The sequence below is a fragment of the Pipistrellus hanaki genome (genome assembly GCF_964339955.1).
Source record: "Pipistrellus hanaki genome assembly, chromosome: 6".
Classification (NCBI taxonomy): domain Eukaryota; kingdom Metazoa; phylum Chordata; class Mammalia; order Chiroptera; family Vespertilionidae; genus Pipistrellus; species Pipistrellus hanaki.
In genome coordinates, this window is record NC_140508.1 from 64818469 (window position 1) to 64962647 (window position 144179).

At 43.4% G+C, this 144179-nt stretch overlaps 1 protein-coding gene across 1 annotated transcript; it reads right to left on the reverse strand.

Annotated features, from left to right (window-relative positions):
* Positions 1–14790: 14790 nt before the first annotated feature.
* ARFGEF2 (ARF guanine nucleotide exchange factor 2) lies at positions 14791–100243 on the reverse strand. The gene is made up of 39 exons (XM_084886926.1): positions 99901–100243; positions 86605–86635; positions 85846–85969; positions 78103–78249; positions 77013–77192; positions 76428–76662; positions 71452–71520; positions 69706–69857; positions 66737–66867; positions 65110–65344; positions 64170–64269; positions 63280–63419; positions 61975–62083; positions 61198–61381; positions 59435–59546; positions 58702–58907; positions 56145–56229; positions 55869–56040; positions 55207–55358; positions 53958–54086; positions 52778–52936; positions 49803–49950; positions 48602–48701; positions 47395–47435; positions 47124–47293; positions 43137–43288; positions 39156–39328; positions 37721–37881; positions 36038–36168; positions 35764–35893; positions 33278–33413; positions 31875–32013; positions 31714–31768; positions 30047–30161; positions 28547–28677; positions 24769–24937; positions 23652–23790; positions 18768–18885; positions 14791–18252 (listed from the first exon to the last, which is right to left on the reverse strand). The coding sequence occupies exons 1-39, from the start codon at positions 100151–100153 to the stop codon at positions 18076–18078; spliced, it is 5490 nt and encodes a 1829-aa protein (XP_084743052.1). The 5' UTR covers positions 100154–100243; the 3' UTR covers positions 14791–18075.
* Positions 100244–144179: the final 43936 nt, after the last annotated feature.

Consider the following 144179-nt stretch of genomic DNA (forward strand, 5'->3'; position numbering starts at 1 on the left):
CCAGGGTCTGGGCCTAGGTGACCTTCCTAAGGCAGCCCCAGTTCTCCCATGTCAGCCCCGTGCAGCCCTCTGGCCTCAGCGTGGGGCCTCAGGAAATGAACTGGAGGCCGCATCTGGAGAGGCAGCCCAGAGCCTGGCAGGCCCGCAGCACCCCGGGCTCAGCCCCGGTCCCCAAGGCAGGCCGTGGCGCTCCCCTGGCTCCCCTGGCCTTCGGCTCCAAGCACCTCAGTATGTGCTGGCCCCTCTGCTGGGCAGGCCTGGCTGCAGGGCAAGAAGCAGACCTTTGCAGCAGTCAGATGAGTCCGGGTTGGGCATAGGTGGCCCACACAGACCTGAGGCTGGCGGCTCCCTTTCAAGTAGGGAGGTGGCCGTGGAACTGCTGAGCCTGGTCCTGGCGCTGAAGGATGTTAGCCGGTTGGGCCAGGAGCTGCCGAGCAGGGTTTGCACTTAGGGGAATCGGCCCGTTTTTGGCTGGAGTGGGGTGGGGTGCAAGAAGGCTGGCCATTGCAGTGTCTGGGCTCCACCTGCAGAGTAGGAAGTGCCTGTCACTGAGGGGTTCCCTGAAGAGGGTTCCATTAAGATCAAGGGCTAAGGCCCTCCAGCCCCATGACCTCTCTGCCAGGGGCTGGTATTGGGCAGAACTGGGCGTTGAATTGAGGCCCAGGTAGACAATGTCTCCCGAAGCCCTTCCTGCTGTGTTTGGGGTCTTGGGGCAGAGGCATGGGCCTGCGTCCCTATGGACTCGCAGCCCCAGTTCCAGCCGAGAGCACAGGGACCCAGCGCATAGGGTGAGGAAGAGGGAAGTCCTTCTACCCCTCAGATGGCTGTCCTGGGCGAGGAGGCACAGGAACAGGGAGCTGGCAGGTGACAGGCTCATGTGCCACCACGATCCCGTCCTTGGGGCAGGAGGCCTGTCGCCCTACAAAGGCTTGGCTTAGAGGGGAAGGAAGAGCAACCCAGCCTGGGACCAGGGAGGCTTCTCACTGGCCACCTCTTGGTTTATCCAGAAACCAAGGAAACGGCTCTGTTTCCTCCGCTCTCACCATCCGAGATGTCCGAAACACTGGCCCTCACATCCTCTCACCTGGACTTCACTCACCTTGGCTCCTGGGCTTCTAGTCTCGCTGCCCCCACCACCTCCTGCGGCCATCAGTGTCCGCCGTGAAAGGTCCCTTCTGGTCCTGCCACTCCCCCCAACACCTTTCAAGGGGCCCTGGGTACCTGGAGTGCTGTCCACACATGACCCAGAAGCCCAAGGCCTTCACAGCTCACCCTGGCTTCGCTCCAGCACCTGCTTGTGCCCCAGGAGCATCCTGTCCCCTCCACTTGCCTCCGGCCCCACCTCCACTTCCCTGCCCTTTTGTTCACGTCACTTAGAATCCCAGAAGTGACCGAGCTGGACACCTGAGAACTGGCCCCACCCCAGGCTAATCTGTTCATAGTTCTCTCCAGCAAGAAGGAGTTCTTCCCTCCGCCTCTGCCTGTGAGGTTCCTCCACTTCTCCTGGGCGGAAGCCACTTCCTTACGCTCCCAGAGAGATGCCCTCAGCCTCAGGCACAAATGCTCGTGCTCAGGGCCCGGCTGAGGGGGAGGCATGGACTGCATGCCCGTGGGGTCCCTGCTCTGTATGCCCGTCAGGCTGGGGCCTCTTTCTGGGCCTCAGTCCGGTGTCAGATGGAGTAGGAAAATGAGGGAAGTATATGAGACAGCAAATAAGACTTGTTTCTGTTTCCCAGCAGCCTCTGGAGCAAGAGAACACTTTAATCTCTAATTTTATTTTATTAGTTTATTTATTTTACTAGTAGAGAGGAAATCGAACCTGCAATTCTCCTGTGCATGGGATGATGCTCCAACCAACTGAGCCACACCAGCCAGGCCTGCCCTTTGATTATAAATCACCTGAGAGCCGGAGTAGGTGGGGAGAGGGGCCAGGGTGTGGGAGAGGGAGCAGTGTCCTGGCAGCCAGGCCCGGAGAAGGGCAGTGGTCTGGGGGAGGCAGATGTGTCATGGGCTGAGGGAGAACAAGAGTGAAGTTGATATAGTTATGGGAGGAGGACTTGGGTGAGCAAGAGACACATGTGACCCTGACTCCTAAGCCAGAGAGGTGGTCCCTTGTCCTCGGGGGTGGGGATGAGGTAGGGGTGTGGACTGACCCCAAAGGCACAAGCCCCAGCAGACACGGAGCTGGAGGAAGCTCCTAATTCATATTGAATTCAGAGGAGGGCTGCCGGGAGGGGGCGGGGGGCTCGTAGGGACGCTCTGAGCCCCACTGTTCTGGACTGTTCGGGGCAGAGAGTGCCTTAGCCAGCCCAAGGATGCCATTTACCTTGGGAATTTACGCTATCTGTTTATAAGTATATAAACCTTTATGTCACATCTATTTTTAAAAACATGGAAAGTTGCCTTTATGGAAACTTAACAGAGCCAGAGTGTACACATTCCTAAACCATTAAACAGTTTTCTCTAATGAGCCAGTGGCACCCAAGACTGGTTCTCTTACCTTTGAGCTCAGAGCCAGCCCGGGGGGGCTGTATCCCCACAGAGGGTCCCACCTGCCTGCCTGCCCCTCCCTCCCCCTGCTCGGCTCCAGGCCTGGAGTTGGTTGATGAGCCTACACTTGCCCACTGCCCGATGGTTAAGATCTCTCTGCCCCAGACGAGTGTGGGATCCCCTGGGCAGAGAGTGTCGACTGCCCAAGGAGCGGGAAGGAGTTTGGGTCCTGTCTCTGCCAGGGACACTCATGTGACCTCGGGTGAGTCCCTGTGCCTTTTGGACTCGGGTTCCTTCCGTTGTGTTTGTGTGGGGAGGTCGGTTGGGGATATTGGTGGCTGCCCAGAGCACGAGGCATTCCTCACGCTTCTTCAAATGTCTCTTTTCTCAGATGAGCCAACAGACGCGGGTGGGGAGTCCCATGCCTGCCAAAGCCTTGCAGCCACAGGAAGTTTAGCTTTTATTCCAAGTCAAATCTAAGAACCCCATGAGGGCCAGGCTGTTCTTGTTCACTGCTATGTTCCCAGGCAGCGCTGAGAACGGGCTGGGCAGCAAGGTGCTGAGAGAACTGCTGAGGCCTGAACTGGCTCCGTGCACCAGGACTCCTGTGAGCCCAGAGTCCACCATGACCATGGGCTGTGCTCCTGGCCGCTCACAAAGGCCTCTGCTGAAGGGGAGAGATGGAGCGGGCATGGCATGACTGCTCATGGCAGCCAGGTGGCATGCATCCTCCTGCCAGGCCTTGTTCTCAGACACACCGACATCATGGGCTCAGACCAACCTCCATTCCAAGTCCACACCTGCCCTGACTAGTTGCATGCACTTGGGCAAGTCATTTCTCACTCGGGGCCTCAGTTTCCAAGGACATAGGATACTTTCATTCCTGTCCTGCCTGCATCCGGGATGCCCTGAGGAGATCGTGGGCTGGGAGGAACTGTGAATGGAAGGACTGGAGCAGGGCCTCCTGTCCGGTCTGTCCCAGGAGGCAAACGGCTGCTGAGTTCCGCTGACTGAATGAGGGAGGCCCAGAGGCCTGGGAATCCCAGGTGGGCCACACAACCACCTTTTCCAGGGAGAAGAAACACCATGGTCTGCATTTCCTGCTCTCAGTGAATACAAGGCAGCCCCAAACCCATTGTGCCCCTGGAAAGAAAAATCCAAGTCTGATCAGGCACTGCACACCCATCCCAGAGGCTCTGATGTGGGCCAAGTCCTTCATTTTCTCTGCCCAGAGCAGGGACTACCCAGACCCCGGGTGGAACTCACAGTCCAGTCCTGGACTTTAAGGCAGGGAGACCGAGGCCAGGGACCCGGAGGGGCTTGTTCAAAACCTCCACTGAATGTGCACCTGAACCCGCCCGGGCTGGGTGCTGGGTCCCAGAGGTGAATCTGCCCCTGCTCTACCTCAGCCCCTCCCTGCACCCTGCTCCCTGCACACATCTGCCCAGCAGCTGGGCAGGGGACAGGGGCTGCTAGCACTTCTTTCAGAGAAGCCAGGATGCAGGGTGCCCTGCCCCAGGAATGTCCCCTCTCATCCTCACAGCTCTGAAGTCCCTCCTCCGTTACCTTCCCCACATACCACTCCCCACTCAGCCTCTGCCCAGCCTCTGCCTGACGTGGCTCCTGCCTTCAGTTTCCACATCTGATTGCAGGTCGCACCCTGACCAGGTCACCTCCTTGCTCAGACCTCGGCACGGCTCCCTGCTGCCTTCAGTCTCCTTCAAGAGGCCCCCAGCACCACCCGTGGCCCGGCTGCCCTCTCCCTGACCCTTGCCACCCCTAGCCACACATGACCCTGCCATTTCCACAATGTGCAGGCACCCCCCTCCTTCTAAGCATGGGGAGGGCCCACACTGCCCTAGAGGCTGCACCTCAGCTGTCAGTTCTCCCCCTGGAGAGAAAAGACCCAGGTGGCAGGGTTAGATTCAACGGGTGCTTCCTGGGCATCCCGGCACACTGTCACCCAGGCCACTGAGCGGGCACAGGAAGGTTGGCTCTGGCACCGACCTGGGGACGGAGCCCAGGGAACAAGCTGCAGACATGGAAAGTTTCCCCTCTGTCTACAATTCAACGCCGCAGTGAGGTGTGTCCCAGCGAGCGGAGGCTGTGAGCTGGGCTGAGGGGACCAGGAGGGGCCACACGAAGCGGGCGTGGGAGAGGAGGCGGTTTCAGAGCCCACAGGTCCCAGAGAGGTTCCCAGGCCAGCGGCGGGCATCGCGCAGGAGCTTGTTAGAAATACCGAATCTCAGCATCCACCTCAGAGCTCCCGAGTCAGAATCTAAATTTTAATAAGATCGCCAGGGTTTGCCGAGACCGGTTTGGCTCAGTGGATAGAGCGTCGGCTTGGGGACTAAAGGGTCCCGGGTTCGATTCCGGTCAAGGGCATGTACCTTGGTTGCGGGCATATCCCAAGTAGGGGGTGTGCAAGAGGCAGCTGATCGATGACACTCTCTCATCGATGTTTTTAACTCTATCCTTTTCCCTTCCTCTCTCTACAAAATCAATAAAATATATTTAAAAAAAAAAAAGATCGCCAGGGTTTTGTGTGCATGTTACAGTTTTTTAAAGACATATATTTTTATTGATTTCAGAGAGGAAGACAGAGAGAGAGAGAAACTTCAATGATGAGAGAGAATCGTTGGTCAGCTGCCTCCTGCACAAACCCTACTGGGGATTGAGCCCAAACCTGGGCATGTGCCTTGACTGCGAACTGTGACCTCCTGGCTCAGGTTGGCGCTCAACCACTGAGCCATGCCAGCCGGACTGCATGTGACAGTTCGAGGAACACTGGTCTACACGCCCTGCCCACCCACAGGGTGCATGTCAGACCCTGGCCCCTCAGAAGTTTTTAGGTTCTTCTTAAAAAAGAGATCCTGAGATCTTGCCCATTTCCCTCAGGGTGAAGTGTGTTTTCCTTCCTTTGTCTGGATGCAGACGTGATGTGTAGATATCAAGGGCAAAGGGCTGGTGGTTGGCTCCTTGACAAAGTGGCACTAAAGGACAAGTGTAAAGATAATTCAGCTAAGGATAAGGGTTAATTGAGATAATCCAGGAATTAGAGGGGAGGGGGGAAAGGGTGGCTGGTTTTCATTTTGGCTTTTAAAAAAATATATATTTTTATTGATTTCAGAGAGGAAGGGAGAGAGAGAAACATCAGTGATGAGAGAGAATCAATGCTTGGCTGCCTCTTGCACACTCCCTATGGGGGCCCAACCTGGGCATGTGCCCTTGACCGGAACTGAACCTGGGACTCTTCAGTCTGCAGGCTGACGCTCTATCCACTGAGCCAAACCAGCTAGGGCTTGACTAAAGTTTCTTGACAAGGCATCCACGTAAGACACCCAAGCCTCTAACTTTGTACAGATCTTTCCTAGAAGTTGTCAAAATACAATCTTTGACTTTAGTTTCTAAGCTCATACTCTCAGGAGACCCCAGCTGTTTCCCCCAAAGCGAGCCTGTCTTCCTGTGTCTGTCTGGCCCCGCTCTGTTCTTCCCGTGCTGACGCCTCAGCACCCCTGCCTGCCCTCCCTGCTCCAGGAAGGGGCACTTGAACCTGGAGGATGGGGAGGCCGAGGCGGGCGGCTCCTTGCGGGTTCTGTCCTGTGGGTGCGTGGAGATTAGGGACGGGTATTCGAATGATCCTTGGCAGAGTGACCAGCGGGAATGCTGCCAGGCAGGAAAGGAGCGGACCCTCCCTCTTCCGCAAACACCGGCCACTCGGCGGCCAAGCGCGTGCGCTGCAGTTCCTCTGCTGCACTGCTCCGGAGCTGCCACCTGGGGGCGCAGTTCAGCTCCGCGTTGGTTCTCGGCTGAGCCTCTCTGCCTTTCCACCGTTAGGACAGGATGAGCGGATCCCACACACAGGGCCTGCGGGGCGGGGATGGTGTGTGCAGCCCCCCGGGGCGGTGAGAATAACAGGAAAATGGGAGGTGACTCCGGAGTACACAGGACTTTCCCCTTCTTTCTCACCACGGCCAAGGCCTCTGCTGCGTGAATCTCCCAGTCCGGTTAGTCAGTTTTCTGCAGATGGGCATCTGGTGGCTTCCCCTGAAATAATGCTGCCACGAGTTGTCTTGTGTAGACTTCACTTTGCATTTTTTGCTATTGGATCTTTGGCTTGAAAATTTAAAAAGCCAGAGTCCAGGCTAAGAGGGAACATGCAGATATGATTTTGCTAGGCATTGGTAAATTCCTTTCCATGTGGACGGCCCCCTTTTGTGTGCCCTCCCACAGCCTGAGAGCAGGCCTGTTTCATCACATTAACACCTGGTCTGTGATATAAGTTGCACATTTTTTTCTAATTTTCCATTTGTCTTTTTTACTTCATTTGTGTGTTTTGGGACACGCAGCTTTGTGTGTTTTTTTCTTATGTGATTAAATTTTATGTTTGGTCATAAAACAAACCTCAGTAAAATTGAAAGCAGTGAAATCATACAAAATATGTTCTTTGACCACATGGAATGAAATTAGAAGTCAACAATAGATGGAGCCAAAATCGGTTTGGCTCAGTGGATAGAGCGTCGGCCTGTGGACTGGGGGATCCCGGGTTCGATTCCGGTCAAGGGCATGTACCTTGGTTGCGGGCACATCCCCAGTGGGGGTGTGCAAGAGGCAGCTGGTCGATGTTTCTGGCTCTCTATCCTTCTCCCTTCCTCTCTGTAAAAAATCAATAAAATATATTTTTAAAAAAAGAATAGATGGAAATTTGTGAAATTCACAAAAACATAAAAATGAAACAACATGCTCCTAAATAACCACTAAGTTAGAGAAGAAGTTAGAACATACCTGAATGAAAACTAAAACACAGCATGCTAACACTGAGAGGATGCAGCTAAAGCAGTGTTTACAAGAAAGTTGATAGCTATAACCACCTATATTTAAAAAGAAGAAAGACCTCAAATCAATAACCTAACCTTCCACCTTAGGAAACTAGAAAGCCAGGTTCAGGGGTTGAGCATCACCCAGGATCCAAGAGGTCACTGAGTTCGATTCCTTTGTCAGAGTTGCAGACAAACCCCCAGTAGAGGGCTGTGCAGGCGGCAATCAATTAATGATCTCTCTCTCTCTCTCTCTCTCTCTCTCTCTCTCTCTCTCTCTCTCTCTCTCTCTCTCTCTCTCTCTCTCTCTCTCTCTCGCTTTGGGTGGTTAGAAGAATGGCTAGTAGTTTGGGGAGAGGCTCAGGGAAAAGCCAGACACAGGGGTGCAGAGGGGCTTCTCCAGGTCGTGCTGGACGGGGAGCCTCCGTGAGATTCCGGCCGGCGCCCCTGGGCCGGAGCTGCGGAGGGGAGCCAGGTGTGGCCCATCTTCCTGCTGAGTTTCACCTCCTCACCCGGAAGTGGTTCTGCAGGAGCCGCAGGACGAGGGGCTGCTGGGGAGAACCCAGGGCCTGCGGCTCCAAAGGGCCTGGTTCCTGTCCCAGGCCAGGCGGCCGCCGTGGCCCTGAGCTTCGCCCACGCACCCTGGGGAGGCTTCTGCGCACCCGGGAGAGAATGCGGCCTCCGCGCTGGTCTGCAGCCCCGGCTTCTGCCCCGGCCCGCAGAGGGGCCCTCGCCCTGGAGGGCGCATGGTCAGGAGGAACAGAAGCCCAGGAGAGGTGGGTGCGGCGGCCGGCGGGGGCAGGCTGGCCAGGCGGTGACCGCAGCCTCCAGCTGGTGGAACAATTCCGATGGATTTGGGAGCTCCTGGTTGTTCGGTGATAAGGAGTTGAGGTAGAAAAAACATAAAACACTGTTGGCCGGTCCCGGAGGTGGCGCTGAAGGATGAGCTCAGGAGAGAGGCCGCGGCGGGAGGAGGGGGCGTCCCTGGGTCTGTTCGGCCCAGACATGCTGAAGCCAGAGAGAGCTGGCTGGGACCGCCGAGGGCACTGCTGTTCATTCCATTTCTTGTTCGTTTTGATTTTTAGATTCAATTGCTGATAGATAGATATTTATTGCAATACTGGTTTGGTGGTGATGAACACATTTAGCTTTTTTTTTTTTTTTGTCTGGGAAGCTCTTTATCTGACCTTCAATTCTAAATGATGGCTTTGCTGGGCAGTCATGTGTCTCTCTCTCTCTTGTTGATGTCTCTCTCTCTCTGTGTCTCTCCCCCTTCCACTCGCTCTAAAAATTGACGGAAAAATATTCTTGGGGGAGGATTAACAACAAAAAGAGATAACTCTTGTATCATCAATAGTCCTCATTTCATTGCTTATCTTTTGAAATGTTGAAGGGATGTTCTTGCAGAAGGAAGGAAAAGGATATATGAATTATTGAGGGAAGTTAAAAAACTAGTTTGTCCCAACAAATTGGTGACTTCTGAATGAGGAAAAAGAGACAAACTAAGAAGGACAAGGGAAGTTGTGTGGAAAAGGGATCTGTAAAAGGAAATTAATGTGTGAAGGATGCTGGGAGCCAATTAGGGGAACGTGTTTACCTCCTAACCCAGTGGGACTGTTAACTACGATGTGAACTCAGGTGAAAGCTGAAGTAGCTATGAAAAACATGGCCTTTTGTGTTGTTGTTAATCCTCAACCAAGGATATTTTTTTATTATTGTTTTTAGAGAGAATGGAAGGGAGGGATGAGGGAGATGGAAAGTAGAGAGAGAGAAAGAAAGAGAGAGAGAGGTGAGACACATCAGTTGGTTGTTTTCTGAATGCAGCCCGGTAGGGCTGGTGATTGAAGCTGCAACCCAGGTGTCCTTGATCAGGAATCAAACCTGAGACCCTTTGGTGTGCTGGCTGGTGCTCTGATCACGGACCCACACTGGCCTGGACCATGCAATGTCTTCGTAATGAAGTCTGCCATCTGACAGTGTGTTCTTGTTTTGTTAATCCTTAGCAGAGGATATCTTTTCCATTGACTTCTTTTACACCTACAGTCCTCCGCTCTACCAGCTGAGCTTCCATTGACTTCTTTTTAGAGAGAGTGCAAGGGAGGGGGAGAGACACAGAGAGAGAAACATTGATGTGCGAGAGACACATTGATTGGTTGCTTCCTGCATGCGGCCCCACCAGGGCTGGGGATCCAGCCTGCAACCCAGATACTTGTCCTTGACTGGAATCGAACCGGGACCCTTCAGTCAGTGGGTTGCTCTAACCCCTGAGCACTGGCTAGGGCATTTGGCAATGTGTTTTATTCACAAGGTTATTAACGTGAATTTCTGTTAATTGCAAGACTGGTTTGGTGGTGATGAACTTTGTATTTCTGCTCCAGAGCCAGCAGATGGCAGTACAGTGCTGTGCTCCCCACCACTGGGGCCCAATGATACAGGGATCTCTACCCAACAGAGAGCAGACCCTCTGTGGGAGGCCCCCCTGGGGGACTGAAGGGAGCGTCAGGGCAGGAGAGGGATGGAGACGGCCGCTAATGCTCTCAGCACTGAGGCGGTGAGGCAGTGCTCAGAGGCAGGCTCAGCGCCAGGCTGCAGGCCTTAAATCGAGCTGCGTGGCCTGGGGCAGGTTATTGAGCTCTCTGCGCCCCAGGCACCCCTCTGTAAAAATGGGGGGTGAGAGGACAATAGTTCCTAACCTTCTGGTGTGGTTGTGAGAATTAAAGGGGAAGATGTGTGCCGAGCAGATGCCTTGCACATTAAGAATCCAATAAATGGTTATTACCGTCGCCATTAATTTGCTGCCAGGCGTGACCACAGAAGTGAGAAAGGCTGACAATGGCTGAGATGGCGATGGCATGGAGAGTGATCAGTAGGGAGGGCCCGCGGGAGGGGTGACCTCCCGTTCCTCCTTCGGGAGAGCCGAGGGGGAGTTAGACCGAGGATCCCGGAATGTGGAGCTGCAACCGGAGCCCTTTGAGCTCCTGTGGCCGTGGGATTGGGGGCCCGGAACCTTCCAGAACTGTCTCCGAGGCAGTGCGAGCCGCGGGCAGGCCTGGAGGCCAGGTGGGCCTCAGGCGGCAGCTTGCTCTTCGCTCAGAGCAAGGCCGGGGGAGAGGGCAGTGCCGCCCACGAAAGCACAGGAACCGAATTCCCTTGAATTCGGGCATTGTTCTGTGACCATCCTGGAATTTCCATTTAAAAAAGATCCTGCATTATTCCACCAAAAATTAACTGAGTGCCCGTCTTGTGCCTGGTACTGAGCTCGGCTGGAGAGACTCACAGGGCAGTTACGGCTCCTGCCTTCACGGGCCTCAGACAGACCCTGCCCCCGGCGCTGGGCTCCGCGGAGGCAGGGAGAAGGCGCCTGGAGGAGGAGAAGCCAGCCTGGGACAATCTCGGGAGAGAGCATTCCCGGGGCGGGAACAGCCAGGGAGAAGCCCTGAGGCAGGGGCAGGTGTGAACTCTGAAGACGTCAGGCCTCTTCAGTGGTCAGTAACGTGGAAAATGAAGGCGGTTTATGGATTGACGGGAAAGGGGTGAGACAAGGGCAAGAGAAAACACTGGCCCAGCCTCAGCCTCTCCTCCCTCCCTCTTCACTCTGCTCCTTTTCTCCACTTTTGCTGAGTAAGCAAAGGTCAGGGCATGACCCTACCTGCTCTAAGCAGGTGTTTGCAGTTTGCACCGAGCAGGTCAGCTGATAGACAGGAGCCTTGGGACGTACGCCCCTCAGAGACCAGCCCCTCAGAGACCAGCCCCTCAGAGACCAGCCCCTCAGAGACCAGCCCCTCAGAGACCAGCCCCTCAGAGACCAGGACCGTGTTCTGATTGACGACCCTCCTCCCAGGTTGGCTGGAGGCTGTGCTCTGAAGACAGAGTCTGGGTCTGAGTCCCAGCTCTGCCTCTTCTCACCTGGGTGACCCAGTCACACAGCCTCCGTGGGCCTCTCGGGGCCTCAGTTTCCTCATCTAAAAAATGGGGGTCCAGCCGGCCACCGAGGCTCAGTTGGCTGAGCATCATTCCAAGCACAGAAGGGTTTGCCTGTTCGATTCCCGGTCAGAGCACATGCAGGGTTTGCGGGCTCGATACCCAGCTGGGGTGCGTTCAAGAGGCAACCAATCAATGTTTCTCACTCACATTGATGTTTTTCTCTCTCCCTTCCTCTCTAAAATCAATCAAAAATATTTTAAAAAATGGGGTCTAATACTGCTACATACGCATAGGGTTGTTCACTTAGTGCCTGGAGCACAATAAACGAAAGGTGATATGAACAGCCTGCTTAGTGCAGTGCCCAAAGGGCACAGCGTTAGCACAATCCCTTCTGCAGGAAGCGTTCCTGCAGCTCCCATCGCCTGCCCACTGGCCTGCCTGCTGGCAGTGCTCGGTTTTTGCTGCTTTTCCAAAACCCCCAGCACTCTGGAGAAGAAAACCAATATGCCATTATTTGAGCTAAAATGCACTTAAGCAAACATATTTACTAGAACACATGGGAATTTCTCTCCTTTAATTTTTTCAATTACAGTTGACATTCAACATTATTTTATTTTATTTTTAAATAATTCTTTATTGTTGCTCTTACCGGGTTGGCTCAGTGGATAGAGTGTCAGCCTTCAGACTGAAGGGTCCCGGGTTCGATTCCAGTCAAGGGCACATGCCTGGGTTGTGGGCCTAGTCGCCAGTGCAGGAGGCAGCCAATTAATGATTCCCTCTCATCACTGATGTTTCTATATCTCTCTCCCTCTCCTTTCCTCTCTGAAATAAAAATATATATTTAAAAAAGTAATTCTTTATTGTTGAAAGTATTACATATGTCCCCCTTTCCGCCTCATTGACCACTTCCAGCCCGCCCTCACCCCTGCCCCACCCAGGCCTTCAGCATCCTAATGCCCATGTCCATAGGCCATATGTTCATGAATACATTACCTCCCACCCACCTACCCTCCCCTGCCGTCCCTCTGAGGTTCCACACTCTGTTCCATGCTTCCATGTCTCTGGATCCACTCTCTCCATCAGTTTATTTTGTTAGTTACGCTCCACGTAGGAATGCGATCATGTGATACTTGTCTTTCTCTGACTGACTTATTTCACTTAGCATGATACTCTCCAGGTCCCTCCATGCTGTCTCAAAGAGTAAGAGATTCTTTTTTTTTTTTTTTTTTTTTTTTACTGCTGCATAGTATTCCATGGCATAAACGTACCACAGCTTTTTCATCCACTCATCTACTGATGGGCACTTGGGCTGTAAACTGTGCTGCTATGAACATAAGAGTGCATACAGCCTTTCTGATTGGTGCTTCGGGTTTCTTAGGATATGTTCCTAGAAGTGAAATCACTGGGTCAAATGTTAGTTCCATATTTAGTAATATTTTGAGGAAACTCCATATTGTTCTCCACAGTGGCTGCACCAGTCTGCATTCCCACCAGCAGTGCACTAGGGTTCCCTTTTCTCCACATCCTCGCCAGCATGTGTCATTTGTTGTTTTGTTGATGGTAGCCATTCTGACAGGTGTGAGGTGACACTCCATTGTTGTTTTAATTTGCAACTCTTGGATGGTTAGTGACTTTGAGCATTTTTTCATGTCTCTTGGCTATCTGTATGTCCACTTTGGAGAATTGTCTATCTAGGTCCTTTGTCCATTTTTAAATTGTATTGTGTGTCTTCCTTTTGTTAAGTTGTATGAGTTCCTTACATATTTTGGATATTAACCCTTAATCAGATGTATCATTGCCAAATATGTTCTCCCATTCAGTGGGCTCTCTCTTTTTTTTTTTTGCTATGCAGAAGCTCAATATTACTTTATATTAGTTCCAGGTCACTTGAGTATTTCTTAGAATAAATCAAGATAAATTCTTTAAGCAAATCTGAATTAGGTTAATGAAGAAGATGCTATAGAAGCTTTATGCAAAGATTGGGAGTCTCTTGGAAAAAAATGAAAATTCACTATTATATAAAACTTCCCTCAAAGACTCAATTATCACTTGAGCACCAGATAAGGTCAGCTTTTGTCTGGAAATAGGCATTAAAAAATACCTATTGCCAGAATCCTTGGGGCAGTCCCATCCTTTCGTCTTTCCTTTTGCTGTGGGCATAAAGTTGCATTTGCTAAGCTGGAAACTCCCAAGGCATGACACAAATAACTAACCAAGGACAATTCAGCGGATTTCTTAAACTGGACAACAGGCATGCTTACACAAGTTTGCAAAAATTCCCGGGAACCACTCTGGTCTCTTGAAAATGGAAACTTACTTTTGCCTAAAACGTGCCCCATTCTGTTGGCAGGACACAAATGCAGTACAATGCTGAGGTCATCTTTCAAAATGCTTAACTAAGAGGCACTTTAAACCAAGTCCAGCTGGTCCTTCCCCAGCCTGCTTTCCTCCTCAAAATGGGTAAGCAGAAGTGACTTTTAATGACAGGAAGGCCAAAGAAAGCTGAAAGTGTAGGCACAGATGGACTTGTAGGCCCCACAAAACCAAGCTGAAGAAGGCTTTTTGGACGTAGAGAAGGAAGTCACTTCAGTTAAGGTCTTATCAACCTCAGCGCCACTGACATGGGGCTGGGCCATTCTGTGTGGTGGGCTGTTTAGCAGCATCCCTGTTCCGCAGTTTCTATTAACCACCTGGGGGGTGGGCAAATACACCCCCACCCCAACCCCAGGTGACAGAATTGTCTCCAGATGTTGCCACTGTCCCGAGGACAGACCCGGGAACCACTGCTCTAGATAAAATAAAGCCCAGGCTCCACCTGCTCTGCGAGATACTCTTTAGAAGCCTTTTCCAGGGAAAGGCTGCCCTTGTGAAGCCCTCACCGGGGGCTCCTGAAACGTAATGCCACAGACATTTACTCCAGCGAGTTAATAAGGATAACCACGTCTCAGTGGCGCATTTTAAGTACAATGATTTACAACTTTAGAATATTTCAGAAAGGATGGATTTGTATTCAGAGGCAGTGAAGCCAGGCCTCGAGCTTACCGTCTTCCTACGTGGGCATCCTGGGTGAACCTCAGCACTGCCTCCGCTCAGCGACCAGCTGGCTGCCCTGCGAGTCTCCCTCTGCAACCTTGCCCTCAAGGCCAGCAAGAGCGGACACATCAGTCTTTTCTTGGGAACAAATGCACTGACCAAACTAATTAATGAGTGACAGTGGGCTCAAGAGATAAATAAGAATCGTTTAATGACTGGATTTCCCCCCCTTTTAGGGGTGGGGGGAAGGAGGGAGAAAAGGGGGGGGAAATCCAGTCATTAATTTTCTTCCATTGTCTGACTGGTGTGGCTCAGCAGTTGAGCATCAACCCAGGAACCAAGAGGTCACCAGTTTGATTCCAGGTCAGGGCACATGCTGGGTTTGTGGGCTCGATCACCAGTAGGGAGTGTGCAGAAGCAGCTGATCCATGTTTCACTTTCATTAATGTATCTATAGCTCCCATAAGAACAAACTAACCCCAAACTATGGCTTGATATACATATGAATTACTCCATGAAAACCAGCTTTACTTTTTAAAACTTTATTGATTTACCACTTGATTAAAGCATGGGATATTTTAACAGTATTATACATAATATTTTTACATAGAAAACTTTACATAGCATTTCATATTATATAATTCTGCTTATTCTTTCAAAAATGTATACATCCATTGGGCAAGGAATGCTTTTCATTAAATTACCAATATTAAATGCACTTAATCATCATGTATAGATTAAACAAAAGTAGCTATTAACGTTTAGGCATTTTAAGAAGGTAAAACATGTATGTTGCTCGTAAAGAAATATTTGATATGCAGATAAAATTCTTTAAAAAATTAGAACACTGAGAAAAACGACACCTTTGATGAGTATCTTTTTATGACGGCAAAGATTTCCAGGTATATTCATTCTTTTAAATACTCAGCTTTGGTTTCTTTGTTTCCCAAACTACAAAGCTGCCGATAGCAAAACTCCAAGATTTCACGTGAGTCCAAGCTATGTTTACCTTAACACAAATACAGAAACAGAATAAAAAAACGCAGTACTGAGAATCCAGCTTCTGTTTAAACCAATACCATTTGGATCATAACAACAAACATCTGAATGAGATGGTCATACTTTTGTCAACAGGTTCCTTTAATAACTATTAAAGGCTACTAAATCTATAGCCATAATCACAAAAGAACCACAAAAGAAGTTTTTTTCTTTTTTGCGTTTTGTATAAAAGTCACCTGTCAGAGGAAAATGTTTGTGTTTCCAGATATTATACGATTTCCATAATGTTTATTCTTTGGTTGTATGTGAGGAGTACCAGGGGAAGTGTGTTTGATTCTAAAGATGCATATTTGAAATGAAATTTCCCATCTGTTTGTTGTTAAGATACCAAAGCTGGTGATTTCTATAAAGGACAATGAAGGAGAACAGAATTGCTCAAAGCAGCAGTATTATAACAAAACTTCTCTGGAGACCCGGCACATACAATCAACACGTAAAGCATTCTGGGAAAGAAATAAGGCCTTGGATATGCTTCCCTCTTCTCCTCGGCTGCATCAGGACACGGGTCCTGGCCCAGCGAGCCCACACCCTCTCACTAGTGTTTGATGTCACCAGTCACGTGCGCCACGAGACAGAAGTGGAGTTTAGGCTGAATGGCTTATTACTGGAGGTAACGGATTCCTCTGTAGGTCACGGTCTGAAGATAAGAAAAATTACCCTTAATGGTTTTACGTCCAGTTTTTAAAAGTCCACGCTGGTACAATTCAAATGCCTCATTTAGAAAATGGAATTGTTTAAAAGACAAAGTTAAAAAGAAGCGGAAGCCTGAATGTTTCAGCATGTAACAAAATGTACTACACAGTTCTTACTCCGCAAAAGGAGGCAAAAATTAAAAAGGCAGGAATATACTGGAAAAGTCTTGCAGTCACTGTCCATGAAGCAAATGTCATATGACAATCTCAGAAGGAAAGGAAAAATCTCAGTCAGGGATGCAGCTGTACCGAAAATGTAGTGAACATGCGTGTTCCCCGTTTATGCTTTAGTACAAATGTTGATGGGGAGGACCGACGTGTGGGCTGTGACAGACCCTAGAACCAGGAGTCAGCCAGTCTTAGGACGGCTCCCACGGTCAGGGCCAAGATGTAACGGATTCAAGACAAGTCAGTCCAGTGTGCTCTCCCACATCCCTTCCTGTTCCACAGCTCCTCGTGAAGGTGTGTAAGTAACGTAAAAACACAAACCTGCTTTTTTTCTTTGGTAAAGAAATGAAAACACTTTTAGGGAAAGAAAAAAAAGTATACAGAGTACTGCTGGCCCAAACCAAACATTTCTCAAGGCTGTTGAAAAGAAAAACGTTTAAGAAATGGGTTTCTCAATAAACAAAAGCACCAGAAATCCTTCTCTATCAAGAAAAAAAAAATCTGATTTTATAGATAGGTTCCCAACTTACTAACTTCTAAGGCACCAGAGTTGACATCGATATAACCCAATTTACAGGACGAAGGGCGTCGGTAGTGTGAATGCTTTACGAACGCTAACACTTTCTAACGCCGAGGGCTGCTCTGGGTGAGCGGCGGGCGAGGACAGACATGAGGTGTGTGCTCTTTCTCACGGACTCCGAAGAGAGTGAACCTCCAAGTACACAGCCCGCGTTTACATAAGGTGCGTCAGAATCCATTCCACTGCAGCTGAGAATATTGCACTATCGTTAACATAGAAAGGGCCTCAGCATGGAACCTTCCAAAGAATTCAGCTCCTGGGCTTAGGTCAGCAGAAGCACTGGGCACAGGTCGCCTCCTGCCAAGGTCACAGACCAGCTGTGCCGGCCGGACCGCGCATGGGCTGAAGAGGTCAGGGCATCCCGCTCCGCACAGCCCCTGCCCTCTGAGGCCCCTTCACTGGGGACCGTGCAGAGCGGGGACACTAACCATTGGTACGCTCACTATTCTGAGGTAAAAATAAAAGGTTTACTCAAATATAAACTAACTCTTAAATTACTACTTCATATATTAGATTTCAGTGTGTGAGATGGACCATGTATCCTGGAAGTTTAATTTGATACCCATCCACCACAAGTACTTACTTCAAGAAAGGCTAATCTTCATTACACTTTTTCTTTTCCTGTAGACTTTCCTCCCCACGTGACTCAACAGGCAGAGCGGGAGGCACTACTCTTTAACCTTGCACACTCTTCTAACTTCATCACTAAACCCTGCCTTCAATCAAATCTCCAATCACGTTTTGTAAAATACTTTAAAAATCACTCAGACATAAACAAAAGCAGGGAAACACCCTCCTCTGTCCCCTACATCTCCCCAAACTAATCTACTGAAGCTGACTCAACTGACAGACACCCGGACTTGGCTGACACACTCAGACAACAACAAACCCAGCGTATTGGGTGGCATTCGGCCGTTACAAGAAATTTTATTAACAGACTAACAGTCACGAACCGATACAGCTATGTCCAGTATTTAAAGGAGAGCGACTTCCTCTGACAGATGGCTGCAGTCCACCCTGGGACGTCCCCAGAGAGGACAGCGTGTGCAGCGACAGGTCTGACCGGCAGTTCAGTCAGTGGAATGGAAGGACGGGGATGGAGACTCCCCGCCCGCTGTGCTAACTGGTCTGCAGCAGTTTAATACAACCACACGCCCTGTTCGGGGCCGCGGAGGGACCAGCGCAGAGGCCAGCGTTATCCAGACCACCCTGAGCTCCAAGATGCCGACTCCTGTTTCTAGGATCTGCCCCTTCAGGAGAGGGGCCAGCAGAGGCGACGTGGCGAGTTTTCTGCAGGGCAGCAGGGCCCGGGCTACCACTCCGGTGGCAGGGTGCCCGCTGCCTGTGCTGGCTCTTCGGGAATCCATATCTTGTACACCACACCTATCCGCAGGAAGAACTTCCGCAGAACCGCCCGGAGCTCGGGGATCAGGTCAAACTGCATGATCTCACACAGGTAGGGGTAGTACTTGGAAGCATGTGCTTTAAACTTGAGGGGGGAGACAAGGAGAGAGAGCACATTAGACACAGGACTACTTGTTACAAAAGTGTTCCCCTCACTCTGAACTTCTTGCAGTATCGGTGCTTTTTGCTATTAGAAAGTTGGTGCAAAAAATTTGCCAATTAAAACCTCTTTTCCTTATATTTAACTCCAAACACAAATGTAGGGATAGCTTTGCTACAAAAGGCAACTTCAGTTTTAGTAAAACAAGTTCCCAGCGCTAGACCAGTGCTGCCCAATCTCAGTCTCTTCCAGCAGCCTCACGGAGGACACCGCCGTGCTCAACAGCCTGCAGCGCCTGCCTTTCCCAGCTGGGCTCGGGGGGAGAAAAACCCAGGTACCCAAGGCTCCCCTTGTCTGCAGTGAGCCACCCTCCCCCGGCATGTACAAGGCTGCTGGCCATGTAAGCATCCTTGGAAGAGTTGAGAAGATAGTTACCTCGCACTCTGAGTAAAAAGCCAACCCAAACCTATGTCTAGTGGAGACAGTTCATTTGCTTATACCTTTTCGTCGTTTATTTTGAGGGTTTTTGTTAGGAGTAACAGCAGGAGACTGGTCCAGGCCTCCCGATGGCTTTCAGAGTTCACGGTGATGAAGTAGGCGAGAGCCTCACTGCACACACTGCAAGAATCAGAAGGGCACATGGAACGAGAGATGAACACTCACGTTCTACGGGGTGGAGGTGCTTTATTCTCACAGTGAGTATTTACCAAGCACCTGCTCTGGCTGTGCCATCCTGAGCAAATCTGAGCCTCAGTTTCCTCAGCTGTAAAATGGGGATAAATAACTATACCAAACTCAAGGGCTGTTGTGAAGATTAAATGGACTACGTATGTTAAATGTTAGCTAAGCTCAGCCCTGGCACATAGGTGGGGCTCAATCAGTGTTTGCAGCACAAAAAGCATGAGAGCTTATTATCCACAATTAATTATAACCTGCCTTTCTCTTCTCAGATCACATACGATTGCTATACTTAAAACATGTTATGCTAAAAACATGTATGTATCTTCTTTAGAGAAACTTTACACAACTATGTAGGTAAATCTCTGTTGGGTTTAAGTTGAAATGAGCAACTGGTGTGCCCTTTAGTCCTTTTTTCAGTTTATGACTTGTTAGTCATATACTCTTTTTATAAGATGATGAAAAGTGCATACAAGTAAAAAAAAGGAAAATATCTATAATTCTATTGTCCTGAGGGACATATGACAATATTTTGGCATAGTATTTCCTTCCAACTTTTTTATGATAAACCCCCCACCCCCACAAAACACTGCTGAAAATCCTAAGTATACAACATAGTTTTTTTTTTTTTTTAAATATATTTATTGATTTTTCACAGAGAGGAAGAGAGAGGGATAGAGAGTTAGAAACATCGATGAGAGAGAATCATCGATCAGCTGCCTCTTGCACACCCCCTACTGGGGATGTGCCCGCAACCAAGGTACATGCCCTTGCCCGGAATCGAACCCGGGACCTTTCAGTCCGCAGGCCTACGCTCTATCCACTGAGTCAAACCGGTTCCGGCACAACAGTTTTTTTTTTTTTTAAAGATTTTTATTTATTATTTATTTATTTATTTATTTTTATTTATTTTTTACATATTTTCTTGATTTTTTTTTTATTGCCCCCCTCCCTCCCTCCCACACATCCCCTCCCTCCCCATAGTTTTATGTCCATTGGTTGTACTTATATGCATTTATACAAGTCCTTCGGTTGATCTATTATCTCCCCCTGATATCCCTACCCTCCCCACTGTAATTTGACAGTCTGCCTGTTGCTTTACTTTCTCTATATCTGTCTCTTGGTTCATCAGTTTATAAAGATCTTTATCATCCACCGATGTGTGAGGTCATGTGGTGTTTCTCTTTCGTTGATTGGCTTATTTCACTCAGCATGATGCTCTCCAATTCCACCCAGGTTGCTGCAAATGATGAGAATTCCTTCTTCTTTATGGCAGCATAGTATTCCATTGTGTAGATGTACCATAGTTTTTGGATCCAATCATCTGCTGACGGGCACCTAGGCTGTTTCCAAATTCTGGCTATTGTAGATTGTGCTGCTATGAACATAGGGGTGCATATATCCTTTCTGATTGGTGTTTCTAGTTTCTTGGGATATATTCCTAGAAGTGGGATTACTGGGTCAAATGGGAGTTCCATTTTCAGTTTTTTGAGGAAACTCCACACTGTTCTCCACAGTGGTTGCACCAGTCTGCATTCCCACCAGCAGTGCACGAGGGTTCCTTTTTCTCCGCAACCTCGCCAACACTTGTCGTTTGTTGATTTGTTGATGTTGGCCATTCTGACAGGTGTGAGATGGTACCGCATTGTTGTTTTGATTTGCACCTCTCGGATAATTAGTGACTTTGAGCATGTTTTCATGTGCCTTTTGGCCTTCCTTCTGTCTTCTTTTGAAAATATTCTGTTTAGGTCCATTGCCCATTTTTTAATTGGATCATTCATCTTCCTTTTATTTAGTTGTATAAGCTGTCTGTAAATGTTGGAGATTAAACCTTTATCAGTGGTAATATTTGCAAATATGATCTCCCACACCGTGGGCTTTCTTGTTGTTTTATTGATGGTTTCTTTTGCTGTAAAAAAGCTTTTTATTTTGAAGTAGTCCCATTTGTTTATTTTCTCTTTAGCTTCCATTGCCCTAGGGGCAGTATCAGTGAAGAAGTTATTTTGGCATACGTCTGAGATTTTGCTACCTGTGGATGCTTCTAGTATTTTTATGGTTTCCCGTCTGATGTTTAAGTCCTGTATCCATTTTGAGTTTATCCTTGTGAATGGTGTAAGTTGGTGATCTAGTTTCATTCTTTTGCACGTGTCTGTCCAATTTTCCCAACACCATTTATTGAAGAGACTGTCTTGACTCCATTGTATATTCGTGCCTCCTTTGTCAAATATTAATTGAGCATAGTGATTTGGGTTGATATCTGGGTTCTCAATTCTATTCCATTGATCTATTTGTCTGTTCTTGCGGCACAACAGTTTTATATTTGCTTTTTTTGGGGTGAAACTTACTGATTTCCACATCAGGGGAAATATTTTTTTAAAACTTTATTTTTAATGGGTGTGTATTAGTATTCTATTATAGATTATACTGTAATTTAATTTCACAGTTGAGCTGTTTTAAATGTTTCCTTTTTATAAGCCAACAATTAATATTATGTGTGGGAATACACATCTATATTTTAGAATTAAAAAAAAAACAATATTTTATTAATTTTTTACAGAGAGGAAGAGAGAGAGACAGAGAGCTAGAAACATCAATAAGAGAGAAACATCGATCAGCTGCCTCCTGCACCCCCCCCACTGGGGATGTGCCCACAACCAGAGTACGTGCCCTTGACCGGAATCGAACCCGGAACTCTTCAGTCCGCAGGCTGACGCTCTATCCACTGAGCCAAACCGGTTTTGGCTCCATCTATTGTTGACTATATTTTAGAATTTTCTTAAGTAGATCCTGTCACAGTGGATTACTGACGCAAAGGAGTGAACATCTTTAGGTTCCTGATTTATAACGACACCTGATTTTCAGGAAGAACCTGTCAGCACAGCCCGACCAGCAGTGCTGGAGCGAGTCTTCCCACCCGGAGGCACAGAGGCCGCAGTGCACACGGCTGGTTTAAATCTTAAAGGCACAGAGGCAGCAGTGCACACTGCTGGTTTAAATCTTAAAGGCACAGAGGCAGCAGTGCACACGGCTGGTTTAAATCTTAAAGGCACAGAGGCCGCAGTGCACACTGCTGGTTTAAATCTTAAAGGCACAGAGGCCGCAGTGCACACTGCTGGTTTAAATCTTAAAGGCACAGAGGCAGCAGTGCACACTGCTGGTTTAAATCTTAAAGGCACAGAGGCAGCAGTGCACACGGCTGGTTTAAATCTTAAAGGCACAGAGGCAGCAGTGCACACTGCTGGTTTAAATCTTAAAGGCACAGAGGCCGCAGTGCACACTGCTGGTTTAAATCTTAAAGGTGTAAATGGAGCCAGGCCCGCACGGCTCAGCAGATGAGTGTTGACCTACGAACTAGGTCACGGTTTGATTCGCGGTCAGGGCACATGGCTGGGTTGCAGGCTCATTCCCCAGTAGAGTGTGTGTAGGAGGCAGCTAATCAATGATTCTCTCTCATCATTGATTTTTTTTCTCTGTCTCCCTCTCCCTTTCTCTGAAATCAATAAAAATATATTAAGAAGAAAAAGTGTAAATGGAGGCTCTGACATAGCATCTTGCTCACAGTTGCCCAAGAAGCTGGATGGCAAAATCTATTTTTTCTGTCTGGGGAGCTCCCAGTGGCATCCCACTGTCTCCCCACAATCAAATAAGTGCATCGTGGCATTCATATGGTTCTATCCATTCCTCTTGGAAAGAAGTGATAGGATGTCAGGGCTGACAGTGCTCGGAGCAGAGCCTAGCAAGGACTTCACTCCAGTCCTGCTGACTCTGAGTGCAGGGCACTTTTCACTGCCCCTGTTTCTTTTCTTTTTCTTTTTTTTTTTTTAAATATATTTTTATTGATTTTGTACAGAGAGGAAGGGAGAGAGATAGTTAGAAACATCGATGAGAGAGAGTCATCTATCAGCTGCCTCTTGCACACCCCCTACTGGGGATATGCTCGCAACCAAGGTACATGCCCTTGACCGGAATCGAACCCGGGTCCCTTCAGTCCCCAAGCCGACGCTCTATCCATTGAGCTAAACCGGTTTCGGCTTCACTGCCCCTGTTTCTGTTTCTGAGAAAAGGACAAATTAAAGAAATGCGGCCCTGCCGGTGTGGCTCAGTGGATAGAGAACCTGAGGACTGAAAGATCCCAGGTTCGATTCTGGTCAAGGGCATGTACCTTGGTTGCGGGCATGTCCCCAGTGGGGAGTGTGCAGGAGGCAGCTGATCAATGTTTCTCTCTCATTGATGTTTCTAACTCTCTACTCTCCCTTTTTCTCTGTAAAAAAAATCAGTAAAATACATTAAAAAAAAAAAAAAAGTGGAAAAAAAAAGTGACCAAAGAGAAGGAAAAACACACAGGAAAACAGTATGAAAGAACATCCGTGTATAGGTACTTTCCTCCTACTCTTCTCAATTCATGGTACTGCGGTGGTGCATTTTGTGTATCACAGATAAAAATTTTTTTTTTTTTTAAATATATTTTATTGATTTTGTACAGAGAGGAAGGGAGAGAGATAGAGAGCCAGAAACATCGATGAGAGAGAGTCATCAATCAGCTGCCTCTTGCACACCCCCCACTGGGGATATGCCCGCAACCAAGGTACATGCCCTTGACCGGAATCGAACCCGGGACCCTTCAGTCCCCAAGCCGACGCTCTATCCATTGAGCCAAACCGGTCCCGGCCACAGATAAGATATTTAATCAAAACCAATTTTCTTACTTTAAGAGTCGCTGCTGTATTTCTTCCCAGGAATCCCTGCGATTCTCATCGACATACATTCGAAACAGGATCCTCAGACAACAGGCCAGGCTGCTGGTTTCTTGTTTTAGAAGGTTGGGTTTAGACTTGCCTTTAAAACCTAGAGATCAGATCATCACTGAAATGGTGCACATTCTAGGTTTCTGCTGAAAAAATCATCTGGGAATCTAATCTAATCTAGTAAAAAGTACCCAAACAGCTCACATTCTTCTTCTTCTTTTTTAAAAATGTTTTTATTGATTGTAGAGAGGGGGCAGCTTACATTCTTAACATGACTCAAACGTGATACCGGGCAAAGGCAGTCGGCAGCTCACCCGTGCTCTGTGTGAGTTCTCACTGCCTGCTCTCTGCTCTCTGCTCCCTTAGACTCTACTCACCGGCTGGTGAAGCCATTTGTTTCAGCTTCTCAAGATTCTAGCACGTTGCAAGAATTTTTCCCTCACAAAGCACGGTTAAGAACACATTTTCTTAAACAAAGCAGTACCAATCAACCACAGAGATGTGGAACCCACTCTCAGAGGCAAGACCTTAATATAGGCAAAGACAACACATCTAGATATTTTAAAGTCATAGAGAAAAATGAGATTTAAAAATTTGAGTTAAAATAGGTATTTGGGGATTTAAGTAATGGAAATACATAAATTATATAAAGTATCACTATTGTGCAAAATTAAAAAAATGAGCTTCCCACCATCACCCCAGGATTTCTGTACATATTTTTGGAGGCGAGGAAGAGAATAGACCCCTAAAAGCTTCAGAAAATGAATGAATGCTTTGTTTCTCCTAGACTACTACACTTATTATATCATCATATAACAATTTTAATCTAATGTAAAATTTTTTTATTTACTACATCAATTCAATTCTCTTTCAACTTGTTTTTCCATAAAAAACTGAGAATCTCTCACAAGCCAGGCAGTATTCCTGGTACTGTGATAACATCTATCCAGCAATTCCTTTCTTTCTCCCTCAGGCATGGAAACAGCTATGTGTACAATGTCAGGAATCTCCCAAAGGCTTTAAGGTTTTAGAGTGATGACCACTGTGGCCGCCTGTCCTATCTGCTGTGTGTCCTTACCTGCTCGCCATAGGACAGTTCGCTGCTCGTAATTGGAGTTGAAGGCTTTTGAGAATGAATGGGACTCCTGCAAGCAGTCCAGTAGCTTGAAGAGGTGCTGGGAAGACATGCACTTATACATGCCCTGATCCTCCGTCTCTATGTGGATGTCCGCATCCAGCGTGTCTTGCTAGAAAGGAGAGGATAGAGAGCTAGGTAAGGAAGATGAAATGGTTTTGGACATGGTGATATCTGATACAGGGAGTTATACTCTCCAAAAATCCTATCCTCTGTGTAAGACAGACTGCATTCCTCAACACCCTGAACTATTTCCCATGAAGACTCGGCACACTGTCTGGTTAGAGAATATTCTGAGCTCTGGCACATTGGTGGGCTTTGCTGGCCAACGTTTCAGTTTGGTCACTATTGTCTTTATGGAATGAACACTGTATATTTCTCCAATTCATTCACTACAGGAGTGCATTGTTCTCTTTATTTTATAAAGAAATTGGAAAATGGTAAAATCAAACAGTAGTATATGTGACAGAAAATGTAAGTCTCAAAATATACTCTCTGAAAGATAGAAATTATTAAGCAAAGCCTAACTGGAATCTTTAGCTTCATCAGATGATTAATGAACTTAACCATTTAACTGCCACACATCCAAAACAGAAAACCCCGCGTCTATAGACGCTTATAGTGAACAAAGGGTTAAGTTCAACAACTGTGTTTTCCGATGTGAAGAAAACAACATAAAAAAAACATGTGTGAAATGCTAGAAATTTTTATTGAACACGTTGCCTGAAATGTGAGATGTAATCAGGGATTCTATATCCCGTGAGCCTTCTTGGAATGGACCCCATCCTCCCCATAGGGCAGAGGTTACAAGAGGACAAAAGGGGCAGAGTTTGCAATATTCTCCAAAGTGATCTACAGAGTCAACGTCTTAACAAAATCACAGCTACTTCTTTGCAGAAATTGACATGCTGTCTTAAAATTCATATAAAATGCAAGTGAAGAATAGCCAAAATATCTTGAAAAAAGAAGAGCTTTGGGGAGCTTGCTTCCTGCCAATGTCATCAGTTTGGCTCCAATAAACTCTTACATATATAAAAAAAGCACAAAGTTTGAAGACTCATATTTTCCAATTTCAAAGCTCAATAAAAAGCTGCAGTAATCAAGACTGTGGTAAGTGGCATAAAGGTAGACATAAAGATCCATGTAACAGAACTGAGAGTCCTTATAAATCTATAATAATAAAAGCATAATATGCTAATTACACTGGGCAGCTGAACATTTGGAATGACTTTCCGGACAAGGCCATTGCCACAGCTGCGAGGGCCAAGACCCTTGCACGAATTTCATGCATCGTGCCTCTAGTATATATATAAAAGCCTAAGCCACAGTCTGACCATCAGCTAGGATGCACACTGACCATCAGGGCAGATGCTCCAACCAGTAGCTATGATGTGCAATGACCACCAGGAGGCAGACACTTAACAAAGGAGCTGCCAAGTGACAGAGTGCCCTCTCCCCCTCTGGGACCCCCGGGGAATGTCGGACTGCCAGTTTGGCCTGATCCCTGCAGCCAGGCCGAGGGACTCCATCTGGGGGAGGGGCCTCGTCACGCCCGCTGCCCTTCGAGCCCGGCGCCGCCCCAGGTGTTGCTGGCCAGGAAGGGACTGCAGGAGGTTGGCTCCAGAGCATGTCTGGCCTGTCTTGCCTAGTCCTGCCGGCTACTTTCTAACTAACTTCCTTCCAATGTGCACAAATCCATGCATGGGCCTTTAGTATAAATATAAATTCTTATATTTATGGTCAAGTAATTTCCAAAATGGGTATCAGAATAATTCATTGGAGGAAAATAGTCTTTATAACAAACTAGAGAGCCAGTGCATGAATCAGTGCACTGGTGGGGTCCCTCAGCCTGGCCTGTGCCAGGGACGCCTTGGGGGAAACAGTCTGTCAATTCCTCAAAAAGGTAAACTTAGAGTTGCCATATGACCCAGCAATTCAGGAGAATTAAAGACATACATCCGCATGAAAAATTATACACAAATGCTCATAACAGAATTATTCATAATAGCCAAACAATAAAAATAGCCCAAATGTCCATCAACTGATGAATGGATAAACAAAATGTGGGGTACATGGAGTAGTTCATGTAATATATATATTACATTTTTATTAATTTCAGAGAGGAAGGGAGAGGGAGAAATAGAAATATCACTGATGAGATCACTGGAGATCCAGCCTCTGACTGGAACTGAACCTGGGACCCTTCAGTCCACAGGCCAATGCTCTATCCACTGAGCCAAACCAGCCAGGGCTATTCAGTCATATTTAATAATAATAAAGTACTGATACCAGCTGCAACATGAATGAACCTAGAAAATATTACGCTAAGTGAAAGAAGCCAGACACCAAAGCTCACATATATGATTCCATTAATATAAAATAACCAGGTTAGGCAAAATTCGTAGAGAAGTAGATTTGATTAGTGGTTATCAAGGGCTGGAGCCAGAAGGGAAAGTGACTGCTAATGGTTAGGGCATTCCCTTTGGCAGTGACAAAAAGTATTCTGGAATTAGCCGAGACCGGTTTGGCTCAATGGATAGAGCGTCGGCTTGGGGACTGAAGGGTCCTGGGTTCGATTCCGGTCAAGGGCATGTACCTTGGTTGCGGGCATATCCCCACTGGGGGGTGTGCAGGAGGCAGCTGATCGATGACTCACTCTCATCGATGTTTCTAGCTCTCTGTACAAAATCAATAAAATATATATAAAAAAAAAAATTCTGGAATTAGACCATGGTGATATTTGTACAACTTTGTGATTATACTAAAACCACTAAATTGTACACTTAAAAAATAAAAAAAACAAATAGCCTTTGAATCACAGATGTTTTGCTCAGCAGTATTACTGTACTTAATTAGGTGATTTCCCATATGAAACTATCTCGATTCTGGTTTCTCCTGAAAACGGGAAGACCGTCAAGACTTGCCTCCCCTACAGCAGCACCGCTGCTGCTGGGCGTGGCTTTGGCTCCAGCTGGCCTGGACTCCCCGTCGCCTGCCGCAAGCACTCACAGGGTCTGCTAGCCCCCGAGGCACTTAAGTTTAAAACCCATGGTAATAAGGTTACTTTCCATATTTTGGACACTCAATTCTCTATTTCCAAGAATACTGGTGTGCATAGAAGATTGTATATGTAAAGAAAATGTGTACTTTCTCAAGGAAAAACTGGTATTATTATCCACATATGTTTCCCTCTCAGTTACTTGTGGTTAAATTATAAATTTTGAGAAGTAATCCTGTGATTAATAATATTTAAGGTGGGGATGGCATCTGAGCAGTGGTATGCTGATAAACTAACTCTCTGGGGAATAAAAAGAAGCCCTGATGTTTAGTATTTGCTGATTTCTGTGGTGTAAATACTTCCACCACGGCCAATTTGAAGCTACCATTATTATTTAAAAAAAAATATACTATCAGAGAGGAAGGGAGAGGGAGAGATAGAAACATCAGTGATGAGAGAGAATCATTGATTGGCTGCCTCCTGCAAGCCCCCAACTGGGGAGCGAGCCCACAACCCAGTTATGTGCCCTTGACCAGAACTGAATCCAAGACCCTTCAATCTACAGGCCAATGCTCTACCCACTGAGCCAAACCGGCTATGGCCAAAATGATGTTGAACATGGGGTTGGGAAAAAATGAGCATGATGGGCCCTTGCAAGCCAGTACCAGCTGGTTCCAGCACACCACTGCACCTGCACAACTTCTCGAGGCCTGCTTTCCTTACCTGGGCAGCAACCATGTGCTCTGCATCTTCTTTTTTGCTCGTTGCCGGGTAGAACACAATGTTGTCAATGGCCTGTATCAGTTCCAACTGGACCACACACTTGATGAGGAGGCTGGCAAACAGTTTCTGATCTATATTAGATGATAAAGATTAACCCTAATAATGATTCAGCCAGTATTGAATAAATATTCAATGAGTTCCAACTATGTGCCAGGCACAGTTCTTGATGATGTGGCCTAACAATAATAAGCAAGATAAAAATCCCTGCTCCCGGGGCAGACACAGACAACAAACAAACAAGGTATTTAAGTGTATGGCAGAGTACTATGTCAAACGATGAAGACACGTAGGGGTGGGGATAAGGTAAGGATGGTGTCAGGATTGGTTTGAAAATGTAAGCCATGTGGTCAGGAAAGGCCGTTCTGAAAATGTAGTATCTGACCAAAGACCAAGACGTGAAAGATCACAAAAATGAAACATACTGTACATTGCCTGGCTCATAGCAAAAATAGGTATACCTATTTAAAAAAAAATGACAGGAAAAAACACCGGAAGCAACACCATAAGATTCAAATTGTCAAAAGTAATTTGAAACTAATATCCAGAAAAGGGATCTCTAGCACATAAAGAGCTCCTCCAAACCAATAAATAAATAAAAAAAAAGAGCAACAATCAATACAAAATGAGCAAAGATTATGAACAGATAGTTCATATAAAATAGAATTGGTTCTTAAACACATTAAAAAATGGCTCAGTCTCATTATTAAAAAGCTACAAATTAAAATGACTCCAAATATACAAAATATCACCTATGTGTTCCCAGAGATCATGTAAACAGGTACAACCTTAATGGGCAGCAATCTGGACTATCTGCTAAAATGGCAAATGCACTTATTAGTTAACCCAGCAATCCAATGACTAGGAATTTGGGCCATATGGTAACATAAATCCATTAATAATACCCGTTAGGTGATTCATGCGTACTGACTGTAACAAAAAAATAGTGGGAATAATACACTATTATTATGTCTTTAAGTAGGGACCCAATTACACAAATAACATCGACAGCCTGGAGTAATATACAATAGTGTAATATAATGTGAAAGCTATTTAAGTACTGATTTTGAATGAGTTCTAAGATATATTAAGTGAAAAAATAATAATGCATAGCCTTCTACAATTTGCATCAAGAGGAGAGAACTGATATATGTGTATATACAGTATCTATATGTACATATAGTATACCTATGTATCAGTATCTGTCTGTCTACATGTACATACATATTTGTGTGTTATGGATATGCACTTCATGCATATGAACAAATGTCTGTGGAAAGGCACCTAAGAAATGGGTCGCACTGTTGGCCAGACAGGAAGGAGCTGGCAGACTGAGGCACAGTGTAGAAAGGTTTATCATGTGTACCCTATTTTGCCTTCTGAATATCTGAACCACGTCAATGTGTTACCTACTTAAAATAAAAAATAAAAAAGTGGCCTTACTTGCGTATGGTCTCCCTTTCCAGCTCTCATCGGTGGGGTTAGAGAGCTGGCTCTGGCCTCTCTCAGAGGCATTTTTATCTATGCTGCTTAGCGACTGGCGGTCCAGATCCACATCCTAAAAGTAAACCAGAGAGAAATACAACGGTCACTTCTCATCTGTAATTCAGCATCTGGGCAGAGTGGTGCCTGTTCTAACACTGGGGCTCAACATAAACGTAAGTGTCTTGCTCAGCCTGACGTACAATTACACTGCATGCATCAGGTGACACCTCTCAGAGGCTGCACAGGAGAGATTACGGATTTCAATGATTTCTTCCCTCCATTAAAACTTCATATTTTCTCATTCCAATTTAGAGGGCATTTCTCAACATGATTTAACAATGAGCATGACCAAATTTTAATGAGATAAAATTAAAAAGTAAACTAGTGTAATAGCTCGTCTTTTCCCCTTTCTATTGACTACAGAAGAAGACAGAGTTTAATAGTTATGTATAGTGTCATGGGGGTACTAGATTTATTGGGGGGTTACTTTGTAAGTTATACAAGTGTCTAGCCACTATGTTATATACTCAAAACTAATATTATATTGTATACGTCAACCGTAATTGGAAAGAAAAAAAAAAGTTATAAAATGAAAAAAACCACACACACACAAAAATCATCAGAAAGTAAAATACTTGTAAACCAAAGTATTTTAAGGTGGGGCTTGAATTAGAACTTTATGTGGCTGCACACAAAAAACAACTACTACTTCGCAGTCTGTGTAACTTCTGTTATACAGCTAATGTGTTAACATTTAGTAAGTGCCAACATGCTGCAGCCGATACTCCAATTAGTCCTTACTTAGTTGGAAAGCCAGGTATGAAACTATGCATGTACTGAACATTTTTCTATATGAATGATTAATTCTGAAAACAACCCCCCAAAACAACAACAACTCACTGGTGGAGAGAAAAAGTACTCTTTATTTAGGAAGATAATAAACAAAGATAATTATACTAAAGTATTAATAATGGGAACTGACCTGTCCAACAAGGGAGAATTCATTAAATAAATTATAATAATGTGTAGCTGTTCTCAGAGAATATTTATTTATTTATTTATTTTAATATTTTTTTTATTGATTTTGTACAGAGAGGAAGGGAGAGAGATAGAGAGTTAGAAACATCAATGAGAGAGAGTCATCGATCAGCTGCCTCTTGCACACCCCCTACTGGGGATGTGCCCGCAACCAAGGTACATGCCCTTGACCGGAATCGAACCCGGGACCTTTCAGTCCCCAAGCCGACGCTCTATCCATTGAGCCAAATCGGTCCCGGCTCTCAGAGAATATTTAAAAATGTGGGAAAATGCTCACAATGTTAAGTAATACATTATGTGCTAAGTAAGCCACATTTCAAATAGGTGGGTTACGTGAGTCAGTCACATTAAAAAAACAAAACAAAAAAAAACCACACTAGAAATGTTTTGTGTTTTTTATTGAGTGAAGAGACTTATTTTCGTAATATTTTTCTACACTTTCGAAAAACCGTGTTAATGAACATATATTATTTTTAGATTTTATAACTGTTTTAACTCACTTCCCATCAGGAAAGCATTAATTAACTCTTTGGGCTGTTAAATCTTTTACTATAAAATGAGAAAAGAGAACCAAAAAGAAATCTTACCAAATGCTTTTCTGATGCGTCTTCCTCCATTCCTACAGGCCTCCACGTCAGCAAACTTGAGAAAATGTAAGAAAAGGAAAAGGATCACTTACAAGGCAACGCAGAGCTCCAAGACGCCACATAACATACAAACAAATAACGATAATCACACTAACACTTACACGTGTGGGATGGTTGTTTTGAAAATATCCATCATACAGCTGCACGTTTTATCCCAGACATCAGGACTGAATTTCTCTCCACTGGATATTACTAAGTTTTCTAAACAATTTGTACCTGATCGAGCCAATTGCTCATTATCTGCAAAATAAAATATCTATCATTAAACTTCAACTGCCCTTTGACAACCAGATTGCTGATGCTTCATGTTGTGGAGACTACGCCATTGGTGGGTTTATAGGCTTTTAATTAATGCAGCATTGCTACAGATAAAATTAACATTTTTATAGTTCAAGTGGGGGAGAAATTATTTCTCATAGCTTTACTGCTAGGGATCGGAAGGTCAACATTTTGCCACCTAGTTAACTAGCTTCTTGTATGAGAAATGGTAAAAAAAAAAAAAAAAAGATGGAAAATATCCGAACAGTGTTTTTAAAAATGAAGTCATTCAGCCGAAACCGGTTTGGCTCAGTAGTAGAGCGTCGGTCTGCAACTGGAAGGTCCCAGATGCGATTCCGGTCAAGGGCATGTACATTGGTTGTGGGCACATCCCCAGTAGGGGGTGTGCAAGAGGCAGCTGGTTGATGTTTCTCTCTCATCGACGTTTCTAGCTCTCTCTCTCTCTCCCTTCCTCTCTGTAAAAAATCAATAAAATATATTTAAAAACAAAACAAAACAAAAAAGTTTTATCATAGAAAATTTTAAACATAGAAAAAAATAGAAAAAAATAGTATAACTTACAAAAAGGTACATCTTTTAAAATATAACTACAGACCACCTTAAATAAATATAAACTGACTTGGTTGAGAGATTGTTTTTGTCCTAATTAAAGTTTTAAAAATGCATTTTCACCAATTAACTTGGGTTGGGGAACATCCAGCTAGAGGGCCACCTAAGGCTGGAACAATCATTTGGTCGGGCCCAACAAAGGCATTAGGGTGAGTTATGAAATGTTTGAGCAAATATAGCAACTAATTAAAAAAAATTTTTTTTATTGATTTTTACAGAGAGGAAGGGAGAAAGAGAGAGAGTTAGAAACATCGATGAGAGAGTGTCATCGATCAGCTGCCTCTTGCACATCCCCTAGAGGGGATATGTCTGCAACCAAGGTACATGCCCTTGACCGGAATCGAACCCAGGACCTTTCAGTCCCCAAGCCGATGCTCTATCCATTGAGCCAAACTGGTTTTGGCATAGCAGCTAATTTTTAAGCTGATAATTTTGTATGGCCTGCAAATAATGTTATAAATTTACAAATGGCCCTTGGCAGAAAAAAGTTCTCCACCCTTAAATTAAATGATATAGTGTACTCCTTGGCATTATAGCCATGCTTTTATATGTGGAAAAAATTAGTCTATCATGAAGGACTATGTCAAGATAAATGATGCCTAGAGACATAGAATACCTTGTTTTACACACCACTGCAACTGTGCAAATATATCAGGAAGTAGAACTTCATTCAAAGCTTCATAAAACTGGGTAAATACGTCACAAATAGCATAAAGTGCGTGATTACAAGTTGTTGTCATCCACTCAGATTTCTGGAAAAACAGTACAAAGATAATGTTTAAAGACCACTCTGTCCCACACGTCACTGACAAACTATTCTGGAAAGCAATCTAGGATTGTGTATCAACAGTCATATCAGTTCACATCCACTGGTGCAATAACACTTCTAGGAATGAAGCCTAAAGATCAGTGGGTGAGGTTTATGTTTATCACACTGGTATTTATATACTGTAAACACAGATACAAACTAATGCCCAGCAATGTGCGATTAAATCGAGTACATCCATTTGTCAGAACATTAAACAGTCAAAGTGTTACTTACAAAAACTTTTAATTATTGGGAAAAATGAATATAAGGTTATGCTAAATACACCACACATCAAAAATTTAAATATTAAAAATGAGTAAATAGGCAACTTTGAAAGACGATATTAAAATGGCCAACAACCTCATGGCAAGGTAGTAAACATCACTGATCATTAGGGAAATAAAAATCAAAACTACAACGAGATGTCTCCTCACAGCTGTTAGAATGACATTCATCAAAAAAGACAAGAGATAAATGCCGAAGAGGATGTGAAAAAAAGAGAACACTTGTGTACTGTTGGTGGACTATAAATTGGTACAGCCACTATGGAAAACAGTATGAAGGTTCCTAAAAAAAATAAATAAATAAAAAATAGAACTACCATATGATCCAATAAATTCTACTTCTGGATATATATCCGAAAAAAGTATGTTGAAGAAATATCTAGTCCTGACTGGTTGCTCAGTGGTTAGAGCGTTGGCCTATGGACCGAAGGATACCAAGTTTGATTTCCAGTCAAGGGCACATACCTCTGTTGTGGGTTTGATCCCTGACCCTGGTCAGGATGCGTGCAGGAGGCAACCAGTAGATGTGTCACTCTCACATCTCTGGCTTATCAAATTAATGATTAAATAAATTACGAAGAGCTGGAGTGGGTATAGGGAAGCAGTAACATGCATGCATTGCTGGCAGAAATGTGAAGAGCTATAAGTGTATTTGGAGGTCAACTAGAAGTATGTACCCTGTTTCCCCCGAAAATAAGACAGTGTCTTATATTAATTTTTTCTCCCAAAGTTGTGCTAGGTCTTATTTTCAGGGGATGTTTTATCTTTCCATGTGCTAGTCTTATTAGGAGGATGTCTTATTTTCAGGGAAACATGGTATCAAAAGCCTCAGTGATGTGCAAGCCCCAAACGTGGCAGTCAGACCACTTCTCCTAAAAGCAAACTGTAGCTGCAAAAATGTTCATTTCATTGCTGTCTAAAGGAAAATTGGAAACCATTTCCATGGACTATGGAACATCAACAGATAGGAATGTTTTTGTAGTCCCTAAAAATGTTGTGGAGGACAAGTTGCGGTTGTAGGAAAACACACATTAAGTTAAAAAAAGCAGTTCCCTGCATATGATAGGATTCCATTGTAAAAAAAGTATATAACACACACATACACAACACACACGGCATATCTTAAGGGGTTAACAGTGGTAACTTGTGGAAGTTTTGAACTGTGGGTGCTTAAATTTTTTCTTTGTTTTTCTGTTTTCCAATTTGTTTTATAATGAAGAAAAATTTTAATTACTTTACGAGACCAGTGATCTAACCCCTGAGCTACGGAGCCTTAGCTAAATTTTAATTACTTTAATATAAGATTAGAAAACTGTATCTATACCATAACCTGGTCCATTCGCAACCTTATTTAGTCTATATAAAAGACACAGGGAAACTTGCCAAAACATTAACTAATTTCGCAATGATTTTAAATGATGAGTTTTTTGTATTCTTAATATTCCATATTAAAAAAATGTTCCTTCTATATCAGGGAGGGAGGGAATGCTGTTCCTAAAAGAAGGTAAAGAAGTTACTCTCCCATCTTAAAATCCTGAGCTAGAATGCCTTCTCCCTCCAGGGTAGAAATAACAAAGACAACTAGAAAGATCTCACTTCTTTTTTAAAAATGGCCTAATGTTTGCTGACACCATCTGACTGCAACTTCATATTAAAAACCCTTTTAAGTGTTTTTGAAGGGACAGAGTCACTCCACTTTTTACTGACTGTTCAGAAGGTGTCAAGTGAACTAGTCGGGTGCCCTGCTGATCTGGCAGGTACGATGCCTCAGGGCCAAAAAGGCAGAGCGAAGTGATTAAGTTCCTCTCACTCGTCCTCAGACAGGAAGAGTTTCTTATATTAGTTGATACTGGTAGAAGAGTGCCAGGAAGGCTGTTTCCATTTTTAAAACACATCTCAAGTGGCTCAGTATTTAAGACTTCCCTGGAGATGAGGGCACAACCCCCAGAGGCAGACAAAGGACAGAGAGGCTTGTCTCCCATGTCATCCTGGGCTTTAGTCATCACCTACCTCTGACTGCTGCTCCGGGAGTTTCATATTATCAAAAATCCTGAACACAATTCTGAACAGGTCCTGCCACCAGTGCTTTTCAAAGGTGTGGCCGTAGCTCTTCATGATCTCGAACATGACCGTGAGTCCTCTGCAGGAACAAAGCCAGGGGCAGAAGAGGGAGGGAGCGGGGGAAGAGAAGAGCAGAGCAGAGAGTGGGAGAGCATGGGTCAGGTGAGCAGGTGACTGAGGCTCAATCAGTGATGGGAGGGGCACCACCCTGGGACACAGTTACCTTGTCCGCACATCCAGCTTGCACCTATTGATGATGCAGGAGAGCTCAAACAGAATGGGGAACCAGCCTCGGACCCAGACTCTGTCACCAGGAGCCACATTCATGTCATCGCTTGTGTATTCCTGTAGCACCTACAATGAAAGTCGCCTCTCATTACTATGCAAGCAAAAGGAAGAAAGTGAAAGGGAGCTACACAGGGAGGAAGGCCTCATACATGTCCTCTCCTAAAAATATCCATTCAGCAAGGGATGATGCAAAATCTTAGGTCTTTCTGGAATGTTACTACAGTTCTTAAAATACGACTTAAAATATTAGCAGCAACAGCTACTATTCCTGAATGCTTATTATGGGTCGGGGACTGTGAAAGTGCTCTACATGGTTTAATAATTCTCACTATGATTCCGAGAGGCAGGGAAAAAATAATGGTCCCATTTTACAGATGAGTCAACTGAGGCACTAAGAGGGTAAGTAAGCTGCCCAAGCTTATGCAGCTAAGAGCTGGCAGTCTTTCCATAGCCTGGATGTGAAGCCCTATTGCTAGGATTTCCAGCCCTTTGCTCTGTAACCACTCTTAAAGTGGCATTGTTTGTCGTAAAGGAATTTCTTTAACAACTCTGGTTACCTAATCTTAGGCAATTTCTCTTTGTGCTTCAGTTAACTCCCTTGCACAATGGGGATATAACTACCCACCTAGTAGGTCTGCTTTGGAGATTAAATAAATCAACACCCAGTCCCAGAATGGTGCCTGACATGTAGTAAGTGCTCAGCTAACAGTGGCTCTCACTATCATCATCATCATCATCTTCATGAGCGGTTGTGGGGACCAAACATGTCATCTCAGGGTCTTACAGTTCTGTAGAGAATGCCTGAGAAGAGATCTAGACACCTTAGTTTATGCTTGTTTCCACCCGATTTCAGTGTTCTGAGATTGTCATTTAAACCAAGCAGGCCGCCTTAGATAGGGAAGACATATCCTGTTTCCCCAAAAATAAGACAGTGTCCTATATTAATTTCTTCTCCCAAAGTTGCGCTAGGTCTTATTTTCAGGGGATGTCTTATCTTTCCACGCGCTAGGTCTTATTTTTGGAGGATGTCTTATTTTCGGGGAAACACAGGTAATAGAAAAATCCAAAATATTTCCAGGTGATTTTTCAGTGTGACTTCCCAGCCATGTCACAATGGCAAAATGTCATTTCATAAAAGGGAGGTTTATTTTCCTTCAAATAGAAAGGCCTAGCTCAGTGGTTGGCAAACTCATTAGTCAACAGAGCCAAATATCAACAGTACAACAATTGAAATTTTTTTTGAGAGCCAACTTTTTAAAATTTAAACTTCTTCTAATGCCACTTCTTCAAAACAGACTCGTCCAGGCTGTAGTATTTTGTGGAAGAGCCACACTCTAGAAGCCAAAGAGCCACAAGTGGTCCGAGAGCCGCAGTTTGCCGACCACGGGTCTAACTTGTTCAGCTTTGCGAAACAAAGCTAAAATACTATTATTGTCTACAAAATAATTTGTAGGATACCGAACAAAAGTCCAGTTGAATAAAATAATTTCATAAATACAAAATACAGAAAAGGTATAACCCCTACAATGGAAAGCTCTTTGTCAGGTGGTCAGGGAAGGTTTTTGGCCCCATAACTCTGTCCCCTCATCGCTCTTATGAGAGAAAAGGAGAAATGTACCCGAGGCCTCTCGGAGACGTATTTGGCACAGAAACGGATGAGCCGGATGGCTTCCATGCTGGTGTCAGGGAAAGCGGCGTTGCAGGCAAACTCCGATAAGCACTTCACAGCATCCTGAAAGGAGTCGATGGCAGCAGGGAAATGGTGTTGGAAAATAGTTGCTGGGGAGACAAAGGCACATTAAAAAAAATAAGACCAGGATTTAGAAATGGGGATTAGACACACACACACACACACACACACACACACACACCCCAGAGAGGATTTCTTTTGTGAAAATCTAAGAAAAGCATGCCAGTATTTCTGAAAGACAGTGCTTCTTAGTCAATTATTCAGGAATAAGTGCACTGGGTACAATTTGGGCTAAACTGGTTCCTGAGCTCAAACAAAGATGTAAAGACCCAAACATCATTCATTCAATAAACATTTGAGTGTCAACTATGTGCAAAGCATGGTTATGGGCCCTGGAGACAGGGATGATGAACTTGCTGCCTCAGGGTGCTCATGCTCCAATGGGCAAGACAGACAACTATCACCTAAATCAATTCCTATATAATCCTATAATAAAGAGGTAATACTCAAATTGACCATAACTCCAACACACAAGATGGCCACCACAAGATGGCCAGCAGGGGAGGGCAGTTGTGGGCAATCAGGCCAGCAGGGGAGGGCAGTTGGGGGGAACCAGGTCTGCAGGGGAAGGCAAGTTTGGGGGAACCACGCTGGCAGAGGAGGGCAGTTGGGGGTGACCAGGCCTGCAGGGTAGGGCAGTTGGGGGTAACCAGATTGGTAGCAGGGGGGAGGCCATCTTTGACCACATGGGGGTGGCCATCCTGTGTGTTGTAGTGATGGTCAATTTGCATATTACTCTTTTATTAGTGTAGATGTATTTTCTCCATAAGGCACATCACAGCCTTCCTGTGCTTAGGGACACAGGACAGCACTTTAGCACTATGTGCAGCACTATGTGCAGGGCCATTTTAAATGGCAAAATCACCAAATAAGACAAAAATGCAAAAAACGTGGCAGCAGGTGTACTATGAAAAGGACACTTGCTAATTTATAGTAAAAGAGCTGAAACAAGAAAGCAGAGCATGGCCTTCTAACCCAACTGGGAATGTGTACCTTGGGTGACTCAAGTATTTCGCTGTTCTGTGCATGTGCACGTCCACAAAAGGCAACCAAAGTGCCAGGAGTATTAGTGGGGGTTACGTTTAAATTTCAGCAAGAAGGTGAATTCACAAACATGGACGCTGCGAATAATTAGAGTTGACAGTATTTTCTTCACAGGGTTGCTGTGCACATGTCAAGAATATGGCACGTCATTATATCACAGTATAGTATAGCTAACCCAAGGAAGCCCTTTTTTGGGAGGAAATAAGCAGTCCCTCTTCTAGACTTGTGGGGGACGTTAGGAGGGAACAGAGACACTTACTGACAATGTGGCCTGTGCTCTGGAAGGCCAGCTCCACGATGTTCCCGTCGTGGTCCGAGGCTGCCTGGTGGAACACGGCAAAGATGTTCTTCCAGCCCGAGCGGATGTTGGCCGCCTGTGAGTTCACCATCTGGGCGATGCAGCGGATCACCATGTCCCGGATGGTCGGTGACCTGGGGAAGGAATGGGGCAGCCGTGTCATCTGTACTTTCTATAGTGGGAAGACATACACAGCTTATCATGTAGAAGCAGCACTTAACACATTTTTTTAAACCACGCAGTAATCCACATTCACTTAAAAAAAATTAGAGACAATATTTGACCAAAGCTTGGTCATGAATGTATCATTTTGATTGACTTATTATCAACTCTGGGGAAAAAAAAAAAAAAATCATGAATTCCTAATTGGGCAAGTCATGGTGAGTAGTCATGCCCCAGGCAAGACCTGTCCATAGTTTCTGTGCATCTAGGTTAACACACCTTTGAAATAACAGACCACATAATCTTGTTAACTATCTTGTAATCCAATCTCTGCCTTGTTTTTCCCCATTTCCATGTAATTGTCCTTTATGTTTCCTCTTTAATATCACATCCATAAAAAAGCCGCAAAACTATTATTCTCTGGATCTTTGAGATCTTGCTCTCCAGCATATGTCGGCAGTTTGCCTCAAATAAACTCTTACACAAATACAAGAAAAAAATTAGAGACAGTTAGTGCCTACCCAGAAACTACCCTCCCACTTCCTTACAACAGAACTCTCACTGCAGGCAGCAACATGCCCAACTTCAGGAAACAGATCATAAATGATATGAGACATGGAAATCTTGTTGCATGTGCCAGGACTCCAATTTCCCAGCCTCCCTTGCAGCTAGAGGAGCTACATAATTACTCTAATTAGATGTCAGAAAAAAATGTATGGCATCAGGGAGAAGAGGTTTCTGGGAAGGTTTAGCTTGTCTTAAAAGGAATACACATGGCAGGTTCTGCCCCCTTTTCTCTTATTTTCACTCTGAACAGCAGCATGATGGCTGGAGCTAGAGCCTCAGTCCAGCAATGACAAACAATAGGCTCAAGGATGAAAGTGACCTTGTGGATGGCCAAACAAAGAAATAGAAAGAACCTGAGTCTTGATAACAACTGGGTTATGATTGTTCCGTATAAAGAGTGTTTCTATCCCTAGCCCCTTAATGTTTTTTAGAGTAATTACCAATGATTTATTGAACATTTACTTATCTATCACACTGGAATATAAACAAGAACTTGTTTTTTAATTTTATTATGAAAAACTTTAAACATATATGTAAATAGAGAGGATGGAGTAATGAATACTGTATACCTATCATCCAGTTGCCATGATTATTGAATCAGGGCCAAATGAAAATATAAATTTTTGACTGTTTTCATTATTGCTGGATGCTTGGCACTTAGAATAGTACCTAGGAGATGGCAGGCCTCCATAAAGCCAAGTGAATGAATGAAAAGGGTGACTGCTTCGAAGGGCTAGTAGCTGCCTTGACCTCTTTATCACTTTCCTGGGGCACAAATGCTGAGTCACATAATCCTTGACCTTGCTGGAGGCTGCTTCAGCAATGACTCTTTCTCTACCCCGCAATACCCCCCTCAACACCCCCCCCCCCCCCCGCCCCCAGCAGCCTCAAAAAGATGTGTGACACATTATTACTATGTGCAGTAGTGTAATGTGTCCTTTGGGAAAAGTTACACACCGATTGCAGTGTGATTTACTTAGAGACAATAGATGTGAATCAGAGTCTGTTCATTTTATTTGCTTCCACCATCAAGAAGAAAAAAACTGTGTGGTTAGTGGTAGGGTTCTTTTTAGGGGGTCAATAGGGAAATTAAAAAAAATATATGTTTTTACTGATTTTCTTTTTCTTTTTCTTTTTATAAATTTTTATTGTTCATATTATTACAAATGTTCCTTTCCCCCTCCTTCTCACCCCACCCTCTGCCCTTTCCCCACCCCCCATTGTCCTCATCCATAGGTGCACAGTTTATGTTCAGTCTCTTCCCACATCCCCCTCTCCCCTTTTCCCCAAGAAACATCAGTTCACTCCCCTTCCATACCTCTGATTCTATTATATTCAACAGTTAATATTGTTCATCAGATTTTTTTTTTAGTTTCCTTGGTTTTTAGATTCACTTGTTGATAGTTACGTATTTGTTGTTCATAATTTTTATCTTTATTTACTTTCTCTTCTGAAAGAACCCCCTTCAGCAATTCATATAATTCTGGTTTGGTGGTGATGAACTCCTTTAGCTTTTTTTTATTAGTGAAGCTCTTTATCTGACCTTCGAATCTGAGTGATAGCTTTGCTGGATAGATTATCTTTGGCTGTAGGTTCTTACTATTCATCACCTTGAATATTTCTTGCCATTCCCGTCTGGCCTGCATGGTTTCTGTTGAGAAATCAGCTGACAATCGTATAGGTGCTCCTTTATAGGTAACTACCTGCTTAGCTCTTGCTGCTTTTAATATTCTCTCTTTGTCTTTTGCTCTTGGAATCTTAATTCTGATTTGTCTTGGTGTGGTCCTCTTTGGATTCCTTTTATTTGGAGTTCTGTGTGCTTCCTGGACTTGTAAGTCCAATTCTTTCACCAGGTGGGGGAAGTTTTCTGTCACTATTTCTTTCAGTATGTTTTCAATATCTTGCTCTCTCTCATCTTCTGGGACCCCCATAATTCTGATGTTGGATCGTTTGAAGTTGTCCCAGAGGTTTCTTACATCATCTTCAATTTTCTGGATTCTCTTGCCTTCTAGCATCTGCAGAGGAGTGTCTTCTGGCTCTTTATGTTCCAAATCTTTGACTTGATTCTTGCGATCTTCTATTCTGTTTTTAGGACTCTGTATAATATTTTTTATTTCAGACAATGTATTCTTTATTTCTTGTTGATCCCTTTTCATATCCTCATAGGTCTCATTTATTTTATCGGCCTTTTCTAGTAAACTCTTGAAAAAACCTTATAAGTGTGGTTTTGAACTCTATATCCAGTCGCTTTTTGTCCTCCATTTCTTTCGTTTGTGATCTATTTGGTTTAGGCATTTTTGCAGGCAGCTTTCCTGATGGGGCAGGGTTTCAGGGTGGAGCCTACAGCCTTGGCTTCCGTCAGCCCCGCCCTATGCGACTCCTGAGACTCAGGGTCCTTCAGTACTTGTTGCAAGCGCCTCTGAGAGAAAGGTGCCCTCGATTTTCGCCTGCTGCCAAACTGTCTATGCTCTCCCCCAATGAGTTCGGTATTGGGGTTCAGTTCAGTTGGTGGTGGGATTGGAGGTGGCGTTCAGAGCAGTCTGGAGCCCCTGTCTCCTTCCCACCGGGGCAATCCTGCGGCACAGCCGGCCGGCCCTTCTCTGCGCGCAATGTGCGTGCCTCTGGGACCTCCTTTCGCTGCTCCCCGGGGTTCCGCCTTACAGCCCAGCTCCCTATGGATGAGCCTGGGTCCCCAGGGTCTGGCCTAGAACTGGGGTTCAGAGCAGTCAGAAATGGGGCCCAGCACAGTCGGAGCGTTTATCTCTTTCCCGCTAGGGAACGCCAGCCAGGCACTCAGCCTCCCTCCTCTCCGGCTCTGTCCTCTCTGCACGTGCCGCGTGTCTCCGTACCTTGGGCTTTTACAGCTCCTCCGCGCTTCCTTCTGGTTTTCTCCTTGCTTCTTGTTGTAGAATTTCCAGTCAGTCGACTTTCCTGTAGTTCTGGGTAATGTCCATTTTATATTTTAGTTGTATTTTATTGAAATTGTTGTGTGCGGCTGCGGCTAGTGGCCTACCCGAGCAGCCATCTTGGATTCTCCAATTTCTGATTTTCTTTTTTTTAGAGAGAGATGAAAGTGAGGGATATTGAGCCTATAACCTGGTGGGAATTGAACCGGGGAACTCTGGGTTAATGGGTCGATGCTCAACCACTAAGCCTCACTGGCTGGGCCCAGTGGGGAATTTGACCAAAGCTCTTTCAGAACAAAGCACATACCTGTTTTTCTTCATGATATGCTCAAAGGGTCTCAAAAAATCTTTCTGGAAACGGAAGTTGGCTAATTCTCCCTTCTCAAGAAACTTCATGGAAAGTTGCCTTAATGAGTCAACAGCAAAGATAGCGACATCTTCATTAGGGTTACAGCCAACCTGAGCACAACAGGAAGTGAGGTGAAATAGGCACAGTGAAACAATTGTTGATGGGGGGTTCTGAACCTCAAAAATGGACGTCCTGCCTTTAAAACAAATGCTCTGGGAAAACACACTGAAGGAGAGAAAAAATGATTATTTAGCATTTGACTTGTACAATTTTAGTTAAGTTTAATGGTGAAAGTAATGTACATTTAGTTACAAATTCTTTTAAAATGTGCCAATTTGTTAAAAATTGTGGCAAAATACACATAACACAAAATATATCATCTTAACCGTTTTTAAGTGCAGTTTAGTAGTTAAAGACATTCACATTACTGTACTACCAGCATTCTCTTCATCTTGCAAAATTGAAATTATACCCATTAAACAATTCTACATGTGCTATTTAACTTGATACAAACATGCATGACAGGTCAGAAGACCTAGAAGTCTCTGTAAAACCTTTTCATACTGCCCACGTCTGCCGCCTAAAGCAAAACATTACAAATAAGTATCGTCAGCCTCAGAAAATTCAGTAGAAATAGTGAGGCTTTCAATTCCCAAACATTAGACTTGTCTGTGGGTTACCTACTTTTAGGGACTGAAGTTATGGGTGTAAACTTCTCCCTCAAGAAGAAACCCTAACAGCAGAGCAAGGGGATATTTCTCACCAGAACTCCTGACAAAGGATCTGAACCGCATACAGGAGCCTATTCCAAGTGAGAAACTTCACTGACACATGTCTGACCGGAAAATGTTTGAATTCTAACAAAAATCATTATTATTTGCAATAAAAAAAAAAAAGATCAATAGGAAAATTACTACATGATATGTTCACATGGAATAACATTGGCAATTAAAAAGAAAGAATAAATCCAGCCTCAAAAAAGAAGGAAATTCTGTCAAAGGCTACAACATAGATGATCCCTGAGGATGTTATACCAAGTGAAATAAGTGAGATACAAAAGAACAAATACTGCATGATTCCATTTATATACGTACCCAGGCTCATCAAATTCACAGACAGAAAGGAGAAAGTAGTTCCCAAAGGGCTGGGGAGAGGAAGGAATGGGGGTCGTTGCTTAATGGGTACAGAGTTTCAGTTTTGCAAGATGAAAAGAACGCAGGAGATCACCACAATGAATGTACTTAACACTTCTGAATTCTACATTTACAAATGGTTAAAATGGAAAATTCTGTTATGTATGTTTTACTACAATTAAAAAGAATAAACTCATATATTGTAGCATAATTAAGGAGCAAATTACAAAATATGTGTAATACTAGTTGTTTTTAAAAAAAAGCAAAACAAACCAATATTATCTATATTTCTATGAGTATCAACATATGCATGTGTATAGAAAAGTGTCTGGAAAGATATTTATCAAACTGATAAGAACAACTAGTTTTAGGGGCTGTCCTGTTGGGGTGGTGATGGTCAAAGATGTTTTTAGCTATAATTTTTTAAAAGATGTTCATGTAGCCGAAACCGGTTTAGCTCAGTGGTAGAGGACTGAAGAGTCCCAGGTTCGATTCCGGTCGGGAGCATGTACATTGGCTGAGGGCACATCCCCGGTGGGGGGTGTGCAAGAGGCAGCTGGTCTCATGGCAGGGGGTGTGCAGGAGGCAGCTGGTCGATGTTTCTCTCTCATCGATGTTTCTAGCTCTCTATCTCTCTCCCTTCCTCTCTGTAAAAAATCAATAAAATATATTAAAAAAAAAAAAAAAGATGTTCATGTAATGTTTATGTAATTAGAGACTAATAAAAAATATAACCAATCCTAAAAATTCAGGAGAATTCAGGAATTCCTGTTTCAGAAATATACACCAGGCTTATTGTGCAACTTTGCATAACCCAAGACACACATGTGCCCTCGTTTAGAAGAAAAGAAACATGTGATTGTCCCAATGGCTCTGCTAGAATCTCCAGAGCTAAGTTACAGCTGTACTTAGCCGTCCATTTCTTCAAGCCTCGAGATTCTCAGGTGCTCCAATTCCCAAGGGAAAGCAGACATGGTTTTGAGGTCGTGAAGAAGAAAAAAAAAAAGCCCCAGGGCGAGCAAATGAATTTTCCAAACTTTGTGCTTAATGGCACCGATTAGATAGAATGAAGTTGACAGCCATGAAATGTCTAAGTACTACCTGCCACGTCCCAAGCTTGCCCAGAAGTGACCCAGTGGTAACTGAGAACTGGCATGTAGAGTATTGACAACAGAATTGCAGGTCGGAAAGGGAACTTGTAAAATTGACAAAAGAACATGAAACCTAGACTTCCAGAAAGTTCACGTCAATCATGTCAACTGGTGCACTAAGCATTCATTTACTCGAACAGTGGGAAAGATGGTTGCTGAACCAGCTGACTTTAGAAGAATGACAGTGTCACCATTCACTCAGCAAACAGTTGCTCTTATAGCTGTTTCCTCACTGAGAGTTCAGATGAAAGGTCACTTGCAGAGAAGACTGACATACTGTGTCACCTGACCCTTTACCATGTGGGTGAACTCTCTGAGGGCAGGGACCTCACCTGTCCACAGCCTGGTATAGGCACTCAGGCAGTTTGTTAAACAGATGTTGTGAGGTACCCTACTTGGAGCTAATAAGGACACAAAGTAAACACGAACTTTGATTAGTTGATGTTCCAAGTTAGACTACACCTGACAATGCCTTATTTCTGTAGGGTCCGGGAGCAGCTGCCCATGAGAGCCAGCAGTGCCCAACTCTTCCTTAGTCTACACATTTAGTGGCATCTTATTCCTAACCTCAAATTGGTTGCGGGAAAAGGGAGGGAGCACCATAGAAATCAGCAGATGCTACAAATTATTTATTGGCACTCTATTGCTCCTTCTATATTCAATGGCAGACAACTTCTTTTTACGATTTTTTTAAAAATATTTTATTGATTTTTTACAGAGAGGAATAGAGAGAGATAGAGAGTTAGAAACATCGATGAGAGAGAGTCATCGATCAGTTGCCTCTTGCACACCCCCTACAGGGGATATGCCCGCAACCAAGGTACATGCCCTTGACCGGAATCGAACCCGGGTCCCTTCAGTCCCCAAGCTGACGCTCTATCCATTGAGCCAAACCGGTCTCGGCTCTTTTAAGATTTTTCTTCTATTCAGTGTAGAGAGTGATTCTCTTTTGGGTAAATTGTTGTGTTTTTTTTGTTTGTTTTGTTTTTTACTATTTTTAAGCATCTGTATTATAACTGTATTATTATATCTCCAGACCTGAGAAATTTTTTGTAAATTGTAAAGTGTGCTTTGGTAGGGAACAGTGTTATTAAGCTGTTATTTTTCCCTTATGAAGCAATTAGCATCACAAGTACATACATACACATGTAATACATATTCTTCTGATTTCTTTTTCTTTGGTCAATATAGGTGTGCATGTGTCTACCTATATTGACCAAAGTGCATGTATATAATGAAACCTCTTGTGGAGAGAAAGTTTAGTCTGGCTCTCTCTCAGTAGTTGTCAGTTTCAGAAAAGTGGTGACAATGAAGTTAGAATAGAATGGAAGTGACATTTAATAGTGAAACTACATGGAACATAAACTTTTCAGAAAGCACTTTAGGATTTCATAATGTTTTCAAATACCATTATGTTTGTTGAGTGACTATCCTTTGTCATGTTAGCCTATGGGATATTAAGACTTTGCACAGCCTGAATTCTTAATTCATTCTCTTTAAGTTCTATCAATATGTAAGTATGCTATGGGTCCTACTGAGCTGTCCTTGACTCCACAGGGAAAATGAGTGATAGGCACCTAAACTCTCATCACTTCTTTCTAAAATTTAATTGCCTGTTGTTTTGGACAGCGATGGAGTAGTTTTGAAATCTGAAGAGTTACCTTATTGAAGTGATCTCCGATCACTTGCCATATTCGGGACCACTGCAGTCGGATCCGATTCATGTTGTAGTATGATATCTCCACAATCTTCTGTAAGCTGAACATGCGGGGATGATGGGGGGAAGCCAGCTCGTCCATGGACACAGCACACAGCCAGCGGACAAAATCAACTACAGGCCAGACCCAACAACACATGCGAGGCCTCGTTAGTAACGGTCAGACGGTCACAACACGAGGCGTCTGAGTTATCACAGAGGAGTCACATACATACCTATTGCATTTCCATCCAGTCGAGTAGATCCGGTAAAAATTCTAGGAAGGTAATTCCAGACATAATAAAATGAAAATTAGATTTGAAAGCCCAAGTTTCAATCTCAAACAATCTTAGAAAAGGGAGAAAGGAAACATTTCAGGTCTGGTATCTCCATTTTAAAATAAATGCTGAGGCCGAAACCGGTTTGGCTCAGTGGTAGAGCGTCGGTCTGCGGACTGGAGGGTCCCAGGTTCGACTCCGGTCGGGGGCATGTACGTTGGTTGCGGGCACATCCCCGATAGGGGGTGTGCAGGAGGCAGCTGGTTGGTGTTCCTCTCTCATTGACGTTTCTAGCTCTCTATCTCTCTCCCTTCCTCTCTGTAAAAAATCAATTTAAAAAAATTTAAAATAAATGCTGAGGCATCAGAGGTACAGAACAGAAATGCCTATACTGACAAAGTGACACACCAAAAGGAGAGGGGAAGAGTTAAAACAAATTAGCATGTGATGACACCACAGTGGGAGTGGCTGAGTGAGGACTTCCAAAAAGCTGCTCTTCTATGACAGCAATAAAAAACTGGCAAAAAATTACCAAAATCAACATTTTCAGAACTGAACTTTGGAATTACAAAAGGCTTATAAAAATGTTTATTCAAGAAAGATGGCTTAATGAATTGTGAACATTATGGCAGTTTTAACTTGACACAATTTGGTCACAAAGTTAAAGTTGTAATTTTTTTAAAAGGTCATGATGGAATTCAAGGTCAAAATCAAAATGAATGTGAAGGCTATGAGTTATGGACCACGTTTGCCACTTTGAACAGTTCTTAGTTTGAGTGATTTGGAACCGACAATATTGACAACAAACAAACTAGGAGTCATTCACCTAGTAACTATATAGAGCAGCGACTTTCAACTGCTGTGCACTAAGAGTTTTTAAAACATGAACTACCTATTTAGTTAGGGACACTGACCTCTTTTTCCCTTAGATTGTCAAATAAAAATGACAGCCAACACAACAAAAGCCATCTGGTGTAAATGAATCAAAATATTTTACTTTTTTTTTTTTTGTCAGATCTGCAACGAATAGATTTTTTTGGTGGCCACAGAACTTTAGTAATTGGTTTATATGTGCCGTAAGATATACAAGGTGGAAAATTGCTGACACAGAGCATTCCAAGCCCCTGGGTGATCCAGCTTCACTGGAGAGAAGTCATTACAGTACCTGTCTACAGCCACGACCACACTCTGGGAGCTGGTCTCCCCAACCGATTCCTGGAAACTGGCCATCTGTCTTTTATCCACTCCACCACTCACCAAATTACCTGAAACACAATGCGCAAAACCAACAGTCCTTCCAAAACAGTCAAGTATTCAGAACACCGTATCAACATGCAGACAAAAGACACAAATGAGAATGGTTTGCAGGCAAAAAATCCTCAACTGATGGTGGAGTAAAATGAAACTTAGATTTTGGGGTTTGGCTTTTAAAATGAATTCTTATACTTTCCCTTGTTTGTATTAATCATCTCTCTTCATAGTGTTTTACATTTTTATATTACATGCCTATATTAAGGAAATAAATTTGAATTAATGTACACTAACCCAGAGCTTCTATAATATGTAATGACTTACACCTGCTGAATGTTCAGTATAATGTTCCAGGATTTCACTCCAGTCACCCTCACATGCACCCTAAGAAGTAGGTACCATTACAACCCTCCATTTTCATAGAGTACTGCTACTTTGTACTATTCTAACCACTGTTTGTGGGACCTAGGAGCTTGCTTTCTGCAATCAGATGGTTTGGTTTTGAAAATTACCTCTGCCACTTGTTTGCAGGGTGGCTTTATATCTCCCTTCATCCCCTGTACCTCAACTTTCCTCATTTACAAACTGGGGATAATAGTCCCAGTCTCACTGACAGCTTAGAATGTGGCCTGGCATATCTGTTTGCCCTAATATTACTGTGTTGCCAGTATATCACTGATAAGAGCCTCTCAATCCAACATATAGCCAGAAATAATTCTACTTTCATAAGAATACCATTTGAAAAAGCTCCCCAAATGAACACAGAAGAGAGGTCGACTCCACCTTTTAAAATCTAGAGATACACATACCCACTCCTCTCATAGGAGGTACCAAAGCTGTAGCCTTTCTAAAGCAAGTGGCTTTCCTCCCAGTACTAGTATAGTTTTATGTCTATAGAGAAAAGTGATGCACCCTGCTGATTTTGATAAAATTGGCATTACTCGACAGTTTCATGACAACTAAGACTGCTGGAGCAGCACTTGCATTAGTAAACATACTGTCAGCTGGCACAGAAGGAAGAGACGGTTTATGAGACAGTCCTGATGAGACAAGCAGGGTTTCACCCCGGTTAACTTGAGAGTCCGTGAGGCCAGCTGTGGGGCCTGGAGTCTTACCAAGACCAAGGCCCATGAACTCTTCTCCCACCAACGTGTGGCCCTTCAGGCTCCCCTCTCTTTCACGCCCAGCCCCAGACAGGTAGCGGGTCTTCACACCGGTTCCTATCAGCTGAGCAAGCTCTAGTTGGCTGATACACTTCAAGATCTAATGAAAAGAAGGCATGAAGAAATGAGGTCCTATTTTATAGCCTAAATTAGCGTGATCTTAAATTAGTCATTAAAGAGTCCTATGAAACACACAGCTTTTCAGGTGAGAATAAAATCTGAGGGCATTAAGGGGGCTTTCCTAGTCCCAGAATGTAGGTCTGGACAACAGGTTTCACATAAAAAACAACAAATTATTAAAAAGGGAAAGAGCAAAATAAAAGCTGGTACAACACCCCTGACTGGTTTGGCTCAGTGGATAGGACGTCTGCCTGTGGACTGAAAGGTCCCGGGTTCAACTCCGGTCAAGGGCATGTACCTTGGTTGTGGACACATCCCCAGTAGGAGGCATGCAAGAGGCAGCTGATAGATGTTTCTCTCTCATTGATGTTTCTAGCTCTCTATACTTCTCCTTTCCTTTCTGAGGAAGGAAAAAAAAAAAAAAGCTGGTACAACAGTTATGTGATATAAATGTTTATGCAAATTTATTAAATGCTCAAGAGAGAAAAAAAGGTATTTGCCTAGAGAAGGAGATTCCATCCACCATGCTACTCAATAAGTGCACCATCTATTCTGACTTAGCCACCCCACCTCCTTTCTTCTCTAAATAACACACTAGCCTCCCAGCTGTTCCTTTAGCTTGACATATCTAGTCCTACATCAGGGTCTTTTTGCACTTGCTGTTTCTTATGCCTGGAACATGTTCATTATACTCTTCCCCTTGGCTCACTCCTTAGATTCTCAGCTTAGGCCTGTGTCCTCAGAGACACCCACCTTGACCACCCCAAGATCACACACCCTCCCCTGGTCACACACTTTTTAACATTATACCATGTAATTATTTGTTTGTTCGCTGTCTTAAGTGCCAAAAGGGCATTAACTCTGTCTTGTTCACTGCTGAATACCCAGCACTTAAAAAATAGTTGGCAACTATTACTTGGTTAACTGAATGAATGAGCATGTGTCCTAGAATGGACGTGCAGTGGGAGAAGAGTATCTTCCAGCCCTGCGGGTGGTTCTGGTGCTTGAGATCACATACCTTCCCACAAGCCTCTCTCACCTGGAGCTTACCTAAAGAAACAAATTAGTTTCAGCTTCTCCTGGAAGGAAAGCTAGCCTCATGAAACTCACTGGAAGATGGAGCATAGATCTCCAGATAAAGCCCTCCTAAGGATGTTCAAGGGAACTTCTGACTAAAGCTGAGATTGCCTTTCATACTGATCTTACAACCCAATCCCAGATGGCAGGGCTCCACTATACCACTGAGCACTGCTGAGTATCTTTACTTATAAACTGTCTTCCTCTTGACTGAGAAAGGTACTTAATTCTACCAAAGAAAGCCATTCCCTGGTTGGTCCACACAGCACACTATAAATTATTACTAGTAAACTATTAATGCCTACCGACTCCCTTTTCCAGAAGCTGGGGAGAGCTGGAATCTCAAGCATGTGAATACTTGTGGCCAAAAATTTATTGGCTCTAACCTGATTTCTCAAGGTTTCTGACCATTAAATAGGCGGTTAATTCATTTTTAATATTTCCAGTGCTGCAAATGCTTGGCAACCAGTAGAAACTCCACATAGATCATACCTCCCAGGTTAAAAAAATAAGTTGTAGGAGAGAAAGCAGCTATTCATTAATTCACTAGGTAGTTATTAAGACACCTCAGAAGACAGGAAATTATTTTTTAATTGACTTTTTCTTTAAAGAGAAAGAGGAAGGCGGGGTGAGGGGGAGGGAGAGAGAGAAATAGAGAAACATTAATTTGCTGTTCCACCTATCATTAGTTGTTTCTTGCTCGTGTGCTGTCTGGGGATCGAGGATTGAACCCACAACCCTGGCACATCGGGATAACACTCTAACCAACTGAGCTACCCAGCCAGGGCAGGAAATTATTTTTTTAAAAAAGCACCCAACTTATGAAAAGCAAAACACCCATCCTCCATCTTTTCTAACATGAAATACTGCAGAGTTGTATAGCGAAAGGAAAGGATGGGTGAAAATGGACAAAGGTCTGTGCCATGATGATCAAGATAATAACTAACAATACTGTGCTTCTCTATATCCTGTATTTCCTGTAAACTGCAGTAGAGGCTCAAATTGATTTAAGTTTGAGTTTTAGGCAAATGTGACCAGAGAGTGCATGATGTCTGGTTGTCTCTCCTTTCCGCAACATCATTTTAAATGGCTAAGTCACAGAAAAGAACTGGTGTACCACACTTTTTAAAAAAGAGCAATCTCTCATTGTTGGAACATTTAGGCTGTTTTTACTTCAATCTTTTCCTTAGAACTAAAGTTTCGATAACTTTTCAAGCACACTTGTACACATAATTATGTGAGAATGTTGGAATATTGTTTAGTTAAATGAAAATGTGAACCCACTAGCGATTTTCCTAATGGCTCACTGTAAATGCTGACCATTTTTTAAAAGAAAGAATTGGGAGATAAATCAGGCTCCTAGCTTTGTCCTAAATCTACTCGTGACAGTGAGAACTCCCAGAGATGTGTAAGGACTGGGGGAAAGTGGCATTAATGTGGAGCAAAGCTGTTACAATAGCAGTGCACTCTGTGAGGACATTGACCCCGGGGTGTAAGATCACCTCATGAGGTGGTGCATCTGCACAAAACCATTTCCCTCACCACAGCCCCAGAGACTGACCTTTAGATATATGATGTATTTGTGGATAAGAGAAAACCTAGAGTTAAAATTAGGCCCGACTTCGAGAAAACTGAAAGTGACCAAAGAGAAACTGACACTGAATAGAAGGAATGCGGTAGTCACCTGAACTAAAAAAAGGCCATTACCAGGCTTTCAGAGAGACACACACCTCGTGCCAGGAATTCCCGAGGTAGTTGCCATCAGTGTGAGCCACTGTGATAAGCGTCTTTATGGTGTCAATGTTTTTCTGCTTCATTTCTGTGATGCTGGAGCTGGCTGTCAGCAGGGAGAAGCGAGCAAGAGCCTGAACGTAGGCATCTCGTTCCAGCTGTAATGGAAGACCAGAGAGAACATTGACATTCCACCCTGAGCATGACCGTCTTCATATCTATGGGGCTGGTGCACTGGGCTTCTCTGATACCTGCACACACCACAGGCTCCATGCACACTAACATGCCAGCTATTCCACGCTGGTGTTCTCCTACTGTCATAACATCCCACTGAGGCTCCCACACACCACATGTTTGAGAACTAGCCCTTTCCTTTTCAAATGACCTCAAACTTATGTTCCTGTTCTATTCCCTTTGGAGGGAGCAGAGGAGGAATCTGCTGAATGCTAACATTATCCATAAATTCTGGGATCTGTAACAATCCTGCAAGGTAGGCCTATTTTTTTTCAAGTTTACAAATGAGGAAATACAAAGTATCTTAGAGAGAAGTTAGCTGGGCCAATGTCACATGGCTAGAGAAATAGCAGAGCTGGGTATTGAAACCCAGATTGCCTGATGACAAAGCCTATGGTCTTCGTACAAAAGAAAATGTTTAACTGTAAAATAAATGGGAATAGAAGATTGAGTTTTTCCAAATAAATGGATGCAAATTCTTATTGACTTAGAAAATGAATGGGATTGACAATGTCCTCATTTCATGACAGTTTAAAAATTAATTTTATTTGCTAGAACTTTCCAAGATTCAAAAAGTTTATAGACATATTCATTTCCTAATGAACTATTTGCTCCCCCCAGAGAAGATCTGGAAATGAGGGAATTATAATAAAAGCTGATTTTAAGCACCAGGGAAGGCAAGTTAGGCAGACCAAATCCAATCAAGTAGCTTGAACTTTCAAAGAAAGTTTTTCAACTGTAAAACCTTTTAAGAGACTATTAACCAAAACCTCCATTTTCCCCTTCCAATGAGGCAGTTGCTAGCACAAATCTGTGGGCTGCTTCTCAGTGGGCACAAGTAAGGAGTTTGCTGAGATTTTAAATGCCTGATAGTTTCTAGGTTTTGCCAAATCTAAAAGAACACAGCCTACCAGCATCTCTGGAACTTTGTTAACTTACACCCACCTGCATTCCAAAGATGCAGGCGATCCGGATTGCACAGCGGATACCCTCCAAGCACAGGGAGGCCACTTCAGTGTCATCACAGTTCTGCAGTCCAATGCTGTAGGCTGCCAACAGCGGCGTCCACACCAGCTACCAAGGAAGGAAGGTTTCAATAATGTCTAGAATTTCAGTGGAAAGAGCACTTACAGGCCATACTGTTAGTTATGAGCATAGCCAGAGTGCCAAATTCACTGCTATTTTTATTTCAATCTATTCCAGTTACAATATAAAACAGCTCCTCCTAAACTGTGGTCAAAACTATCACTATAGAGATGCCATATACTACATGTACAGATCAAAAGAAAGGATGGTAACTCTGTGGCTAGTGTGCCACCTCTATGCCTACCTGTGCTCACAAAAGACATTACTAATCAATGAGATCCCACAGTGTAATAGGCAGCATTAGCAATCAGAGGTTAGCATGCAAAAATAAAACCTATAGGCAACTTATCTCCCATAACTTAATTAATTGAAAGAGCCCTATTTCAATTATTTAGACTTTACTATCCTCCAATTTTCTTGTGAACTTCCTGAAAAGAAAAGCTCACAAAAATCTAGAATTGATCAACTATGTAGCATTAGAACGTGTTTCTTTTTTAGACATTTTAAAAATAGAGAGGCCTCAGGTTAAGGTGGTGTACCTCCATCTATTCTCATCTGATAAACGAATCCTGAGGCCACTGAGATGAGCTATCACAATAAAACGGTCTCTTTTGCCTAAATAATTATTAATTCATTAAATTTCACCAGCAACGCTGTATTTGACCCCATTTTATAGATGATGAATAGAGAGAGGCTGAGTAACTGACCAAGGTCACAGAACTACAAAGTGGCCAAGGCTTGGGGTAAAGGGAAGTAGAGAGTATAGTGGTGGATACAGGATGGATGGAGACTTGACTTGGGGTGGTGAACACACAATACAATGTATGTGCACCTGAAACCCGTCTTAATTTTATTAATCAGTGTCATCCCAATAAATTCAATTAAAAAACAACAAAAACAAAAATGGCAAAGACAGGATTCAACCCAGACATTCTGACTGCAGAGCCTATGATAGGGCTTCTAGAAAGGATTCACCTTCAGAAAGCAATTCCCAGACTTGGCCTTTCCTCTCCTCAATCTCTTCACCATTATATACTCGCTGGTTAGCTTCCGGCTGGTTAACTCCAGAATTGGGGTTAGCCGCATCCTAACTTCTCAGGATACTCACTTTGAACATTGGCCGGACGTGGTCCAAGTGAGTGGCACTCGTAAATGGGGCTTTGGCGTGGCTCACAGCCTCCATCAGAGCTTTGGCTGTTTTAGCCATTTGCTCCATTTCCAAATTGTACAGCAGCCGTCGCTGCTTTTCACTAGCTACATCTACAGAGAAATAAGAGAATAAGAACTAAGACTCACTGAGTGCTGGCTAAGTGCCAGGCACTGCTTCAAAAAATTTATAATAACCAATTCACAAATCCTCCCAACCATCCTATGAGTCTGTTAGAAATATTATCATCATACAATGAGGCACAGAGGTGTTAAGTAACTTACACAGAGTCACACAGCTAATAAGTAGTACAGCTGCGACTTGAGTGGCTCTGGAGCCTGCACTATAAACCTCTACACTCTGCTGCCTCGCAAACAAAGATATGGGTAGCTTCAAAAGTGCCAAAACTAACAGAATTCTAATCAAGGTCAGCAAAATCACCACTTGTATCAAAGCAAGTTTTAAGGAACATTTTTGGAGAGCAATTCAGATTAATTAACCACATCTCTTATTCAGTTATCTATATATGCAAATTAATACCATCATCCATAAAATGAGCTTAATCATGCATTCTGACACATTTGAAAATTGCAGTGAATATAAAGTTTGCCATTAGACCTTACTCTGCTTAGTAGATTTGGTTGCGATTGTGTGCTCCTTTGTTTCTTTCATTGCAATTTTCTTGCCTTCTATCTCTTCATAGATGCTTGAGAGGTATTCTTCTGGTAGATCTTTACTATCATTGATGCCCCGATTCATTTTAATATACTGTTCTTTTGTCATTTTATTTTTTACCTATAATTTAAAAAAATTTCAAAAACCATTTAGAAAATATCCAATGGCCCAAATAAAGCTACTGATTGAGCTACCATAATATATAAGTCATTAACATACTGTACCTGAGGGCTGTGCAAGTCTGTAGTTAGCATAATAATCGAATATGCTAGGACGTACGCAGTGTCAGCACTAGCAAAAAGTGTTTGCCTGGAAGAAAAGATTCCAGATGTTAGAACAAGCATACAGATGAGACTGGGACAGTCCAGTGCTGTTGGGGACATGCTTCACTGAAAGCAGGCGGATTTCTCCACATGTTGCCAAATGAGTAAGAGTTTTCATGCTTTCGTCATCGCTGATGGAAAATTAACGTCCGGAGTGTAAAGGTAGTTCAGAATATGTGTCAGCTTTAGATTTCTTTGAATAAAAGTTTCAAGTCAGTTTTATAAGAAGATCCCTAAGTATCTTCCAGGTTGAGACAAGCAAAGCACCCTCACTCATGGGTGTCAACCCTGCAGAGTAAGACCCTGAGAGTGAGGCCTCTTCTAGGTAGCACCCTTAGTGTCTCGCTTACCACAGGCTGGTCCTCTTACTGTCCGCAAGCACTTTGTGCTGGGCACTGGGTAGAAAGCTGACTAAAACTGCTGTCCAGTTATCAACAGTTTACAGTTTACATTACCCACTGTAATATTTAATAGCAGAAATACAAAGGAACTATTGGTGTGTTCTAAACATTATGCTGATGTCTGACTGTTTTTGTCTTATGCAAGGATAAAAGGACAAAAACTGGTAGATGCATAGTTTCATAATAGGTGAGGCTAAAGCTAGAAAAAACTGGTCTGCCCAATTGCTCCCAATAGGAAAAGGAGAAATTCTGAAGAACACACAAAAGGTCTGCATTCTAATGTGAAGTTTAATTAGGCCACATATTTTCTGATTAAGGGAAACAGAACAAGGTCTCCAGGTCCACAAAGGAAATACAGGCATACCTCAGAGATATAACAGGTTTGGCTCCAGGCCACCACAATCAAGTGAACATTGCAATAAAGTAAGTCACATGGTTTCCAAGTGCATATGAAAGTTATATTTACACTATAGTAATTTGTTAATTATGCAGTAGCATGTCATGTATATACTTTAATTAAAAATACTTCATTGCTAAAAATACTAACCATCGTCCAAGTCTGCAGTGAGATGTAATCTTTTTGCTAGATGTCAATGGCTGCTAACTGATCAGAATGGTTGTTGCTGACGGTTGGGGTGGGTGTGGCAATTTCTTAGCTAACTGTTTGGTGCAAGAGGCCTAGTTTTCAGCCTATCTCAACTTTTGACATACCTTCCTCACAATTATTTCTAGCTTTTGGTTTAATATGAGAGAGGTGAGACACTTCTTTTCACATGAAAACTTAGAAGCCACTGAAGGGTTATTAAATGGACTAATTTCAATATTGTTGTGTCTCAGGGAACAGAGAGGCCTAAGGAGAGGAGAGAGACAAGAGAACAGCCAGTTGGTAGAGCAGCCAGAACACACACATTTATTAAGTTCACAATCTTATATGGGTGCTATTTGTGCTTCCCCAAAATAATTGCAATAGTAACATTGAAGATCACTGATTACAGTAACAAATATACTAATAATGAAAAAGTTAGAAATACTGTAGATTATCCAAATGTGACACAGAGACACAGGTGAGCAAATACTTTTAGTATGCCTATATATTTAAAGTAAATAACATATAATTATGTTTTCACAGAAGTTCTAGCACCCATTTAGTTAGAATGAGCAGATGCTCCCTTTGCTGACCATGCCACCACCAGGGGACAGCTTGCCGTGGAGGACTGGAATCAATTAATATGAAAACCAACTTGATTAAAGGGACAAAATGTTATCAACATGTTTCTACTGAACAATTCCACATCATTTCCACAGTATATCCAGACATTTTTATCCTAGTAACTTCATGTTCAGTGGAAAAAGCATGAGCTTTGATTTAGGCAAACCCATATCCAACCCTGGCTCTGCTATTTACTAGCTGATTAATTCTGGACAGGTTGCTCAATGTTCCAGAGTCTGTTTCCTCATCTGTAAAACGGGGATACCGTTCGCAGGCTTACTATGAATTAAATGTAACACATTTAAAACTCATGGTCTTGCTGACACATAGCAGGTGTATAATAAAGGTCAGTTCTCTTTTCAATTTTATTTTCTACAAAAAACATGAACTACCTATGAAAAAAAGCCCTAACATGGAATCATACACTTAGATGGGTTTTATTAGTTACAGAGCCATTTGTTGTAACCTGCTCATCAGTATGTACTTAAAGAAAAACTAAAATCCTGAGATCTATCCCATATATTAAATCAGGGAGTTATTTTTGATTAGGGAAGAGGTGACCAAGTGCTTCCTCTCAAACCATAATACTCTCTTATCATAATTAATAGCGTGGGCAAGTTACTTAGCCTCTCAGATCTCAATCTCATTGTCTGTAAAAGGGGACATAGTTGCTCTGAGTTCTTACATGAAATAATCCCTCAGTACAGTGTCTGGCACATGGTGAACAAAAACTTTAGTTGTTTGGCATAGACTTAGAAAGATTACAATCAACCCCCAACCAAACTAAGATCAGTGTTCTGATGGAGGCAAAAACATGATGTACAAGGGATTTAAACATGACGCTCACCCCTGATTGCACTCTATGTATCTTGCGGCAAACTTCTCCATTAACCGATCAATCTTCTGGGCTTCCCCGGGTAGGCGGAAACCTTCTAGAAATGTCCGCAGGGCTGAGACAAACTCCTTTTCACAGAAGTCAAGTTGGTCCACATAGGCATACATCACCTCCTTGTTGAACCTCGTGCTGTCTCCCAGGAAATCACCCACTTGGGTCTGAAACACACACATTCACTTACATCTAGAAATTGTCAAATATGTATGCACAACGAAAGACACTTCAGTCAGAGTGGAGAGGCATAGTGCCCAGTTCAAGACACTCAGGACAAGAAAAACTACTAGAAAAGCTAGGTGATTCCCTGAACTGTCCGCCCACCCAATAATTCCAGGTCAGTCTGTCCTGCCACAGAGGAGGAGGAAGCACAAGAGACTTAAAAAGGGAGAACTGATGGGGCATACTAGGGAGGGAGGTTAGTGGCCGATAGAACAGTTTCTAGCAATGAAGGCACACTTCTAGCTCTGATACTGTGCCACCAAATATGCAACCACTTGTCAGGAGGTTAGTTTATTCCCTTCAAAGAGCTTTTTGCATCACTGGCCAAAGGGAAGAGTAGGGCTGCTATAAGCAGGGGTGTGGACAATAGCCACTGCACTCAGGGTCAGACAATCTCTATGTTAAACCTGGTACGTTCTTAGTGTCACTTGATAGAACCCACGTGCAAGTGCTCAGTTCCCAGTCTTACAGAATCGAGACGCTCCTCCTGGTGCAGAAATTGGGCAATCTCTTCAACTGATGTTCCCAGCATGCTCTGCTCCTGAAGAAACTGGATCCCTCTCTTGGGTTTCTTGTTGAACCTGTTTTAAGAAGAGATGGGATACAAATTGCTCATTTCGAAATCTAAAGGATAGAAGTATCTGGCATTTGAGGTAGGTTAAAGTAACACCATGAACAAGCCATCATATATCAGCTAGGAAGGTCTTACGTACCCTGGCAGGTTACTGAATTCCATCTTCAATTTCTGACCTAGCCATACAGCGAAGTCTGTTGGTTGCCACCCAATATCCGTACTCCCCTTCTCCAACATTCACAAAACCCTAGATATTTATCTGGGGACACAATTCCCTGAAATAAAAACTACATTTCCTTGCCTCCCTCCCCCTTAAACAAAGTACAGCCACGTGATAAAGTTCTAGTCAGTGAGGACTGAGCAGAAGTGTTATGGGTACTTCTAGGAAAGCTCCTTAAACAAAGCTGACTTGACTGGGAGGTATAGTCTTTTTGCCCTTCCCCTCTTCTTCTCCAGAATATATGTGTGATGGCTAGAGGTCCAGCAGTCACCTTAAACCATGAGTCAACAATGAAGATGCAAATTGCATTAAGGCTGGTAAAGCAAAAGGCTAAGAGTAGCCTGGATCTCTGATGCCCATAGGAACCACTACAAAAGCTCTAGACTGCTTTTATGTATTTCCTATTAAAGGCAGGCAAATTTTCCACTAAGGTATAAATTCAACTTATTTACCAGGCTGTTCACGGGAGAGAATGACATCATATATAAGCACAAACTGTAGCAAGGGCTGTGAAGGCAGAAGATGAATAGGGTGCAGGAACAGAGAATAACTTGGGACCTGTAGATAGTGTGGTGACAGAAGGCCACTTTGAGGAAGACGTTTTGCCAAGTCCAAAGGATGAAAAAGACACAAGAATATTCCAATCAGGGGGCACGAGAACAAAAACACCTGGAAGTATTTAAAGGATTGAAATGATTATGTGATTCAGGGGTATTGGCAGGAGATGAGATTATCGAGAAATGAGGTCAGTGAGATGGGCCAGAGGCTGGGTCAGGCTGTGATGAGAAAATGGAAAACCTGGAATGACTTTAGGCAGGGCAGTGATAAGATCTAAGTTTTCAAAAAGATTACTTTTGAGGGATATAAGGATGGTGACAGAGGAAATGAAGAGATCAACACTTCAATCATTCAGAAGTTGGACAGGATATAAATGTGTGCATATGTATTTTTGTGTGTAAAAGACTAGAAAGAAACACATTAAGATTTACCAGTGATTACAATAATGGTAAGGTTTTCAAAGATGTAGGGCTGAAATTACTTTCACATGGTTCAGAAGAAAAAAATACATAGGTAACACTAATGTGGCAGATGTTAATTTTTCTGTATGTTAAAAATTTTCATAATATATAGTTGGAAAAAATGTTACCAATGGTGATTTCTTCTAGCAGTAATTTTATGAGCAATTTTAACATTCTTGCTTTATATTCTTCTATATTTTCTATGGTTTAATTTTTTTAATAAAAAAAAAAAAAAAAAAAAAGACCAGGCTTCAACACATTTCTCTCTAACACACAAAACTCATTCACTCTGCTGGCTTAATTAGGAACAGCTGCAAGTACCAGCACTCGCATTTCCCTTTTGAGGAGCCCCAGATCCCCAGAGATGTGGCTTTGTCAGAGGCCCCAAAAGATTCAGCTAGAGTAGCAGCCACACTCACAGCTCAATGCCATGTTCAATGATTTCTTTTTGTTGCTTGATGACCTCAAACTGCTCCGGATCATCCTGGATAGTTGTCTGGGTCCCCGAGGACACCGTGGACTCCATGGAGGTCACGCTGCTCCGTCTCATCATGTCGAGACCTTTCCCATCCCCCATTTCCTGATCTGTGGGCCTCTCCTGACCTGCAATGACATAATAGAAAAGAAAACCGTATTAGCATAAGAGAAACAAATTTGGCTGAACTCAGGTCTGGCTCTGCAATTCTTTTCCACACCTATAACAATAAGTTTGCACTGTCAAGATCATAAGTATAAAACCGTGATATTACTCTAATCCTTTACTTAAAAACTTACATTTTTGTGGTGTTTGATAAGCTAATTCTAAAATTCACATAAAAGTATGATAAAAACAGTCAAGACACTTGCACTGGTGCAAGAGTAGACAAATCAATAGAACAGAATAGAAAATTCAGAAACAGACATATACACACAAGGGAATATGATATGTCATAAAGTTGGACTTTTAAATCAGTGAGGGAGACTAATAAAAAATGTTGCAACAATTAGTCCTCCATTTGGAAAAGTGAAGTTAGAGCACAACTCAGACTATCCCTCTTCCAAATTCCAGATGAAGATTAAAAGGCAGAACCTTCAAAATACTATAGGTATTTAGAAAACTAAAGTGTTTTTTTTTTTTGCTAATTCTAAGACAACTATAACAGGACAACTTTTCCCAATTGTGAATGGAGGTGGTGTTGGCAGCAACCCTTTCTCACCGAGGCTGGTCTGGTGGTTGGGATTCACATACAGGTCTTTGCTCCACTCCACCATGCACTTGAGAATGGACACGAGGCACTCTAGGCCTTTCTTCCTCAAACTGAGCTCCTGAAGGACAAAAGTGACATGGCACAGAGACTTAGTTGAGAATTGCTAGCAGGGTCACCTAAGACCATCAGAAAACACAGATATTTACATTATGATTCATTAACAGTAGCAAAATTACAGTTATGAAGTAGCAACGAAAATAATTTTATGGTTGGGGGTCACCACAACATGAGGAACTGTATCAAAGGGTCGCAGCCTTAGAAAGGTTGAAACCACTGGGTTAGGGGGTGATCAGTCTGGCAGGCAGAAGCGGTTAGGGGCAATCATGCAGACAGGCAGGCGAGTGGTTGGGAGCCAGCAGTCTTGGATTGTGAGAGGGACGTCAGACTGTCCGTATAGGCCCGATCCCACAACCCTTGAAGGGTCCCAGATTGGAGAGGGTGCAGGCTGAGCTGAGGGACACCCCCATCCTGTGCATGAATTTCATGCACTGGGCCTCTAGTCTCAAAATAAGACAAAAAAAATCTTGTATTATGCAGGAAATTAGTGATTCTGAACACACTCTTATCTTCCAAACGACCGCAAATGTATTCTCTTTTAAGGCTCACTCTACAATAAAACCACTGTTTAAAAAAAATAGCATTTAAATAAAAAATTAAATGTGAATTGCAGATAATCTAAAACAAAAACCAATATTTTAGGATCAAAACAGCATCTAAGGTGGCACAGATCTCTCTATAAATCTAATGACAATATGAACGTTCTAGGAAAAATGCCATAGACCAAAATCCTACACATAATTCCAGGCAGCTCTCAGACGTTCTGACCAGTTCATTTAGAGGCCCCAAGTTAAGGATCCTATTCTTTATAGGTACACTGATAAGAGGCAATCTCTTCTGCTTTTACTGGAGCTTGAGATCCTGCAAGGTCTCTGGAAAGGTGACTGAGAGTGAACTTGCTTTCTATAAATATCAGTTCAAATGTCACCTCCTCAGGGAGACTATGATGACGTCATTAAAAAAAATGAAACCACCTCCACACTCCTTCTCTATCATCCCTGCTTTATTCTTCTCTGCAACTTATTTCTTCCTTGTCTGCTTGTAAGAGTTGTGATGGCAGCAACTGTGTGCATGTACATACATATTTGTTTTGTATCCACAGCAGCAAGAATGGTGCATGGCACATGGTGGCACTTGATAAATGTTTATCAAAATGAATGAACTTTAAGTATAAATGAGTGTTCTTAGTATTTTTACCTGCAGAGGTGTCATTCCAAGCTCATGTCCACTTCTTCCCTGAGCAATTTTGGATAAATCATTTACGAGGCGCTCAAAAATGTTAGCAGCATTTAAATCACAGTCGTAGTTGACATAAATATCTACAACACACTGGGCATCTTGGAAAATAACAAACAGATATTTTAAATTCTGATTAAACACAAATAACAGTTATGTTTTCTTATTAAATAAGATTCTTATGTCAAAAAATTTTCCCCAGTGAACTGCTAACTCCAGTGGACATACCACAGTGTCACACACAAGAAATGAATGTCTTAAGTAGCAGGGAGATGGGAGGCCCTCTCTCTAGGCCTGGGCACTACCTGAAATCTCAGGCAGTTCATTCTAACTTTCTAAGCTCACTTTCTTAATCAAAACGGGAGTAATAACTGCCTGATCCATTTCTAAAAGTTGTGTAACTCCTATGTTGGATGTAGAGAAGAAAGATGCTGGCTTTTCAGTCACACAATTGCATTGAATAAGGTAAATCCACATTTACCTACGCACCCCATCAAGGTTTGGCAGCACCAATACCTTGGATCCTGTGACTAAAAAACATTCAGCTGATAAGCAGGGTGACCAAGTGTCCCAGTTTCCTAGGACTTGAGGGTTTCTCAGGATGTGGAACTTTCAGTGCCAAAACCCCAATTTCCCGGGCAGCCAGGCTGAGTTGCTCATCCTCTAAAGAAGGTGGGGTGGGTTGGGTCTAGTCATTAGGTTAGCACTGGCCTATACAGTAATGATTTTCCCAGCACTCCATTAAAACTCAAAGAGGAGGAGTTAAAGATCTCCCTCTGGACTTTGGAAAATAAACACATCAAGAGGTTCCGGGCTAGCCAAAGGGATGAGCACCCTCAGGGAGAAAATACCTGCACAGATCCTTGTCAGAGTCTGAATGACCATCCACCTGTGCTCAAAAGAACTTGTTGATGTTTCTAAAATGTTCAGGAAAATCTCTTTGAAAAAGACCTATGTGACATGAAGACAAAGGAGGACACTGATTAATAGTTTAAATTAGGGCTCAAACCTCAAAGACTTTAGAGGACAGGCAGATCCTATGATGAGGAGTGGTGTACGCATGCTACTATCGCAATGAAACCCTAGCTGCGTGGGAACGGCTGGAGGGCAAGGGCACGGGGAACTGGGGAACACGGGCTCATCAGAGGGAGCAGCTGCTTCTGAGTCACTGCCAAGAGCTGCCACATGGAAATGCAGGACCACTGTCGTGATTTTTCAAGAGAAAGCAGAAATATGGATTTTCATGTAGAATCTGATTTCTCTACGTGGCAACTAATTCAGGGTAGTTCAAATAATTTAGACTAAACAAACATATTTGTGGGGGCTAAAACTAGCACATAGACGACTCGATTTAAACCTTTGATTAAAATGAAAGGAATAGCCGAAACCGGTTTGGCTCAGTGGTAGAGCGTCGGTCTGCGGACTGCAAGGTCCCAGGTTCGATTCCGGTCAAGGGCATGTACATTGGTTGCGGGTACATCCCTGGTAGGGGGTGTGCAAGAGGCAGCTGGTCGATGTTTCTCTCTCATCGACGTTTCTAGCTCTCTCTCTCTCTCCCTTCCTCTCTGTAAAAAATCAATAAAATATATTTAAAAAAATAAATAAATAAAATGAAAGGAATACAAGTTTTTTGGGCAGTAACTTTTCATGAAAAGGTATTCTTCGCTCCTCACTCATTCAAAAAGTTCTTTGGGGGAAAAGCAGCCTGTGTAATTGCAGTTCTTGGTGACCCTGCCACCAGCAGTTAACCATCTGGTACAAAATGAAAAAATATCAATTTGGAGTCCGTACCTCTATCTGCATTTTCAAGTGCATTTTAAAATTTGAAAGAAGAGTAAGAAAAATGGCCAGAGAGAGCTCAAAGACGTCAGGCACTGAAGAGACGCCGTTTTTGGACAATGCCACGCAGAGATATTGCTTGATTGCATTGATGAACATCTCGTGAGTCCTGAAGACTGGGCCGGCGTTCTGCAGCACCGAGAGGAGCAGCTGCAGGGAAACCACCTTGGAGCGCAGCTCGTGGGACCTCGCAAAGAAAACAAAGAACAATGATGGGGTTAAAAGATAAAACTTAAAAATCATGTTTCTTGAGAAGTCCTCACTCCTCCACCAGTGAGAATTTCCTGAGAAGCCAATGATTTAAGAACTAGCAACAGTACCTAAATGTCAAGAGAACAAGGGCAGATGACAGGAGATGGGTCCTTTTGGGACCTGCAGATCTTGTGAGAACAGGAACTGACAGCTTCTATTCTTTTCACCGCACCCCCACCATAAAGCAGAGATAGCAGGAGCAAAGTGATACCTGCCCCTGGAAAGCTGGTTCTGCAACTCACCTGATAGAACAATTACTTTTACAACCTCGTTCATGGAGCCTAAAACATCTGGCCTTCATAGACAATGAAGATGGTGCTCTTTATCCACCTGCCTCATGCCCCCTCACTCCGCCCACAGGAATAGTAAGTAATGAGAAATTTTCATAAACCATTTTCCTAATGGTTACATTCTCAACAGAAGAGTTGAGGGTTCTTATTAATGATTAATAATAATGATGATGATAATAGTATCTATAAAACTCTTATAAAGTGCAAGGCCTTGTGCTTTATATTATTTTATTAAATGGGTCTTGTAAGGTGATTTTCCATATTCCCATTTTCCAGAAACTCCTATAAGCCGTGGAGCTGGTCTTAGGTGTAAGGGCCAGGACTGAATGCAGTTCTCTCTGGCTCCAAAGCCTCTGCTTGGACACCACAGTACTGTCATCCTTGTGGTAGTTCACTCACTACAAAGGAAGGCTGGTTTCTCTGGTTTGAATCTGGGTCTGTACCCATGCAACAAAGGTTTTCAACCAGGACAGGAAACTGAAATTTGCTCACATCCTGCTCCTGCCCTCATTAGTATATTAAATTGATTAGTCAGTAAAAAGAGGATGCAGGCATATTCAAAGTAATTATTATTATTATTATTTTAAAAATATATTTTTATTTTTATAGAGAAAAAGGGAGAGGGGATAGAGAGTTAGAAACATCAATGAGAGAGAAACGTTGATCAGCTGCCTCCTGCACAACTCCCTACTGGGCATGTGCCTGCAACCAAGGTACATGCTCTTGACCAGAATCGAATCTGGGACCTTTCAGTCCACAGGTCGAGGCTCTATCCACTGAACCAAATGGTTAGGGCCAAGATAATTATTTTTAGTATATAAACCAAAAAAGCAAAACTGGGCAGAATCTTGGTTGAAGGGGACACAGAGACAATTCATTATGAAAGAACTGATTATAGGCACCACATGAATTTAAAAAGCTATAAAACTATCATGAATAAATTCCTGCCAGGGGCCAAGGCACCGGGTTTCCTGGAGCCCCTGAGATCCTCCTGGATCACCTGGGTTATAGACAGCCAAGAACTACTGTCTGCTTACTTTGGATCTGGGGGGCCTTCACCAAGGGGCTTCATGGACAGCTTGCAAAGGGAGCGAAACACAAGGAAGGCATCCTTCTGCAGAATGTGAGAGAACCTAGCAGCCACTTGATGTCCTTGCACGTCTGATTCCTAAATAGAAAGAAATAAAGGTCAAAACAAAATGATAATTATTTTAAAAAACTAGAAATAAGTATCTCATGAAAATGCAAATTATTTTATTTATTCAATGGGGAAGTGAGAGGTGGAGGGGGGAGAAATGGCAAAATAGGAGCTATGGGGAGTTATTAAGGCAATTCTAAAACCATGTTCCTTGTCCTTCAAAAAGTGGTTTAAAATGATAATTTTTAAACATTAAACCATAAAAAACTACAACAAATATAGGTAATGATTTATATTAGCGTGGGTAAGAAGGTATTTCTAAGAATACTATTGCAAAGTAAATAAGAAATACGATGTGTTTTTTTTTAAATACTTCTTTAAATAAGTAAACTACATTTAAAAATAAAAGTATTTGAAACCTATGACAATAATTAATATTCTCAATATATAGTAAGTTCTTATAATTCATTAAAAAATATGAAAACCTTTATCTCAAATAAAAAACTGGTAAAAAACATCAATAAGCAATTTACCAAGAAATGCAAATGCAAATCTAAATAACCTTATTACCAATCATTAAGGCAGCATCTTTCTCCCCATTTCAATGAGGAAATGACAGCTTACAGTGGGCACAGATTCCAGTATTACCTTCCCAGCAGGCTAATTTGATGTTAAGGATCAAAAGCCTTAGAGTTTCCAACTCTTGACCCAGCAATACAACTGCAGGGATTTATCACAAAGAAAGAATAAGGATGTGCACAAGCTTTATCTATAATGATGTTCATTATATAACTATTGTTTCTGTGATAAAAACTAAAATAACCTAAAGGCCTAATAGGGAATTGGCTAAATAGATTACAGTAATCCATATGATTGTATTTTACATGTCCATTAAAACATTAGTTAGATCTATATGTACTGATGTGGAAAGATGTCCATGAGATAGTGTTGAGTGAACAAAACAATTGAGCATAGTATATAAGACATGAGACCCTCATATGGACTTAAAAGGCTCCTTTAAGAGGTAATAATGAAAAAAGTTTGAGAAACACTAGTGAAAAGGTACAGGGAGTATGTTTAAGTGGGATGTTAATGTTATATTACTTCCTGTTTTGAATGTTTATATATAGTCAAACCTTAGATCTCAAACATCTCCCATTTCAGTTCTCGATCAAATGGCTTAGGGAAAAAATGTCTAGGTTGTCAAATCAAACTTAGGCTTTTGACCTGACAACCCTTTCATGCTAACACCTTAGCATGACAAAAAGAGTCTCTCAGGCAACAAAGGAGAGAATGTTTTTATTGCTGGCAAATCGATGAATAGCATAATTTTACAACATAAAGAGGCTATTAAGAGTGCTAATGTTGCTAAGGGTGTGCAAAAACAATGATCACAGGCTATTGAAGAGGTAGACAAACTGTTGCTGGTTTTAATAAGTAAAAAGTGTTTAGCCAGTGACAGCATTAAAGACAGTGCTATGTGAAAAAGGGAAGATGCCCATGCTGACTTCCTAAAAGACAGCCCTGGGACAAGTGCTGGAAGTGATTCATTTAAGGATAATAGGGGGTAGTTTAATAAATGCAAGAAAAGAAGTACTTATTTATAGATTAAAAAGTTTATTACACATGTATTACATATAAGAAAGGTTAAAACAGGGAATTATTTGTGGGTTTGGAACAGATTAATTCAATTTACATTATTTCTAATGGGAAAAATGATTCGGTTTTCAAATAAGTCACTTCTCTAACAGCCTGCTAGCACAAATTAAGTTTGAGAACCAAGGTTCCACATATAACATTTTCAAATAAACAATAAAACTATTTAAAAAAAAAATTGTACTGAATGTATCTGCCTGAAAAAAATGTTCATAATGCTCTCCAGTTCCATCCATGCTGTTGCAAATGGTAAGAACTCCTTTTTTTTTTTTTTTACTGCAGCATAGTATTCCATTGTGTAGATGTACCACAGTTTTTTAATCCACTCATCTGCTGATGGGCACTTAGGCAATTTCCAAATCTTAGCTATTGTAAATTATGCTGCTATGAACACTGGAGAGCATTAGGCTAAATGAAATAAGCCAGTAAGAGAAAGATAAATATCACATGATCTCACTCATATATGGAATATAATGAACAACATAAACTGATGAACAAAAACAGATCCAGAGACAGAGAAACATCGATCAGACCATCAAACCTTAAAAGGTAGGGGAGGCGGGGAGGAAGGGGGAGAGATCACCAAAGGACTTGTATGCATGCATATAAGCCTAACCAATGGACACAGACAACAGGGGGGTGAGGGCATGAGTAGGGGGGCAATAGGGTGGGTAATGGGGGAATAAGGACACATATGTAACACCTTAATCAATAAAGAAATTTAAAAAATGTTCATAATATATATTAAGTTTACAAAATAGGTTCTAAAACAGCATGTATATTGTTATTCCATTTAAGTGACAAAATATGTGAAGGGTAGGAAAATTTAGAAAGCTATAAAGAAAATGTTAGCAAAGGTTATCTTTGAGTTATGGTGTTATGGATGACTTATATTTCTCTGTTTTTTCATTCTCTACATTTTATTTTCCTATAATAAATGCATATTACTTTGAGAGAGAATTAAAAAGGGCAAGAAATATAAGTGTTAAGATTCTGAATAAAAAGGTTTAATAACAATGTTGAATACAATGAACATCAATTAGCATGTTCCAAAACGGAACCTACTAACCAAGAATATCAGGCCAGGATTCTGACCAGTAACAGAATAGGGCTCACTGGTTTTCACTCACTTCTTCTGGCAGAGATTTAATTCTGCATCTTCTAAAAAGGTAAAAATTGAAATGAATCCATATGAGCGAATCATCAACATACCAGGTTGTCCGCTGACGACAAGGACTGCCTGTCATCTGGTATTCCATTGGTCTGTGAGTTTTCGTCCACTGCTGATGGGACAGCACATTCCTGTCCCTCCAGTTCGCCAAGGGCCCTCTCGGATTCTGTCAGACTGTGTTTTTGTGCTGCTTCTTCAAACACAAGTGCAAATATCTTTACCAAGTTAGTATTTATCCTGAAAGGTAGCCTGCCACCAGGAAGAAGTGATTCATGTAACCTTCTAGGTACTGCTTTTTCCCTTTCCCTGCATCACTACCCCATGACTGATATAATATGCATTGAAAAAGGCTTGCCCAAAGTGATGCGTAGGTTTTCCATGTGTCTGTTATCCACAGCCCCAACACCAGGGTCTTGGTTAATACTGTAGTCCATGTCAATGGTACATCCAGAAATGTGATACAGCAAACCTGCCCTATCCTTCCCCTTCTCAAGAAGATTAGAAAAAGCTAAACATGAAAAGTGCAAATTATTTTTAAAAGGTGATTAACATAGGGGTTAGAGAAAAAGAGCCACATAAATTAAAGAGTTTGATAAGTTATGAAATAAACTCAGTTACAAAGAAAAGAAAGAAAATGAAGATGTGAGCTTCCTCGCAGCCATGTGAACAATGGAAAGAGAAAGAATAGATTTTATCATTTAATGAAAGAAAGCTATACTTGATGATTAGCAGAATAGCAGAACTCTATGAGAATTTGCCACGTAGATCTTTACATACAGATGGGACATCAAACAACTTAATAAACACAATCTTCCATAATGGTTTTTCAAAGCATATATTCATTTGACAAATTTTATCAAGTGCCCATTATTTACCAATTTCTGTGCTAGGGACTGAGGGATATAGCAGAGAACAAGACAGATGAATGTTTATTATGTGAGCACTTCTTGTAGTGGCCCCAGAAAACAATCTAAGCATGTGAAATAAAATTATTTAATTTTAAAGATATTTCTAAAAGGGTTATATAATGAAATCTATATATACAGCTTGGTGGGACCCTAAATCAACAAAAGGATAGGCTTAGAGCAGAAGGTCACATTTCTTTGATGATAACCTTCAGTAAGAAATACATTTTAAAAATCATGAACTAGTACACATGTGCACATAACTGAAATGCATGTTTCATGAAACAATGCTTAACATACCACATGCAATGCATTCAGTTTGTATTCTATTTATTTTCTTTCATTTAGAGAATGCTCACTGCAATCCACTAAATTACTGATTTCTTAACCCATAATGGTCTATTGGTATTGGAACTGAGCTGTACAAATTTAATTCCACTGAAACCACACTGAAAAACTGAGGGAGTTATGAATGAAATATAACAAAAGAACAAGCTTCCATGTGCATCTGATACCTGCTGACATAGGGACTGTCTGCTCAGCAAGTCAATGGCTAGCCATGATAATTCAGCAGTAATGGACACCACGTCGGAGCTCACAGCCCACTCCCGGGTAAAACTGCATGTATATAGGAGTGGTCCTCTGTGTCTCTGTGTGGAACACTCAACCCCAACACTGTCAGACCCGAATGAGAATAAAATGACCTGCTAAAAACAAGTAATTTGAGTTCCATATGAAAGATGAGCAGACATGGGCAGATTCATTTTCCATGGGCTCACGGGGGGGAGGGGAGGGGAGGGGGCACACTACCACTTAAATAGTTGGCTAAGGACTTTTTTGAAGGAATGGGGTAGAAGGAAAGGCTGGGTTATTGGTTGTTACCTTTGACAGCAGATGTGACCACATCTTCTAAGATCTCCTTCACCACCTCCTGGGCTCCATCGCCAGTCCCTACACACACACACAAACACAAGCATATACATGTGGGCATTTCTAGGGAAAATAGGAAGGAAGAGATTTTGTCCAGGCTCTCTAGAATCAAATTTCAGAAGGCAAATTTCAAGTCCCATGAAATCTGGAAATTTTCAGGCAACATCAGCTATGATTTCAACTTTCCTTTATGGAACACTAGTACCCCTCCAACTTACACACTTTTCCTTTCTACGTTACAGTTGCTCTAAATCCCAGGATCCTCCTCCTCACCCCCAAGTTGGAGGCAGGAGATGGATTTTATCCATCTATGGTTCCTGGCAAAACAAGACGGGTTCTCATGTGTCTTCAGCTCGGGAACATGAAGCCTCAGTGAGGAACTACCTACCTTCTGCTGCCTTGTTTTTCCCACAATGTAAACATAGAACTTAGCATGAGATTTTCAATGTGCTAGTTGAAAATTTACTGAAATTTAGAACATCTTTTCTAATTAGTTCTTTTTTTAAAAATATATTTTTTATTGATTTTTTACAGAGAGGAAGGGAGAGAGATAGAGAGCTAGAAACGTCGATGAGAGAGAAACATCGACCAGCTGCCTCTTGCACACCCCCTACCGGGGATGTGCCCGCAACCAACGTACATGCCCTTGACCGGAATCGAACCTGGGACCTTTCAGACTGACGCTCTACCACTGAGCTAAACCGGTTTCGGCAGATTTACTAAAATTTAAATGGAATTATTCTGTAATGTGTTAACAGTTTAAATGGATGAGGTTCGGCACCATTTGTTTTTGTAGAAAACTAGATCTGTAAGAACTATTAAATAGCCCTTCTAGAAGTAAACATTATAAAACACCACAATGACCAAAAAGGCCATCACATTAAATAAACAAAACCAAAATAACCCTTTAAATTCTTCCTCAAGGAGAATTTTCAATCAAGCCACTATTTTTCTAAGTTCCATGCTTGGTCCCCAGTGTCCTGGAGTACAGCCCAAAGTGTTTTCATTTCCATTGAACACTTAACCTACCACAAGTATTTATTTAACATGGAAAACAGACTCTCTTTATCCATGACACTGTGCCCACCACCTTCACGTCAGATTACCAGCTGAAATATCTGCTATATATTTTTTAAAAACTAAGTCACTGTTAAAGCTGAAACTTATTTGAAAAATAGTAATAGTAAACACTTACATAGCCCTAAGCGGCAGATATTGCTCTCATTTAATTCTCCCAAGCCTATAAGATAGGTACTAGTTGTATTCTCATTTTACAGATGAGGCTCAGAAAGGTTAAAGATTTTGCCCAAGGTCAAAGAACTAAGCCGTAGAATCATGATATGAACTTAGTTAGGCTGTCTGATCAGAACCTCCATATTGGCTGAGGAGAATAAAGTTTCTCTATTGTGTATAGTACTTAAAAATGGATTATTTAAAAGCAAACTAACCAATCAGTACACACCTACAATAGATACATATTAACTATATAAATGCTAATGTGTAATGTTGGGAGTTAAAATGTCAGAATTTAAAAAATGAACTTAAAAAGAAAATGGGAAGTGATTGCTAAGGGTGTGATGAAATGTTCCAAAATTAACTGTGGTGATTGTTGCACAACTCTGTGAACATACTAACAAGAATTCAATGATTTTAAAGGGGCAAACTTACAGTATATGCTATATCTCAAACAAGTTGTTTTTTAAGAAACTGACAAGAATGGCTTGCCAATCAGGAGAGGTGTGAATGGACAAATGGGGTGAGATTCCCTGGGGAAGGAGGTTAGTCATGGCCAAGAATTCTTAACCTAAAAAAAAATACCTAATTTTGTGAGTTTACAAAGAAGCATCTGATCTACTTCTTAAGACAGGCAGATAAGATTGACGATTAGAAAAGGGAAACAGATGCTCAGGTCTTTGGGTGAATTATCCCCATCTACACAAATTTCTTGGGAGGCAAATTATTCCAGGCAGGCCATGGGGAGGACAGGTAAGCAGGAAAATGTATGTGGAGTGTTCATGAAAGGAGCACAGTGCCTGGCAAAGCTAGGGGTGGCTATGTGATGGTGGCTATGTGATGAAGGGGTAGATGAGTGGTCTCTATCACTTCAGTCCAAGGCACTGTCTCCGCCATCTGCCTCTCAGTTTGTCCATCCTCCTTGCTTCCAAGGCTTCTCAATCCTTTCTTCTGAAGGGTCCATTCTTTCTTTAGAGCCCCATCTTGAGAACTGAAGCCTTTTGCTCTTTTTAAGGGTGAGGCACACCTCCATTATGACCTACTATTTGCAAATTTTCGGTTTGTTTCTCACAGGCAATCTGATTCCCACACTTTCGGGAGAAGCCTCATGGGGTACACCAACTATTGGCAATGAAATCCACAGCAACATACTACCTGCAAATCATTCTCACAGTATTTTAAGTTACTGTGTTTCTGCAAAACTATATTCTGGAAATCAAGGCCCGCCCCCCCCCCCAATTTGTTCAAAATAGTGTATTTACTAAGAGTCTGCCATATGTGTTAGGCACCATTCCAGGTGCTGGAAATATAGTTATAAACACGGCGGCCTAGGTCTCAGACTGGGCACAAGTAAACATTAACTCAGTAACTTCAAGTAGTGATAAGTGCTATGAAGACAAGAGGCTAGGGGACAGACATGACAGGGAACTTCAGAGGGTGATCTGTTTGAAATGAGAGACTTGAAGATAAAGGTAGGGCAAAGAAGGGATAGGAAATACAAAGGCACCAAGATCATGTGTGGCACTTCCAAGAATCAGGAATACTATTTGCACATTGTATAGTAGAGGTGAAAGAAGGGGACAGAAAGGTGGGCAGGGGCCAGGTCAATCAGGGCCTTGGAAGCCACAGGGACAGGGTGGACACAGATTTCGCTCGGAATGGGACAGCATGGGAAATTACCAATGGGGTGTAAGCAGAGGAGGCTTGTGATCCAATGCATGCTTTTAAGAGTTCACTTTGGCTGCCATGTAAAAATGGGCTGTAGTGGAAGCACTTTGATGCAGCTCAGAGAGACACAGCTATGCTTACTACAGGGTTTTAAAATTAATATTTGTTGATTGATTACAGCCAGACAAAGGTTACAGTAAAAACCTGGTCCTTGCCTTGAGAGTTGAGAAGGCAATGATTATGACATATACAGAGTGTGGGCCAGGAGTTTCTGAGCATCTTCCCTAAGACACACGACAGCAGGATTGAATAGACAGCACTTCTGTGCTCACCCTGAGATACATGCAATTCCTAGTGGCCACTTTCTTTTTTGTCCTTCTCTTGAGTGAACTGATACAGCACACATTCCAGCAATGACACCTGGCCTGTTCCTACGTATGCCAAGCCCTCTGATGACTTAGCAGTGTTTCCCAAAGTGTGGTACGCGAAGAGTTTGGTGGGGGTATGTGTTTCCCAAAGTGTGGTACGGGAAGAGTTTGGTGGGGGTATGTATTGCATTGGAGTTTGGTGGGGATATGCACTGCACCGTGCTTAGCTGCGCTTAATTCTACATTCTCATAGGTACAAGAGGTACTCAGCGTTATGAAAATTATAGAAGGGGTACACATAAGTCAAAAGTTTGGGAAACACTGACTTAGAGGAACAAAAGCTGCTCCAATCTGTACTCTCTAGTAGGGAACACACTATTGACAGAAATTGTCACCAATGTGTCAGAAGAAAACATGAGAGCAATTATAAAGACGAGTCAGATATTTCATGTACAACAACCAGCTAGAGTAATGGATTATTTGACAGAATCACTTGGGAAGGTACATTCCTGGAAAAAATAAATTTTGGATTGGTTCATATCAACTGTCCAAGGAAAATAATCTTATGACAACCCAATCCAAGATTCCATGCCTGCCGAAGCCGGTTTGGCTCAGTGGTAGAGCGTCGGTCTGCGGACTGAAGGGCCCCAGGTTCGATTCTGGTCAAGGGCATGTACGTTGGTTGCGGGCACATCCCCAGTAGGGGGTGTGCAAGAGGCAGCTGGTCGATGTTTCTAGCGCTCTCTCTCTCTCTCCCTTCCTCTCTGTAAAAAATCAATAAAATATATTTAAAAAAAAAAAATTCCATGCCTAATACATTATTTGCTTTAAAACTATAAACAGGTGGGAAATATCTCTTTCATTTAAAAAAGCAAACAAAACAGTTAATGTTCTCAGTCATAGAATAAGAAAACAAAGCTGTCTGTCTGTCCATCTACATCTCTAGCAAACTGCCCATATTTTGCTCCTCTCACAGATGTTTTTGAGTATCGAGGACTTGCAGGACAGTGGTAAGGCATGGAGATCCTGTGTGTACGTGACAGATGAAGTCTTTGTCATCCTCTGGGAAGATAACACAGACATCGAACGACTAACCACCCAAATAATTAACTACTGGGTGATAAGTGCCCCAAACTGAACCCACTGCCTTGAAGCTGACGTCAAGAAGCAGTAGCCAGCCCTGGCCAGTGTAGTGTAGTCCAGTTGCAGTATTATCCCATGTACTGAAGGACTGTGGATTTGATTCCCGGTTGGGGTGCATACGGAAGACAGGTGACTGATGTCTCTCTCTCATATTGATGTCTCTCTCTCTCTCTCTCTCTCTCTCTCTCTCTCTCTCTCTCTCAGATCAATGAAAACATATCCTTGGGTGAGGATTAAAAAAAGAAAAAAAAGACACACAAAAAACAAAACAAAAAACAAAATAAAACCACCCCAAAAAAGACAAAACCCAGCAGTAGCTAGATACATTTCAGGAATTACTGAGAGAACACTACACAGGTGACAATGGGCATTAGCCATCATGCCTTGATGGTTGTGTTCCACGAGAGGAAAGCAAACAGAAAGTCAAGGGGAAGGCCCAGAAACAGATGAGCTGCTACTAGAGGTTTCCTGCTGATGCTACCAGACTCCTGTCCCTCTCACAGCACATGGGCATACCTGATAACGATGAGCTTCTTTCTCTGGGTGCGTCTCCATTCTCTGAGCTCACTTTTCCAGAACCACTCCTGTCATGTGCACCATTGGTTAAATCTGTCTTTTCAGGAGTCGTTGGTGTGCTCTGTGCCTCACTCTGCTTCAAATGACTGAACTTTGGGGACCCTGCTGCAGCGTGGATCACAGGGGACTGGGGTTTTGACTGGATTGGTTTTTCCAATTCTCTGATCTCCTGAAACTAGAAGGCAACAAAAAAGGGATTCAATCCAAATGGTCCCAGATAAGGAACAGAAAATACACCAGCCTGTTGCTTAAAAAACTTCCAAAGAGAAGGATAACATTTTAACAAGTAAAGAAATCCCTTTGACAAACTCAAAGCAAATTCTGAATGCAAATTTCAAAATACCTGCTAGATTCTATCTCTTGCTTTTTATAGCAAGAATGAAAACAAAAGTGCAGAGAATTCAGAGGAAGAAGAAATACACTTTAAAATGCTAGTAAATCTTCACCAGGCACTAAGGCCACACACAAAACAGTTCACAGCATGGGCTGCTGTCCCACCCCAGCAGCGGATGACTGCTCACTCACCACTTGGTTTTCCATGCGGGTGAAAATGACATTCAGCATCTGAGTAAGGGTAGCCTTGGCAGTGGTTTGATTGATGAGATTTTTGCTGGCCAAATAGATATTGTAACATGTCCTAACCGTCTGTAGGATAGTGCCCTCGTGAATTTCAATGTGCGGGGACGTTACTGCAGTCAGAAGAGCCTAAAACAAAAATCCGAAACCTTCGCCTTCACAAATACCCCGCTTGTGCCCAGTCTTCCACAGCCAAACTTTTCCACAAGGCTTGGCTTTGTTTTTGTTTGGTTTGACATAATTTTAAAAGAACGGCTCTGCAAACTAAACTGGATGCTTAGTACTAAGAGATGACTCATTATTGCGTTGAGTTTAAAAACAATTATTAAATCCATAAAGTCCAAATCATTTAAAGTAAGTTGTAAAGTGGGCTTTCTACCAGCTTACTTTTTAAAAAGATACACAAAACAAACAAAAAAAAGAGACACTTCTCTTAAGAAGAAAAATGCTCCAACTTGATCTCACCTAGATTAACACCAAAATATACATGTTTTGATGGGGGGGGTGTCAGTTTCAAGGGCGCGCTAGGAAAGGTGTGGCTAACATGGAGCCACCACTCATTCTGCATCCAGGACAGATACAGTATGTTGGCTACACTCATCTTGATCCTGCTCTTTGTTCCATGCCAAACCATTCCTGGCAGGATAAATAGAACAGGGAAATGGAATGGGGGGAGGGGGGAACAGGGGCAAACTGGTGATAAGAGTATCAACAGGAACCTGCTAAGAAATGGCAGATTGGGAATCCAGAAATTCAAGGGGCAGGACCAGAGGACTTCAAGCCAATTTAATTCACAAGCAATTTACATTGTTATTAGTGGAACTGTTTACTCTGAAAACACACCTGGTTCCATTCTTCTTGTCTTATTCCACGCTAATAAATTCTGACACTTTATAAAAGATCTAAGTGATGCTTACATTTTTCTGTTCCAGCTCAGCACCACCTGAGACAACTAACACATGGTAAATCAGAAATCCAAATTACCACAGGGGACTGGTTTCAAATTTAAAATCCAGACCAGGCAAACTCACAGAAATACCTTAATTATTTGTAACTGGACTCCTTCATCAGTCTGAGGGCCCTGAAAACAATTGCAAATGGTTTCAACAATCCTGTCAATCAGCCGCTTCCCTGGAGCTCCACTGTCTGGGGCGTTGCCGGTGATGTGCCCATATGCGATGAGTTTCTAAGCACAGAAAGAACAGAGATGAGATGTTTCTGCTGGCAGGGATTGAGGCCACGCCCTGTAGCAAATGACAAGCATGGCCTTAACTTCCAGTTCCCACAGATCCCTCTGCACCCCAGGCGGATGATGGGCACAGCCACCCTGAGAGTGCAGCTTTGGTTCTGTTCCTCCCTCCGGGGCAGAAGAGCTCCAAGATGGAGAAACAGTACCTGATGGAAGAGGCAAGTTGTAGAACAGTCCACAGTACACAACCACTCATGCAAAAAATTGAGGGATTAAAACTATACATAATAGAGTTGGAAGTAGTCTGTGGCTGCTGGAGTTGAGGGGATTAGAGAAATGGGGAGTGACTGCTGAGGAGCACAGGGTTTCTTTCTGAGGTGACAGAGATAGTCTCAAAGTAGATTGCTGATGGTTGCACAACTCTGTCACTATATAAAAATCACTAAATTGTACACTTTAAAGGCTAAATCATATACATGTGAATTATGTCTCAAGCTGTTAAAAAACCACATATATATTTTTCTTTAAATGAAAAAATACATAAAAACTAATGATAACATAAACTGCTTGAGAAGGAACTAAGCAGCTGAGGGCAGGGATGGTACTAAGACACTTTATAGTAGCAGTTGCCAACCTTTTAGGTATCATGGACCAAGTAGTCTGCGGACCACCGGTTGGTGACCACTGCTTTATAGTATACTCTTTCATTCTTTCTGAATGTTGAATCACATCAGTATACTTTTTATTCTAAAATTTAAAGCAAAAAACACTAAATTTCACATCTATAATATCAAACAGTGCATGCTACCCTTGTGGCTGAAGAGATAAGTGGCTGCTTGGCCCACAACCTCATAATCAGGTGACAGATCAGCTTGGACAGGGGCCACCTTTCAGAGGCAGCCTGCCTGTCACCTCACTGATGACCTGGATTCAACCATGGAGAATCAGAGCTGGAAGGGAACTCAAAGGTCTGGGGGCAGATGACTTCCAAGCCTGGCTGAGAGTTAGAATCACCTGAGAGAGCTCATTAAAAATACAGCTTCCTGGACCTCAACCTAAACCTACGGAACCACAACTTCTGGGTTGGAGCCCAGGAATCAGTGTTTTTCTCTAAGCTCTTCAGGCTATTCTGAAGGCGGAAAGGAACCACAAGTAATCTGGGATTCATGAATTCTAAAGCATCATCTACTTCTAGGGCCTTAGTAAAGAATCTTAAAAATGCTATTCTGTTCCTTATCCTTTTTGTTTTTTTGGCTTGTCACATTTTTGCCTCTACCTGCACAAAGTGACAAGCATCTGAGGTTATGTACAGTGCAGCTATTACTACCCAGGAAGACCCACCACCCTGCAGAGGCCTGACACTGTTTCCGAATGCCGCTCTCCCCACCCCGCCTCACCCCGCCGCCCCCCATGCATTCCACAGTAGAAGAAAAACAGATTAAGAGAGAGTGGCTGAGGGTAGAAATATGATACTGTTGGATTGGGTGACTGAATGAGCAGGAGAAAGGCCTGCACACACTCTGTTGATCAGATCTCCAGATTGGGGTTGGGTAGGAGAAGGGGTAGGGGACTGAAGTGTGTTTTTGAAGAACAAATCACAATGCCCTTTACCTCATCCCTTCACAGCTGCTGTATGTGCAGGCTTCCCGAGAGGGCAAAGCTGGCTACCTGCTAAATGAACTCTGGGTTTGGACACTGCTTACTCCTTACTCCTAATGGACTCAAGTCCGACTTGAGCACTGGGAAGAGGCGGATGATCTATGAACTAAAATGTGAATGTTGAAAAGTAGGCCCAATCAGGAAGGATGATGGTGTTGAGAAGAATATAATCACCATGCCTTCCAGTGCCTTGACTAAACTTCAGATGCGTGGCCTTCTGGACAATCATCAGTGATTTCATATTGTTGGAGCATTCACTTGTAACCCTTGGGATTTCAGTTTTATCTAAGTTTATTGTGGCTGAACCAAGAAAGAAGAAATATGTGGATTTCTACAGAAATTATTATTCCATAAAACATTTTGAGGAGAAGAGAAATGTTGGTATCTTTCAGAGTGCAAGCTGATTTTGGAAGGTAAAGAATTTCTTTGGGTTGAGTTCTATGGAAGTCTGTCACTGACCTGTGTCCCTAAACATGAATACTGGGGCTAAAGAATAGTTTCTCTTGATAAATAAATAATTAACAAATACTATGGACAGTAACATTTAAAAAAAAAATAAATAAAAGTAGGCCCCATAGAACCCAACATTAATGCTGCAAAGCAAAGATGGAAGTGAATTACTGGATGCTTAATTCAGATACAAAAAAATTTGGAATTATTCTTCCCACCACAAACTCCTTAAAAGGCATATGACCCTTCAAATTGAAATGGGTTTTAAGTATGATTTTACTCCCCTGTCTGTGCAGAGACAGGATCAGAAGGAAGCAGAGTTCCTGCATTCTGTGGGTCTCTCTAGTTCTGCCTTCTCACCCTTCTTTGTGCCAGATATTCTTCTGGTACTGGAGGTACAATAGTGAGTAAGGCAGTGTTTTTTCTCCTAGGGTTTATATTCTCCCAGGGGATAGTGGGACAGACCAAAGCCAAAAGTCTGGACTGGGACACACAGGTCTCGGTGTGATTTGTAGTCATCTTAAAAAAAGCAAGTTACAGCAATAATGCACAGCATTGTCTCATTTTTGAAAAATAAAAAATTACGTATTTTTATAAATGCACAGAAGCGAGCCTGGAAACATATCTGATGTCCAGTGGCCTGAGTATGCTTGGCAAACTCCCTGGGGGAAAGTGCTTTGCACAGTGAGTGAGGTAGAAGCTTCTACTGGCAAGTTTAAGCAAAAGAGTAACACAATGTTATACATTTCTAAAGGTTCCCCCTGGTTTCTGTGTGGAGAATAAGCTGAAGGGTAACATGAGTGGAAGCAGAGGACCAGTGAGGAGGACACCTCAGTTGCTGGTGGCTTTGACTTTGGGGGTGACAGAGATGGAGAGAAGTTCCTGCCCTGTTCCTCGATGCAGTAAGGCGATGGGAAGAGAGAGACAGAGGAGGGAGGACTGTGGGCAGCTGGCTCACTGATACGTGTATCCAAGGAGGCTACACGCACAGGGGTATTCATTGTAACCCCAAGTTAATGTCCTCTATAGAGATAAATAAAATAGTAGCATTAATATACCACATACCAGTAAAAAGGATTGTCTTATATTTGCCTATAGCAATATAACTAGATCTAAAAAAGACACTGCTAAATATAAAAAAAAACTGTAGGAAAACTTGTACAAATAATACCACTTATGTAAAAAAAAAAAAAAGAAGTAGAAGAAGAAGGAAGAATATTATACACCTAAACAGGCAACTGGGTTTGGGGCTAGTGGACAAAGGGATTCTGGCTTTATCGGTAAAGTTCTAAAAATATTTAACAAAGAACGTAGTCATACAATTTATATAGTTATACATTTACATTTAAAAACCCAAAGTTTTCTAGAAATAAGAGTTAGAAGACAATGTTTGTGGTATGAACAAGACAGCTTAGACCAGTGGTTTCCTACAGCCTTCACTGGGCTGTAGAAAAATTAGAACTTTATTTCTACTATTTTTTTGTTTTATCTTTTTAAAAGTTCTATTTTTATATGTCTTATAATATATATAATTTAATAGCAGTAGGGCATATGTATAATCTTACCACTGAAGAAATATGACTACACTAGGAGGATAGTCTTTAAAACATTTTGTTACTGATATGAGTGTGGAGAAATGTGGAGATCATTCATTAGCTTAAACAAGACTGAACCTAAAGCTCCTTCCCCAGTCCTGGCCTTGGGAAAGTGTGTGGCAGACCAGATGCTGCAGGAAAAGAATGCAGAGGGTCTTTATCATTTGGTAGAACTAAGCAGAGGGGAGGCTTCCTCCAATGGGGAGAGGAAACTCTGAGCTAACTGAAACCCAGAAATACCTTTACCACCCATCACCCCTCCAACCTCAAAGAAGGTACCTTCATATGCTCAGGGCAGAATGCGGATGTGTCTGCAGCTGGCTCCAATCCAGCCAAAACCAACCTTAACCCATCTGGCCTTCCATTTCCAAGACAGAAGTTACCTCACACATACTGGGAAAAGCCAGTCAAACAGACTTTGCAAGGATAACCACCAAGAGGAAATTAAAATTTCATTCAGTATTTCTGTCATAAAAAGGAGTACCTAACTAATTTTTGAGAACTTGCATTCTAAAAAAGAATATGTCATATGTCATAAACCACAAGACAGGAACACTACTCTTGAATTTTCAACTCAAAGTTAAAGCAGGACATCGATGTTTCCAACAGAAATCACACACATGCACAGATTTCCAGAAACAGACTATTTCTAGGATAACAGACCATATTTTTAATTAAAGTGTCCAGAACTACAGGATAATAGTTGGGAGAGGGGGTAGAAAATTTTTTTTCTGTAAAGGACAATATACTAAATATTTAGGCTTTGCAGGTCATACTGTCTCCATTCCACCTACTCAACTCAGCCAGAGTAGCAGCAAAGCAGCCACAGATAATACATAAATGAACAGGCATGGCTGTTGCTATGGACTGAATGCTTGCATTCTCCACAGTTCCTAAATTGAAGTGTTAATCCTAATGTGATGGTATTCAGAGGTGGGGCCTTTGGGTGTGATTAGGTTTAGACAAGGTCTTTAAGGGTGGGGTCCTCAGGATGGGATTAGAAACACCACAGAGCTAGTGAGCTCTCTCTGTCATATGAGGACACAATGAGAATTTGACTATCTACAAATCAGGAAGAGGGCTCTCATCAGAAACAGAAATCAGCTGGTACCTTGATCTTGGATTCTCCTGCCTCCAGAACTTTGGGAAATAAATGTCTCTTGTTTAGCCACCCTGTCTGTGGTATCCTATATAATAAAAGCGTAATATGCAAATTGTCCCCTTGACCAGGAGTTGTCTGGGAGTTTGACCAGGAGGTGGGGCTGCCCAAGGGAGGCAGGGAGTACTTGGCTGGCAGCCGGTAGCCAATAGGAACCCTACCAGTGCACGAGGTTCATGCACTGGGCCTCTAGTTTGGTATATTAGTCCAAGTAGATTAAGGCAGCTATGTTCCAATAAAACTTCATTTACAAAAGCAGGTGGCAGTCCAGATATAGCTCATAGCTATAGTTTAAAGACCCCTGGTTAAGAACATACATGTGGGATAAGGAAATCCCAGACACCCACCCAATTCCATCTCTTCTGGGCCAGGGGAATTTGGTGGGGTTTGTCATTTTATTCTCCAAGCTTCAGTTTCCTTGATTCTAAAGTGAGGCTAAGAGTAACTAACTCAGGGGGTTTGTGAGAAGATTAAACTTGATGAGAATAAAGCACTTTGCACAGGGCCCAGCATAGGCTGAACATTCAATACGTTAGCCATTGTGCTTAGTATATCAATAACATTAACTATCAGCACCATCCCTGTGCCTCAGCAGACATAACCAATCAATCATGGCACTTTCTAAAGAAACCCAGGTGAGGTTTTCAACATAGCTTTGAAACAATCATAATATAGAACCTATTCCTGTTTTAGAAAGTACCAATAAATATGGATCTCTTCAATTTATTTTAAAAAATGTATCAATCTTTTTTCATTGATGTAGGCTGCCCACTGGGTTTAAAAATAAATGTCCTTTGAGGTAATCAGAAACCTCAGGGGTAGATCATTAAAAAAAATACAGGGTGGTAAACACATAATACAACCTACAGATGAAGTATTTTAGAATTGTATTCCTGAAACCTATATAATTTTTAAATGAAAAAAAATATATATATAGGGATGCTGGACCAGGAATTAAATCCAATTTGTAGCCCTATTTCTGTCTTTTATTATCTGTATATTATTGAACAAGTTACCTTAACTTCTCTACTCCTGCTTCTTCACTAGTAAAAGGTAATTTATGACAAGGTTAATGGTGATCTAAATACAGGTGATCCTCATTATTTGCAGATTTTGTATCTGTAAATGCACTCACTCACTAAAATGTATTTGTAAGCCCAAAATCAATAGTTGTGGTGATTTGTGGTCATTTGCAGACATGTACTGAGTAAGCAGTGAAAAATTTGAATCACTTAATGCACAGGTTCCCAGCTGAGATCAAACAAGGCGACACTCTGCCTTCTTGAGTCAGCTCTCATACTGTAAGCAGTATCTTTTTTGTGGTCCATTAATTCTATGTTTTTCCCATTTTGTCCTTTTTGCCATTTAAAATAGCCCCCAAATTAGTGCTTAAGTGCTGTTTAGTGTTCCTAAGAGAAAGATGACAATGATGTGCTTTATGCAGACATTATGTGTATTAAGTAAATTTTGTTCAGGCAAGTGCAAATACTGTGGACTGTGAGCTCACTCTTTTTTTTTTTTTTTTAAATTTCTTTATTGATTAAGGTATTATATATGTGTCCTCATCCCTCCATTAATCCCTCCTCCCCCCACTGTGAGTTCACTCTTAATGAATCAGTAATATATATAGCAAATAAGGTGTCTTTAAACAAAACACCCAGAGAACAGTTACATACTGATCAGCTGATGAACATGCTGGGGCCAGAGGCTCAAGGGAACCTAACTCTGTATTTCTTCTAGGAACAATAGTACAGAATTTACTAAACCAGTGTTTGAAACTGTTATGTAAAGTGCTGAGATCCCAGAAAACCTTAGGGTATTGCCCTTGGATTCCCAAAGTCAAGTTTACTGCCACACCAGCTGCCACCAGTGAGGATGAACAGCAAGGTCCCATCTGGCCTTCGATGGGCCACACTGGAGGCAGTATTTTGGTGCTATTGTTTCAATCACCCAGCCTTTCCCAACACAGGTTTTACAGAGTACAGAAAGTAGAGAAAAACAGGGCATGCAGGGGAAGGGGACAGGCTTGTGGAAGATAAAAAAACGCGCTTTTCCTGCCTGAGGAGCTGGCCAGGCTCCCAAGGTCTCAGTCTGCTTAACTGATGGCCCTTACTGTCTTCCCACAGAGTGGGAGGGGGGGTTGGAGCAGGGGAAGGGGCTCATGTTCCCATATAACAACTTTATAAGATTTTTACTACAAATAATGAGATTTGGTTATATATATATATATTTCTCTACTTGATTTTATGAATTTTAATGCCATCAAGGAAGAGATTAAATAAAATTTCCTTAAGTGTCCATGTGCAGCAAATATTTCAACTAATGCTAAAGGTTTCATTTAGAAAAACATACATAAAAGAGATCAACAAAATAGTATTTTTAGGGAATGAATTCTTTTTTTAGCTAAAGAGATTAGTCTCCTCTAACTTCCTTTCATCATGACACAAGGGTCCCAGATTCGATTCTGGTCAAGGGCATGTACCTTGGTTGCAGGCACATCCCCAGTAGGGGGTGTGCAGGAGGCAGCTGATCGATGTTTCTCATCAATGTTTCTAACTCTCCCTCTCCCTTTCTCTCTGTAAAAAATCAATTAAAACAAACAAACAAACAAAAAGAATAAGCTGGAATGTTCCTTTTTCTGTCACCCCGGAGAGTATTCTGAGTAGTAGGGGAATCATCAATGTGGCCTGCAGAGAGCCCCCTTTACACAATAAAGTTTAAACATGATACCTGTAAGCAGTCAAGAGATGTGCTGACCACCCGTGGGGACTTGGACTGGCAAGCTAGCTCGAATGGAAGGAAATACTTGTCAGCTTCAATGAAATTTGCCTTTGGTGGTGTGGCAGTTCCAAGCCTAGGAAAAAAAGCAGGAGAGGGCCAGTGTGGGAAAATGAGAAAACAAAAAGCTCGCTCTTCCTACACCTAACTCTAACTTCCCATCCCATCTGCAATCACTTAATTAAAAATACCTACAAACTGCATCTGTGGGGCTAAACAATCCAAGTTAATACATACATGCATTTGGACAAAATACCCAAGTGCAAGGTCTCAGATTATAGAGGTGTACTGACTGTGTCCTGGAGTGAATCTTGGCATTGCCATGTCAGAGCTCTATTTCTGAAATGTGACTAACTGGCTTCATTACTGTGAAGATGAGGAACAGACACAGGGGCAAGCTGTCCTGCTTAAGGAAGCATGACATACAAGAAGCAAGGGCTTTACCTCTTGTCAAGAAAAGGTACAGCATTAACCTGACCTTTCTTATTTCTTACTCTTTCCTCCAAATACACAGTTATTGAGCCAGTAACCTGTTAACCTAGCATCGGCTCAAACACACAGAGTTCTACAATGTGTTTGGCCCTGGGCTAGGAAAGTGTGTGCTGCCCAAGGATCAGAAATATAAGAAAATATGTAGAGAAATGGGTTCCCTTAGTCACCACCTACTCCCTTAATATTGTAAGTTAGCAAGGAGAAAGTGCCCCAGCTTACCTCTGCTTTTCTATTTCTGCTTTAATTTCATCTAATGAGGAAAAGAGAAAAGCCTGTTAGGAGTATGCAATGTTTATATAAAAGGAAACTTTACTAAAGATATTCATAAACTATTAAAATAATATTTATAAGATTGTAAAGTACAGAAATACAGATGTGAAGTGATGAAAATGATTATATAAACCGTAATAGCTAACACACAGCAGTTGCATGCTAGGTGTTGTTCTAAATTTTTTACATATTTTAACCTAGTTAGTACTCATAACAATCCCATGAGGTAGGTACTATTATCTCTTACTTAGAGCAGGACTTCTCAGCCTCAGCACTAGTAACACCTGGGGGCAGATAATTTAGTTTGGAGCTGTCCTGTGCACTCGGGGATGGTTAGCAGCATTCTCTGGCCAGTAACATACCTCCCACCTGTCCCCTGCATCTTGATAACCAAGTATGTCTCCAGGCATTGCCAGGTGTTCCTTAGGGCAAAACTGCCCCTGTTGAGAATCACTGATTTGTCATGGGAAACTAAGGCACAGAAAAGTTAGGTAACTTGCCTCCTGTTACCTATCAGGAACTGGGGAACCAGAAATGGAACTCAGGCATTTTGGCTCCATAGTCCATGTTCTAGCTACTTCCCTATTCTACAAAATGTATGTTAATGTAGTTATCAATGCAGCATGGTAATACAATAATACTTCAGCTATATAAAAATATGCATGGAAAACTGCAAACAAATATCAAAAGTTGTCTAAGTAGTAGGATGATTAACCATGGAGGTTACACTTACAGAAATAAATGTTATTATTCAGAAATCACAATGTCAAAGAGATAGTCTTATTTACAGAAGTACTAAGGTTTACAACATTGAACACCCTATCTAAATACCCAGAATTCACTACACCCATTCAATCATACATGTTCATATATGTTAGGCTCAATGTATCACCAACATGAACCAATGAAGCAGCCTACCCTGAATGCCATGCACATATCCAGGTAATGTCCAAAACACCAGCCTTCTTTGCACAACTTGAGAGCCATTGGTTTGAATATGGCATTAGTTATCCTAACAACCCCAGAACATAGATCTGAAGGTTACAAATTTCTTTTTCACACCTATTCTAGACTGAACTTTAGATGTAAAAACTGAATACCTAGACTCACTAGATATGGCAAAATCTAACCTTCAAACCAATTTTTCAACATCTTCTTACTGCATTGAGAAAACAGGAGCCAAATACCCACATGATTAATATCAAGCATTTTGCTCATGGACCATAAGGCCTGTGACACAGTTTGTTAAGAGAGCTCTGTGGCATGGTTCCTGCCCTTCAGGGAAAAGGATACACTAAGGAAATAGTTCTGGCTTCCTCTAAGCTGAAGCCCCCAGGCTATGGAAGGGACCCATGAAATCTAACCCATGAGGCTGGTAGCTAAGCTTTTAGCCTCCAGAAATCTACATCTATAACCTGAAGGTTCTGCTTGGTGGTAAAATTGTCCCTTTATGACACACTTGAGGAGCACTTTACAAATATAAAGTTTCCTTCTAATCATGGCTACCTTGTTAAAGTTAAGCTTAGTCTGTAAACGTTTCTTAAAGAATTAGGCCTTTGCTAGAGTCCCTGATAACCCAAAAGCTTTAAAACAATCTGTTCTGGAATGCCACTGGTCTCAACCCACCAACCTGTGAATCTATCATCAGGATTGCTAGTTACGGAGGTACCCATGGCTATAAAATCAAGTGCAGGGATTACACACTTAAAGGCCTATGGGAGCCACCAGGTAGGGAACCTCAGGGGTGTAGGACAGTAAGGGCAGGGAGGACCCCTCCCAACCCAAAAGGGCTAAGGGTACAGCAGCACCTCTGCTCCAGCTGACTGATACCTCTAGAGACCCTCAGCCTAGAGTGCCAGTTGTTTGACTTGGATTTAAAGTGAAAGTTCTGACTGCAATTCAAAGCAACTTCTACTATTAAAAAATATATGGCTCAAATAAAACTGTTTTGCAGGCTACCCTGACCCTGTAGCTACCATTCTGCAATCTTTGCTTTAAGGGGTAGGGAAGAATCCAAAAGGAAGTGCTTTATTGACTACCAAAAAGTAACTGCAGAGGATAAAAGTGACTTTTGAGGACTATGATGAGCACTGTGAGGACAAAATATCGAAGTTTTGTACAAGTTGTATGTTGCTCAGCCTGAGCCAACGAGCAACTAAGAAGTCAGAGGGTCAGGATTCAAGCCAGATCCTGTTAAATTTTACAGATGAAAAAACAAGACCCAAGATATTAAGTGGAGGAAGACTTGAACCCAAAATTTGGGCTCCAGAGTCCATGTTCATAACCTCTTAGGTACCTTGACTCTCAAATAAGCATGCAGAATTACTCTGTACAAACTGTAAATGCAGAACAATATAAATGTTGGTTTTGCTATCACTATGTCAAACTGTGAATGCCACAAAACACTGGTTTTTGTGCTACTCTAATGAACTCCATATGCCTTGGGGAGGCTTTTACAACTTGGCTCTGGAGTCTCCCAATCCCCTTTCCTGGCCTCTCTCCCCTCTCTCTCCTTCCCTTCCTTTCATTCTCTCCAAAAATCAATGGAAAAAATATCCTTGGGTGAGAATTAACAACAAAAAGGATAAAGGCACCCCCTGTGCTTAAGAGACTGTGATAGGCAGTTGGGTGCAGGTACTTCTCTCAAATACCCCATGAGAAAGGTACTGTGAGATTAATGGCTAAGGCATTATGTGGCACACAGCAGGGGGTCAATAAGTGTCTTGTTCTTATCTTAAAACAGGAGTTAGCAACAGTGCAAAATCTCTAGTGCCATAGATGGAAACAGACAAAGCCAAGGGAAAAAAGAAAACCATTATCAAAACAGCGGACATTCACTAGTGGCAGGTGTCCATTCAGTCCTCACCACAACCCATGGAAGCAAGAGCACTCTTATCCTTAACTGTCATACAGGTGAGGAATTCGAGCTCTAGAGGTGAAGTCACCTGCCCACAGCACGGAGGAGCTACTGTGCAGTCAGGATTCACACCCAGACTGGCTGCTCCAGAGTCGGCACTCCAGAACCCGTCAATGATGACGAGGAGGAGGTGGGGGGGGGGGGGGAGTAAGGGAAGCATATGGTAGGTCACAGCTGCTCCATTTACTGCTCCACTTCTTACTAGGCACTGCTTCCCAACTGCCAACTGGGCAATTAGAAGCAATAAAAAAGTAGGCTGGAAAGAAAGGAGACCTGAGTGGGGAGGGGTGGCTTCAGTGGAAAAGCCACAAGGCTTTCCCGGGAAATCCTTTCTGGGCGTGGCTGCCATCTATGAACCTCCTGGGTCATACCTCCCCATTAATCAGTGACTTTGGCACTAAGTCACATTCTCTCCTCGACTCCCAAGCTCCACAGTGCCATCACTGGTCAGCTCCCGCAGTTCTACAACATGGGACTTTAAACCTTTACTCCCTTCAAACCTTTACTTCTCCTCACACATCTGACCCGCCAAACCCCTCTCTACTAGGCTGCCTTCAATTCCTTCAACTCGCCCTCCAATGATCTCCTTCCCCTAAGCCACCCTGATGTGGCTGGTGACACTGCGAATCTTGTCCCCATGTGCAACGGTGGTACTTCCAGCTCCTTCCTGCTCTCTGCCCACAGCCTCCTTCCTTCCAATTGACCTACTCAACTGCAAGAAGGGCCTATTTTGGACCTGTCAAACTTTGACAAGGCTAATATATCAGGTTTCCCATTTCTTCACTTTCCAGAACAGAATCCATTAGCAGGATTGTTATCTGAATGATAGGCAATCAATAGTCTTGACACACTCTCTCTCTCTGACCTTTACTCTTAACTTCTGGCAAAATCTCAAACTTAGATTGTACTACCATCTCCTTTTGACCCGCTCCCACCTAAAAACCAGACCTCTGACAACAGATCAAGTTGGCAGATCTATAAAGCCATAGTTAGCACCCCTAAATACTGCTACTTAAGCACATCTTTTCTAACGCTCTACAATGACTACTGCACATTTCTCTGCTCTCCTGAACACCCCCCCTTTCCCTCCTAATTATCACCACTCTTTACTCACTATCGATGGAGTGGCCCCTACTTCACACAGAAATTAAAAGCTGCCCCAAGGAGACTCCCTCTACTTCCTACCCTGTTTCCCCGAAAATAAGACAGCATCTTATATTTATTTTTTCTCCCAAAGTTGTGCTAGGTCTAATTTTCAGGGGATGTCTTATCTTTCCATGCGCTAGGTCTTATTTTCGGAGGATGTCTTATTTTCGGGGAAACACGGGTACTAGCAAACCTACAAATTGACTTCTTCTGCACCTACCACCTCTACTCCTGCTAGAAGACAGTTGGTGTCCAATCCCTCCAGTTCTGCAGTAGCCCATCCCTACCTGCCTTCTCAGGAACTTCATGCTTTCCACATTACACAGAATCTTATCACTTCTGACCAGGCCTCCACCATCATCTCCCACCCAAACCACTATAAATGCCTCTTAACTGGTTTTACTGCTTTAGATCTTATCTGCCCTCCCACCCCACATTTTTCTCCACACAGAAGCCAGAAGGATTCCCTTAGAATGTAAATCAGATGATATAAGCTCATCTGCTCAAAGCTCTCTACTGGCTTCTCATCTCACTCTGAGTAAAATACAAAATCATGACCTTGGCCTCTAAGCCTTTGTAAGATCTGGCCCCCTGCTATCCCTCTGACCTCACCTTCTACCACCTGCCTCCAGCCTACTTATTGGGTTTTTCTGTTTTTGGACCTTTGCACTTGTTTTTCCTGCTGCCTGGAAGGCCCTCCCTCCCATGGCTTCCCCTTCACTTCTTTCAGATCAGTGTTCAAATGACATCTCTTCAGAGTCCTTCCCTCACCACTTAAAACTGTCATCCCTACCTCTCATCATCTGTATCTCCTTATCTGCTTTATTTTTTCACTTTATTCTGACTCATTTTTTCTAATCTTTCTTCACTGTACTTACCAACCTTGAATATTATGTATCAATCTATTATTGGTTTTCCTCAGTAGAATATAAACTCTATAATCAGACACTCTTGCCTGTTTTCTGCACTATTGAATTCCCAGTACCTAGGAATTCCTAGGCATGGAGTAGTCACTCAATACTTATTGAATAAACTGTCCTTTCTCATTCCTGCATTTAGCTTTTTCCCTCAGCGGGCTCCCTTCCCAATGACACTGAAACAAGTTCAAGCTTTTACCTTTAAATAAATAAATTCAAAAAAGCAACACACCTCTACACAATACAACTTCCACGACTTCCATGTGAGAGAGTTGTCTGTGCTGTCTATTTCCTCATCCCACTCCAACCTGGCTTTCACTTCACTGCACCACCAAAACAGCTCAAGCTAAATTCACCAGATACCACTCAATCTGATAGGCATTTTTCCAGTATCTATTTGACCTGAGCTCCCTACAACATTTGACCTTATTACTGACCTCACCCTTCTTGAAATTTTCTATGCTTCTTAAGCACACATTCTCATCTGCCTTCTGCCTCTTGTCAGCCCATCTTTTCTTCATTTCCCTTACAGACTTAGCCTCCTCTACTCAGCCAGAGCGGGCTGGGTTCCTCAGGCCCTCCTTCCCTTTACTCTCTCTTCAGGCCATCTACCCCCACCTATATCTTCGGTCCCCACACAGACTCTGATGACTCCCAAATCTCGATTTTCATCTCAGGCCTGTTTTATGAACACCAGGCTCATATATCTATGCATTTCCCACTCCAACTGTCCAAATGGATGCTCAAAGGTAGGTAATACTCAACACACCCAAGTCCCAATCCATCCCTGACCCCATCCTCTTCCCAGATGATCTTCCCACACTCCCATTTTGAAGAACGGAGCCAACATCCATCCAGTTGGGTGAGTTAGAAACTTAACAGTCTTAGCAATCCTCCTTCTCACATTCTTACCCAATCCATCAGCGGGTTTTGTTAGCTTTACCTTTTAAGCAAATGGGAAACCATTCATTTTGCTCCATTTCTATTGTCACCACGCTAAGTCCAAGCCACTGACATCTCTCATTTGGATAGTTGTCAATGGCTCTGGTCTTCCTCAGTCTAAGACATGGGTGGGGGATCTTTTTTCTGCCAAGGGCCATTTGGATGCTTATAACATCATACGCAGGCCATATAAAACTATCAACTTAAAATTTAGTCTGCTATATTTGGTCAAATATTTAATTAACCCACCCATAATGCCTTGGCAGGGCCAGACCAAATGATTTTGTGGAACTTATATAGCTCATGGGCCAGATGTCCCCCATCCCTGCTCTAAGATGTTCTGAACACAATGGCCCAAGTGATCTTTCCAAAATACAAAACCAGTCATCCCATCACCTTCTTCCCTGTTTAGAACTCTTCAGTGTTGTTTCACTGCTTTTGGACTAAAAGTCAAACTCCTCACAATGATCTCCAAGGGCCCTGGCCTACAACTCCTACTTCATCCTCAAACATTCTTCCCCTGACTTTTTTTTTTTTTTTTATAACTGTAAATTTGCATATAGTTTCCTTAACAGGTATACCACCTTGTTGCCACAGGACCTTTACACATGCTGCTTCCCCATACTGCCAAAATACCTCTGACCCTGACTTACTTAATTTTTATTTATCATTCAGATCTCCAGACTTCCTCAGGAAAGTTTTCCCTCACTTCTTGTTCACTCCCCTTGCAGGACCAGGCTTCTCTCATTCCTGGGATTTCTCAAGTTGCTAGTATGGCCCAGAGGACTAGATCATTTGAACAATGCCCTTCTTCTCCATTAACTGCAAACTCCATGAGAACAGAACAGGGTCCTTGTTTTTTTTTTTTTTTTCCTTGCATCATAACACCAGGTGTGACACCCAAATAAATACTGTCTAAACGAATTTCAGCTTGTTTAGCCAACAGGAAAAAGAATTACATAAAGAACAAATATAAACTGACCACGCCCTAGGGCTGAGGGAAAATTTAAGAGTTTTATGTCCTAGCACAAGAAGGCTATTCTCCCTGTAAATCTATAAAACCTAATAAAATAGCTAACAAAAAGTTAAAAGATTTATTTACAACCAAGACAGTAAACCAAAAGAAGTTTCTTATAGGAAGACTCCAGGATGAACAAACATAAAAACTCTTTTCTAAGATAACCTTGCTGGAAAGAAAGTCAAGTATTTTCCTGGCAGGCCCCTAAGCCTGGTGAAAATGGTGAGAACTAAATACAGTGCTGAGCTATTTATGTAGGAGACTCCATGTACTTGCTGATTAAGTACACGCTTTTCACAAGTTCACTCTTTCCATAAAGAATGGTCTTACTGTTTTCCCAACACTGCTTACAGAATCTTCCCTGAGATTTACAAGTACAGGACAGAGCTCTAAATTCATCCAACCACTTGCTTCTCTGGTCTCCAAATGTCAGAGACCAGCGAAAAGGTCCATAAACCAATGAATAGGGAAGATAGAGAAGAGCAAGCATTCAGTTCCTTCTCCTTTAAATATGGTAACATCAATGCCTCTGAATTTTAGCGGGTCATTTGTTAGGTGCCAGGTACTGTGTCAGTAATTTCCCTATTGCATTAATTCACTTAACCATTACAATAATCCTGTGGCACAGGTATTTTTACCTTTATCATCTCAGGAAACTCAGGCTCAAAAAAGCTAACCTATTAGCTCAGGTTCACAGGACTAATGAATAAGCAAAGTTTCAAACTCAGTTCTCAATGAATATTCCACCATTCCAATAAATAAATACCTTTCAATAACCAAAATCCAATTTTTAGATGCTGCTTCCAGAGAGATGACCTCCTCTCAAAGAATCATTATAAAACTTTTCAACAAAGAGTAATCTGCCAGGCTCTGGAGTCCCGTTATTCCTCAGAACTTTTATATATACAGCATTCAAAAACAAAATGCCCAATCAAAATATCAGAATTTGCTAAAATTAAATTATTTTATTCTATATATCATTTTAAAGTCTTACTATATCTGCTATGACAATTTAGGGATTTTAAAAATATTTATTTTTCAAATTTTGCACTGAGGTTCTTCCTAATAGTGAAAAAAGTTATTTTGAACACATCAAAATTAGAACATCATCATCATCATATGGAGGAAAAAGCAATTTACCACCAGATGGATGTATAAATGTTAATTGTGTTTTTTTTGTACATTAATATACAACTAAGATTTATGAATGTACTCTCTTAATTGGCTCCTTCCCAATGACATTTAAACAAATCTTTCATATCTTAAAAAAACATAAACAACAGAAAGAAAACGTCCCATGATCCGTATCTCCTCCTCCCCTTCACACCACAACCGAACTCTGGAAAAGAGTTGTCTGAGATCACTATTTCCTTCCCTCCCACTCATGCCTCAACCCACTCCAGTCTGGTTTCCACCATCATCATGCCATTAGACAGCTCAAGCTAAGCTCTCCAAAGAGCCACATATCTCTTAATCCCATATATTTAACAGTTAAGTAGAAAATCTAAAGATTAATTTATCATTTATGTCAGGCGAGAGCTGTGTTGTATATGTTTCCCCATCTGGCTGTGCAGATGTGGACAAGTTGCTCTCTGGGCCTTGGTTTCCCTTTCCCTACTGGACCCAAGACGGACATCAATTACAGGCCACAACTCCAGAATTAATATGAGAGAGTTTACTGCTGATGAAGAGAGAGAGATGTCATAAATCAGAAGAACTTAATAACTCAAATGAAACTTATGGGAAACCAGCTCTTTACCCTTATTTACCTCTTCCCATTAGTCCATAAATTAAAGTTAACCAAAGACCTATGCAGTAAAACCCTGCAGGAAAAATAGTTGTGATCTTTTTCAGTAGAAGCCTTTCAAATACATCCCAACTATAGAAAATATGGTCTCTTTACTTACTGAGTGGTTTCCTTACAGTAACTTTATCAAAACTTCATTTGCATAGAAACATCACTGCAGTCTAATAACTGTTTAAAGACTTCATAAGAACTTTTATATGGATAAACAATACAGCATTGATAGTAATAGTTCTTGGGCTCTGGAGCCAGACTGCCTGGGTTCACACCCCAGCTCCACTGCTTACTGGCTGAATTATGCTGGCCAACTTCTCTGGGCCTCAATGAGGATAACAGTAAGAACTAAACTGCATGTAAAGCTCATGGCATGTGATGTTAAAAAGTCACTCAACTGGGTGACTACATTAATGATAATTTAGGTTCATCAATTGTAATAAATGTACCACTCTGGTGAGAGATAGTGATAATGGGAAAGGCTATGCATGTGGGGCAGGGGCTATGTGAGAATTCTCTGTACCTTTAATACAATGTTGCTGTGATTCTAAAACTACTCTAAAAAATAAATTCAATTTTTTAAAAGTCATTCAATTACATTTGAAAAACATAGGTATGTTTGCTATTCGCTTCACATATTCTTGATAATGACTAAGAATAATGACAGCAATTATAGAACACTTAACCCTTACTTGGCCATTTGTGCATATTACATTATTAAATAAGATACTGTATCTCATATATATGTAGTGCTAGAACAATTCAGTTGCTGTTTTTCAGATTTCCAGACAAAATTTTCTATGCCCAATTTAAAAAGCACTCAATTATCTTGTCAAATCTACAAATTCCATATAGTTCAAGAGCAGGTACCCTGACCAGGTGGCTCAGCTGCGTTGGAGTGTCATCCAATATACTTAAAGGTTGTGGGTTCGATTCCAAGTCAGGGTATATACCTAGGCTGCAGGTTCAATCCTGGTCAGGGCATGTAAAGAAGGTACTGATTGATATTTCTCTCACTCTCTCTCTAAAATCAATAAGCATATCCTAGGGTGAGGATTAAAAATAAAAAAGAGTAGAAATATAGTTAAGGAGAGATCATGGGGGGAAAATGGCTCTTAAGTAAGACATGAAAGGGAGGTTTAATGATATAATTATGTTACCCAACAGAGGCTGAAAGGTTCAAGATTACTTATATGTCAAAAATTTGTTAACATGATAAAGAGCCACAATGTCCTTGTGGTGATGAATACTCTGATGGGCTCTTCTGATTTCTCCAGATAAAGGCTGGAAGGACACAAACCCCTACTTGGGAGTCTCTATCTATGCATCTGGCATTTAGTGGAGATGAATCAGTGAGATTACTCCAAACTTTTTCCATCTTGATCATCATTGTTTTTACAAGAGACAACCACCCCATCTTCATTGGATTTATTTAGCAATAAACACAATCTTTGTCATGTAATTAAATTCTTATTGCATCTACAAACCAAATAAAGCAAAAAGCCATTGCTGAACGAGGAACCAATGTAGGTTAATATACATTAAGCCAGAGCACTTATAGTTTCTGTGGTTTGTAGCTTAAAATAATAAATATAAGTAATAGCAGCAAGCCTTTACAGAGCACCTACTGCATGCCAAGTTCTTTGCACATGTCAACTAACTTTATAATAACCCTACAAGGAAGGTAGATCTCTCCAAGATCACAAAGATAACAAGTGGAAGGCATGGGAAACCAGTCGAGAGCACACACTCCTAATCCCTATCCAGCAGCCGCTCTCCCCTCCCCTGACAAGCTACACTTGGACTCATATCACAGAAGCTGTTTTCTGTTAAGTGCTCTTCTCATTCAAGCATTTAGACTTTGAGTAGTCATTTAACATTCCTCTTATAAAAAATTAATAATAATCCATATATGGTAACCTCTAAAATACTAGCTATGTTGCAACCCTTCTTCTACACAGGCTCATTTTGGCTCCTTTTACTGGAAAGAGGACTGTGTTCTGAGAGGCAGAGTGAAATCTCACCAGGTACTTGCTATATGATTTCTACTGTTTATAAGTAAAACGGTCATTTTTATGTAACAGCAATAACACACAATTGTTGTCTTAAACAAGATGGCTGGTTCAACTCAACACTAAGCGTAGGTCTCATTATAGCTCCTATTACTCAATTTTATGACGATGAGCCACTGTGTCAATTTGCTATTCACTTAACCTATGGTCGAATTACTTCCTTTACAGGCTTCCTTTACATTCACTACTAACACACTGAACATGCATTTCACAATTTGGGCTGGAAAAATATGAATTTCTGAAGAAAGACATGATCCAAAAATGTCTAATAAGCTCTCAATATTATGGCCCTTTAGGATCCATTTTATAAGTAGATTCCAAGAATGAGATATACAATTTGGTGAAAATTATATATTGTTTTCTGAGGAAGGAATGGAGACTTTTCTGCCAAATAACTATTTAAAAAAATATTTATTGATTTTAGAGAGAAAGGGAGGGGGAGAGATAGAAACATCAATGATGAGAAAGAATCATTGATCAGCTGCCTCCTGCACACCCCCCACTGGGGATGGAGCCTGCAACCCAGGCATGAGCCCTTGGCCAGAATTGAACCTGGGACCCTCCAGTCTGCCGTCCAACGCTCTATCCATTGAGCCAAACCAGCTAGGGCCCAAATAACTATTTTGAATCGTGTAAATGACAATACACTTAAAAGTAATAGTGACAGGATAGAATCCAGGCAGATTTCCAAGTAGAGTTATAAGTACCAGGCTTTTGGCCTAACAAGCTGCTTTGTAGTGCTTACTGAGCATTCCTGATAAAATGATATCCGACCCTTAGCCTTGGTTTTCTGAACAGAAAAGCTTTACAAGTCTAAATCTCAGTAAATTCCTCCACAAAACAACCTCTATATCAATCGTTCTTGACCCCTTAGGGAGTCTGACCCTTATGGGAATCTGATAAAAGCCATGGATCTTCTTCCCAGAGGAGTGGAAAATTCACAAGCCCAGTCCCAGGCCCCAAGAGAAGAATCTCAGCACTGTACCTTGAACCAGATAAAGAGAGAAAGGTGATGGCAATCTCAAACTCTGCAGAAAAGAAAACTTTCCATTTACTCAGTTTGTTAGGAAAAACAGGTCTTTTTACATATTCCAAACCAAAGGCATAGGGGCAGCGAAGCCAGATCTAGTCAATTGTATTGATCCTCACCGCCCAGAACTCTCTTCGCCCAAACTCCACATGGAGTACATGCCTTTCAGTATTCAGTTCAAATGTTACCTCCTCAGGAAGGATTACTTTCTTGACACCTTATCAAAAGCATTCCTTTATTATCACATCTTGCTCTTTTATTTTTACAAAATTACTCATTAGTATTCAGGATGTCTCATTAACTTTCTTATTTACTTATTTTCTCTCTCCTATTAAGAGTATACGCTCTTTAGCCGAAACCGGTTTGGCTCAGTGGTAGAGCGTCGGTCTGCGGACTGAAAGGTCCCAGGTTCGATTCCGGTCAGAGGCATGTACGGTGGTTGCGGGCACATCCCCAGTAGGGGGTGTGCAGGAGGCAGCTGGTCGGTGTTTCTCTCTCATCGACGTTTCTAGCTCTCTATCTCTCTCCCTTCCTCTCTGTAAAAAATCAATAAAATATATTTTTTTTAAAAAAGAGTATACACTCTTTAAAGGGCAACTATCTTGTCTGACTTGTTCCCACGATATATCCTCAGTGCCCATCACAGTGCTTGGTACACAGTGGACATCTGACGAGTATTTGTTGACTTAAAACTGAAAAGTAGGATGCTAATGTTGGCATGAACTATGAAGGTTTTAACTAGTTGTGAGTCAGCGTCCTCTCCCTCTTTCCATAACGAGGGGTCTATTCAACCGGCATCTACCATGTGCCAGGCACCGTAGCAGGTGCAGGGGACCCAGAAGTGAACAAACCAGACGAGTGTCTTTGCTCTTCACCGACTCCCTAACTGGAGTGGAGCGCCCACACAAGTCTCTCCCACACGGTACCTGGGAGACGCAGGAGAACCCTCTCCATTCCTTCCTTGAAGGGAGTTACGGGAGATTCCCCCAAAGAGAGGAACACGTCCTCCAATCCGGCACTTCCAAAGCCAGCGGCCCTCCCCACCTGCTCCGCTCACACAGAACCCCCAACCGGGTGAAGAACAAACTTAAGGCCAGAACTCCATGTGAGTTCCTGAGGGAGGGGAGGAACCAGGAAACGGAGCGCCGAGGAGTGGGGGCCAGTGCCCTCAGACTGGAGGCTGGAGAGCCTGCCGTGGCGGCCACCACAACGTGCCGGGTGACCTTGGGCCAGTCCAGAGGTGCCGGGGCATCAGCCTCCCCCGAGGTGGAGAAGCAGGGCGGCGGGGTGGGACTCGGGGGGCCGGGGGGAGGTGGAGCCCAGTAGGCCGGGCTGAGGGCGAGTGGGGTAACGGCCGACGTGGGGAGGCCGGCGCGGGGCCGGGTCGGAGGAGCGGCTCACCCACCGAGCGCCACCTGGCAGGCCCTGCGCAGCTGGGAGTGCTGGGGCCGCTTCACCTCCTTGTCGGCGAGGATCTTCTCCAGGGCCCGGGACACGAACATGCTCTTGGTCTGGCTCTCCTGCATGGCACCAGCCCGGCGGGGGCTGGGAGCCCCGCGGGCCGGCGGCACGAGCGAGCGGGTGAACGAGGCCGCGGGCCCGGCGTCCCGGCCGGCACCCGCTGCGTCCGTCCGTGCCGCCCCGTCAGGAAGCGACATCGCGGCCCCACAGCGCCGCCATGTTGGATCGCGTCACGTGACCACGTGACTGACGGGGCGCTGCGGCCGCCGCGCGTCCGTCGACCCCGTGACCCCGGCAGGGCGGGGCCTAAGGCTGGGGGCGGGGCCTGGCGGACGGGGAGGGTCGGGGCAAAGGTGGGGGAAGGAAGGAAAGAAGAAGGTGGGGAGGCGAGGGCCAGTGGGAGAAGGCCCGTAGGGACCTGAAGGGCGGAAGAAAGGACGTGATGATGTGGGTGATAGAAAGGAAGCGCTGTATAAGTTTTAGTTTTTAACTACACATTTGTCAATATTTTTATTTGGTGTTTTATCTGTAGGAGTGAAGATTTGCACTTACTCATGTTTAGTGGGTGTCTGAAATTAAAAAACCAGGCAGATACTACTCAAACCTGAACTACGGCCCTAAAGTAAATTGTTTGAGGAAATTAGCTCCCAACAATTATAGGTGCAGAGTTTTTGAAGCATGTCCATATTCAAGTGTAGATCAAAGAAGCTCAACTAAAACGATTGTGGACTGATTGAAATGACATCAGGATTGAGCAAAAAAGGGAGTAAGATGATTAAGACTTGAACTCATGAGAAACTAAGGCAGTGGAAGAACTCAGAACATGTGAAATTCCTTAAATAAATAAAAGTTTATTAACTTAAAAAAAAAAAAAAAAGGGAAGGTGAGGAGACCGAGAGGCATGAGGGCCATGTGAGTGGAGTTAGGGGTGAGGGAGAGGTGAGGAGAGGAGATAGGAAGAGAGGAAGAAAGGGGGAAAAGTTTGGAAAAGAAGAGGATTGGTTAGAGAGTGAGGGAGGTGATAAAGGGGCAAGAGGAGGAGGAGAGAGGGGAAGCCGGGGGAGTAGGAGAGGAGGGGAGATGGTTAGAGAGGAGGGGAGGGGAAGCATGGAGGTAAGAGAAGCAGGGGGAGAGGTGGGGATGGGGGAGAGGCAGGTGAAGGCAGGGAGGAGGTAGGAAGAGGAGAGTTTAGGAGGAGAGCAGAGAAGGAAGAAAAGAGGAGATGAGAGGGATAAAGGGAAGAGGGGGAAGTTGGGACAAGGGAAGAGGAATGAAAGGGAAAAAGAATATGTGGTGTGGGAGGAGGTGAGAAAGGATGAAAAGAAAGCATGGTGGAACATTACAAACTGTTGAACAAAAATAGACAGAGGCAAAGAAGCATTGAGCAGACTGTCAAACTACAGTGGGAAGGTAGGGAAGGGTTTTTTTGGGGGGGTAAGAGATCAACTGAAGGACTTGTATGCATGCATATAAACACAACCAACAAACTCAAGACACTGGGGGCAGGGGGACGAAGACAAATGCCAAGGGGGTAGGGGAGGCCAGGGGGAGGTGGTGGTGGTGGTAGGGAGACATATGTACTACTATTTGTAATACCTTAAACCAGTGGTCGGCAAACTCAGTCAACAGAGCCAAATATCAACAGTGTAATGATTGAAATTTCTTTTGAGAGCCAACTTTTTTAAACTTAAACTTCTTCTAACTCCACTTCTTCAAAATAGACTTGCCCAAGCCATGGTATTTTGTGAAAGAGCCACACTCAAGGGGCCAAAGAGCTGCGGTTTGCCGACCACTGTCTTAAACAAATTTAAAAAAAATAAAAAGAAAGCATGGTGGACGATGGAGAGAGAAAAGGAAATGAAGGGGTTGATGAGTGGATGGGAAGGAGAAGTGAAGGGAAGGTAGAGAGAGAAAGAGAGGCAGGTATTCATGTACACTCTCCAAAACAGGGTTTCTCCATGCTCTTGGCAAGACACACACCTTCCCCACAACCCTCCTGTCTGCGCAGTAGAGCTGACTCCTGGCATTTAGGATGGAGAACTTCTGTGTAGCTAGTACCACACCTGTGCACACTGCAGCCAGTCAGAGCCACCCCAAGTGCATAGCCCTCTGGTGTGTGTCCGTTTATTCTCATAAACGTGTGGTGTGCAGTACACCAGGTGATGTCTGACAGAGGCCATCAGTGTTATACAGCTGCAAATGAGTATAAGAAGACAGTCCTCTGGCCCTAGGCATCTTCCCCTCCATCCCACTGCCAGTGATGTCACAGCCCCGCAGGCGATGTTCCTAGGAGCCCTTTCTGTGTCACTGTCATCCTCTCCCAGGGGGGGCCGCGGTGCTTTGAGCTCACGCAAGAACATGTCTTTCTTGGAAACCTCAGAAACTTCCCATGCAGGCATGTTGTGATGCTCAGGTCTCAGTTCAAACATCCCAGGGAGGCCCTTCCTGTGTAAATAGCCACCTCTCCCCCGGCCCATGTGGCTCAGTTGTTTAAGCTTCCTCCCATGCATGGCGAGGTCACAGGTTCAATTCCCTGTCAGGGACAGGCTCAGGTTACAGACTCGATCCCCAGTAGGGGGCATGCTCAGGTTACAGACCCAATCCCCAGTGGGGGGCATACAGGAGGCAGTTGAATGATGGTGTTTCTCTCTTTCCCTCTCCCTTCCTTTCTCTCTCTCTCTCTCTCTAAAAAAAAAAAAAATAATAATAAAATAAATAAATAAATAAATAAATTAATTAAAGCATATATTTTTCAAAAAAGTGCAAAGCCACATTAATTTTTTTTTAAATGAACTTAAAAAAATTAAAAAATAAATCAAATTAAAAAATAAAGCAGCCCCTCTTCTTTACTTGACGTTTCACTGCATTTTCTGACCTTTTTGACTTGTTGACTTGATTGTGGTCTGTCAGGTATTGGCCACAGAAGGGCAGACTGTATCCCCAGGGCCTGGTCCAGAGCCAGGTGGAATGTTTCATGGGCATGAATTCCATTGCTGTAAACGTGGCTTTATAGCTCTCCCTGTTAAAAAGCGGAGTCTGTTTCTTTACCCTGTTGGGGTGGCCTTGTGACTTGCCTTGGCCAATAGAATGTGATAGAAGTGAGGCTGTGTGTGGTCCAGAGCCTAGGCATCAAGAAGTCTTGGATGCTCAGGAAGCATCTGGAAGAACTAGCACACGAAGAGAGAGGCCCAGCCATTCCCGCTGACCCACCCACTGAATAAAGCAGCGTCAGTAACCCTGGTGAAACCAGCAGAACTGCCCAGCCAGCCCACAGAGTAGCAGGAAACAACAAATGATTGTTCTTTTAAGCCATTACATTTTGGAGTAGCTTGTTACACAGCATGAGACATCCCTTAATCCTTGTGTGTGGAATGAATGAGCGCTTGAATATGTGAAACTCTCAAGAGAAGTGCAGTGCAATCCCCAGAGTAACAGGCTCTGAGCCACCCCCCACAGCAAGGTCAGGCTATGTCACTCCCTGCTGAAAACCCTGCACGACTCCCCAGTGCCCTTGGAATGGAATCTGAGGGAAAGTTTCTCCTGCTAGCTGGAAGTAGAACGTTTCTATGAAACCTCCTGTAAGCTGAAATGGCATAAGGCAAAGAAGCAATTACCACTCATTTATATGGAAATTTTTTGAGTGTTCCCAGATAACTTAGTAGGACACCACATGTTGTGTGCATCCGTTAATCCGCTCGAGCTATATACACTTGCCATTTTATCTATTACTGGATGCTGGCTAATGGCAACCACCTTGCTATTATTAGCAGAACCAGTAGTAACTTCGGCAGCCTTCAAGACTCTCTCTGTGTGTGTAAGTGGTATGAATGGTGAACACAGGCAAGTTCAATGCCTTTATTTCATTCACCACCATCAAAATACTTAATTATGTCCAGTTTTACGCTAAGCAGAACAGCCTTAGAGCTCTCTCAGGCTTTTCTGATGCCTTAGGCTACGTCTTGATGATGGATGCACAGAATAAATGGAGGTGAAGCACAGATGCTCACAGACACAGTTCAAAGCCCTGGGGCTTGATGCTGAGCTGCTTGCTGCCTGTGGTTGCCGGGGAGGAGCTTGGTGGTGTCACTTTCACTACTCAGCGTGTGCATGCCTCTCTAATGGCTCTCATTTTGCTTTTCAGGTTTCTTTTGGTTAAGGAAAACAGGGCCCAGTGTAGATCTTTTGAAAAAGCCAGGCCGAGGAGAGTGAACTTTGGAAAAGCAGGGATACCTGTATCTCACTTTGGCTGAATTCTCTGCCTGAACCTCTTTCTCTCCCCTTTTCTCCTCTTCCTCCTCAGGACTCTCCAGCCACACTGGACTCCCCTTTTGTTTCTAGCAAGGGCTTGGCTGAAGCATCTTTGTTCCTCTCAGTCAGTGCATCTCAGTGAGGGCAGTGCCACGCCCAGGGGCATGTTGAAATGTCGCCGGGGGGGGGGGGGGGGGGGGAGTAATTTTATTGTTATGATGGGGGGAGGGGGAGCAGAAATGCTTGACAACATCCTGTAGGGAGCGGGACAATTCAAAATAGCAAAGATTTACACTTGTCTCACGTGGCTGGATTAGGCATCCCTGTAGGGGAGAAACCTATTAAGAATGATCTAAACCTAGAGCCTACATCTGCTTTGCATATAAGCACAAAGCACTTCCCATCCTGCTTTAAGATATAGGAATTTTCCAGGCATGCAACTATTAGTGTAATTCAAGGGAAACTGTTTTGTCTGGAACTATTGTTCACCATTTCAAAACCACACCACTGCCGTTTATTCCAGCCATGGTATTGGAGTTGCCACCACAGTACCCTGCTAAGTCTGCTTTGTAGCTGTCACCATTCAAGGGATTCTCCTTTTAGGTTCCTGCATCCGGCTGCTTTACTGAATCCCTTAGAGGAGTGGTCGGCAAACTCATTCGTCAACAGAGCCAAATATCAACAGTACAACGACTGAAATTTCTTTGGAGAGCCAAATCTTTTAAACTTAAACTTCTTCTAACGCCACTTCTTCAATACAGACTCGCCCAGGCCGTGGTATTTTGTGGAAATGGCCACACTCAAGGGGCCAAAGAGCCGCATGTGGCTCGCGAGCCGCAGTTTACCGACCACGGCCTTAGAGGAACTGTGTCTGAGCATTTACACATCGCAATAAAATGTGCAATTTATACATTGCTTTCTTTTTGTTTCATCTTTGTTTGTTAGGTTATTATATTTTTTAAAAAATTATGTGTGTAGGAAGATTTTATTGCCTCTGAGTTTCATTTTTGAGTAGTTAATGGAGGCCTAGTGTTATAAAAAGGGGTGTGTGGCATCTATTGGGGTTGGAAAGCTCTGCTGGCTGGCTCCTTTCCACCATTCTGTTCGAAGCTCAAGGTCACCGGCAATAGAGGCTGTCACTAACTCCCCAGTCTTATCACCCCTGCTCCCACGGCTTGTTTCCACATCATCTTCATTTACTTCGTTTGCTGCACTAAATTTAACTTGAAATGGTGGTGTGTGTTTATCTGTGTATTAGGTGTCTTTTGCTGCATAGCAAATTACCTGAACACTTTGTGGCTTGCGTAACAAATTACCCGAACATTTATGACCTCATCATTTCTGTGGGTGAGGAACTTGGGAGCAGCTAGGTTGGTGCTGACTCAGGATCTCTCATGAAGTTGCAGTCAGGCTGTCAGCTGGGGCCACAGTCATCAGAAGGCTTGACTGGAGCGGGAGGAGCCGCTCACAGGGTGGCTCCCTCACAGGGCTGTTGGTTGGAGACCCAGTTCTTCACCCCTCCGAAGGGCTGCTGAGGTGTTCCTGACGCAGCCCCTCACTTTCCCCACAGTGAGTGACCCAAGAGAAAGAGAGAGAGAGCAATCACAGGAAGCCACCCTGATTTTTATGACCTAGTCTCTGAAGTGGCTTACCCTACAGATGGTGGTGCTATTTTGGCGACTCAACCATGTTTGGCATAAATGGTGGTGATGTGGTTTTGAAATGGTGAACAACATACAGTTTGGCAAACTTCCAGACAAAATACAGTTTTCCCTTGATTTACATAGAGTTGCTTTATAAATGAATGACAAGTTCAGTCCACACTCAAGGAGAGAAGAATTAGGCTCCATCTTTTAAAAATATATATATTTTGTTGATTTTTTACAGAGAGGAAGGGAGAGGGATAGAGAGTTAGACACATCGATCAGCTGCCTCCTGCACACCCCTCACTGGGGATGTGCCCGCAACCAAGGTACACCCTTTGACCAGAATCGAACCTGGGACCTTTCAGTCTGAAAGCTGATGCTCTCTATCCACTGAGCCAAACTGGTTTTGGCTAGGCTTCACCTTTTAAAGGAAAGGTCTGTTTTCATGTGAGTTTGTTCACTTGCCATCTTGTTTTCTCCAGGTAGAGTGTGTGTCCACGAATGTAGAGATGTTGTCTCGTTCATAGTTCTATGCCCAGAGCACACAGGAGGGGCTTAGTAATTGTTTATGGAGGAATAATGAAGATGGCTGAATTGGGGTCCACATGATTTAATCATTCAATCAGCAAGTTATTTGGGGGACAACCTGTGCATTTCTAAGGTAGGCACAATAATGGTCCCCAAAGATCTCCACATCATAACCCCCAGAAACCTCAGCGGGCAAAGGGATTTTGTAGCTGTGATTAAGTGAAGGGTTTTGAAATGGGGAAATTATTCTAGATTATCCGGTAGGCTCAATATGATCACAAGGATCCTTATAAGAGGGACACAGGGTCAGAGGTGGGAGATGTGATGATGAGCAGAGGTTGGAGTGATTGTGGGGCCACAGGCTGAGGAGCACAGGCCGCCTCTAAAAGCTGGGAAGGCAGAGAACTGGGTTCTCCCTTGGTACCTCCACCAGAAACACGGCTTGGCACTTCTGACCTCCAAAACTGTGAGAGGATAAATCTGTGTTGCTGTAAGCCACTACATTTATGGTAATTTGTTACAGCAGTTAAATTTGAATTTCAGGTAAACAATGAGTACATTCTCTAGTCTAAGTATGTCTCATGCTATCCTTGGGGCATAATTATATTTTGAAAGTATTTGCTGCTTACCTGAAATAAAAATGATTGCAATTTAACAGAATAGGTTGTATTTTATCCAGCACCCCCTCTCCCAATCCCCCCTGTGTCCAGCAGCCTTGTTGGACCACAAGGCAATCTTTGACACAGAAGTTTCCATGGCAGAGCAACAAGAGAGGAGGTCCCTGACATTCCGGCGTGCCTACCAATTGACTTTTAAATATATATATTTCTTTATTGATTTCAGAGAGGAAGGGAGATGGAGAGAGAGAAACATCAATGATGTGAGAGAATCAGTGACTGGCTGCCTCCGGCACGCCCCCTACTGGGGATCAAACCCGCAGCCCAGGCATGTGCCCTTGGATGTAATCAGACCTGGGACCCTTCAGTCCGCAGGCTGACACACTATCCACTGAGCCAAACTGGCTAGGGCTACCGACGAACTTTTGCTAGCACATGAGGTAGACAGAAGCACCTTTTATTTTCGGTTCCCTACCTCTTGCAGCTGAACCTGGTCGTAAGTAGTAAAGTTGGCAACGAACAGTGTCTGCTCTGACTCCTGCTTTCCTCTGTGTAATGTCTCATCTTGGTCACATGCACCATCATGTGAGGCCCTTGTGGCCGAGCCTGCCGTTGGCCTTTCCCGTTGCCAGTCGGTTTCTTCCCGCCGCACACAGACTCTTTATATGCCTGGCCGTGCTGGATGGCCTGCCCGCTCCCAGAGTGCCTTTGTGGGCCACTGTTCCCTTTGAAACACAACTATTTTCTGTGTTTACGTTAAGGCAGAACTCAAATGCGGTGTCCTCCATTCCTGTCAGCAGGTCTGCCGTGGGCACACACGCACACACACAGCGGAATCCAATGGCGATGTACATAACCTCCTTTGGAGAGACGCTCCAGAGTCTGCATCGGAGGCTTTTCCCAGCTATGAGGCCCCACCTCGAGCGCTCACTGCACTAGAAATGTTAACTTGGTCGATGTAAACGGTTAAGTCACCACGGTGTGGATTTTGTTGTTTGCTTGTCCTGAGAAGAGCACCCTGAGACAAGGGTCTGAGTGTGTGGAAGGTGATCCCAGGACACGGCAGCAGGGGAGCGGGGATGCAGCCAGCAAAGGTATGACATCAAGCCAGTGACCACTAAGGGCATCTGGGGCTCTAGCCCACAGGACAACCCAGAGTCAGCGTAGACGTGCCCCAGAGTTCTCCCAGCGAGGGATGAGGGAACTGGGGTAGTTATTCACGTAGTCCCCATCCATCTCTGCCTATGGGCTGCTTCTGGGGACTTTGACTCTGAGACCGTGTCCTGCACACAAGCTGGCTGAGTCCCATGGCCCATGGGGAGCAGCCTCCTCCAGGCAGGACAGGATAGGTGAGCGCCGGCAGATGGCTGGGGCACCATGTCTGCCACATGCTGCTTTGGAACTTGTTTTGGTTTTAAATGTGCCGGACTCTCAGCCTCAGAGGTTTCTCTGGCCAAAGACGTGTGCTTGGCCAAACTTGGGAAGACCAGAAGTGCCAATGGGTTGTCACACCTGGGAGAGCCACCCAACCATAAACCTACAGCTCTGGGCATGCTGTGCAGTCTCCCGGAGGTCCCCAGTGACCACTAGTCTGATGGCAAACCGCATAGTGGCTTCCTTCCCTTCCCTGTTCTCCCACTGGTGTTCCCCAAATAAACCATTTGCACCCAAATCCTTGTCTCAGGATATGCTTTTGGGGAACCCAACTATTGGGATAGAATAATAATTCCTCAAAGATATCCATATTCTAATCCCCAGAACCCATAAATTTGTTACTTTACAAGGCAAAAGGGATTTTGCAGATGGGATTACATTAAGGATCTTGGGATGGGAAGATTATGCTGGACTATCTGGCTGGGCTGAATAAAATCACAAGGATTTGTATAAGTTTATTTTTTGTTTTGTTTTTTTTAAATATATTTTATTGATTTTTTACAGAGAGGAAGGGAGAGAGATGAGAGTTAGAAACATCCATCAGCTGCCTCCTGCACACCTCCTACTGGGGATGTGCCCACAACCAAGGTACATGCCCTTGACCAGAATCAAACCTGGGACCTTTCAGTCTGCAGGCTGATGTTCTATCCACTGAGCGAAAGTTGTTTCAGCTTGGTTCTTATAAGTTTAAAAGGGAGGCAGAAGAGTCAGAGCCAGAGAAGGTACATGTGATGACAGAAATGAGGTCGGAGTGATGGCATTACTAACTGTGAGGATGCAGGAAGGGGCATGAGCGTGTGGGCAGCTCTAGATTCTGGAAAAGGTAAGAAAAAAGATTCTCCTCTGGAGCCTCCAGAAAGGAAACAGCCCTCATGATACCTTGAATTTGGCCCAATGAGACCCATTTTAGTTAGACTTCTGACCTCTAGAACTGTGAGATAATAAATCTGTGTTGATTTAAGCTACTAAGGCAATTTGTTACACAGGAAAATAATACCTAGACAGTGAGTGTACCAGACAAGTGTTAATTGCAAACAACAGATTCTGTCTAGATTATTTAAGCAGAAAAGGATTTTATTAAAATATACCAAGAAGGAGGGCCAGGAACAGTTTTGGAGGCTCCACAACCAAATGCAATGTCCACATTCAACTGCTGGGCAGCTCAGAAAGACCCACTGCCACCACCCTGGAGTGCAGGCTGTCTGCTCATAATGGCCAGGGCTGTGCACGAGAGACACTTTCTAGGTCCCTGCTTCTGTAGCTGTCTCCGAAAGCTGCAGGCCCCTCTGCTACTCTCACCAGGAGGATTTGAGGTGTGCCTTCTTCATGTCACTCACTTCTAAATTGAAGGCCTGTCTGGTTATGACTGATTGGCAAAGCCAAGGCCATATGCCTGCCTCTAGCTGCAAGGGAGGCTAGAGGTCAGGTCTGGCTCCACTTCCACCTGTAAGGTGGGACATCCCCCAAACAGGGTCGCCAAAAAGGATGCCACATGCTCCCCACAGTTAACCTTTAGGTAAGCCCGAGGAAGAAGGAGGGTCCTCCCAGGTGAAAGGAACAGCATGCATCAAGGTGTGGAGGCTACTACCTTGGGCTGGGCCTGGAGGAAAGAAAATAGAGCAGAAAGATGAAGGAATTAGGGCTCAGGGAGTGCCAATGGGCATCCAGCACAAATGGGAAATGAACTCAAAATAATTTGATAAAGGAAATTAGAGAAAATAAATTTGGGGGGAGCCAGTTGTAGGTCAATGTGATAAATATTATCAGCGACTCTTGTTGTATTGTGGCTACAGACTTGTAGCCTGGCCTGGCTCCTCCATGTGAGGTTCTTGGTGGAGCAGTAGCAGAGACAGATCAAGGCAGAGATTCCTAGCAGCCTACCCCAGGTGTCATGCCTTCCTTCCTCTTGAGCAATGTAACCCTGATTTTTAGCCAGATTCCTGACTATTCAGTGAAATACTAACCATCCCTGCCTTTCTCACATCGAAGAGTCATCTTGTGACTAAGTTCTAGCCACGAGGTGTTATGTGAGATGTTAAATGGGAGAGGGTGTATCATCTTCACCCACTCCTCTTCCCTCTGGCCAGAATGTGGACACAGTGGTTGGAGCAAGAGCAGCCGTTTTAGACCACGAGGCAGTGTGCTAACTGGAGCAAGGGCATCAAAACACAGGATGCAGGATCTTTGAAAGCCACCTGGACTGCTGACCTCTGCACTCTTTTACAAAGAGGAAATTGCTAAGTCGCAGTTATTTTTTCCCCTGATGTATGAAGCGAAACCTAATCAATACACTAACTTAAAAAAAATTTTTTTTATTGATTTTTTACAGAGAGGAAAGGAGAGGGATAGAGAGCTAGAAACATCAATGAGAGAGAAACATCGACCAGCTGCCTCCTGCACACACACCCCTACCGCAACCAATGTACATGCCCTTGACCGAAATTGAACCTGGGACCCCCCAGTCCGCAGACCGACACTCTATCCACTGAGCCAAACCGGTTTAGGCAATACACTAACTTTTATTAACTTAAAGAAAAAAAAAAGGGCTATACCAGAATGATGATGGATCTTTCACAAAACAGGAGAACCAGGCTGAGAAAATAAGCGGGAAATGAGGATGTTTGGGTAATCCAAAATTACACCAAAAGAGGATTCTGGAAAGGATGCTTTTGGTCTCAGAACTGCATACTGGGTCCTCATTCTTGGCTTTGTTCAGCCTTTCAGAACAAGTCCTAAACCTTCTGCATTGCTTACTGCAGATTTAAAGGCCTGAGCCTATGCATCTGCTAATTTTACCCTAATTCCATCTTCAACCTTGACGCAATTTGTATATCGGCCACCAGAGGACGCCAATGTCCAGGCAGTTCAGACGGACTCATCCCTGGTCCTGTTTTACTCCCCTCTGAAAAACAGGAGGGAAAAGGTTTTGGCTTCATCGTCTGGCCTTAGCATCATTCTCATAGCTTCCCTGGCACCAGAAAAAAATCTGATAGCTACGCCATGTATGATTCGTACTGGCTTATTTTATTCTTCAGAGATAATCAGAAAAAATCTCCCTCACCACAACTTTCCATGAGCCCACCTCATAAAACCTGGGGACTTCTTTCTCTCCTTTCATTGCCAGCCTTGGGTGGAAATCAGCCAAGTTTGATTTCGATACACTTACACTTCTGCACATCTTAGGTCATAGATGAGAAGCCAGTGAGTGCTTCTCATCTATGACCTAAGATGCAAATAGGGCTTCAACCAACCCCCGCATGAATTTATGTCTGTTTCCCCACACAAGAAATTAAGGTCAATGAGAACAAGGACTTGAGTGCTTCATCCCTAGGGCCTAGAACAGAACACAAGAACCATATGGCGATGGGACAGAAGGAAATGACTGCCCACCCATCTCCTCTCTGCCTGGGTGAGGCCACAGCATCCTACCCCACCCTCGTCCCTCCTCCCAGGCTCTCCTAAACTCCTGCAGGTAGGATTTGCCTCTCCCCTTGGGAGTCACTTAGTCATATACCATGTTGCCACATTTTATTGCCTCCTTTCCTCATGTGTGTACTTCCAGCTGGGAGCTGTGAGACTGGGAAGCAAAGAGAATGATCCTTCCCATAATGCATTCAGCTACAACCGTCCCCTGGCTGCCTCCCCCGGATTCTCCAAGGGGATTCTAGGAGCTTAGGAAGAGGCGGGGGTCTCACAGCCTCCCAGAGCCCCTGATGTCTGCCACCCCAGGTACATCTTCCTTTAGTTCCTTCACGATGGCACCCCGACCTCCTGGGACTGCTGCTTTCTTCCCAAATCTGCTCAGGTGGCAGGCACTTTGGAGCTAATTTCCAGGCTGGATCCTATTGAAGGCGATGGCTTTCAGAGCCCCTGAGGCCCAGGAGGAGAGGGGACCAAACCTCCCCACTGTTTTCATTAATGCCCCAACTGGAAGAGATTATTTGGCAATAGGATCTCTCTGTTCCTAAAGATACCAAGCCTCTAGGAATTGTAGATTCTCTCTGGTCTGGTAAAAATTATCTCCCAGACTTGTGGACCCAGAATTCATTCCGGCTTGCCCAGAATCTCTAACTGGTTTTCCCACGGTCAGAACTGATTTCTGTCTTCGAGTTCTCTTGTTGCTTGTGCCTCAATTAAAGCAATTTTCCTGGTTTTTATTCTCCTCAGTGCTTGAACCTCTTTAGGACAAGAACCACTTTTTACACATCTCAAAATTCCCGAGAGCTGAGGTACCCAACATCCCCCCCACCAGACACACACACACACACACACACACACACACACAAGGACTAGACTGTGAAGAGTGAGGTTTTTGTTTTTGTTTGTTTGTTTAGCAGTTCATGTACTTTGAAGAAAGTAACAACGTAGTAAAATTTTCATAAACTTTAACTGCTGTTTATTCTGATATTTTAATCTCCTTCCCTTTTTGGGGGGGTTTAGTGATGGTGCTTAAAAAACCCCTTTTTCTCTTATCTTAAAGTCTTTACTTGGTAATATAAAAAGCAGACCATCTTATATAGATCGCCCAATCATTTGTTTTGTTTTTAAGAAATTGTACTGGCCTTGAGCAGTTCAAATGGCTGGGAACCATTGAGCTAGAGATGGAGATATTCTGACTATGGCATTGTGGTCCCTTGGGTTACCCCAAGAATTGTTTTGTACCACAAGCTAATCCCTGGTACATTTCCCCCCCTGATTAAACCATTTGGGGTTGGGCTTTCTGTCACTTGCCATCAAGAGAGTCCCGACTAATACACCCATCAGACACATTTATCCTCGTATTTGGGAGATCACCGTATATTGCCAAGAGCTCATCAGGATGATATCTAAGAGGATGACCTAGGAAACTGAATCCTCTGTATAGCAGTCACAGTTCAATCAGAGAAGCTAGAATCCCTCCAGGTTTTAAACGGAGGGAATATAATACTGGGCATTAGTTACATGGGTGATGGAGGAGCTGAAAAGTCAAAAGGGCATGCTAGGCAACCTGAAGATTCACCATGGCAGGAGGATGCTGCCACCCCTGTTGGGGGAGGAGTACAGAGAGAGGAGTTGGTGTTACCATGTTTCAGAGTCTGGGCCACTGGGTGGAAGTCTGGCCGGGCAGCCAGAGCCAGGACCCCCGAGGGAGGAGCTGGAAACACAGAGGAGATACAGCACCTGCTGAAGTTGCTGAGATGCCCTGGATTCTCCTCTCCTCTCATTTTCTGGTTTCTACCTACTGGCTCCGGGGAGCTGAATCCACCCAGAAACAAGTGGTTATATATGTGCAATAACGCCTGGAGTCCCCGCCCACATAGGCTCTTGGAAGGCATTGGTTGAATTTGAATTTGAAGACGAGAGAGACATTTGTAGTCTCTTCATCTGTACAGTGAAGACAAAGAGAGCAGTGCTAAGCAGGATGGACTAGAGGACTGGGAGAGCTGATGCAAATCAGGCCTCAGCACAGTCATTGGTACACAGTAAGTGCTCAATGAACACACTACAAATAATGACAGTCCTTAACGCCACCATACAAGGCTGCTGTTACTACATTATTACCCCAGTTTTACCAGGAGGCTTACTTAGTTTTAGAGCAGAGGTTCTCAACTGGGGACAATTTTGCCCACCAAGGCATACTTAGTCGTCACAACGGGGGTAGGAGGACTACTGGCATCCAGTGGGTAGAGACCGGTGTGTTATGAATCCTTCAATGCAAATGTCAGCACCCACGACAGAGAAGTACCTTAGAGAGAACACCATGCACAGCCCACAGCTTGTGTTTCCTTTCCCCCCTCAAATCCTCCTCTTCCTCTCACCCAGTTCCTGACATTACTTGCAATTCCCCACTGGGTTTGGATAAGCATTTCTTCCCATTTATAGAATCTCAGGTATGAAAGGGCCCATCTAAGTCCCTCAGCCCAACCATCTAGGTTCTCTGCGGGGAGCTTTGAGGGTGCTGTCGCATTTAATCCTTACAACACCCTCATGAGGCTCGTGGTCCTCCCTATCCTTGGCAGAAGAGGAAAGGGAGGCTCACAGAGGTTGAGTGAATCTCCACGACCCCACAAATAGGAAGTGCTGCGCTCCTGAGCTTGAAGTCATGTGATTCCAGAAGCTGGAGTCTAGCCTTTCTCTCAAACCCTAGACGTGGAGAACCAACAAACAGGACTCCCTTCTCCGCCGCCCCAGTCTCCAAGAGCCGCATTCCAGCACAGCCCCACTGGGAGATGTTCTGGGTTAAGGAGTATGGGGATTAGATGCCACAGGGACTGCAGAACGAGTTCCCCGTGTACCAGCCTGAACCGGGAGAGAACAAGCTGACTGAAGGTGCTGGATGGAGGGGCGAGAGGGTGTAGGGAGCTAAACATGATATTGGATAAGGGTGAGTTTGTTATTTGTGAGCATTCCTGTGATACCAAATTTAATACCTTTAATTCCCCAGGAGACAGACAGATGCCCCCAAGCTCCCAGGAGGGCTGCTTGGAAAAACATGGGCCCAGACCACGTATGGTAGAAAGGCAGCCCAGCCCAGCAGGCTGTGAAGGAGGGGAGGCCAGACGCAGGAAGGCAGGTTCGCAAGTGAAGATACCAGACAAGGTGGAAGACCCTGTCCTGCAAGGCTCCAATTCCCCAATGTATAAGAGATGTGTGGTAAGGAGCTCCGTCGGGCTGATGACCACTGGGGCCCACTGGGGCCCGCAGTAGGAATGGGATTGCTGGCCATACCATGGTTTATTTATCAGCTCCCTCCTTGAAGAAACTTCGAGGGTGTTTCCAATGTATTGCCAGTGTGTGCGAAGTCCCCCCAGAAACTTTGTGCACGTGTCACATTACTCCCTGGTGTAGATAAGAAGTAGGATAGCTCAGCCAGAGGATGAGTGTAATTTTAATGGAGCAGATATGACCAATTTTCTTCCAGGGAGGATATTAGTTTGTAATCCCGTTTCCTTACACCCTTGCCAAGACTTGATAACATCAAACTTCAAAATCTGTGTTTCATAATAGCGAGGTTGAGGCCTTTGTTCGTGATGATTGACCATCTGTTTTTCCTCTTTGGTGAACAGCCAGTTTCTCTCCTTTGCCTGCAGTTGTGTTGGGTCGTTTATCTTTAAAAATATATATATTTTTTAATTTGTAGAAGTTCTTTATATATTTGGGACAGTGATCCTTTGCCTGTATAAACTACAAATATTTTCTCCCAGTGTGTCCCTTACTTTGCAATGTAAAGTTGCAAAGGTTTTTCCGCTGGTTGTTGTTGAGGTGATATATACTTAACAAAACTCTTCACAGCAATTTCTGGCACACAGCAGTCAACAAACAGTAGCGACAGCCATAGCTATCATGCATTGAGTGCCTTCTCTATGCAACGGAAGACGGGGATTGGGTAGGGTGAGCTGAGCCAGGCAAAATGTAAGGGAGGGTGGGCACCCAAAAAAAAACATTGATCAGGATAATTATATTTATAGTGCAATACTGACAAAAATAAAAACAAATGCAAAAAAAACCCCATAATGAATGAAATACCAATATTTTTTTTAGAAATAGGATCAATTGGTAACAGTGCCATGCTCACCCTTGGGCCTGAGGCAAAAGGCTAAATCTAAAATACTGCTCCTGTCTTCATTTAAAATGTTGATATTTTGCTCACCATGAATTTTTTATACATTGATTTGGATTGTTTTTTAAAATTGCATCAATATTTTTATCCTGATAACCAAGTGTTTGGCAGCCCTTAAATTTCTCACCCATGTCAGTCTCAAAAGTGTGCTGGTTTGAATGAGAAATTATGTGGTTACTCTACATCTTAACCATATAAAATCTGTGTGCATGGTAAAACTTCAGAAAACTGAAGAGTAGATTTTCACAAAATCTCAGAATCCAACATTACTTTACCAAAAAAAAAAAAAAAAAAAAAAAAAAAAAGAGTTTTGTAATAAATAACTACTGAAAATGCTGCATACTAGTACTGAAACCCCCTCTTGGAAATTTACATTATTCGTAAAGATAGCAAAGGTTCTGAGGGCTCCACCGTGAGTGAGTGAGTGAGTAAGTGAGTGAGAGAGGTATTTAATGTGATTAAATTCAGTGTTTCCCAAAAACCATTTGATTGGAGTAATCTTTACTTTTTGTCAGTTATTTTCTGTGGAAAATAACTTAGAAAATACTACTTTAAAAATATTATGTATAAATCTAAGTCAAGCAGGAGGAAAGGGAAAAAATAGAACAGAAATTAATAAAATAAGGAATAGGAAACAATAGAGAAAGTCAAAGAAACCAAAAGATGGTTCTTTGAAAAGATCAACAAAATTGACAGATCTTAGCCATACCGACAAAGAAACAAAGAGAGAAGATTCAAATTGCTAAAATCACGAATGAGAGAGGAGATATCATTATTTACCTTACAGAAAAACAGAAAAAGGTTTATAAAGGAACGCTATAAACAACTATGCCAAAAATTAGGTGACTTAGCCGAACTGGACAAATTCCTAAAAAGTCAAACTACCAGAATCGAGTCAAGAAGAATTGGGAAATCTGAATAGATGTATATAACAAGTGAAGAAAGAGATACTAATAAAAATTTTTCCACAAAGAAAAGCAAGGTTCAGATAGCTTCACTGGTGAATCCTACCAAACTTTTAAGGAAGAATTAATACAAAGTCTTCAAAAATTTTTCTAGACATTAGAAGAGGGGACATTTCCCAACTCATTCTATGAGGTCAGTATTACCTTGATATCAAAGCCAGATAAAGACAGCATCTATCTATCTATCAATTTATCTAGTAATATGCAAATTAGCTGGGGTGCCTGAAGGCGTCCCAACTGGCTCAGAAGGAGCTGTGCACACAGATGGGCAGGAGGGGACTGCGTGCGGCACCCAGCCCCAGGGGACACACACCAGGGATGGGGGCATGCTCCCAGCGGCTGCAGCATGGTTTAGAGCACACCCCCAGTGGGTGGCGATGGTGGCCGGAATGAAGCAGCCTGGGTTCTGGGTGCCTGGTAGCAGCCAGAGCGAAGCAGCTCAGGTCCTGGGTGCCAGAGGGAAGCTAGTGCCAGCAGCCAGGGAAAAAAAGGCCTATTCTTGCACGAATCTTCATGCATCGGGCCTATAATGAGAATATGAAAGTATAGACTAATATCTTCATGGATTTAGATGCAGATATCCTCAATCAAATACTAGCAAACTGAATCTAGAGATATATAAAAAGAATTACACACCAGGAATTTATCCCAGGAATGCAAAGTGGACTTAACATGAAAAAAGCAATTAATATAACATACTATATCAATAGACTAAGGGATAAAAACCACATGATCATCTCAGTAGGTACACACACACACAAAATCCCAAAAAACACATTTGACAAATCCAACACCCTTTCATGATAAAAAGAACAAAAATACTAAACAAACTAGAAATAGAAGTGAACTTCCTCAAGCCAATAAAGGGCATCTACAAAACCCCACAGATACCCTCCTCCTTAATGATGAAAGAACACTTTCCACTTAAGATCAGGAACAAGATAAAGCTGTCTGCTCTCACTACATCTATTGTATATTGTACTGGGCCTTCTAGCTGGGGAAGTTAGAAAAGAAAAAGAAATAAAAGGCATCCAGGTTGGAAAGGAAGAAGTAAGACTATTTTATTTGTTGATGGCATCATCTTTTTAAAAAAATCTTTGTTGTTGCTGAAACCGGTTTGGCTCAGTGGTAGAGCGTCGGTCTGCAGACTGAGAGGTCCCAGGTTCGATTCCGGTCAGGGGCATGTACATTGGTTGCGGGCACATCCCCAGTAGGGGGTGTGCAAGAGGCAGCTGGTCGATTTTCTCTCATCGACGTTTCTAGCTCTCTATCTCTCTCCCTTCCTCTCTATAAAAAAATCAATAAAATATATTTTAAAAAAATCTTTGTTGTTGAGATTATTATACATGTCCTTCTTTTTTTCCCTTATGGCCCTCCTCTACCCGGTTTCTGTTGAGAAATCAGTTGACAGTCGTATGGGCATTCCCTTTTAGGTAACTAACTGCTTTTCTCTTGCTGTTTTTAAGATTTTCTTTTTGTCTTTCTCCCTTGGCATTTTAATTATGATGTGTCTTGGTGTGGTCCTCTTTGGATTCCTCGTTTGAGACTCTGTGTGCTTCCTGGACTTATAAGTCTATTTCTTTCAGGAGATAGGTGAAGTTTTCTGTCATTATTTCTTCAAATAGGTTTTCAATATCTGCTCTCTTTTTCTTCTTCTGGCAACCCCATAATGCGAATGTTCGTATGCTTGAGGCTCCTTACACTATTTTATATTTTTGGATTCTTTTTTATTTTGCTCTTCTGGTAGGGTATTTTTTGCTTCTTCATATTTCAAAGTGTTGATTTTTTTCTCAGAATCCACTACTGTTGAATCCTTGTACATTATTTTTTATTTCAGTCAGCGTATTCTTAATTTCTGACTGGTCCTTTTCCATTTTTTTTGGAGGTTTTCAGAAGATTCTTGAGTAACCTTATGAACATGGTTTTGAACTCTGTATCCAGTAGCTTGCTTTCTTCCATTTCTTTCATTTGTGACATGTTTCTTTGTCTCTGAATTTTAGCTGCTTCCCTGTGTTTGTTTCCATCATTGGGTAGAGCTGCTATGTCCCCGTAAGTTGGTAAAGTGGCCTTGTGTAGTAGGTGTTCTATAGGGCCCAGTAGCTCAGCCTCCCCAGTCACCTGAGCTGGGATTTCTAGGTGAACCTCTTTGTGGTCTGTGAGCACAATCTTGTTGTAGCTGAGACTTGATTGCGGTTGGTGTCACTGGGAGAAATTGACCTCCAGGCCAACTGGCTGTGAGGACCAGCTGCAATACTGTATGGATGTGTAGAGATGTAATCTGGTATGGTCTGACACTGACTACTGGGTATACTGGCTCTTGGGTCTCCAGGAATGCAAAATGGAATGCAAAGTCAGCCACTTCCTGGAGCCACTCAGCAGGAGGTACAAAGAGATCTGCAGATTCTTCCTCTTTATTGGGTTTGGAAGTGCCCAGATAAGGCCCAGCTGTGAAGCACGGCAAGCTGGTGCTGGTGCCAGGTCTTGGGCTTCTTATTGATTGGTTTGGGCCTCTCTGACCCAGCTGCACCTTGTTTGAGAGATTTTAACCTGAGTAAGGATAGGCCATTCATGTGGAAAAGCTATTGCCCACAGCTTGGGTGAGGTTATAAGTTGGATGAGGCGGGGTCTTAGAGAATCACCAGGGCGGAGAAAACAGAAAGGGCTGCCAGGCATCCCTGTGATAGACCACAGAGGTCCCAGCCTAGGATCAATGAACCCTGTGAGCACCTCAGTCTGGGAGAAAGCTGCTCCGAGTTCATGCCCTGGTGCCAGATAATCCAGTTCCCCTTTTATGTGTCTGTGTTCCCCAGAGCCTCATCCTAGTGCTAAAGCATAGAGGAAGCAGGACCTTGTAAGTTCAGTTTGTGGTGCCGGCCTTTTAAGAGGAACAGCTGGGCCTCCAGCAGCCTCTGTGTCACTGAGCCCCAATCTGCACTGATTTTTACAGCCCGTAGTGCTTACTGCCCTTAGGGACTTCTTTTCTCAGCTCTGGTTCCCTGGGCTTGGGGTCTGGTGTGGGGCTGGGATTCCTTGTCCTCTGGGCAGCCTCTGAAGAGATGATCTCTCCCAATTAAAAATGTGGCCCATGTGGTGCCAGACCAGCCCGTTCTGCTCCTCCCCACCTTCTACCAGTCTCAGTGTGCTTCTTCTTTATTTCTCTAGTTGTAGGGCTTCTATTCAGCCAGCTTTCTGGCTGTTCTGGTTGATCATTGTCCTGTATTTTAGTTGTAATTTTGATGTGGTTGTGGGAGGTGGTGAGTACAGGTGTTTACCTACACTGCCATCTTCAAATCCTCTGATGGCATCATCTTATATATTACAAACTATAGGGAATTCATTTAAAAACTATTAGAACTAGTAAAGAATGTTGCACTATATAAGATTGATATAAAATCAATTATATCTCTGTAAAGTATCAATGAAAAGTTTATAAATAAAAATTAAGTAAATGATTCTATTTATATTATCAGCAAAAAGAAAAAATATTTAGGAATAAGTTAACAGAGTAAGTACAAAGTTTGTTCTCTGAAAACAATGAGATGTTGAAAGAAATAAGAGAAAACAGAAATAAGTGGAAAGATACCCCATTTTCATGGATTAGAAGACTTAATATTGTTAAGGTGGCAATTCTTCCCCAATTGGTCTATAGAATCAAAGCAATCCCTGTAAAAATCCCAGCTGACTACTTTGCAGTTGGCAAATTGATCTTAAAATCCATGCAGAGATCCAAGGGACCCAGAATACCTGAAAAAATTCTGAAAAAGAACAAAGTTAGAGGACTCTGGAAAACCTTCTTAGACATGATTAAAAAAAAAAAAAGCACAAGTGGCTAAAGAAAAAATAGATAAATTTGAGTTTATCAAAATTTAAAACTTTATGTTTCAAAGGACATCATCAAAAAATAAAAAATAGCCGATACTGGTTTGGCTCAGTGGATAGAGCATTGGTCTGCGGACTGAAAGGTCCCAGGTTCGATTCTGGTCAAGGGCATGTACCTTGATTGTGGGCACATCCCCAGTAGTGGGTGTGTAGGAGGTAGCTGATGGATGACTCATCGATGTTTCTAACCCTCTGTCCCTCTCTCTTCCTCTCGGTAAAAAATCAATAAAATATATTTAAAAAGAAAAAGAAGAATTATTTTAAAAAAAATAAATAGAAAATAAAAAAGCCCAGCTGGCATTGCTTAGTGGTTGAGCATCCACCTATGAACCAAGATTCCTGGTCAGAGCACATGCCTGGTTGTGGGATTGATCCCCAGTAGGGGGCATGCAAGAGGCAGCCAATCAATGATTCTCTCTCATCATTGATGTTTCTTACTCTCTCTCTCTCTGTCTCTCTGTCTCTCTCTCTTTCTCCCTGAAATAAGTAGATATATTTTTTTAAAAAGCTACAGAATGCTAGAAAATATTTGCAGATCATATATGTCATAAGGAACTTGTAGCCAAAATATATAAAAACACCTGCAACCCAACAATTAAAAGACAATAAGTCAATTGGTGAGTGGGTAGAGGATTTGAAAAGATGTTTTCCAAAGAAGATATACAAATGGCAAATAAGCATACTAACCGATGGTTAGTGTCATAACTCATTAGGGAAATGCACATCAAAACCACAAGACACCACTTAACAACCACTAGTATGGCTAAAGTAATTAAGACAGACAATAAGTGTGGATGATGCTATGGAAAAGTTGGAACCATTATTTATTTCCACTTTGGAAAGCAGTTCAGCTATTCCTCAAAATCTTAAACATAGAGTTACCATTTAACCCAGCCATTTCACCTCTAGGTATATACCTAAGAGAAATAAAAACATATTTTCACACAAAAACTTGTGCACAAAGATTCATATCAGCAATATTCAAAATAACTAAATATTGGAAACAACTCAAATGTAATTAGTTGACAATTGGATAAGCAAAATGTAGTATTATCAATAAAACAAAATATTCTTTGGTTGGATAAAGGCATGAAGTACTGATACATGCTACAACATGGAAGAATCTTGACTACATTATGCTAAATGAAAGAAGCTAATCACATACATGAAAACATGTTGTATGATTCCATATATGAAATATGCAGAATAGGCAAATGCAGAAAGGCAGCAAGTAGATAGTGGTTGTCAGGGGATGTGTGGAGGAGGGGAATAGGGTGTGACTACTTATGGGAAGGGAGTTTCTATACATTGATAAACAGATCTAAAATTAGATTGTGATAATGGTTGTACATCTCTGAGAAACCAGTGACACTTTAAAAGGGTAAATTGTACAGTATATAGATTATCTACACTAAATTAATAAATAAGAAATATTCAAATTGACTGTACCTCCACAACAACCACTAGCCAATCAGAAGTTAGTATGCAAATCAACTCAACAAAGATGATGGGTTAATTTGCATATACAGGCATGGAGTAGTTGGGTGGGGCGGGATGCCTGCTATGAGGGAGAGGGCAGGGGGTGGATGGAGCTACAGGAGCGGCACTCTGGCTGGAGCAAAGACTCCAGCTGGTCAGAGTGAAGATGGAAGACGGCGGCCAGAGAGAAAGCCTGGGTCCCAGGTGCTGGAGGAAAACTGGTGCTGGAAGCCAGGGGAAGGAAGGCCTATTGCATGAATCTTTGTGCAACAGGCCTCTAGTATCTCAATAAAACTGTTAAAGAAGTTAATAAGGAAATTACATAAGAAGGTCAAAAATATGACAGATTAATTATCATAGAAACTGCCTGATAATTAAACTTGAAGACAAGTTTATTGAAAGGAACACTCGAAAAGCAACTGTAGGAAAGGATGTATTGCAGAGTTTAACCTCTTTAATTTAAAAAATTATGGATAAATTTTAAACATACACCAAAGTAAAGAGAAACTTATAATAAAGTACCATGTCTCCATCACAAGTTCAGCAATTATCAACTCATGGCTCATCTGGTTTTAGCTATACTCCCACACACTCCCTCCCTGGAAGTTTTGAAGCAAATCCCAGAATCATGTTGTTCCATTTTGCAGGAATATTGTTAAGGACATCATGTCCCATGTCTTCCTCATGAAGACTTGTAGGTAACTTTCTTCTTAACTTCTGAATCTGGAAAAAAAAAATAAGTTTTTCTGGGCAATAGGTTTGCTTTCTTTGCTTTGATAGTAACACTTTGTATTTAGTCATGGATTTCTTTCTGTCATGGTTGCTAGCATGCTCACAGACAATTTGGAAGCCCAAAAAGTCTTTCCAATAGGCAGTTTTGTGAACTAGCAGAATTCCTGGCTTTATTTCTTTTTCTTACTTGTAGCAGAGGTTACTATCAGTCTGCCTGTGATCCATTCTTCCTTCTTTCCTAGTAACCCAATCCTGGTTTTATTTGAGGTGGCATTGTGCCTCTTTCAGACTGCACTTCTCAGCTTCCTGTGCAGTGAGGGCTAAATTCTGGCCAATCTTACCTAATAATAGACAAACATGTAAATTGACCATACCTCCGTTATGCCCACAGCCAATCAGAGTGAGTATGCAAATTAGAAGGCCAAAGATAGCCGCTGCCCAGCTGCTCTAGGCGTGCAGTGGCCAGGTGGGGCAGGACACCTGCTATGAGAGGGAGGATGGCGGCGAAGGGATCTGCAGGAGCTGAGTGCCAGTGAAGATAAGACTGCAGACTCCAGCCGGAGCAAAGGCCTGTGTCCTGGATGCCGGAGGAAAACCAGTGCTGGAAGCCAAGGGAAGGAAGACCTATTGCAAAAATCTCTTCTTACAATGGGCCTCTAGTTGACATATAAGTTGAAGTTTGGGGCTGGAACGTTTTAGAGATTCCTTAAAGAAAGCTGGGATCGCGGGGTGTTCTCCTTTCCTTCTTCCTGCTGCCTAAATGTGGCTGCAATGGCTGGAGCTCCAGTAGCCATTTTGAACCATGAGGTAGCCTTGAGGACAGAAGCCACATTCTAAGGATTTGCTGAAACAGGACACTAGAAGGAGCCTGTGTCCTTGATTTTTAAAAAAAATACATTTTATTGATTTTTTACAGAGAGGAAGAGAGAGGGATAGAGAGTTAGAAACATCAATGAGAGAGAATCATTGATCAGCTGCCTCTTGCACACCCCCTACTGGGGATGTGCCCGCAACCAAGGTACATGCCCTTGACCGGAATCGAACCCGGGACCTTTCAATCCTCAGGCCAACGCTCTATCCACTGAGCCAAACCGATTTCGGCTGTGTCCTTAATTTAATGGAGCTGCCAAATCAGTTCTAAGCTTCCTTTCTCCAGATTTCATTGGTGCAAGAGAAAAATAAACATCTATGGTGTTGAGGCTACTCTTATTTCTGGTCTCTCCCAATAGCAGCAGAGCACCATACCTATCAGATATACTGCTTCTTAATTCTCCCCCCACCTCATTCCCTCTTGTATTGATTTCATCTTGTATGTATTTTTATAAACCGTTTTAAATCCTTTATGGACTTAGAGTCGAAATAAATAATTTATTAAATGGCAGCATTACATAATTGAGCACATGGATTCCTATTTCAAAGAGCAACAACCGAGAAAAAAACATTTCCAGACAAAAAGGCTAAACTGTGCCTTGTGATTCGCAAAACTGAAGTTCGAAGCAGGAAGGAAATCCGTTGCTTATTACCAGAAAGATGGGCACCACATGGAAATGCAATTTCCAACAGAGCGAGTTTTTAAAATTTGAAGAGCTGAACAAAAACGGACCATATGTCCCACCACAGGGGAAGGATTGGGCCAGCCATCGTGTGTTAAAACAAAGGCAAATCATATTGCCACAAAAATGACAAATATGGCCCTGATGTAGAATTAAGGCAAGGAGCACCACAAGGTAACAGGCAGGGAGAGAGGCAGGGTTTGGCCTGGTGCCCGAACCTGCTTAGCTACCACTGTGCAAAATTATGTCTCTGGCATCTTTGGGATCAGAAAAGGTTACACAGCTATACCCAGAGGCGATATAAAAAATATGTAGCATGGAGAAGGCCTTAAGTCAGAGAGCAGGTCCAGGGATCCCCTGCCAGCCCTGGTATTAACTCCTTACGTGCCATATTGTGGGATGGAAGGAAGGGTCCTGAGAGAGAGAGAGGTTGGGTTATCCTGGAGATCCAAAGTGGTGCAATTTAATAACCATTATGGAGACATTTCAGTATTAAAATAATCCATGTGGCCACACTAGTACCAAGTGAATATCAGCCATGATTTTATAGACTTTTAAGCATTTTTTTTCCCCGTAAGTAAAAGTTTTAAAGTGAAAACAGATTTCAATATGCATGCAGAAGATTGAACTATAAAATGCTACTAATAAAAACTCCTGTTTTTTGAGCACTTTATAATTTATAATCTTGTTTAATCTTTACAACAGCAGCCTTTCAATGTGTTTTTTGTTTGTTTGTTTGTTTACAAGTGACTAAAAGTCAACTCAACTTGACTTGAACAAAGAAGGGAATCTACTAAGGCATGCAACTAAAAGACCAATGGGATTCAGGCATGGCTGCATCCAGGGGCTCAAACATATCAACCAGATCTCAATTTTCCTCTCCTGCTCTGCTTTCCCTGGTGTTTCTCCATGTGGTAGCTCTAATGGCAGAATGCTTATATTACCCCTCTAACAAGATCAGCATAAGAAAAGCATTGTGTTTCTAATACCTCCAATGAAAGTTTCAGGATCGAATCTCCTCAGATTGACTTAGCTGGGTTTCTAATACTTATAATTAAAAGATTTCTAAAGCAGATGACATGGATATTGAGTCCCACTATGTGCTTGGTTCCAGAGGTAGATGCGCCCAATGAGTTCACAGTTGAGTGAGATAGATAACAAACATGTGCCTCTTTCCTGCTTCCATCAAGATTATAAACTCTTGCCAAAACCTGTGTGGCTCAGTGGATAGAGTGTTGGCCTGCGGACTGAGGGGTCCCGGGTTCAATTCCGGTCAAGGGCATGTGCCTTGGTTGCGGGCACATCCCAGTGGGGGTGTGCAGGAGGCAGCTGATCGATTACTCTCATTGATGTTTCTGACTCTCTATCTCTATCCCTTCCTCTCTGTGAAAAATCAATAAAATATATATTTAAAAAAAAAAGATTATAAACTCTTTTTGTAGAGACAGTCTTCTTTTTCTTTTCTTCTTTTTTTATAACCTCTTCTGTCCCTCCCCCTCCCCCCCAAATGGTGTTTAACAGTTTGCTTGATGTGACTTACAACAAGAAAATGGTAAAATTCCAGGGTGGCTGGGAAACCTGCCTCCCAGGCCTGATTACATATCTAAGAGTCCCCTACAACCCCATGCCACAGACCCCTGGTTGGCAATTAACCAGGAAGAAAAAGGAGAGAAAACAAGAAAAGCTCTATTCCCTTTCTCTGATTCTAAGGACTTCGCTTGATAAGATCAGCACTTGGCCACCTCCTGCCATCTTTCATGTTGCATTGGGTTTCATTTGTGTCTTCTGAGGGGCCGATCGCACAGCCAGAGCTGTCTCCAGAGGACTCGGGTTGGCTTCCATCCCGCCCACCTGAAGCCAGGTGGACGAGAAAAAGTTTCCCAACCTCGGTCTTAACAGTAGACCTGGACTGGAACCCACTGGGGAAAGGGCTTTCTGACTCAGGGACCAGGGGTAGGATTACAGGATCTCTCACCCCCATCTGTCACCCCGACCTCCCCAAAAGGTGTGTCTTTGTGTGAAGGAAGAGGGGGAAGGGCCCCACAGGCCTTGCTCTCTGGTCCCTGGGAGTGAGCGAGCGAGCACGAAGGTAAGCCCATTATATTATGATGAACCATCGGATCCCGGAGTTCCCCAGTGTCCTTGTCTGGTGTGGGAGGCTCTGCACAGCTTATCCTCAGCTGAACCGCCACAGTCCTCTGTGCCCCTCGCCTTCAGGAACCTAACTCTTACCCTTCCATCACTTTTCACTCTCCGGACATTCTGCCTTTGCCTCTGCCGTGCCTTCTGCCTCTTGTGTCCTGCCCCCATTCTTACTTGGTGATCTCCCATTCATTCCTCAAGACCTATTCAACCCCATTCAATCCTCAGATGTCACCTTGTGACACTTTCCAAATGCCAATCCCTCCCCCATGTCTTCCTCTACTCTGCACCACAAACACATCAGAACTTGCCTCTTTTGTGCTTTGTTCAACTCCCGTGCAGAGGGCTTCTCAAGTTTTGCTGTTTGAGGCACCCTTTCAAAACCTTGAGTTTTTAGCTGCTGGTTCGGTCATGTTCCAGAGTCCTCACAGGGTTTACGCAGCACTTGCCCTGGTCCTGTGGCAGAGTCATTGGCTGCCCTGCCTGGGTCTCTTACATGCTCACAAAGCCCTTCTTACACAGAGCACACAACTGCGCCCTCCTCTGCTGGCACCGCCTGTGGTCACACCACATCTTTCCCGCTTACTCGCCTTCCCAATGAGCTCAGCTCACGTGCCTGCATGCCTGGCCCCTGTCAACCGCTCAGCCTTATCTTGAACCACATCCCTGCCCCCATCCCCACCCAAGTGTCTTTCTCTTTGGTGCCCAAACCCTCTCCAGCTTCAGTCAAGGCTTTCTCAAATGCCATTCACTCTCTTCCCCCCTACTTTTTTAAAACCTAATTCCTAATCAGCCTTCAAGTTTCTGCTTACATGTACTTCCCGGACCCCCAGTGACACACTCAGATGGCATGCTGCTGGGGGTGAGTAGAGTAATAGTCACCACCCTCAATTCTTGCTTGGAGTGCGTTTTTTCCTCCTTTCTCTAAATTCTACCCGTTTTCTAGGAATGTGGTTAAGGCCTGTGTCCTCCCCAAGGCTGAGCAGGGATATCAGTCCTCGGCTGAGCTTGCCTTCAGCGTTGAGCTCTTAGATGGACAGATAATGAAACTTCCTGTAGGTGCCCCACACTTTACCCAGAACATCCTGCCCTGTTATTAAACTGCCTCAAGAAAGACTCCTGGTTTCTTTGACTCAATTAAACGTGACCTGGGGGGAAGGTCTTTTGTCCTCCACATTGTGTCTCCTAAAGCTCCTGACATAAGTCTGGTCACAGTAAACACTCCCTTTTCCTTTTCCTAAAACTCATACCTGCAAACACACATCCTTCTCTGTGGTCCCAAAGGATAGGGGCAGTGAGCTGGTAACATGTTTGATGGACCAACCCAACTCCTTTTGATAGAGGCAGGCTCATTGCAATGAAAAGAATTTTTTGGAAAGTCCTGTGTTCAAATCCTGGTTCAGCTATTTAAGAGGTAGGAGATCTTACATAAGCATCTTAATCTCAGATTCCTCATTTTTATTTATTTATTTATTTATTTATTTTAGATTCCTCATTTTTATTTTTTTAAAAAAATATATTTTATTGATTTTTTACAGAGAGGAAGAGAGAGGGACAGAGAGTTAGAAACATCAATGAGAGAGAGTCATCAATCAGCTGCCTCTTGCACACCCCCCCACTGGGGATGTGCCCGCAACCAAGGTACATGCCCTTGACCGGAATCGAACCTAGAACCCTTCAGTCCGCAGGCCGATGCTCTATCCACTGAGCCAAACCAGTCTCGGTGATTCCTTATTTTTAAAATGGTAACTCAACAAGCCTAATCGTAGGGCTCATATACTACTTACATGACTAGATACTTTAATTGTCATGTGAGCATTTATGTAGTATGATCTCACTGTGTAAAATAAAAACCTTCTGTGTGTGGAGGAAGAGTCGGGAGGAAGTCTGGTGGGACTCATCCGAAACTGATGATGAAGTGCTTATGCCTGGGTGGGGAGCGGGGGGGGATGGGGAGGAGGAGGGTAGTAGTCTCCTCTCTTGTTATGCTTTTATGTTTTCTTGTTTGGATTTTTAATGAGATGGCATTCAAGTATTACTGGTTGCTGGAGAGTAGGTTATTGTTGAGCAAGTAGGTACCCTTTCAACCTTCACTTTCATGGAAGGAATGTACTCCGTCTCTTGTCTTTGGCCTTGGCTGTGTGACTGACTCTGGCCAATGGGATGTCAGTGAACATGAGACATGCTTGTGGAGCTGGGCTGGTCCCCTCTGCTCCTGCCTTTCACTAAGGGTAATGGAATGATGGCCGCGAAGTGCCACAGGTTGCCTGCTAGTCCACGCCCCCCTCCAAATGAGCAACATGTGGGCAGATCCACTGCCCAGAGACCCAGCTGAGATCATGAGATCAACAACATCTCCCAGAAAATCCACAGATGCATGAGGAAGAAATAAGCGGGTTTGCTCTATAGCAAAAACTAATTGGTACACTTGTGCCATCTTTTAAAATGAAAAAACAAACAAACAAAAAACTAAGTAGAAAAAAATGAAAGCAGGAACCAGAGTGCCAAGCAAATAGTTAAGTGCTGGGTCTTCTTCCACCCCCTAGTTCTCCTTCAAGGGCTGGCTCGGAAGACTGTAAAGCCCTTCCCAGCCCCAGGGTGAATGGTGGCGCTTCCCCTGGCACTTTGCAGCTATGACTAATATTTTATTCTACCTGGCAAAACGTTTAGCTGTTCCCATGCCAGTCCCTGCTTCACAGAGCTCAGGACCTAGGTGCATAAACACTATATAAATGCAAAGGCATTACTTTACGTGTGCATGTAATGTGCACCTATTCGGTTATAGACGCTCGATGGGAAAAGCCACGGCAATTTAACGAGTATGGGAGATTCTGCCCACCATTCTTGCCTAAGTGGAGGTGGGACATGGAGGAGGGTAAGTGAGAGGAGAACCCTGAATCTTCACTCACTCAGGCCCAGGCCCTTCCAGCCTTTCATCGTCTGAGCATCTTGGTGACCTGGGCCTAATTGTAATGCTCCATTGGGTTGGTCCATTGTGATGCCTACGTTGTATCCACAGTGGTTACCAAGTACAGTTCAAAGTGGGGGCTTCTATTATCCTCCCGTCACGGTTGAGCAAACGAAAGCTCAACACTGACAATTATCTACTTAATCATACAGCTTGCAAGAGGTTGAGCCAGGATTGGGGTTCAGGTCTGTTTGGATCCAAAGCTCATTCATGGGTTTTAGTTGCAGACTCCCCTCTGCAAACCGGGGCCTCCTCCAGCACTTGGTGAAGGGTTTTAGGTGAAAAGAACAGAAATAAGTGAGATTTTTTTTTGTGTGTGGTTGTTTGTTACACAGCCAAAGCTGACTGGCACATCTGAGAGGACACTTGCTGCGTGTGAGGGCAGCTCCGTCCACAGTTACCATCAGCATGGTGTCTGTGAGACACTCCTTTACTATTGTCTCCATCAAAAGTGGCAGGCTCGCCGAGACCGGTTTGGCTCAATGGATAGAGCGTTGGCTTGGGGACTGAAGGGTCCCGGGTTCGATTCCGGTCAAGGGCATGTACCTTGGTTGTGGGCATATCTCCAGTAGGGGTTGTGCAAGAGGCAGCTGATCGATGATTTTCTCTCATCGATGTTTCTAACTCTCTATCTCTCTCCCTTCTTCTCTGTACAAAATCAATAAAATATATATTAAAAAAAAAGGGGCAGGCTCATTGCACAGGAATGTGAATGTACTTAACACTACTCAACTGTCCACTTAAAAATGGTTAAGAGGGTGAATCTTATGTGTATTTTACTACTATTTTTTTTTTTTTAAATAAGGCAAGTTCTATACCGGTGGGTGGATGCAAAGGTGATTCCCCATACTAACAAAGGATCCAGAACCAATTCTCATCAGCCCAGCTGGCTCACGTGCCCGTTCTGTGGCCTGTGGGATAGAATGGCTGATCTGCCTCTCTTGGTAGCATTACCTGTGAAGCCCCTCACATTTCAAGGGCTCTCTTGCCTCGATGATCCCTGAACTGCTTCTGCCCCAATTTGCTGCGTGACCTGGACAAAGTACTTTCCCCTTCTGGGCCTCTATTTCCCGCCTACTGAATGAGAAGCTTGAAGTGGATCATCTCAGAAGCCCTTCAACTCTAAGAATCTCCCACTTGATTTCTCCTTCAGCAATTCTTCTGTCTCTGTCTCCAAAGACAGATGAAACGCGATGGGGAGAGCAGAGGCCTTCCTTTCACGTTGGTGCTGCGTGGGCTGCAGTGAGAGGTTTCCTTTTCTTTCCTTTCCTTTTTTTTTTTTTTTAACCAGAAAGTTATTTTAAATCCTAAGTGGGGAGTTGCCAAAAGCCACACAACTCAGATCTCACATACTACAACCTCCTGTGGGGAGAGAGCAAGCAGAGGTCTTAATTCTTATTGTTCTCTCCCCTCCCCCCACCGTTACCCCAAGGGAGGGGCAACTCATTCCATTCATCCCGTGCTCCGCTGAGTCACAAAACGGAAAAATGCCGCCTCTGGCCTTTGGCAGCCGCTAGGGTAGCCGTCTTACAACCAGTGCCTCTCAAACTTGCATAAGTGTGCAGCTCACCTGGACATCTGGTTACAATGCCCATTCTGGTTCAGCAGGTGTGGGTCGGGGCTGAGGCCCCGCAGTTCCAGCAGTCCCCCAGGGGAGGCCCAGGGGCAGCCAGACTTTGACACTCAGGTTGCTGTTAGCTCAGAAAATCCAGCTGGAAAATTCACCTCGTTTTGAATTTGCTCTTTTCCCCTATTTTATTTTTCAAAATATTTTAAAAATTGATTTCAGAGAAGAGGGAGAGGGAGAGAGAGATAGAAACATCAATGATGAGAGAGAGAATCATTGATCGGCTGCCTCCTGCACGCCCCGCACAAGAGATGGAGCCTGCAACCCGCGCATGTGCCCCGACTGGGAATCAAACCGCAACCACCTGGTTCATAGATCGATGTCCAACCACTGGACCATGCCAGGCGGGCTCTTTCCCCCTCTTTTAAATGATATGCTTTAAATGTGTGATGCATGCACAAGGTAAAAAAAAAAAAAAAAAATCAAATGCTTCAATAAGGGCACACACTCTCAGTCGCCTCTATCCCATCCCCATCCGCCCAGTTTTCAGAAGTAGCCCGTTACCCAGTTTCCTGTGTTTTCCTGGAGAGTGTTGGTAGATAAGGACAATTATTATTATTATAGTCATTCTTTTTTTTAATCCTCAGCTGAGGGTATTTTTTCCTATTGCTTTTTAGAGAGAATAGGAGGGAGGCTGGAGGGAGGGGGAGAAAGAGAAGGAGAGAGAGAGAAATTTGTGGCTCCACTTTTTATGCATTTATTGGTTGATTCTTGTATGTGTCCTGAACCTGCAACCTTGATGTACTGGGACAACATTCTAACCAACTGAACTGCCTGGCCAGTCCTATCCAGTTCTTTTAATACAAACTGTCGTGCTGTGTTTAAATCATTGTACACACAGGTGAGGATACCTGTACAATGAAACTTTTAGACCTGGATTCGCTGGGTCCAGGGCTGTGTTCCTTTAAAGTTGGGTGGTTGATCCCTAGCTGGTGTGGCCCAGGTGGTTGAGTGTTGTCCCATGCATTAAAAGGTCGAAGATTCAATTCTGAATCAGGGCACATGCCCCAGATGCAGGCTTGATCCCCAGTGAGGGACATGCGGGAGGCAGCCAGTCAATGTTTCACACGTCAATGTTTCTCTCTCTCTCTCCCTCTCCATTCCTCTCTCTCTAAAAAATCAGTAAAAAAATAAAATAAAAATGAAATTGGTATCTGGTGTCAATCATTTCCCAAAGCAGCTCTGACTTTCACGAGCTGTCTATGACCATGTCTGTTTCCCCAGAGCCTCACCAACACCATGAATGGAAGCCTTTGGCGTTTTCTGCTGCTGGTTTTGAGCTGCCCTGCAGGAAACAGCGTTGAGTGAGACTGCTCCTCCCTGACTGATGGTCAAGTGCGCCAGCTGAGGTGTGTGCTTTGAGATGGTTTTTTTCCATCCCCAGCGATGACTCTCTCTCTTGGTCAGGTCATCTTGCTCCTCTGAAGAGCAGCATTTGTCATCAGGGATTTAATGGCTTAAAAATAAAGGGCATCCGATTGCACTCAGGAGCCCTGGCCAGCCACTGAGCTCCAAGACCTTTCCTCCAGTCCTCAGGGACCACGGCTAAACGACTGGAAGGAGCCACGAAGTGCAATGACGTTTGGCTTCTCAGAACCCTAAGGCAGACAAAAAGCTGAAGATCAGGGTTCAGCCTGCACTCTGCCACCAACCCTTGGTCTGAAAAGACTTCCTCTTGTTGTAGTAGAGCAGTGGTAAGCCTGCAGATGTGGGGGCCCATGAACTGGGTTCAAATCCTGTCTCCTCCACTTTTTAGCTGTGTGACGTTGGATGAGTGATCTGGCCTCTCTGGACCCCAGTTCTCCCATCGGTGTGTGTGAAGATTAATTGTCTCAATCCACACAAAGGTTTTGGAACCATGCCTGGCACTAAAGAAGTACACAATAAATATTAGCTGTTCTTTCATTATTCATTTCATTTATTTACTTGGTTATTGTCCATCTAGAATGTCACCTCTGGGAGGGCAGAGGAAGGGCTTGTCTCCTTGGTTCTCAGTGGTGTCTCCTCCCAGGCACAGTGCCTGCCTTTGGAGCTTTGCACACACTCACTGGAGGGAGGAATGAAGGAAGGAACACATCACCCTCCCTCCCCGAGCCTCAGTTTCTTTATTTGTAAAATAAGAGACGTTTATTTCGTTCTCTGCCTCTGTCTGTGTTCTCCTCATCTACAATGACCAGATGTCATTGCTTTTTGCAATTACAAGAAAAAATATTTTTAAAAATGTATAAGCTTTTATTTGTAATGGCCAACATTTGGAAACAACCAAGATGTCCTTCAATAGGATAAACAAACTATGGTATATCCACACAACGGAATATTATTCAGTGATTTTTAAAAAATGAGCTATTAGGCCAACAAAAAAGAGATGGAGGAAACTTGAATGTATACTGCTAAGTGAAACAAAGCCAATCTGTAAACACTATATACTGTATGGTTCTAAATATATGGCTTTCCGGAAAAGGCAAAATAATGTGACAGTAAGAAGATCAGTGGTTGCCAGAGGTGTGGGGGGAAGGGAGATGAACAGGCAGAACACAAAGGGTTTTCAGGACAGTGAAACGACAATGTTAAATATTACTACAATGGTAACTATGTGCTATTATATTATATATTTGTTGAAACCATAGAATATACAACACAGAGTGGATCTTAATGTAAGCTATGGATTTAGTTAATAATGATGTATCACTATTGGCTCATCAATTGGAACAAATGTACCACACTAATACAAGATGCTAATAGTGGGAAATTTTGGTGGGTGAGGGGTTGGGGGGGGGGGGGATAGGCAACTCTCTGATTCTCCCCTCAGTTTTTCTGTAAGTATAAAACTGCTCTAGAGTGTTTATTACGTTTTAAAAATTTTAGGCTCAGCTTTAAAAGTTTGACTATTTGGCTTTTAAAGAAATTGTGGTTTTGTAACTCTATTTGACCATCAGTGGTTAGTCCTCACCCACGCGGATTGCAGATTTTTGAAGGTGGTGATCTTGTTTGGTGAGTCTTCATCCTCATTATGCTTCTGGATAACCATACATAGGTGTGTCAGGGACATTCCCTCTTCCTTTGGCCTGGATCAAAGGGCACTTCTGGAGTTTCCATTCAACTTCAAGGCTAATTTCCAGATCTCCTTGTGTGTCCAAGGGACAGACTTCTTGAAGCCCACCCCTTGGACATGCTTGTGAACGCTGACGGTGTATTCTCTGATCTCTTTCTCTTGATGGCAGAACGGTCCTTCTCACCTTCACTCTTTGTGGGGGCCATTCTGCTGGGCCCAGGTTGGAATGGAAAAATGCAATAGATGGACTAGTTGGCTTTTAAAATTATTTATTTATTTTATCTTTCCTGTTGAGAGGATTACAAATGTCTCCCCCTTCTTCTTCCTTTGCTCCCTCCCCACACCCGGTTTTCACCCCACTCCCGGTTTTCACCACTCTGTTGTCTGTGTCCATGGACAATGCTGTATGCATATAAGTCCTTTGGTTAATCTCTTCCAGCCTGCTCTCCTCCCCATTCCCTTGGAGGTTTGCCAGCCTGTTCCATGTTTCCATGCTTCTGGTCCTATTTTATCCATCAGTTTATTGTGGTCATTAGATTCCACATATAAGTAAGGTCCTGTGATATTTGTTTTTCTCTGACATGCTTGTTTTGCTTAGCACAATCATCTCCAGGCCCCTCCATGCTGTCTCAAAGGGTAATAGTTCCTTCTTTTTTTCTTTTTCTTTTTTCTTTTCTTTTTACAATTGCATAGTATTCCATTGTGTAAATGTACCAGTTTTTATTTATTTTATTTTATTTTTTTAATTCATTCATCTACTGGTGGGCACTTGGGCTGTTTCCAGATCTTGGCTATTGTATATTGTGCTGCTATGACCATAGGGGTGCATATATTCTTTCTGATTGGTGTTTTGGGGTTTTTAGGATATATTCCTAGAAGTGGAATCACTGGGTCAATGGCAGTTCCATTTTTAACCTTTTTTGAGAAACTCCACACTGCTTACTGTTTTCCATAGTGGCTGCACCAGTCTGCATTCCCATCAGCAGTGCACTAGGGTTCCTTTTTCTGCATGTCCTCACCAGCACTTGTAGTTTGTTGATTTGTTGGTGGTAGCCATTCTGGCAGGTGTTAGGTGATACCTCACTGTCCTTTTAATTTGCATCTCTCTGATAATTAGTGATGTTAAACATTTTTTTTCATATGTCTATTGGCCATTTGTATGTCCTCTTCAGAGAAGTATCTATTCAGGTCCTCTGCCCATTTTTTAATTGGATTATTTGTCTTCCTTTTGTTGAATTGTGTGAGTACTTTATATATTTTAGAAATTAACCTCTTGTCAGATGTATCATTGGCAAATATGCTTTCCCATACAGTGGGTCCCATTTTCATTTAAAAAAAACACAAACCCACACATACATTTTTATTGAGTTCAAAGGGGAAGGGAGAGGGAGAGAGAGAAAGAAACATCAATGATGAGAATCATTGATAGGCTGCCTCTTGCACGCCCCCTATTGGGGATCTAGCCTGAAACCTGGCATGTGCCCTGACTGGTAATTGAACCATGAACTCTTGGTTCATAGATCCACGTTCAATCTCTGAGCTACACCCGGCAGGGCAGAAGCTTTTTATTTTGATGCTGGTTCCTTTTGTTGTGCAGAAGCTTTTTAGTTTAATGTAGTCCCATTTGTTTACTTTTTCCTTTGTTTCTCTTCCCCTAAGCCAGTGTTTCCCAAAGTGTGGTATGAGTACCCCCAGGGATACGGGAAGAGTTTGGTGGGGGTATGCGTTGCACCGGAGTTTGGTGGGGATATGCACTGCACCGTGCTTAGCTGCACCTAATTCTACGTTCTCATGAGTACGAGGGGTACTCAGCGTTACGAAAATTATAGAAGGGGAACGCATATGTCAAAAGTTTGGGAAACACTGCTAAACGATCGTGAAAATTTTGCTGATACGTAGCAGCCTGTTTTCTTCTAGAATTTTTAAGGTTTAATGACTTACATTTAAATATTTTATTCATTTTGAATTTATTTTTGTGTATGGTGTGAGTTGATGGCTTACTTTCATTTTTTTTTGCATATACCTGTCCAATTTTCCTAATGCCATTTATTGAAGAGACGGTCTTGACTTCATTGCATGCTCTTGCCTCCTTTGTCAACTATTAATTGAGCATAATGGCTTGAGTCAATTTCTGGGTTCTCTGTTTTATTCCACTGTTCTAAATGTCTGATCTTGTGCCAGTATCAGGCTGTTTTGATTGCAGTGGCTTTGTAGTATAGCTTGATATCTGTTATTGTGATTCCTCCAACTTTGTTCTTCTTTTTCAAGATTGCTGAGGGTATTTGGGGTCTTTTTTAGTTCCATATAAATTTTTGGAGTATTTGTTCTAGATCTGTGAAATAGGCTGTTGGCATTTTAATAGGGATTGCACTGAATCTGTAGATTGCTTTGGGTGATATAGACATTTATTTTTTCATTGCTTCTCAGAGAGAGATAATGGAAGGGAGGGAGGAGAGAGAGAGAGAGAGAGAGAGAGAGAGAGAGAGAGAGAGAGAGAGAGAGAGAGAAACATTAATGTGAGACACAGAAATTGGTTGCTTCCTGAACAGGCCCTCACCGGGAGCGGGGAGAGAATCTGTAACCAGGCATATGCTCTTCATGGGGAATCAAATCTGAGACCCTTTGATGTTGGGCTGACACTCTAACCACTGAGCATCACTGGGTAGGCAATAAGGACATTTTAATGATGTTTATTCTACCAATCTATGAACATGGTATATTCTTCCATTTGTTTATGTCTATCTGTTTTTGATGTCCTGTAGTTTTCTGAGTACAGGTCTTTTAATTCCTTGGTTAAGTTTATTCTTGAATATCTTAATTTTTTTGCTGCAATGTTTTTTTTTTAGTTTCTCTTTCTCAGAGTTCATAAAAATGCCATTGATTTCTGGGTATTAGTTGTGTATCCTGCTACATTATGAAATTTTTTTTTTATTAAACCTAGTAGTAATCTTTTAGTGTAGTCTTCAGGGTTTTCTATGTACAAACAATATCATGTCATCTGTGCAAATAATGACAGTTTTAGTTCCTCCTTTCCAATTTGGATGCCTTTTATTTAGTTTTTCTTGTCTGATGGCTATGGTTAGGACTTCCAGTACTATGCTGAATAAGAGTGATGAAAAGGACATTGCTCTCTTGTTCCTGTTGATTTAATTGACTTTTAAAACACACACACACACACACACACACACACACACACACACACACACAAACACATCCTGTACTGGCCAGTATAGTTTCCAATTCATTCTCTTTATGTATAATTTTAAGGAAATACATTCAAGGAATAACAAAATGTGTAGATAGTAATGACGACCTTATACAACTTAGGACCCGCTCAGGGTTCCCTGGAGGCTGTCCCTGCTGCATGGCTATTTTTGGCCAGCTACATTCAGAGATCCTGGTCTGCCACCTCCTCACACCAGAAGTGAGGCCAGAGGAGACAGCCCCGGCCTCTGGGAGCCTGTCCCTGGGCATGGCTGGTAAGCCCCTTATACCAGCTCTGGCCTGTGTTCTCTCTGCCTTTCCACCTAGCTTGCTGGCAGATTTACTCCTGAAAGACTCATTCTCTCTCTCTCTCTCTCTCTCTCTCTCTCTCTCTCTCTCTCTCTCTCTCTCTCTCTCTCTCTCTCTCCATCCCTAGGAGGGGGATGAAAATTCATCGCCTCTTGCAAGACCCCCAGAGAGTCTGGACTTGAGAAGATGAGGGGAAGGCCGGCCTGTGCGTGTGAGAAAGGCAGTCAAGTGGATGCTGAGTTTGTGGGAAATCCGGGCTGAGCAGAGCAAGACAGAGTCACATGCCGGGAGCACAACCAGGAACTTCCCGGGTCAGCTGAGGAAGTACCAGGATACCTAAAGGCCAAAGTGAGCTGAGGAAGAGCGAGCCTTGGTTCTGAAGAAGGAGATCTGGGATCTGGGTGTGAAGGCCCAGCTCTGCCACCAGCCATAGAGCCCTGCACTGGCAGCCTCTGCCCTTAGGACTGAATCTGATTCCTTCCAGGGGCCGGCCCATCTCTGATCTCATCTCCCCCGCCCGCCCCCTGGCCCGCCCCTCCGTTCCTCCACCACCGGGCAAGTTCTGACCACAGGGACTTGGTGTCTGCAGTGCCTCAGTCTTGAACACTCTCCTGATTGGCTCTGGACAGAGCTGGTTTCTTGTCAGGCGGCAGGCTCCACTCATATGTCACCTCCCCTGGGGCCCTTCTCTAACCACACGAAATTAGTTCTGCAGTCCCCATGTTCTATTTCATCTTTGTGTTCTCTGGAATGGTCTTATTCATTATGTTATTTTCTGTGTGGCCAGCTCCCTGCTCTCTCAGGCCACCGTTAGGCCCTATCGGCTGACTGATCAGCTAAACCTGCTGCACAGCTTCAGAGGAGCTATGTCACTCCTTTGAGCCTGGCTCTGGCTCTCACTCTCCTCTTCTGTGGGGAGGTGACAACCAGCCCCCTCCGCCCCTCCCCCTGCCCTGAGTCTGTGAATCCCTAGGAAAATCCCTAGGGCTGTGAATCCCTAGGAAAATTAGGGGAATGTTTTGAAAAGCACAAATGAGAGGTCACCTGCTGAGAGCAAAGAGATCCATCTATCGGAGAAATTGCCAATTTAACACATTTCATTTGCTTTGCGGAGTGTATCTCCCCCAGCCCAGCCCCCTGCCTCCCCCCAGCAAAATGTCTCACCTCTTTCTTGCCCTGGGGAAGTAGCAACTTCTTAAGGAGATAAGAGCATTGATTTTATTTACTCTTATCTTCACCAGAGAGTGGGCTGGCTCAATGTTTGTTCGCTGCTTTTGGGCCCAATCCTGAAAATCGGGGCTGTGGAGGACCTTGCTCTGTGACCTGAGGCAGGTCTCCTCTCCCCTCTGGGCCCTGCCTTTTCCACCCCTTGAAGTAGAGCACAGAACTATTGGAATCTTGGACTCTCCCAGGGCTGGTATGTAGGCTAACAGAATCACCAGGAGGCAGGAGGAAGCACACTGTCCCAAAGTGCACCTGGCATGGGCCCTGTCCAGCATGTCCCTTCATAACACGGCTCCTGGTCTCCCTCTCAAAGAACCTTCCCACCTGCTATCTCCCTGCGGCTCTGGAATGGAGGTGGGGTGGCAGGTTACCGGTTTCATCTCGGTTGGGCAAAGAAAAGAGAGAGAGAGAGAGAGAGAGAGAGAGAGAGAGAGAGAGAGAGAGAGAGAGAGAGATAAGGCCTGCCTGCTTGTCCAAATTCATTTTCTATCATTCTCTCCCCCACGCCCGCCTCAGGGCCTTTGCACATGCCACTCGTTCCCTCAACTTGGAATACCTTTTCCCTAATTACCCTCACTTCATCAGCTCTCGGCTTAAATGTTACTCTGTTCAAATTAATAACACACCTCCCTCCCCATTCTCCATGCCCTAATTCTGCTTTATTTTTCTTCACAGCATTTCTCAACGCTTGACACCCGATGATCTCTTTACCTGTTTATGATCTGTCTCCTGCCTTAAAATGGCAGCCTCATGAGACAGGGGGATTTGTATCCTTCTTGTTTAGTGGTATCTTCCCAGAACCTAGTAGGGACCTGGAACAGTATAAGTGCTCACTAAATCATTGTTGAATTGAATGAATTTCCCGAGGACAAAGAGGTGAAGGTGACCTGGAAAGATACATTTCTTCTGTCCCACTTGGTGCCATGTGTGGGTTTCTCTTCTGCGAAAATCTCTTGGTAGAAATCAAGCGTCTTGATGTCTTTGAAAAAATGAAAGTGGTTTTAATCACGACCAAGATCTGTGTACTTTTTTTGCTCACCCTATGTTACTTTCTTATAGAAACAGGAGAAAAGGCACGTTATTTAGGTTACATGTTACAGATGAATGATATGGACAGACAGTTAAAGAAAGAGATTTGATTCCTTCTTGCTCAGGCCTGAGGGTTTCTAGCTGTTTTGTTTATTTTTTTAATACATCATTCAATAGTTCTGGATAATAATAGGTATAAATTATATTAACAACGTTAATATTGGTGCAGCCCTGTGTGCAGGACTCTCAGTACCTCATGACTGATTCTCAAGATAGCCTGAAAGGTGGGCACTGCCACGATTACAGGTGAGGAAAAGGAAGCTCTAAGTTATGGAGGACAGAGTTCATTTGTCCAACGTTCTGCAGACAGATGCCAACGTAAGCTGGCAGTGTTTCCACCATCGTCATTCACTGCTCTGAGCCCAGGGACACCTGGAAAACCCCTTCAAGGAATGAAATTCCCTGCAGCTGAGAGGTTCCGAGGGGGTGGGGTGGGGGGCCTCTGGAGTCAGCCTGCCTGGCTCTGAAATTGGACTACAACCTTGGGTGAATTATTAATTGTGCTGTGCTTCTAGATCCTCAGCTGGAACATGGGGTGATGAAGATGCTGGTGTTGATGAAGATTCGCAGAGTCTAATCTGCAGGATGCTTAGGACAGAGATTGGCACACAGTAAGTACTCCATATTTGTTAATTATTTTATTTAAAAATATATATTTTATTGATTTTTTACAGAGAGGAAGGGAGAGGGATAGAGAGTTAGAAACATTGATGAGAGAGAAACATCGATCAGTCGCCTCCTGCACACCCCCACTGGGGATGTGCCTGCAACCAAGGTACATGCCCTTGACTGGAATCGAATCCGGGACCTTTCAGTCCACAGGCCAACGCTCTATCTACTGAGCAAACCGGTTTCGGCAATGTTAGTTATTTTTATTATTATTCCATGTAACACCCCCTCCCCCCCCCGCCTCCTCCCTCTCATATGCACACCCAGTGGGCTTCCCGAAGGAGGAGTTCTACCAGACGTCCAGGCAGCCGGCTGAGTTCCAAACCTAGAGTCAAGCTCAGACCTTCTCCTCTGGCAGGAAATTTCCCACTGAGGGGGGAGTGACAGTCTTTTGTGACCTTTCCCACCCTCCCCCAACCACCGCACACACCAGTCCCACATACAGGTCATGTGGCTGTCCCTCAGCCTGCCCTCATGTGACTCAGCCTGGCAGCTGGACCAGATGGTGGGAGGAGAGCTGGTGATTAGCATTGCCAGGGGTTGCTCAGAGCAGTTGCCTCCCTGAAAAGGTCAAGGTATTGGGTTTCCACCTTGCATGGTGTCCTGGGAGGTTTGCACGAGACCCTGCGGAACAGGTTGGGCAACCCCACCCCCTGCTCACCATTGGGGTTCGTGTTATAACTAGTGTTTTCGTGTGTATTCTTGTTTGTGAAGTGTTTTCCCGCCCCTCACCGTCTGCAGGGCAACCATTGTTATTGTGATCATCTCCCATGAAATGGGGCTCATTGGGGCTGAATGTCTTGCTCTATATCACTTGGCTGGTAGGACTGGGATCTAACAAGTTTGCAGAGTTTATGCCTGGTCTGCTTGCCAACACATTGCACAGACTGTCCTCAAAGCTGCCTGCAAGTGTGTGCGTGTGTGTGTGTGTGTGTGTGTGTGTGCACAAATGCACATGGTGTGCCGAGGTAGGGAGTGACCCACTCTGCGCCAGCTTTTCTGATGGTCTAAGTTCGTGTCTGAGCACCAGAAGTACAAATGAGTCTTTTTATTTGGGGTTCATTTTATTTTCATTATAATTTAAAAGTAAAAACAATCTTTGAACCAGGTTTTATATTCCTATAGTTCAAAATTCAAGTGGGTATTCTAATATATCTCCCTCTCTCCCTTGTCACCCATCCACTCTGTTCTCTCCCCTAGAGGCATTCGGTTACGTTTCTCCTGCCAGGCCATTCTATGCTTCTACAAGTTGACATGAGCATAACTATTCCCCTCAACACTCTTTATCCAAACGGTTGAGCACTCCACTCACTGTTCTGCTCCTGGCCTTTTGTATTTAATGATCATTGCATACCATTCTGCAAAGAGCCGCCGAAATCCTTTTCAAGGCTGTGTAAGGCTCCGTCGCAGGGATGCACCTATTAGACGGTCGCCTGCGGAGGAACACTCAGGTTATTCCCAACACTTGCAAATAACAGAGGACGTACAATGACTCACCTTGTACAGGCATCCCTGGGTATGTGTGTTTCAGAATGTTCCAGAACTAGCAGCTGGGTGTCAGGTGGGAGCTTTGTGAAAACTGGAGTCTCCTAGGCCCCACCCTGGGCCTGCTAGGTCAGGATCTGCATCTTAGGAAGATGCCCAGGGGATCTTTGTGCACATTGAAGCTTAAGAAGCGGCGGTCTGGAAGATAAATTCCCAGCCGCAGAATTGCTGGGTCAAGAGATAGATACATTTATAATTTTGACAGGTACAGTCAAATTCACATCTGCAGAGCCTGATTCAATACGTTTTCCCATCTGCAATGCATAAACGTTTTGGGAGGATCTTGAAAAGAAAATTCATATCCAGTACCACATACTATGGAGAGGAGGATTCAGTGGGTCTGGTATGGACCTGGGATCTGCACGTTATACACTCCCTGGTGATTTCGATGTTCAACCCAGTTTGAGAACAACTGGCCTAAATACATCCCAACCTTTGACTCCAGAAGCTTCTTTAGGGCTTCTGGGCATTGTGACTGTAGTGATCTTTAACTTTCTACCCAGGGATGGCAAACTCAAATGCCCACAAGGGTCATAAAGATAGTTCTCGCGACTGCAGTGAACTGGGTTATAGAAGTTATGTTTATATCGATACCTAAGCAAAAAAAAAAAAAAAAAAAAAAAAAAAATTAGAGCAGGTACAAACCAAGCAAAACACATGGGCTGAAATTGGGCCACAATTTATGGGTTTGTGGCCTTTGTAACCTCACAGTGTCTTAAAAAAAAAAAAAAGATCTGGCCCTGGCAGGTGTGGCTCAGTTGGTTGTGCATCGCCCATTCAATTCCTCAGGGTGCATACAGGGGGCAGCTGATGGTTGTTTCTCTCTCACACCCATCATCCTTTTTCTCTCTCCTTCTCCCTTCTTCTCTCTCTAAAAATCAATAAAAACATATTAAACAGCCCTACACGGTTTGGCTCAGTGGATAGTGCGTTGGCCTGCGGACTAAAGGGTCCCAGGTTCGATTCCGGTCAAGGGCATGTACCTTGGTTGCAGGCACATCCCCAGTAGGGGATGTGCAGGAGGCGGCTGATCGATGTTTCTCTCTCATCGATGTTTCTAACTCTCTATCCCTTTCCCTTCCTTTCTGTAAAGAAAACCAAAACAAACCCCAATAAAATATATTATAAAAAAAAATTTAAACATTCTGTCTCGGCAAATAATCTCACATTGCCTGCCAAGGACTCAGGTATGCTTCTTCCAGGCAGTGCTGGAGATCATAGGGATCAAGGTTCCCACTGTCCAGGTGAGAAAACTAAGCCCAGAGGGAAGTGGGTGCCTGGGTCCTGCAGTAAAGCTTAGGCAATTGTCATTGACGATCAGGCGACGTGACCAGCGCTGGAGGCTTTGAGCCTGTGAGGTAAGGGCCAGGCCTCCAAGGAGGAAGGGACAAATGCACTGGGCTCTGACAGGAGCTGGGCCCCTGGGCCAAAGTGGGTCCAGGAGTGAGAGAAAGCTTCAGAGAGGATCCAAGGCCGAGAAAGACGTTGGTGGTTTTTGGTTTTTGTTCATCTCAAGAAAGGATTTAGACCAGGGTCGGCAAACACTTCCTGTAAAGGGCCAGATGACGAGTGTTTCAGACTTGCTGGCCGCACCGTTCTTGTTGCAACGGCTCAGCTTTGCTGTTGTAGTGATGCTGCAGACAACAGGTGAACGAACGGCGTGGCTCTGTGCGGCCGATACAACTGTATTTATGGACGCTGACATTTGAATTT

What these genes read in the sequence shown, in the direction of transcription:
- ARFGEF2 (XM_084886926.1), bottom strand. Translation starts at nt 100,153, where the DNA reads ATGTCGCTTCCTGACGGGGCGGCACGGACGGACGCAGCGGGTGCCGGC. An exon ending in AAAACAACCATCCCACACGT is followed by an intron (nt 31,769 to 31,874) that starts GTAAGTGTTAGT and finishes CATTTTCTCAAG; the next exon opens with TTTGCTGACGTGGAGGCCTG. An exon ending in ACGCATCAGAAAAGCATTTG is followed by an intron (nt 30,162 to 31,713) that starts GTAAGATTTCTT and finishes GTTTACTTTTAG; the next exon opens with GATGTGGATCTGGACCGCCA.